At 40.9% G+C, this 144,179-nt stretch overlaps 2 protein-coding genes and 1 long non-coding RNA gene across 5 annotated transcripts; 2 read left to right on the forward strand and 1 right to left on the reverse strand.

Annotated features, from left to right (window-relative positions):
* Positions 1-46,337: 46,337 nt before the first annotated feature.
* Positions 46,338-105,387, reverse strand: LOC123857870 (uncharacterized). The gene is made up of 6 exons (XR_006793992.2): positions 105,239-105,387; positions 82,537-82,740; positions 65,105-65,360; positions 63,801-63,970; positions 61,913-62,076; positions 46,338-46,536 (listed from the first exon to the last, which is right to left on the reverse strand). It is a non-coding gene; the product is annotated as an uncharacterized LOC123857870 (long non-coding RNA).
* On the forward strand, positions 51,537-68,616 carry LOC123857868 (caspase-1-like). 2 transcript variants are annotated; one of them, XM_045895151.3, is made up of 11 exons: positions 51,537-51,613; positions 52,191-52,457; positions 54,854-54,913; positions 56,584-56,838; positions 60,262-60,368; positions 61,418-61,591; positions 62,721-62,955; positions 63,768-63,911; positions 65,123-65,232; positions 66,699-66,802; positions 68,510-68,616. In XM_045895151.3, the coding sequence occupies exons 1-10, from the start codon at positions 51,607-51,609 to the stop codon at positions 66,795-66,797; spliced, it is 1,458 nt and encodes a 485-aa protein (XP_045751107.1). In that variant the 5' UTR covers positions 51,537-51,606; the 3' UTR covers positions 66,798-66,802; positions 68,510-68,616. The 2 variants fall into 2 exon arrangements, with proteins under 2 accessions (XP_045751107.1, XP_045751108.1); XM_045895152.3 differs by lacking the exon at positions 56,584-56,838.
* On the forward strand, positions 82,868-99,733 carry LOC123857869 (caspase-12-like). Of its 2 annotated transcripts, none has more exons than XM_064577523.1 (12): positions 82,868-82,986; positions 84,134-84,379; positions 85,688-85,747; positions 87,584-87,832; positions 89,153-89,212; positions 92,700-92,791; positions 93,199-93,372; positions 94,422-94,656; positions 95,273-95,419; positions 98,406-98,515; positions 98,889-99,009; positions 99,567-99,733. In XM_064577523.1, exons 1-11 carry the CDS (start codon positions 82,980-82,982, stop codon positions 98,985-98,987), a joined length of 1,479 nt encoding a protein of 492 aa, XP_064433593.1. In that variant the 5' UTR covers positions 82,868-82,979; the 3' UTR covers positions 98,988-99,009; positions 99,567-99,733. The 2 variants fall into 2 exon arrangements, with proteins under 2 accessions (XP_064433593.1, XP_064433592.1); XM_064577522.1 differs by lacking the exon at positions 82,868-82,986 and adding an exon at positions 83,181-83,495.
* Positions 105,388-144,179: the final 38,792 nt, after the last annotated feature.

Below are 144,179 nucleotides of genomic sequence, written 5' to 3' on the forward strand. Positions count from 1 at the left end.
AGTCAACGTGAAGTTCCCCTGGGTGAGCTCACAGTCTCTTCTGTTGCCCATGTGGGTTCACGTGTGTTTCCCACACACGTGTGCCCTAGATGGTCACAGCAAGGGTGTAGTACCTACCACAGCAAAATGCTTGACATTTAGAAGCCATCGACCACCAGTCATCATGTACCCATGGATAAAGTTAGCATGCTTATATCTCCTCACCATCAGGACATTAAAACACGTAACATAAATATTCCCATTTCCAGACTCTGTTTAGCGGGAGCCAAGGCCCTCAACACTAGGCTGACGTCCCTTTTTTCTCTTTCTTTTTTTTTAGATTGATTTATTTATTTTAGAGATAGAAGGTGTGAGCAGTGGGGAAGGGGCAGAGGGAGAGAGAGAATCTCAGGCCGACTCCCTGCTGAACGTGGAGCCCAACAGCGGCCTTAATCCCAGACCCTGAGATCATGACCTGAGATGAAACCAAGAGTCAGATGCCCAACCGACTGCGCTCCCCAGGCGCCCTGACGCTTCTCTCTCTCTAAAGTGACTGACTACGCCAGGGTTGTTCGGCAGCGGCCTCATTCTGGGCCATTCTCCACTACAATTTTTGTAGCTTTTTCATCATCTCCAAAGTTAGGATCAATGCATCCTAAATTTCTCATGATAGCCATGAATCTAAAACTAAATAGAAATTATTATAGTACCTCCCCATACCATTTAATTTGAGGGGAAGAAAAGATACCCAGCCACCAAAGTAGATGATGACTGAAGAACTGAAGTCCTTTATGTGAGTAGGAATAACCCTAAACCCTGTTACACATTTTAGTGTAAATCTAGTGGAAAGGCTTAGATTTACAGAAAATTAAATTGATCTTTACAGCTTTGATACTTTAAAAGAAGTGTTTTGTAGAAGGTCCCTCTTTGAGGTTTGTCTGATGTTTTTCCATGAATAGACTGGAGTCACAGGTTTTTGGGAGAAAGACCGCAAAGGTTAAGTGACTTTCTCAGTGCTTCATACCAGGGGTCTCTTGTTATCAACACGATTTACCATGGGTAATGCTAACCTTGATCACCTGGTTAAAGTGACATATTGTGGGAGTGCGTCACACACACGCATGTATATATTCATGTCTACATATACACACATTCATGCATACACCATTATGAATGCGTAGTGGTGTATGCTGGATTTCTCCACTGAAAATTTCCTATTTTTCATACTGTCCATCTCCTTGAGGAAAGACTATCTACATGCATTATTTGAGTTTTTCTGTAAGGAAGATTTGTCTTTTTCCTCTTATTTATTTATGCATTCATTCATTTACATCATTACGGACTCATGGATACTTATTTAATTCTTTGGGTTGTGATCTAGCTCATTATTCATTTTGAAAAAAATGGATTTTTATACTTGATATGTCTAAATTGGAATCCGAATAAAGTATTCTTTGCTTTTGGTTATATCTAAATCTCTTACAAATATATATAGAAAAACGCCTCTTCTCTTCAAGTTCAGTGAACGTTTTGAAGAAATTGGGTAAACTGAGCTACAGAATATCTCTTATTCTAGATTTGGTTGACTGCTTTTTTGTGTTTAGCAAGTTCGTCTGTGCCCCAGATTTCCTGTATACTAGAAATTAATTCTAAAGTCTTGATTAGAGTCCAGTTAATTTATTTTGTAAGAAGGTTTCTTGGGTTGTGCAGAGTACTTCATACTGGATCATACAGGAAGCTACATCATGTCCGGGATGCCTCAGCTTTAACAGTGCTAACAATGATTGGTGGGTCCGGTGATGGCAGTCTGCTCTTTTCTTTTTAAAGATCCCTGTCAATCTTTAACTCTTGATTTTTGCCCTTCCCGCCATCACCATGATATATCTTTCATTACAAATCATGAAATGGTGGTTTTTCTATTAATCAGCTAAAGTCTTAATATAAGAATTATCCCTCATATACTAGGTCTAATTTGGTTACCCTGGAATATAATTCATACAGGAAAAAGAAGACAAAGGGTTAATTCATTTCCCTTTAATTATCAAACATCAGAATAAATAATGAGTGCCTTAGTAACTTTAACTGGTGATCGAGAATTTTGTTTTTTCTCCTACTCCTTAAAAAAAAATTGGTGCACAATGGTTGTCTAAAATGTATCCCATGTTTTTAAATAATTTGAAGACATCATTTTTTTGAAGGACGTATTTCCCCACCTTTGACCTGTGGGAGTGTCTCAAGTTGGCTCAAGAGTGTCTCAAGTTGGCTTCAGCATGACCCCGTGTGAGTCTGGGCTCAAGAAGACATCCCACGTTCATTTACATTCCCTGTCCCTGACCTGGGATCAGCTATTTCTAGAAGGAGCCCTTATTCCTGTTAGTGGCAAATGGTATTTAAAAGTGATATCTGGATACTAGATGTGACCATTGCCACTAGACTGGAATGGCTTCTAGACCTGTGCACAGAGCTGGGAAACATGCGTTTTATTAAAAGTGAAGATAGCATGAACTCACAGTGATAGTGACAAATCATATTGAAGATTCCAAAGTTTTTATTTAATATATTTGGTTTTCTATTTGCAACCCTTTTCTTTTATCCTGAAAATGTTGACGGTGACACCATGACATAATTATATATCCTTTATCTTACATTATACTGTAAATTGGGCTCAAAATAACCAAATTGTATCACTCTTAGCAGTTACCTTATGCCCTCATCTCCCAGATTTGAAATACTACACATTCTTTATTTTGCCAAAAATTTTTTAAAATTGATGTTCATAGATGATGGAAATATTCTGGATGTGATTTAGATTGTGAATTAAGGTTAATATGGCCTAAGATTTCATTGAGTTGTCCTAGCTCCCATTAAATGTATAAGAAAAAAAATAGCAAGCGACTTTAATTCTACACAAAAGCTATTTCCAAACTTGTTCATCCAGAGGTGGAACCATTGATTACATGCATTACCTGCCCAACCTGTGCAGCTTTTAATTCTGTATCACTGATAAATAACTCACATGTCCAAATTCCCTAGTAGTCGGTAAAAATCTTCAAGAACAAGGACAATATTTTATTCTCGTTTTGAATCCCTCGATCCTAATTCACTGCCGGACATTTATTAGACACTCTATAAATATGTACTTAATGAATGAAAATAAATCAGGGTATGTATTATGATTAAATTCAATAATTCATATTTATCTTCCCTACATTTATCTTCATGGCTTAATTTTGAATTTTAAATTAATTGCCCTACATTCTCAGATATTTTTCTAAATTATTTTTCATTCACTAACTTGCTATGTTTATCATTTATTCTTCCTTTCACTCTAAAACATTCTTATTTTGCAATATATACTTATTACCCTTTAGACAGCAACCATTGTTTTAGGGACTGAAGGTCACCCTCTCATGGGGGCTCATTCGGTAGTAGAGAGAGACAGTCAATAAGTAAACAAACAACAGAAAATATAGGTTAATGGTGGGTCCTTGGAAATAAACCAGTTTACCACAAGTTTGCTTCCATGTTGCTCTATAACAAGCATTCTCTGTTTAAAAGGAAATGTCTATTTTCACCCACATCACTGTGGTTTACGTACTTTCCATCTTTATGCTGCCCTATAAGCCTATCATGCCCTTCCCTCTTTTGTACTTCCACATGAAACAGCTTAGGTTTTGGAACTGGAAGAGGGAGTTTAAATTTGATTTCTACCAGAGATGAACAATGTGACTTCCTGCAAGAGCATGAGCCCATCTGTAAAGCAGAGATTCAGCATCCCCACTTCTTCACTGGGACGCTGAGTCAACAGGACCCTAATGTATGGAGAGTGCCCCCCACAATCCCTGACACGCAGTAAGTGCTCCTTAAATGCAGCCCCCTTTCTTTCTTACCTGTGCATTCAAACCCCTGCCATCCTGCAAAGCCCAGAGCAGTTTTAAGTCCCTCCTCTTCGGAAATCCTGTCCCAGCACGCCTCGTCCCTTCTACAGTTAGTGGATTCTCCACTCTCTTCCATCACCATACATTTTTTCTTGTGCTTATGCTTTTGTCCCCACAGCCCATCGTAAGCCTTTTGAAAGCAGATCCTTCCATAATATGATCCTCCTTGTGTTCTCGGAAAACTTGGCACAGTGCTCCAGAAGGAAGTGGCTTGTGCTACTCCAGAGAGCTCGCCCGGGGATGAGAGAGACGAGATTTTCATTCAGCCTCACCTCACCTCTCTGGCAAGCATGCAGGTTCATTATTCATCAGATGAAGATGCTATTACTTGCCTGCCATCTAGCTCCCCAGGTGGCTGTAAGGACATGGTGTAGAACAGCGCAGAAGGAAACATCTGGCATAGTGCTTGCTTCCGGGGCTGTACGAAATAATAACGCTAATCCAAATCTAACCACCGATACAATGTGTTCAGCTCTCGCTAGGGGCTGGACATCTGCCGAGCAATCTACACCCACCTTCTGAGAGGAAGCCTGGCATAAGGAGGAACCAGGTTCAGTTGCCAGACTACCTGGCTTGAAACTCTGACCCTGCCCCCTTACTTGCTGTATGACCTCGGGAGACTCATTTAACCTTCCTGTATCCTGGTTTTCTAATCTGTAAAACGGACTTAATGACACCACCCACTGCACAGAAACATCATGTCTATTAAATTAATAAATAATTGAAATGTGCCTGCGCAGAGCACTATGTAAGTGGTTATTAAATACTGTGTCATTAACCCACACGTCAGTGCTTATGTTATTATTATCCCCATTATATTGTTAGAGCAACTGACACTAAGTCCAAGGTGACCCACTTCTATTACCTACCTATGTCTAACTCACAATGTAGGGAGGCTCATTGTGGAGTGAGGATTGGGTGCAACGTGTGCTAATGTCTGGACACAGTTTTGGTTGTCACAGTTGGGAAGTACTACCAGCCTCCAGTGGGAAAAAGTGAGCAATGCTGCCCAACCTACTGTAAGGCAAGGGGCAACCCCGACAACAAAGAATTAGCTGGCCCCAAATGTTACTAGTGTTTCCAGACTAAAAAAAGAAAAAAAAAAGTCCCATAAGTCTGTTTCCTTCTAAGGTGAACTGGAGCCTCTGGTAGATCAGAGGTCTTACTTTTGCTGACACTGGGAACAGAAAGGTTCTGGACAGGTGTTTCATGCAGCCTGCCTTCTGTCTGTGGCGGTCAGCTCACTGACCCAGAAAGCTGGGATGAGCTGCCCATGGGTTTGGGAGTTCGTAATAAATCCAACTGACTTAATTTTCAGTTTAGCCATCTCCCCATGTCAGTGTTTAATTCTCCTACTTCATTCTTTTTTTGCTCCAGGTTTACTAAGATACTGACATGACATATAACACAGTATAAATTTAAAATGTACAATGTGATTTTATATATATATTTAATGACTGCCACAAGATGGTTAGTTAACACATCTGTCACCTCCTATAGTTATCATTCTGGTGTGTGTGAGAATATTAGAATCTATTCCCTTAGCAACTTGTGAGTATATGATACAGGATTGTTACCTATAGTCACCAAGCTGCACATTAGATCCCCAGAATTTAGTCATCTTATAACTAAAAGTTTGTAACCTTTGAACAACATCTTGTTTCCCCCACCCCCTAGCCCCTGGCAACCAAGAGCATACTCTGTTTCTAGGAGTATGAGGTATGGGGGTCCATAAGCCAAATGTTCAGCTGGGTTTTCCTGAGGTTGAAAAGGTAAAGTAAATGCCAGGAAGGTGTGTGACCTCATTTTCTGAGGCTCTTTTGGAATCTTCCCTGAATGCTCAAATGTCCAAACATGACTGAAATTCAGAATCTGCTTGACAAGATAACCATGAATGGGCTGCTGTCCTTAAATAAGAGAAATTAAAACGACATGAATATGACCATCATTGATCCTGATTTCCATGGACATAGTCATCAAGGCGAGAGCTCAGGTTGCGCTCCCTGGGCCCTGCCTGGGAACTCAGCAAAGCAGAGCAAGGAGAACAGCTTGGGTAAGTGTAGCCTTGTCTCGAAGTAGCTGGGTTAGAGTTCTGGGTGTGAGTATTAATGGGCTTAGAAATAAGGGGAGGCATCTTGGGTACAGTGAGTCAGTCATTCTTTGGATTCCCAGCCTATAAAGAGAAATACAGAAAAAGGAGCATCCCAGGATTGAGGGGATAGAGTGAGATTTCTTAAGGTGTTTATAAGTCTCAACATGACTGTGCTTCTAAGAGATAAGAAACTAATGGAAAAAAGGAAAATATTTGTTAACTCAGTATCTGAGGACACACTTAATAACTTGCTGGATGTGCTAAGCGGAAAGGTGCCGAACCAAGGAGAGGGAAATGGAGATAAAGGGAAACGTCACGACTGCAGCCAGGGCCCGTGACTTGTCCGACACCGTGGTTTGCCACGGGCCCCGTGCCAGCCACACGTTTATTGACTGTATCTGCAAGACACATTCCATCCTTGCTTGCAAGGTGGCATTTTCTTCAGGTAAGATTCCTCAATTCTGCTTAAGGGATGTCCCAACTTGCCCTTGTTTCTGGCACCAGGCGTGTGCTTTCTTATTCACTTACCAGGTAGCACACGACTCAGCAGCTCTTAACTGCCTGTCCACTCACCCTCAGGCTCCCATCCACAGGCCATGAAGCATTCTGACCTGCTCGCTTCATCCCTACAAAATCCTTTCAGTCCTCTGCTTCAGGAATGGCCATATCTTACTGTTTGTTAGAAGTATCAATGCGAGGACAGCAATTCAGTCCTACAGAAACAATTTGAAAGACTTCATTCTGAACTCCCCAAGTAAATACAAGACAAAGACCTTTACTTTGGTCATGAACAGTACACCCTTGGGGTTCATGAAGGTCCTTGGAGACCTTCATGAAGAGCTTCCCCCTCGCTTCCTCTCTATTCACTGGACGTAGGTATGTTTTTAAGCCATTTCTCTGGCAATATGTACCTGCCCCCCTAAAATAAACAATCTAAGTTTTTGGATAATGATGGAATGAACAAGTCATCTCTTCTGCAGAAACCAAGTGCCATTCATTTCCCAACTTTCTGGTTTTCTGTTAGTTTGTTGTTGTTTTAATTTTACAATTAGAAGTCTTAGAAATGTTCCTTATAGGCTTCATTGTGCCAGATCCAACACTTCTGCTTCAGGAAGCTACTAAATACTCATGGCAACAGGGCAACAGGGCACAAAATGGAGTGCTCAAGAAAATGTCTTTCCATGACTTGAAACATGCTGTCCTCTCATCTTCCAGAAGCCACAGCCCACAGTTCCTAAGCAGGCATGCATTCTGCCTCTCCAATAGCAGCTCTGATCCCATTACGCACAGCTCTCCATGCTCCTGTCACATTGGGCTTCTTCTAACAGCACCCATTCACTCTCATTTCAAGGGCCATGTACTCAATTGATAATAGGGCCCAGACATCCCGCCCCCAACCTTGCCAAGGGGAAGCAGTGTGTGAACCATGTAGGTGAAAATTTAATCTGATATTCTTAAAACTTACAGTTCCTGTCTTCCCTTCTTCCTCCCTTCCCTTATTCATTCATATCTTTTTTTTTTTTCCAACAGAAATGTTGAGTAACTACTGCCAATCACTCTTCCTCCCCTTGGGCATATAGAACTTTAAAATAAAATCTCACATGGATTTGAGACTCTGGTGGGAAAGGGGTGGCAATCAGAAGTAAAAAAGTAAATGAAATGTTTGCAGATATTGGTAAGAGCTATAAAGAAAAAGAAAAGATTCTAATGGGATAGGGTAGGTAGCAAATGATAAGAAGGCTCCCTGGATTAAATGATGAGTTACAGTCATGCTAATGACATGAATGACAAAAGCCAGTCTTACCTGGAAGTAGGGAGAGAAAACCACAAATAGAGAAGGTAAATGCAAAGTTCTCAAGGCGGAAAGAGGCATGGGGTGTTTCAGAAACACACAGGAAAAATATTTTTGTCGTTGAGCAAGAATGAAAGGAAGTCAAAGTTTAGGCAGGGATTTGGTCATATAGGTCCTCGAACAGTACATAAAAGCCACATGGATATTATTCTAAGCGTGAGAAGAATCCAGTGGAGCTTTTCATTCAGTGACAATGGCCCAGAAGGAAAAGTTAATCCAAAGTGTCTCCTCAGAGAAGGGATTGTGAAATTATCTGATGGATGTCTATGATTATGATGTAAGTTTTATTCTCAAGGATATTTACATGTATTTTTATAGAATCTTTGCTCTCAAAGACATTGCACTAAGGGCAGAAAGTACAGTGAATGAGCTTCAGAAGTGAAGAAAGAAAAAGTCTTATGTACCTTTTAAAAATGCCATCTGGTCACTGTTACGGCAATGGAATGTAGCAGGCGAGGAGCAGACAAATACGTGTTCAGGTTATTTCAGTGATCCATACGGGAGCTGATGGGTACTGGGAACAGGAGAGTAGTAATGGGCAGCTAAGAACTGATACGCAGGATATAATTTGGTGGTAGAGTCAACAGGATATGCTGCTGGAATGGATCTGGACATGAAATGGGTGGAGGGGGAGGGAAATAGTGGGATCTGGGAGGACCTCTAGGTTTGCAGCTTGGCAGTTGAGTGGCTAATAGTGTCATTTATGAAAGAAGCAGAAACACAAGAGAAAATCAATTAGGATGGTTGAATATATCAAAGGTTTGGATGCATTAAATTCAAGATGCCTATCCTATATCCAAGAGTAGATGTTAAGAAGAGGGTTGATTACATAACTCTGGACATCAGAAGCACCAGAGACATAAAATTGGGAGCAATCAGTTTAATGCCATGGGACTGGATGAGAGCACAGTGAAATAGGAAAAATAAAGGGGGTCTGGAGCAAAGCACCAGATGACTTCAGTATCCTGAGAATTGGAGACAGCACTGAACCCTAGACTAAAATAACTCACCTCAATCCCTAGGAGCAATAGCAGGGAGGCAACATTGTTACTTTGTGATTCCTTGTGAAACACACATGTGTATATAAAACCTGATTCCGATCCCATTGTTTCCTGAGTCCACGTGATGTTTGTAGTAGCTAAATAATAATAATGATGCTAACATTTAAACAAAGCTTAATATATGCAGGTGCTGCTGGAACCACTTTTTGTATATGAACTCACTGAATCCTCACAAAAATCTAATGGGACAGGGCTAGTTTTGTCCTCATTTTCCATGGAGAAGACTGAAGAACAGGAACATTATGAAATCTAAGTTCACATGGCTACTCAGTGGTAGAAGGAAAACTTAAGCCTGCTCCCAAAGTCCGTCCTTGTGGTTATTCAGATGTAGTGATTCTTAAATAAGCAGCCCTCTCTATCCAATGATGCTACACTGAAAACATAGATGTCTACGAAAATCCTGTCATTTGTGACTCTGGATCACACATACTGTTAATTCTGATCATGTCCTTACTCCACTCTAGGCTCATAGCAAGTAAAGCCAAAAGAGCCCTTCTGCCCTGTTCTTTTCCTTTCTCTGGGGGCTCATGTAGGTCTTTGGGGGAATCATTTCCCAAAAGTCAAGTGAATACTACGTCAGAAGAGAAGTGGTTATTGACATCCCCCAGCCTACAGCTGCCTTTCTGATGATCCTCAACATCTCGGGAGACCGCCCTCTGTCCTGAGCCCTGGGTCTCCTCCCGCCCCCATCACTACCACAGCAGACCTCACCTCATGCCGCCCTGCCCCCTAGCCAGCGCACAATCAGCAGGGAAGGAAAGCAACAAAAACACCACTGACAGCAAAGAAAGCCTCTCCTTCATCACTGACTAGACGCAAGAACCCAGATTTTTAATAACATCATATGGGACACAAAAAAGTCAAAGCAGTGTCTCTATCCATGTGTGTTGTGGAGAGATGGGAGGGAGGTACCGATGCAAAACGTTAAGTCACTTCCCTTGATCTCAGGGAGAATCCAGACAATTCCTAGGAACACAGACTACATTTAAGGGCCATTCTTACAATTCCAAGAACTGAGGCAGACCAATAGAACCTTATTAGGCCTCTTTCCTTCTAGTCTTCACCAAAGACTCACATGAATGCATCTCTGCTTCTTGGCTAGATCTTATAATCAGGTGACTTTCCCCACAAAGAAGTGTAAGCTCACCTGACCATAATCCATCTCTGTGAACAAGATGTTGGACAAATTTAAAACTCTTTCAAGCTAAGAGGTCTTCTTACAAAGTGTTCTTCTCTTTCAAGAGAATGAGTGCCCTCCTCTGTGATGTTTTCTATGGAGGAATAGCGTTATGGGACCCAATAAGACAGAGAGTAGACCAGGTATCACAACTTAATGCCATGACTTCTAACACTCTTGCAGAAACTCTTACTAGAAGCAGAGTCTGCATCCGCAGAATCCACAGGCAAACCCAAACTTTGTTCTCATGAAAGATTGCTGCAACTATGCAAAACGGAGGCTGGAAGGGTGAGACGATCAATGAGTGGAATGGGGGAGAGGAGGTTAAACTGAGGTTCGTAGTTCCCTAGATAAAAAACACGTGCAGAGGAGCGCCTGGGTGGCTCAGTCATTAAGCGTCTGCCTTCAGCTCAGGTCATGGTCCCAGGGTCCTGGGATCAAGTCCCACATTGGGCTCCCTGCTCCGTGGGAAGCCTGCTTCTCCCTCTCCCGCTCCCCCTGCTTGTGTTCCCTCTCTCGCTGTGTCTCTCCCTGTCAAATAAATAAATCAAATCTTTAAAAAAACAAAACAAAACAAAACATGTGCAGAGGCCTAAAGGGTGAAAATATCTTTTTCAGTGATGTCTTGAGGTACCAAAAGTGTTAAAAAATAATTACAGTAGGGATTTTCATTCTTTTAGGAAAAATAGATATGCAATAATGAAATAAGTAGTAATTCTGGAATGCATGCAATATAGATGCTACAAATATTTATTTTTATACAGAGACCATAAGAATAATGCCCCAAGAAGGCACAAAAAAAGTTATGATCAGTGTAGACTGAAGTAGGTAGAGCATGTCTTTAATGTTCAAAAACTTGAGATGGATTTTGAATATTAGATAAAGTTTAGCTAAATGGAAGAGAAGGGAGAAGGAAGGAGGGAAATATTCAAGTCCATCTATCCATCCATTCTATCGATCACTCAATAAAAAGCTTATATGTGCTCTTCCTCACTCCTCTGGGGTTCTGTTCTTTTAATCATACCTTGGGTTAGAGTCCATTGCCCATCCCCTCTGCTTCTTTTCAGAAATTCCTCCCACTATCTGTTAGTAGGAGAGAGTAAAGAAACAGTTCTGGCAGAAATTAGCCAACAAACAAATAGCTGTCTTACCTTCGATACTGGGGCTCTGACCATGCTGTGGATGTGTGAAAAGCAGCACGATACATCGAACCTGCCTACACTCTGTAGATTTATCCAACATAAGAAAAGAGGAGCTGCGCTTGTCTGGCTCTCATCACCTGTCATAGAGACTGACCACGTCCCAGGCCTGAGGGGCGCAGCATGATATCACTGGGACGAAAGGAGAACCCGAAGAACTACATCACACTGTGCACGTGGAAGAGAGTCTCCCAGCCAGGGGGAGAAGCCCTTCCCCGTGTAGTACACACATACCTCCATGGTCCCTATGATGAGCCTAATGATGAACCAGCTTTGTAACTGGAGGCTGTTCATTAAAAGTCTCTGGAACGACTTTCTTCAACTTTAAAATGAAGAAAGTTAGAGCTGGTATCTATAACCCATAACTCCTTGAGTATTGTATGTACACACATACACAGACACATACATATGTGTGTATGTGTGTATATATTTCAGCCACAATGCTGCCATCATTACTGTAGTTATTTCACTATTATTAAACCAAAAATTGCTCCCTTTATTTAGACACCACACACACACACACACACACACACACACACTTTGGTTCCAGGGTGAGATGATATGGTGGGAGCTGGACAGCAGTGCTCCCAGGAGGCACTGATGTCAGAGAGAACACAACCTCTGGCAGAACTGTGGTAACACTTCGGTGCGCGGGTACGTGGGGGTTGGAACACCCCACCCCTCTCTTCTACTGCTCGCAGATCTCCTCCAAATACAACTCAGAGTTTGCTGATAATAAAGCCCAGTGAGTATGATCCGTAGAGCAACCAAGCAGGGACGATAAGAGCAGGGGACGGATCTAGGCACTGCAAGTGAAAAATAGCCAGCACGAGAGAGACAGCAGGGAGGACAGAGGAGTAGGAAGTGCCAAGATCTGAGGTGATGATTTTGGAACTCTGGAGTTGATTCAAACACTTGCAGCTTCCAGGGAACGCCTGGCTGGTGAATTGCAGTTAATGTCCATCCACTTCAGCTGTGAGTGCACAGCTAGCCACTGATCCCTCATCCCTCCTGCGGTCCCAGGGCCAGGAGCTGTGGGAACAGCAGCCTGCATTTATGGTGCCATCGGATGGACCCAGAGTGGGCAAAGAGGCCCCTGTGCGCCAAATATCAGGGCTCTGGTTCTCACCTTGTATTGCTGTGTGGGATCACTGACTGGTAGGCAGAAAAGCTGGATGCCATTGCTTCAATCCCCATGGGCTGACATGACTTCCAGAGAATTTAAAGGAGCTGCACATGTTTAGCTGTTGTTTCACTGGGACATTCAAAGTCAGCCACAAATATGGAAACATTTAGTAAGGTACTACCTGTGCCCGGGCTCAGAAAATACCTGAGAACACCTGTAGCTTTCACCTTCAGCAGATCTCTGGTGCCGAGAGAAGCTAAGCAATAATTACAGCACCAACAACAAAAACTGCCACAAGCCCTGGGGTTCAGCGGAAGAACTGATTTCCAGAGTTCTAGCATTATAAAATTCAGATATCCAGTTTTTAACAAAAAAAATCACAAGGTATATGAAGGAATAGGGAAACATGAGCCGTTCAAAGGAACGAAACAAATGAAAAGGGACCATCCCTAAGGATCCCAGGTAGCACGCTTATTAGACAATGACTTTCAACAACTTAAAGATGCTCAAAAAGCCAAAGTAGGACATGGGCAAAGACAGGAACAAGATATATGAGCAAAATGAGAATATCGATAAGAGAAATTATGAAATGGAGCCAAAAAGAAATTCTAAAGCTGAAAAGTATGATAACTGAATAGGATAAGAAAATCAGAGAGAATATGAATGAAACCAAAATTGGGTTCTTTGAACAGATCAACAAAATAGAAAAACACTTAGTCAAATGGACAAAGAAGGAAAAAAAGAAGTTTCAAATAACTAAAATCGTAAGTTAAAGTGGGGGCATTTCTTCTATCCTTACAGAGATAAAAAGGATTATGAGGGTACCATGAACAATTGTATACCAACAAATTGAATAACAGATGAAATAGACAAATCCTCAGAAACACACAACCTAGTAAGACTGAATAGTGAAGACAGAGAGATTCAGAATGAACTTATACTATTAAGGAGAATGAATTAGCAATAAAAAACTGTACAACAATGAAAAGTTCTGGACCAGAGGTTTTCACTGGTGAATTCCACCAAACATTTAAAGAAGTAGTAACACCAATCCTTTTCAAACTCTTTAAAAAATGTTGAAGAGTAGGGGTACCTTCTAACTTATTCTGAGGCTAGAATTAAAAAGCTAGATAAAGAAATTGTAAGATAAGAAAATTACAGACCAATATCCCTTGCGAATATAGATGCAAAAATCTCCAACAAAATAGTACTAAATTATGTCTAACAGCGTATTAAAACGATTATTCACCTCAGTAAGTGGGATTTGAGAGAATAAGATGCCATGTCACACCTTCTGGGGGGGCTATTAAAACACACACACAAACACACACACACACACTAACAGATATTGGTGAAGATGTGGAGAAACTGGAAATCTGAGCATTGCTGGTGGGAATGTAAAATTGTGCAGCCACCGTGGAGAACAGTTTTGTGGTTTCTCAGAATATGCTACTACCATATGACTCACCTCTTCCACCCCTAAGTATATATCCCAAAGAACTGAAAGCAGTGATTTGAACAGATATCTGTACACCACTATTCATAGCAGCATTGTTCCCAGTAGCTAAAAGGTGAAAACAATCTAAATGTCCAAAACCAAGCGAATGCATAAGGAAAATCTAGTATATATATTAAAATGGAATATTCTTCAGCCACAAAAGGCAATGGAATTTTGATATAGGCTACAGCATGAATGGATCTTGAAAACACATTTAATGAAATAAGCCAGGCATGGGCGCCTGGGTGGCTCAGTTGGTTAAGCGACTGCCTTTGGCTCAGGTCATGATCCTGGAGTCCCGGGATCGAGTCCCGCATCCGGCTCCCTGCTCGGCAGGGAGTCTGCTTCTCCCTCTGACCCTCCTCCCTCTCATGCTGTTTCTCTCTCTCTCCTAAATAAATAAATAAATAAAATCTTTAAAAAAAAAAAAAAAAAGAAGAAATAAGCCAGGCACAAAAGGACAAGTACTGTGTGATTCTAGTCACAGGATGTACCTAGAATAGGCAGATTCCTAAAGAGAGAAAGTAGAATAGAGATTCCCAGGGCCCGGGAGAACAGGATAAGGAGTTATTGTTTAACGGGTACAGAGTCTCTGTTGGGAATGATGCAAGTTTTGGGTCTAGATAGTGACGATGGCTACACAACACTGTGAATATATTTAATGCTGCTGAATTGTACACTTACGAACAGTTAATGTGACAAATCCTGTGTCAGGCACTTCCCATTTATTCTATTGCTCAAAGCACGGCTGGGAGAAAGGGTAGGTATTATGATCTGATGTTTAAAGATACACTCTTTCAGGCCGTGGATTTGGTGCTAAGGACATCAGCAACCCACCCAGAGCACAAGCCCTCAGACAGCACATTCTTGGTGTTCGTATCTCATGGAGCCCCAGATGGGGTCTACGGGACTAGGCACAGAAATGAAAAACCAGCTGTGCCACCTTATGACACCATCTTCCATATTTTCAACAGCCACAACTGCTCCCACTGAAGGATAAACCCAAGGTCACCATCATCCAGGCCTGGAAAGATGGTGAGTTCAGATGGGGTCTAGAGCTCAGGGAGGGATGTTCATGCAGGCTGAGGGCAGTACTGGGGTCCACATGCAGTGAAAACGGCCCTACAGCTCACTTTAGTGCAATTGTACCAAATAGATGTCTTTGGGAAGAGTAGTCAGAGGATGGCAAAAGAGAGACTGGTATCCAGCTTCAACACAGACACCATCCACTTTCAGCAAACCATAAGTGATGATGATGGTGTTAACTCTAAATATCCTATCATAGGATTAAAATTGTGGCACGGAAAGGCTTTAATTCCAAAAATTTCTAATCAAAATTTGATGACCCCTGACCTGAAAAGTATTTCACATGATAGTCAGAGATCAACATTTAATACAAAGCTGAATAAGTGAAAAAATCCAGACCCAAAAGTCTACATATCATATGGCTCTGTTTATATGGCATCAGAAAAATGGCAACAGTAAAGGGACAAAAACAGGTCCATGATGGTCTGAGGTGGAGGATAGAAAGGTCGTTCTATACCTTGATTGCAGTGGTGGATACATGACTAGATATTTTTTTTTTTTTTAGATTTTATTTATTTATTTGAGAGAGAGAGAACGAGAGAGAGAGAGCACATGAGAGGGGGGAGGGTCAGAGGGAGAAGCAGACTCCCTGCCGAGCAGAGAGCCCGATGCGGGACTCGATCCCGGGACTCCAGGCTCATGACCTGAGCTGAAGGCAGTCGCTTAACCAACTGAGCCACCCAGGCGCCCCATGACTAGATATTTTTAAAAACTATTTAGGGGTGCCTGGGTGGTTCAGATGGTTGGGCGTCTGCCTTAGGCTCAGGTCATGATCCCAGGGTCCTGGGATCAAGCCCCACATCGGGCTCCCTGCTCAGTGGAGAGCCTGCTTCTCCCTCTCCCTCTGCCTCTCTCCCTGCTCATGTTCTCTCTCTCTCTCTCTCTCTGTATCTCTGTGTCTCAAATGAATAAATAAAATCTTAAAAAAAAAACAACTATTTAAACTGGACACCTACAGAGGGTGACTGTACTGTATGTACATTATGCCTCAATAAGCCAAATTGTTATGACCTTGCTTTCTCCCATAAATATTTTACTTCAAACTTTAATTGTGCCACTGGGGGAAGGGCTCACAAAGAAAAGACCATGGGAAAAAGGGGGTGAAAAGATTGTTTCAGAATCTTGTGTCTACTGTTGAATGAAGCAGATACTCTCTTCCCTGACTTTGGATGGTTGTTACTTTACTATCAATAAACTGGAAATTGCTCACTTTACTTAGGAATGGTCAATCGTAGTTTTTAGCATCATTACTGGCCCTGATGAATGGGCGCCTTCCAAGTCCAGTGGTTGCTGTTCACTGATAGCCTGTTAGATGTGAGGAAAGGGGTGTGTGTGTGTGTGTGTGTGTGTGTGTGCAGTTAATTGGAACACCTTCATGAAGGGGCATCTGATTTCTTCAGTTGTCCAAGACGGCTAAAGTGGCTTTACAGTGAAGAGCAGGATGGTGTCCCCTCAGCACACGGTGGAGAGCAGTGGGTCAGTGACTGCCCAGCAGCCTCAGCAGACAGCTCTGCACGGTCTCCAGAGGACCTGAAGGGTGAAGGAGTCCACAGATCCATGTGGAAAAAGATTTCACTGCTTTCTGCTCCTCAGCCCTGCATCTGTCTTCCATCTGCAGGCAAGGATTTGTGTAACTGAGGCCTGCTTGCCTACATGATTTGGCCCATTACCCCAGGAAAGCACACAGGCTGAGCGTCTTGGAAGGGCACTTTTAAAGGAAGGGACGGCCATCCAGGTTCCTGCAGCCTTCTTTTCTAGCTTTGCTATGGATGCCCATGGGCCCTGCCACTCCGCCCCCCACCACCCACATGCCACAGCCTGCCATGTCCTCTGCATACCCGATCACTCAACAGAGCAGCATGGGCTTAGAGGGTCTCCTCTGCACAATGGCATTGCTTCTGCTGCTCAGAAGAGACTGCATCTTCTGGTTTGGAAAGCAAGAAATCTAGGTATGAAATATTGGTAAAAAAATCATCAAATAATTAGTAGCATCTGGTAAAGTGAGATTACAACCTGGGGGAGGAAAGAGTTTTAGAGGATCAGTTCTAAAAACAATCATATTTAAGGTGATGTAATTTTTTTTTTTTTTAAAGATAGTATAATAGAACTCCGAGGCCAGGAAAAAGGCAGACAGAATTTCTAAAATGATCATTTTTACCTAATATATGTCATTTTATTTTATGCCCATACATATATATGTATGCACAAATTTATACATATATATGAATATAAATAAATGTTACACACATAAATAAACATATTATATACATAAGTATATACAAGTCAATCTCTAGCACATCTCTATTAGGTAAACACTGTTATCTCACTCACGCAGAAAAAAAGGGAATGAAAGCTCATAGAAGTCATAAATTGCCTGAATAAACACTGGTGGTATTTGGCTAGATATAAATCCAAGTCAGTTTGACTCTGAAGTGTGGACTATTTTAACTAAACCAACAAAAGCAGTAGACAGGCTATATTCTTTAGAACCTTGGCCCTTTCCGACATCAGAAACGTGTAGGCTTTGTTCCCAGGAATGGGGCTACTAAAAAACCAGAACATGGCAGCCTTAGCGAAAGCAATCTCTGTGGCTGATGTAGGAACCGGACCAGCCCGAGTCGGCTCGGAAAGCGTGCTCTGACAGTTACAGGATGGCGGGCCTGGCATCTGAAGAGGGTGTCTGTGGTGCTCACTAGGGCATCCTCTGAGATAGACAGATGTGGCTTCCATAACCGCTCTGTCGGTCTGTAACTGTTCCAGCCCCAGGACGTTTTCAAGACTGAGAAAATATTTACTAGAAGATATTATCTATGGTATCAATTTTTATTTATTTATTTATTTATTTATTTATTTTTAATTTTTTAAAAAGATTTTATTTATTTGTTTGACAGAGAGAGACACAGCAGGAGAGGGAACACAAGCAGGGGGAGTGGGAGAGGGAGAAGCAGGCCTCCCGCTGAGCAGGGAGCCTGACGTGGGGCTCGATCCCAGGACCCGGGGATCATGACCTGAGCCAAAGGCAGATGCTCAACTGAGCCACCCAGGCGCCCCTCTATGGTATCAATTTAAACATATTAGTTTTAGGGGTGCCTGGGTGGCTCAGTCAGTTGAGTGTCTGATTCTTGATTTCGGTTCGGATCGTGATCTCAGAGTCGTGGGGTCGAGCCCTGCATCAGGCTCTGTGCTCAGCATGGAGCCTGCTTGGGAATCTCTCTCTCCCTCAGCCCATCCCCCACTGTTCTCTCCCCCTCTCTAAAAAATATACATATATATTTTATAATATTATATATATATATAAAATCAGTTTTATAGTTTGAACCTCAGAACTATGATTCTAGAACCCATCCCATAACCCTTACGTGATATCTTTTATGGTTCAATCTAAGTTCATCATGTTACTTTGTATAGAAAAGCCAGGCACAGAAATCTGAGTCTTTATTTCTCCTTTACCTGCTTAAGTCTGTCTAGAGAGAAATACAATGTATTTTTTGTACAATGACTTTTTTGAAAGGAAGAAGGCTAGAACTCAGAATGTATCATTTCCTTTATGCACAGATAATGTTTCCTGGAGAAGTGCGAGGAGCCCCATCAACATCATTAGATGATGGAAAAATTTTGGTATAAAAATTTATTTTTGATAAATATTGATTTCCTTTCCAAGCAAGAACTAGGGACTATCTGATACAGACAAAACAATAAAAGAGAACAGACAGAGTCCTTCCTTGCTTAGCTAATATTCTACTAGGAGATCTAGATAGTAAAAAAACCACTTTATTAAAAAAATGCCATTTCCAATTTCTATGGGAAACAATAAGAGAGGTCTGTGAGGGGGAATACAGGAAAAGCTCCATGTGAAGTATGGTCATCTATAAAGTAGAAGTTGGGTGAAATAATCAATCCATCAAAACTAATCCATAACTGTTGCGGACAGTATTAGCAGAAGCGGACAAAAAAACAGTTCCTATAGCAGCATGCCCTATGTTCAAACAGGTAAGTAGAGTCATGGAAGATATTAAAAGATCTAAATTGTATTTTGAGATATGAAAGCTAGAATGTGTGAGGTGGAAAATACACTGGATGGCATGAAGAGCTGACCTGATGTTTTACAAGAAAAATTAGTGAACATGAGGGAACTACGCAAGGTGAAGCACAGAGAACAGAAAATAATACAATAAAAAAATGAAGCATCAGTGAGCTCTGGGACACACTCGAAAAGCCTCAGATACGTGTAAGTGGTGTCCCAAAGAAGAAGGAGCAAAATAATATTTGAGGAAATATTGGCCAAAATTTTTCCAAATGTAACAAAAACTATAGACCCATAGATTTAAAAAGGGCGATGAGCCTGAAGTATTAAAAAAATGGAAAAAAAATACAGCAAAGCCCATCATCAAATTTCTATAAAATACTGGTGAAAAGATAGTCCTAAAAGACAGGGAAAAAGAAACAAAGAAAAAAAGAAACATGCTACATATAGAGAAAGAGAGTAAGGAAGGGCTGCAGATTAATTATCAGAACAATCTACGCTAGAAAACAGTGGTGAAAGACAAAAAAAAAAAGGTCATCCAAAAATTGTAAGTTCAGAAAAACATAAAAATGTTTTCCAAAATCAAAGGTGAAGTAAAGACTTTTTCATCGATAGAAAAGCTGAAATATTCCATCATGGGTGAACGTCAACTATAAGAAATGTTAATGTCAGTCATTCAGACAGAAGGGAATGATACCGTATAGAAATACAGGTTTGTAAAAGTGAATGGAAGTACTAGTAATGGTAACTACATGGGAAAAAATATATGTAAGATACAATATATATAAAAATATAAAATTATATAAAATATACCATATATTAAATTATATTATTAATATAATAAATATGATATTTAAAACTATATGTTATTTTAAAACATTCTTTAAAGGGAAATTGATGGGTTAAACTAAAATAATAACACTTGTGAAAATATAAGTTAAAGTTGTACATTATAACCACTGAGTTAACTCCTAAAAGAACAGAATAAAAAATTATAGCTAATAAGCAACAAAAGAAATAAAATAATCATAACAATATTCAGTCCAAGGGAAAGCAGAAAAGCTGTAAAGAAGGAAAAAAAAAGAAGAGGTAATAAAATTTTTTTTCATTTTTAACATTTTATTTATTTATTTGACAGAGAGAGACACAGTGAGAGAGGGAACACAAGCAGGGGGAGTGGGAGAGGGAGAAGCAGGCTTCCCGCCTAGCAGGGAGCCCGATGCAGGACTCGATCCCAGGACCCTGGGATCATTACCTGAGCTGAAGGCAGACGCTCAACGACTGAGCCACCCAGGCGCCCCAGGTAATACAAATTTTAAGAGATAGCAAAATAAGGGCCCTTAGCTGGCTCAGTTGGTAGAGCATGTGACTCTTGATCTCAGGATCATGAGTTCGAACCCCAGGTTGGGTGTGGAGCCTACTTAAAAAATAAATAAACAAATAAAAATAAAAAGTAGCAAGATAGATTTAAACCTAACATAAATAATTTCATTAAATGTAAATAGTCTAAACACACCAATTAAATGTTAGACATTATGAGATTACATTAAAATATATATAATGAGACAGGCTAAAAATAAAATCATAGAAAAATTATATCATGCTAACACTAGTCAACAATAAAACGGATTAGATTCAGATAAAATAAATTTCTTATCAGAGAATATTAACAGGAATAAAAATGTGTAAGACCATAAGGATGATGGGATAAATCCATAGGGAGAACATAAAAATTCTAAACCTTTAGACACTTAGTAGCAGTTTTAATATAAAAGAACCCAAAATGGATAGAACTGCAAAGAGAAATAGACAAATCCACAGCTAAAGTCAGCGATTTCATTAACCTTCTCTCAATAATCGATAGAAAAAGGGCACAAACAAATCAAAGAAGACAGATAAGATATAAACAACATAATCAAACTACTTGACTCCTTTGGCATATAAAGCAGTCTGGTCAAAACAAGTCTAAATAAATTTAAAGTAATTCCAGTCATACAGAATATGTTCTTTAGCCAAAATGGAATAAAATTAGAAGTCAGTAATAGGAAGGTCTGTAGAAAACTGCAAATATTTGATATTAAATAATTCACTCTAAAGAGCACATGGATCAAAGGAGAAATTAAAATGGAAATTAGAAATCAATTTTATTTGAATGTAAATTAAAACACAACATATCAAAAACTGGGATGCTAGTAAAGATGAACTTAGGAGTAAATTTAAGCACTGTACGATGAAATGAGTAAACAAGCAATGTCTCCAAACAATGACTTCATCTTCCACCTTAAGAAACTAGAGAAAGAAGAGCAAGTGAAAAGAAAACTTAGAACGAAAGGAAGTACCAGAGATGAGAACAGAGATTCATCAACTGGAAAATATAAAAGCAATAGAGAAAGTACATGGAATCAAAAGATGGTTCTCTTGGAAGATTAACAAACCAGATAAAACTCCAAACAGACTGAATAGGAATAGGAGAGAAACAAAAATTATTATTATCAAGAAGGAAAAGCTGACATCGCCATGATCCTACAGATGGTAAAAGGATAACAAGGGACTATAATCAACAACACTATGCAAATGATTACCACAACTTCTATGCAATGGATAAATTCCTCGAAATACTCAGACCACTAAAGCTCAATGAAGAAGAAATAAATAACCAGAAGAGCCCTATATAAATTACACAAATTAATTTTATGCTTAAAAACATTCCCACAAAGAAAACGCCAGCCTCAGATGGCTTCGGTTTTGAATTATACCAAACATTTCAGGACGATATAATAGAAATTCTATATACACTCATCCAGATAATTAAAAAGAAATACTTCCGAACTCATTTTACGGGACCAGCATTTCACTGCTAACAATAACAGACAATGACATTATAAGAGAGGCAAAATACAGACAAATATTTCTCATGAATGTAGATGCAAAATTCCCAACAGAAGTTTAGTGAGCAGCTCCAACAATCTTTTAAAAGAGGAACTATCTCATGACCAAGGATGTTTTATTCCAGGAATGCAAGGAAAGAAGGAAGGATGGAAACCAATATGGCCATTTCAAGACACAGAACAACCATTGGACAAAATCCAACACCCCTTTCTTATAAAAGACCCTCAGAAACCTAAGAGGAGAACTTTCTTACAGTGATGGAGAATACCTATGAAAACTCTAGTGCGTATCCTCTGAGATCAGAAATGAGACATCTATACACCCAAGTCTCTTCTATAAAAATGGAAATAAGAAAAGCACCTATGTGGTGGGGTTGAGGCATGAATTTGATGAGATGTTCCATACAAATCCCCAAGCACAGGTCTTGGCACAAAGCAAGTGTTCAGGGAATGAAGGCTGGTGGCAGCCTGAACAATAATGGGGAAACAGGGTTACACACACACACACACACACGCACAATTTGGAGAAAGAAACACAAATAAAGGAAATACAGAAAGCTATTAACAATTGGAGGTGAACATAATAAAGTTCATTGTATTGACTTTTTTTTTTTGTCTTTCCAATTTTCTGTATGGTTGAAAAAACCTCATAATAAAAATTTTTGGGGAAAAAATATTGGGGGTGCAGATGGAAACATATAAGGGCAACTGGTTTTTGGCAACATTATAAATGTAATTTGGGGGAGAAGTGGTACAAGGACAATGGGATATCCTTCTGCAAATAACAAACTCCTGTTCACCCTAAAACCATATGTAAAAATTAATCCCGAGTGATCTGAGACCTAAATATAAAACCTATAATTATAAATATTCTAGAGGAAAAGTTAAGAGGGAATTTTTTGAGAACTTTGTTTATGCAGTTATTAGCCATAACATCAAAAGCAGAATCTCTTAAAAATGATATATTTGACTATCAAAAATCAGGTTGTCTCCTCATCTGAAGACATATTTAGAAGATCGAAGAGACAATTCTAGATTGGGAGAAAATTTTTAATTTTTTCATAATATAAAAAGAACTTTTATTTATAATATATAAAACCTTTATTCACAATATATGAAAAGCAAAGAACTCTCAATGCTCAAAAAAAAAAAAAAAAACTAAACTAAAACAACCACAAAAACTTTGAACACTTCATACACACAGAACACAAACCAAAAAACCTTAGGGCAATATCAGTATGTGTAAAGGTTTTCACAAGTCAGGAGGAAAAAGCATATTAAACCTGAAATGATTAATAATGAATGCCTTTTAGAATGGATAAGACATTGATACCTCACAACACTCAGTCAACCAAACAACTGGTTTCACCATGGTTAATGGTTAATCATTATTAATCATGTTAATGGTTAATCATTATTAATTATTATTAATCATCATTAATAGTTAATCCTCTCTTCTAAATGAAGGTCATCTCTAGTGATGGATGCCCTATGCATGTGTTTGCCTGGCTTACTATCTGTGAATTAATTCCTATTTGAAAGTTGGTATATTACTTATATTTAAACCCTTGCCTCCAGGTTATAAGTGTCCTTTGACTCGTTTGCTTCAGTTTATTTTGAATTAACTTACTGTGGTATAATTTGCACACGATAAAATGCATCCCATTTTAGGTATGAAGTTCAGTGGGCTTTGCTACCAAAGTCTACTTGCAGAGTATTTCCCTTATCTTAACAAGTCAGATTATAGTCAATTGCACCAACCCGAGGTCAAGGAAACTCCTGATCTCGTTTTTGTAACCATACATCAGTTTTGCTAGTTCCTTCTTTTCATGGAAATAGTATGTACTGTTTGTGTAAGTGTTCTTTTGATCAACAAAATATTTTTATGAGTTTTCTACTTTGATGCATATAGAAGTAGGTGGTTCATGTTGTTAGGATATGAACATGATTCAATGTTATGCTGTATCAATATAGATCACTTTATCCATTCACATGGTGATGGATATTTGGGCAACTTGCCGATTTTGACTACCGTAGTAATATCCTATTATGGCTTCAATTTGTATCTTCCCGATAATTAAAGTTGTGAAAACATCATGTACTTGGTTGTTTGTGCATCTTCATTCTTACAGTGTCCATATCATCCGTCCATTTTTTACTGAGTAGTTTTCCTTCTTGAGTTGTAAGTATTCTTTAAATATTCTTGCTCCAAGATCTTTGCCAGATACATGTATTATAAATATTTTCTTTCAAGCTATTGATTGCTTTTTAATTTTCTGAATGGTATCTTGGGGAGCAAAGGTTTTTAAAGTTACAATGACTAAATCTTTTTTTTTTCTTTCTCTCTTTCTTATGTGGTCTGTGATTTCTGGGTCCTGTGCTATGGGGCTGAATTGTGTCTCGTTTTCTATTCTTTGACTTTATCATTTTATATCCTTACATCTACAGTGTATTTATTTTAAGCAGCGATGAATTGTGTTTTACTTTTTTTTTTTTTTTTAAATCCAGTCTAACAGTCTGTGTCTTTTATTCAGAATGTGCAGGTGAATTATAATTAATTATTTAAGTTACAAATTTAAATTATATTTACTATGGTTCCGTTTAAGTCTGACATCTTGCTGGTTGTTTTCTGTATGTCTTATCCGTTCTTATTCCTGCTTCCTTTTGGATTAATTGTTTCTATTTAGTATTTATTTTACTTCTTACTAGCTATACCACTATTTTTTAGAAATTGCTGTAGATTTTACAATATGAGCCTTTAGTTTATTACATTTTACTTTCAGATATTACTCTTATGTACATATAATGTAAGTAGCTTACAATGATATATTTGTATAAGTGCAAGCTTGGGGCTGCAAACCAGTATGAACATTTCCTTGTATTCCTTATCTTTCCCGGACTACTACGGACATATTTGGGAGAGCTTGTTTGGAGGTTCTAGCAGGGGAGCGCAGCTACTCGTATACCCTTGACCGAAGAATGGTCCTCCTCTATCGGGGAAGGTCGTCCTCTTCGACCGAGCGCGCAGCTTCGGGAGGGACGCACATGGAGCGGTGAGGGAGGAAGGGGACACCCGCCTAGCCAGCCAGATCAGCCGAATCAACCCTGGCGATCAATGGGATGACAGATGTCGCAGCCAGATCGCCCTCACATCCACTACGGACATATTTGGGACTAACAGAGACATATTTGGGACATGACAATGCTGAAGGTATTCATTATTACAGGAATTGATGTGAGCAACTACTATCACACCTAGCTACCTCTCTATTCTGCAGAAAATCACAGCAGTGTAGTCCTTGTGTATCTACATCCTGGAGGGAACTTACCTGTCTCACATGACTTTTTAAAATCATTTTGTATTCCAATAATTTTTTGTTGTTGTTAAATTAACTGGATATCTACTGTGTGATATTGTGAAAACAGTTTCCCATAGGAATAGGGTTAGGGTGGTCTGGAGGGCACAGGAGAGGAGGAGGAGCTAAAGGAATTTAATTGAATAAACTCTATTTGTGCTTATTGCCATAGACATTCAAATGCCCCAGAGTTAGTGGCCCTGAGTTCTGGGAAGACATGTTAGCACAGCTGTCATTCATTTCCTCCCCTAAACTCTAGACTTCCGTTAGTTGCTTTCTTACTGTTTTAATCTCCTAATATCCCAGAGAGTAGTCATGGCATGAATTATCTATGCGATATTCTCAATCTAGCAACCACACCACATTCCCAACATTGAACACCAGCCCCAGTTTTTAAGAATAAGCTGACGATCATCATTATCCAGCCCAGATCACGGAATGAAGTTTGTGTTGTCTTAGTGTGTAGGAAGTATAAAATAATTTGCAAGTTAATCTTTTGTAGGGTTTTGTGATGACCTGGTCCCTGTGCCCTGGAGGAGATACCTCTTGGGACTTGCCCTTTGTGCTACGCTCTTTGGTTCCAGTGAATATTCAACATGGAGAATTTGCTCCCATATTTTACTGCTATACATACATATATATAGTTCCTTTTCTCAAAACCTATTATACTAAAACCTATTATGCTAAATCAGCATTCTGTTTACAATTAGAGAAAACATCTTTAGATCTTTGTAGGAAAAAAAGAAGTAAAGGTGTTGCTAATGGGGTGTGTGTGTGTGTGTATAAGAGAGAAAGAGCAAACAGATACAAAAACAAGATAAAATTAAGGGCCGAAGGGGGTAAAGAAAGGAGGCATGACAAAATTAATAAGAAAGGACATAAAGATGATCTCATTCATGGTTATTTCCTATGGTGGTCGTTGTCTGTGAGAGAATGGGGATGGATGAAGAACTCACAGTCACTGACTTCCTGACTCAGCAGTCTCTGGCTGTACCTTTCCTAATCAGTCTAGCTCCTGCTCTTAAGCTCTCACACTGATTTTTGTCTGCCACCCACTACACCACTGTGGAACAAATTGCCCCAAAATGCAGTGGCTTGACACCTTACAAGGACTCATCTTACTCTTTACGTGTGATAGGAATCCAGGCAATATGCAGCAAACAAGCTGTCATGCAAGGCTTATGTCTCATCTGAAGGTTCAATAAAAGGGTCAGATCTGCTCCCAGACTCGAGCCCATGGTGCGCTGAGTCCTGCTCCCCAACTAGCAGGGTTCAGTTCAGCACGGGTTGTTGGCCAGAAGCTCTGCTCAAGTTCCTTACCATGTCAGTTTCTCCACAGGGCAGCTCACAACATGGCAGGCACCTTCCACCAGAGCGAATAAGTGAGAATGAAGAGAAATGGACTAGATGGAAATCAGTCTTTTGGTTGCCTAATTTTGCAAAACACGCCTCATCACATTTACCTTATTCTATTTATTAGAATCAAAATATCATGTTCAGCCTACTCTCAAGGAGAAGGTATTATGTGAGGGCACAACACTGGGACGTGGGCCATGTTAGTGGTGACCAGCTACACACAGAAATAAATCATTTCCTAGTTAAACGAGCTAAAGTGGTTTCTGTTGTATGCAAATGAGCCATAACCAGAGCACTCCCAAAGCATCATGGGGCTATATTCTGCACACGCTCTGTGACACATAAAAGCCAGCTCCACAATCTTCTTCATTCATAATTTCAGGAGAAGACAGGCATGAAGGGACCTCTACCACCCTATTCGTGACCTGACTTAGGCGGTCAGAATGACCTTTGACAAACAGCTCTCTTCCCCTTTTTACCTCCTCTTCAAAGTGGGAACAATAATGTGCATCTCACAGGGCTGTTGTAAGGCACTGGCCTTCTTTGTGTTTGTCATGCTTAATGAAGCGTGCCTTCTTTAGCTGTGGGTCTGTGTACTTCAGAACCCTGATATTCTGCTCTCTGACATGATTCTGAAAACTTCTCTTTAGAAATAGTTCCTTACTCATTCTCCCCATTGTGTCCATCTGGGATGAGATGTGCTGAATCCTGGCCTTTATGGTCTTCACACCTTTGTGTCACAGTTGTGGATATGTAATGCTACATAGCTCCGAGTCTCAGTGGACGTAATAAAGGTGACCGATCAATTGACCATGAAATAGGGAGACCATCTTGGATGATCTGAGTGGGTCCGATGCCATCACATGAGTCCTCGAAAGCAGAGAACTCTCTCCAGCATGGAAGCATAGGAGATATAGCAGAAGAAGTCAGAAAGATTCCAAGTTTCAGAAAGTTTTGAAACACTCTTGCCGATTCTAGATGGAGGGCCACACCTGAGAACCAGAGAGAGGTCCTGGGGAGCTAGGAATACTTCCCAACCGACGCCAGGAAGGACACACAACCTCAGTCCTACAACAAAAGGAACTGCATTCAGCCAACAACCTGAATGACCTTGGCGGTAGATTACTTCCCAGATCTTGCAGGAAGAAACACAGCTCTGCTGAGAGCCTGGTTTTAGGTCAGTAAAACTTGTGTTAGAAACTTAACCTATAGAACTGTGAGATAAATTTGTGTTGTTTTAAGCCACTGTGTTTGTGGTGATTTGTCATGGCAGCAATAGGCTACTAATATTGCTAATATGCTAGACTTTGTTATTCTAAGCTACCTACCTCTTACTCTCTCTGGGAGTTCCCACCTCCTCATTTCTATTTGCTCCATTCTAGAGAGCTTGCTTGCATTTATCTCACAGTTCACCAATCCATTATCAACTGTGTAGGTGTTTAGCCTGTCCTTTGAGTTTTTACTGCAATGACTAGAGTTCCTATTTCCGGAAAAACCTTTTTAATAAAATGTATCTTTTTAAAAGTGATTGCTTCACGATGTTTATGGATCTTGCTCTTCATGGACTGATTTCAGCGATATCTACGTTGGTCATGTGTAGTTTTTATCTGAATATCCCAACACCTGGGAATCCTTTGACTCTAAGTTTCTGGATTCTTGTTTCGGCTAACTTCCATTCATAGGGGTTGTTTCCTAGTGTTGTTTCCCACCCTACCCCCTGGTTCTCTGACTCAATATTCTTGGGCAAGAAGTTTATTTTTCTGGAAGCCTCAGTTTCCCCATTGGCAAAGCTGCGTGCAAATACCATTTTCCCAGTGTTGCCAGGCAAGTGAGAACAGAACAAATCATCAGCCCTATTTCTTCCCCCAGTACTATTTAGATACCTACACCCTACAGGTTCTAGGAGTCCTACCACCTGTGTGAGAGCTTCCCGTCTGCTCCAGACCACATTTAATGCCCCCGTTCTCTGAGATCTTACACTCGTCCTGCATTCTCCCGTACTGCCCCATAACAGTTTCCTGTGCTTATGCCTATCACCCCCAAGTTATTTTGAGCTCCTTAAGAGTGGGGACTGAGTCCTATGCTACCTGCTGACGTTTTCCATATTTCCTACCATAGTGCTAGGCTGGGAGCAAGCCACATATCACACAAGGGGCCCCTTGTGCTGGGCAAGTCTCTGAACCACTGATACTTAGTACTCCTCTTCATAAAACAGAGGTAGATTTGTCTAACATAGAGAGGTATTTTAAAAAGAAAATGAAATAAGGGATATGAAGAATTGGTAAGTACTTTATGAATAAATACCTTCCTTCAAGACTATCGCCAGTCTCCTAGCCATCTCTTTCATTCATGGCCAGGCAATGATTTTATACATATTATACTGAAACAAACATAGATAACAGAAATGATACAGATGAGGTAATCATACAGATAAGGCAACTAAGTCTTCGACGGGTTAACTAACTCATTCAGCATTACACAACTTATAAAGGGTACTTGAATCAAGGATGCTGTGACTCCAAATCTGGGAAGAGGGGAAGGATTCTAGAAAAGGAAAAATCTTATATTTGATTAGTGCTCCCACTAAGATGTATTCACTAGATCTATTCTAGAAGGTCGACAGTGAAGAATAGACAGAGGAATGATTGATGAAACACTGGGTCTCTCCAAGAGTTATGGACAATACAGGTAGGTCTAGGGACCTTCTGCTGCCATATGACATCCGTTCCCTGCACCCACACAAATCTGATCACAAACTGGAACTGTCAGCAGCAAATCAAATCTCAGAAATCGGACATGGGCCTAGATCTAAATTTTCAGGTCATTACCTGCTTATTGTTTACTCCATCATTCATTTATTGTACGATCATTATATCTGAATCCAGATTATATTCTGAATCCACATCTCTATCTAAACAGTAGTGGGTAATTCCAGTATCAGCCATTTACAGGAGCCCCATCGTTTCCTTCAGTTTTAGCAGATTTACATGTGCTTGCATGGTCTCCAGAAAAATGAGGAAACAAAAATTTTCTTCTTTCCATTCAAACATTCTCATCATGGACATTTTTACTTTTAAAGCCAGGAATGGACTCTCATAGCTAGTAGCGCTCTGCTAGGCTTCCAAAAACCTGAGAACCACGCCTGACTTTGGCCATCCTGGCGCCTCCGGGTTTGCTTCCTGCAAGTATGGTTTGACCACTCTCTGTGCTAAGGACACCAGGTACGCTGCCAAGCAGTGGTGTGCCATCCCGGCTGGATGGGGCAAGCTCACACACCTCTGACTCTTCTCCCAGTCCATGAGAGAGAAACTCTATTATTATGAAGATATTATTCTTCTACGTTTTCCACAGTGACATTCCGTGTGTGTGTGTGTGCGTGTGTGTGCGCTCACACGTGCACCTTGTCTTTCTCTTTCTCTGGATCCCAGTGTCTTCCTGGACATTTCTAAATTCTGCTTTGTCAGATATTCCCTATGACAAGAGGACACAGAGCCTCCTACACACAGAGCCTCTGACAAGTTTAGCTGAGGAAGTTGGAAGGGAAAGAAAAAAAAATACTTTAAGAAAACCATAGATTAAATGTCCCCAATTTTCTACTACACATTGCTGAGACAGAGGATTCTATTCCCAAAGCAAATGCCATTCTTTGCCAAGAGCACAAAAAACAAATAGGTGACCCATGGGTCAGATATGAAACACAGATAAGCTTTGTTTCATCTGCATAGTGTTTTAAAACAATAGCAAACCAGTTAGTTTTTTTTTTTAATGACAGATGAAATGCACACAAATGTAAGATAGAGTAAACTGGATCTTCATTCTCCTGGGCAAAATCAGTTGGGTCTAAGGAGTCTGGGCTCTTCAGACAGGACAAGCCTCCTCCTTAGGTGGGCACAGACCTTTCCTCACCAACTGCCTCACTCAGGTGATTAAACACCTTAGCTCACAGGCACTTGAACTGTGGCCCCTGGCTCAGATTCTAAGTACATATCAAATTATGTCACACACATAAGCTATTAGTGAGAAATGTGATTCCTCAAATCTTCTGAGATTTTTTTTTCTTTTAACTGTTAAAACATCTACCAAGGGTTAGGGACTATCTGCATTAGCATCTAGATCGTACTCCAGTTTTCAACAAATATATTGATGAAGCAGTTGGCCACACTGAGTTTATTTCTGAGATACTTAATTAAACATATGTTATGAAGATCACTGACTTTTTCCTCAGCCTTCTCTGGCCCCTCAATATATAATCCAATCCCCCCAGTCCCGTCCCACCCCCATTTATTTCTCCTCCTTACATGGAGTACTCTTAAAGTATTTTGCGTGTGATCAATGAGTATTTTGTCTCTCTCATTATAATGTTCGTTCTATTGCAGCAGGAAATTTTGTCTGTTTTGGTCACTGCTCTATCCCTAGCATCTATAACAGTGTCTGGCACATGAACCGGTCCTCAGTGTCTATGTCAAGTATTAATGTTGAATGAACTGGTGAGATGAACGGGGGCTATTACACAACACGCACAGTAGTTATCGAATGCTTCCTCTAAGCTAGGTACTATTTTAATGACTTTTAAGATACTCATTAAATACAGTAACACTACAATATAGGAATTATCATGAAACCCATCTGGCAGATGGGGAAACCAAGTCACAGTGAAGTTCCTTGCCTGTGATCGGCAGTTAAGATGTTAATTCAACCATTCTGGCTTCGGAATCCCTGCTCTCAGTCTCTGCTATGTAGTTCCCTTAACATGGAGCCATCTGAAGAGGAAAAGCCTTAGATAAAGAAAAAAACCACTTTCATACCTAGAAGCCAAACTGCTTCTCGGGGACACAGGTCACCTCTCAGCCGGAGGCGGCCCCGAGCCGGGGCGGAGCACGGGGGAAAGGAGTTGAGATGTCTCGGCCACCTCTCACAGGTAAGATGGGTGCTATCGAAGCAAACAAACCCCCAGAAAACAGCAGGTGCTTGTGAGAATGTGGGAAAACAGCAAGTGCTCCGCACTGGTGGTGGAAATCCACATGGTGCAGCCACTGTGGAAAACGCTAGCTCAGTTCCTTGAAAAAATTAAAAATAGAATGACCCTATGATCTGGCAATTCCACTTCTGGGTATGCAGCCACAGGAAACAAAAGCAGAGTTTTCAAGAGGTATTTGCACACCCATGCTCACGGCAGCATTATTCACGGTAGCAAAAGGTAGAAGCAGCCCAAGTCCCCGCTGATGGATACACAGAGAAGCAAAATGCATACGCGTGCACGATTACTCAGCCTTAAAAGGGAAGTGGAGTGAAATGTCACTCACCAGGGGACAGATACTGTGTGATTCCACTTAGACGAGCTAGCTAGAGGGGTGGAATTCGCAGAGACAGAAAGGAAGCAGCTGGTGGTCCCCAGGAGCTGGTAGAAGGCAGAAACAGGGAGTTGGTGTTTAGCAGCTGCTAATTTCACTTTTCCAGGATAAGAAGAGTTGGAGAGGTGTGGTGGGGATGGTTGCACGAGGATGTGGATGCGTGTACTTAATGCCACTGAACTGAGCTGAACACCTAGAGATGGTGAAGATGGTAAATAACTTTACGATTACTGTTATTTTACAATAAAAAAAAAAAAAGAAGTCTTCGTTCTAGATTTAGGTGACAAAAATTCCAGACCCTTTGGTTGACTGTCTAGTTAAACCTCAGTGACGTGAAGATCCTTTAGTGCATATATTTAACTTTGTGTGTGCCTTCTCATTTGTTCTATGTTCTCACCTCCCCAGGCAATGGTGAAGCAAATGTTTTAGGGGAACAATGTCTGCTACAATGTAAGGTTCAGTGACCTGAAGGCATCTTGGGAAGTGAGAATAATTTAAAACTTCCTAGGACATCATAATTATTAACACAGATATGTAGGTGTCATCATTATTTCTTAATCTGTGCTCATGCCCCTCCTAAAAAGGTAGGCCCACCTTGCTTGCCATTTCAACCTTACACCCATGGCGAGCATGAGGTGCCATGGCTGGTGAGTGTTTTCCAGTTTGGGAATGGGCCGCCGTCCTCATCAGGCTTGGTGAAGATTTACATAGGTGACACTGGGGAGGAGGGGGAGAGGGAGGAGGAAGGGAAGGAGCTCAGAGAACCTTTTACAACATTTTTGAGGTAAACAGTAAAGGGCAAGAAGAAGCTCCAGGGGAATCCTGCTATTATTTTCCTAGTCCTACTTGAATTTGCAGCTATGAATCACCTGCAGATGAGAATGGGCACAGGAGGGGTATCGGCAGCTTGTGTTCACAAAGGAAACAGCCTGTCAGACGCTCCAGAATCCAAGAGCCTGGGGTGTGTGGGAGCAGAGTGACCTCTGACTTTCAGGAGGCTAACAGAAAAATCAGGACACGCAGTGTCCCAGCTCACTCAGTGAGCATATGCGGGCGATGCAAAGATCAGAAGGAATTATGGGCAGAGGATGCCTCCGCATCTTGCCTGCAAGATTCAAAGATAGCAGATCATTCTTCAAGACAACTGACCCCCGTGGAGATGAAAGTGGGTTAAAAAAGGGTTAGAAGGACCGCTTCCCTGTTGGTGAAATGGGAGGGAAACTGAGCTCTGTTCAGTACTTCAAGTCTCTTTGTCTGACAGACAAGATCCTGACTAAGAGAGGGGGGCCAGAGCACCATAAATGCTCTGCTGGCCTGGATGACCTCGTAGCGGATGGACTGATTCGCCAGGAAGAGGTGACAGAGTGAGAGATGAAGATGCCAGAGTCATGGATAGGGCCTGAGACCTGAGTGACCCTGTGATGGGGACAGCGTGCCGTCCCTGCCAGAAACTCCCTGCACACATGTGAAGACCTGACCTCACGGAGACAATAGGGCTGCACTCAGGTAAGGTCCAGTGGCCCAAGCTGAGGCCCAAGAAGTCGCTGGCTCTTAGGCCTGGGATCTATCATCTTCATTCGCCGTGTCACCTGAGAACAGGGTTCCTGTCATCTCAGCCTCAGACCCCATTCTTCTATGTGTGGCCCTAGTGTGTGTTCTCTTGTCTCTATACTTCTGTGTCCCTTGGGCCTCTTCTCTCCACTCCCAGTGCTGATGACAATTCAGCGAGGTAGCAGCTCATTGACTGTGGTTCATTCAGTCTAGACGTCTTCATCCTGAATCCTCTGATGCAGCGTGGGACATCTCTTCCTGGAGCTCTAGGGACTCTTGCATTTATTGGAAGAGAAGACATGTACTATTTTCTACCCACCTGCCCCTAATTTAACCCATCTCCCTATTCATGTACTCTTCAGAATATACAGTGATGCTGGAGCTGTCAAAGAACAAATCGAGTATGTACATAAAATTAAGTGTACATTAACTAATTACATGTGCATCACATCACACATGGATTCTGTTCTCTAATCAACTCTTGCTTTTTATTTTGTGTAATACTGCCCACTGGCTAAGTTCCAGCCTGTGGGTGGTTCTTGGAGGCCTAGCACCTTCACCCCCGGGCCTCCTAAGGGCCCAGGTCCAGGTTCTGGTGTCTGAGCTGGCCCTCCAAGAGTGAAGATGGGTGAGCTGGTGGGCTTTCTGCACTTTCCGAAGCCACTCTGGAGAAAGAAGATGCAAGTGTAGGAGAAAAACAATCTGCTTCTGCAAAGCCGACGGATGTCTCCAGGGTCATCTATTTTTAATAAATCTCTCACTCTGTTAAGATGCTTGCTTCTCATCCTCCCCGTCCCAACCCAACTCTATCAGTAACAGCGAAGGCCCTGGATGATTGCCTTCTCATTGAGAAAACTATGCCCCCTTCTCTTGGCTTTCTGTTTGGTTCCCTTGTAATCCAGTAGACATACAAACAGCCCACTTTGTTGCTTTTAGCTCCTGGGTTCTGCTTTAATGGGCAAGCAAGTCCTCAGTCAGCCTTTAAGAGCATCACCTCTTGGTAATGCACTCACCTGTTCACTAGTTTGTCAGAGCCAGGTCTATGATAATTACCCAAGGTAATGAACATACCTTCCTCGCTGGGAGAGGACGAGACAAAACCCATGGACAGATACTCCACTGCCAGAAAAAAAGGTTCCTCAAAAAATGTTCATGAAAGTACTGATAATAAATATAGTCTCTCAGGACAAAATATGCAGGTTGGGACAGGCTGTAGCTGTTGCTGCCCGAGGGATCGGCACAGGGTGGTGGCATCTGCAGAGCAGGGAAATGGCCACTAATTCCAAGTATGCTCTATTTTCCTTGTGCATCTAGTAATAAATAATGAAGTACTGTCTTCCAGAAACCTTGGGAGGGTTTCTATGTTGTCATCTCATGCCAAGAACTAAAATTTCCAGTGAAGATTGTAGCAAAGGATGGAAGCCCAGGAACCAAGACCAAACATTTATTGGATTTTCCAGGTTTGTGCACTTTTGATGAGTTTCTTATGACGCTAAACTAAAACATAACGTGGTTCTTTTCCTTCTTGAGCTTGTTGGTCGTAAGTGCCAGGAAACAATTATTCTGGGTGGACACCACCTACAGCAGGTGAAATTTTCAGTGCTTCCCTCCCCTAAGGAGGTATGTCCGCTGATGGAAAGTGTGTGTTTGTGAAACACCAGAGGGAGGGGTCGGGGATTCATTTTCCTGTGTAATCAGATAGTTTCTTTGAAGAAAGACGCTTTGGTAAAGGAATCACACTCTGAGGATGCTTTGGCAGTGTGCTCACAGATCAAGAGCACAGGTGTGAGGGCAAGACAGGTCTGCCCTCAGCAGTAAGATCTAAGAAAAGCAATTCGAAACCATTCCTTTCGCTCTCAAGCGGACGGTCACCCACAAGCCCCTCTTACCCAGTATTTTGTGAGCCACCACTGTTGAAGCTGGAAGATTCTGTGGGAAATGCACATTAGACGCCTACTGAAAACATAACAACAGCTTCCATCTGGTGGCCTTTAACACAACTAACAGGCCCTTCTGCGTAGCCTCGTGACCAGCCAGGCCCCCGTGGGGGGCACTAACCCTTGTGCTGAATCCTCCATGGACTTTTCCCTCATTTCCTCTCTCCATGCTTCGCCCTGCTATACTTGGTCTCCTCTTATCACAACGGCCTTCTCCTCAGCCCACCCCCCTTCTGAGCGGCCCAGGTGCACCGGGGACCTTATCTTCTTGCTGCATTTATCTTGCTAGAAAGCGACAGTGCAACTTGAAGGTGAATATTTAATCCGGTATTTTACTGCTGGACGATGAGTTTCTTATATCTGTTTTCAAAACCTATTGTGCTAAATTAGCATTCTTTTCAGAAAAAGCAGACTATAGCCTTGACTATTTGTAGGAAAGTGAGGCAGTGGGTTTTGAATGAGTGTCTAGGTGTGCGTGCATGCGCACGCGTGTGTGTATGCGTGGGGGGGCGGCAGGGGAGAGACAGCAGAGAGACAACGATGGAGAAGAAAGGAGACTACTGAAGAGAAAGAAAATAGGATGATTACACCAACATTTTCTTTATCCTTTTCAGTGAGTAACAAGCACTGAAAACAATCTGCTCTGTGAAAAAACATGTATGGGTGAAGAAGTCACTAGAATACTGGGGATTACTTCTTTAGGGGACCCAGATGGCACCATTAACAATTCCCATGGGAGGAAAACTTTTTTTTTTGAAGATTTTATTTATTTATTTGACAGAGACACAGCAAGAGAGGGAGCACAAGCAGGGGGAGTGGGAGAGGGAGAAGCAGGCTTCCTGCCGAGCAGGGAGCCCAATGCGGGGCTCGATCCCAGAACCCTGGGATCATGACCTGCGCCGAAGGCAGACGCTTAACGATTGAGCCACCCAGGTGCCCCGGGAGGAAAACTTTTTTGCTTTCTTCCCTTCGAGCTCTAGGAAATAGTTTTCTAGATAGTTTTTACAAGTTTAAGTCACCAGTACCCAGACTTCAACAAATCCCCAAATAGAAAGAGCAGGAGGCCTTACAATCTGCAGACCCTAGTGAGGACATTTAGGTAGCTGAAATGAGTGTCTTAGGTTTTATACGATTTTTGCATGTGTTTTATGTGATCCTCTCTGTACTGTCTCAGCTTCCATGGAACTTGTCCCCAGAAACAGAGCCTGTGTCTCCCTGCCACGGGCAGTTTACCTATCATTTAATGACCTTTGCAAGGGGTGGTAGAAGAATCAGAGGAAAATGTAGAGATTCCCCCAGACAAACACAAAACGAAACTCAAGCAACAAAAAGTTTGGTCTGACTAGGTGGACAAGACAAAGACTTCAGGGATTATTCAGCAGCGTGGTTTGCTGAAAGTTAGTGAACAGGAGTGGGGAGTACGTCTGATAAGACGTATCAGTAACACAGTTTTAGTCTTTAAAAGCCAAGGCAAGAACATTGTGCAGAGATGCATGGGCTATTACAGATAAATTCATCTCGTGCTCTGTTTAGAGCAGACTTTGGATGCTAACCTAATCTGGATATGTACTCAAACTGACCTTTGTTATTAGATGTGTGACTACATATGCCATTAATCTTGGTGACAAATTTTCACCTGTAAGGAGTGTTAATACTACCAGAGATGATATATGTAGGAAACAAAGCTCAGCCCTTCCACACAGTAAGTGCTCGGCAAAGATGAGGATGAGGAGGATGACAGCTGGGATGGGGACCCCAACTCTCTCAACTGAGATGCTCCTGAAAGCAGAGATGGAGTCTGGGCTTTGCATGCATGTAGCTTATTTGGAAGGGGTTCCCAGGAAGCAGTAGTGGGAAAGGGAGATGCAAGGGAGAAAATCACCCAAACAAGTCTCATTAATGAATTCATTCCTATTCTGAGCAACCAGTTTTCAGTCTCCCTGGGGGATCCTCTTGAATAGTGTAGACTCTACCTTAGCAGAAGGTGGGGAATTGGGAGACAGTTACCAAGTGACCACTGGCCTCCATGGGTTTAAGTCTGCCTTCAGCAGGGAGCCCAGACCTGCACCCAAACTTCTGGGTGGGTGTGCTCACAGCTGAGCAGCCCTCAGCTCTCTGGTGACCATCTCCAGACAATGAAACGGAAAGAACTGGAGGCATAGTGGCTTGATGTGGGACACTGGCCACGTGCCGGGCTCTGCACCTCAGGGGCACTCAGGCAGGCTCTGGGGCCATGCATCTAATGGTGATTTTCTCAGATGCACAGTCCAAATCAGCTCCACATACCACACTGCTTGTGGAGTGTGTTGTATTATGGATGCCTTAAATTTATTTTCTTTTTTACTCAACAAAACATCCATGTCACCCTCCCTCTACCCTTGAAATGGATGTAATTATTCAATCTTTTGAACTCCTTGTGGAAATACACTGTTTCTCTCTTATGAGAACCTTTCTCTTAGGATACTTCTTATATTCCACTAGTATTATAGATACTTGAAGATTTATATTAAGGTTATAATTAACATTACTGGAAACCTGCTGTTCAATAGGTGATATTGATTTTCATGCATTAAATTTAATCCAACAACTTCTCCAAGGCAAGTAGTTTCAATGAAGGGAAATTGAGACTTGAGTTGGATAATTATCCTGTCAATCATGGCACCGGTGTAAAGTGTTGAGATTGTTAAGAATGGCTTGATCCAAAGTCTGGCCTGTAATCTCCCCAGCAGAGGCCATAAATGTAAACAACCCGTAGGCTTTGCAACAGACATTAACTGCATTAATCGGGTTATGTGGGTACAGGCAAACCAGGAGAGCATATGAATCTGGGAATGTAGGATATGGACTCAGTTCCGGGTAATTACTGTGCTGTGGAAACGCAGGCCAGGGAAGCCCGTGATCCAAAATTGTATTTAAAATCTCACAATTTTTAACTTCTGATAAATAATCAACACCAAAAGAAATCAAATCTGTGAGGGTCAAAGAAACATATCCATGCTCATGATGGGAGTCCCGAGAGTCACTCATGTTTGCCTTCTGTTCTAACCCACATGCGGCTCTGTAAAAGTTTTGCTTACACTGTACTGTAGTCTACTAAGGATGCAATCAAGCAAACAAAGAAACAAAAAACAAAACACAACAACAAAACAATGTACATTGCCTTAATTACAAAATACTTTATTGCTAAAAATGCTAATCATTATCTGAGCTTTAGCCAGTCACAGTCTTCTTGCTGGTGGAGGGTCTTGTGTCTCTGTTGATGGCTGCTGACTGATCGGGGTGTTTGGTGTGGTTTTGGCAATTTCTCAAAATAAGAGTGAAGTCTGCCTCATCAACGGACCCTTCCTGTCAGGAACGAGTTCTCTGTAGCATAAGAAGTCCTTTGTTGTCACTTCAGCAATCTTCACAGCACCTTCACCAGTAGATTCCATCCCATGAAACCACTGTCTTTGCTCATCCAAGAGAAGCAACTCCTCATCCATTTAAGTTTGATCATAAGATCAGAGCAGATCAGCAGATCTTCAGGTTCCACTTCTGATTCTAGTTCTCTTGCTGTTTCCACCCCGTCTGCAGTCACTTCCTCCACTGAAGTCTTGAACCCCTCAAAGTCATCCCTGAGGGTTGGAATCAAGTTCTTCCAAACTCTTGTTAATGTTGATATTTTCACTTCAGTCCATGAATCACAAATGTTCTTAATGGCGTATAGAAGAGTGATCCCTTCCCAGAGGTTTTCAATGTACTCTGCCCAGATCCATCAGAGGAATCACTGTCTATGGCAGCTACAGCCTTATGAAATGTATTTCTTACGTGGTAAGACCTGAAAGTTGAAACGACTCCTTGATCCATGGACTGCAGAATGGATATTGCGCTAGCGGGCATGAAAACAACATTAATTTTGTTGTACATCTCCATTGGAGCTCTTGAGTGACCAGGGGCATTGTTAATGACCAGTAATATTTTGAAAGAAATCTTTTTATTCTGAGCAGTAGGTCTCAACGATGGGCTTAAAATGTTCAGCAAACCATTTGTAAACAGACACGCTGTCATCCAGGCTTTGTTGTTCCATTTCTAGAGCACAGGCAGAGTAGGTTTGGCATAGTTCATTTTTTTTTTTAAGATTTTATTTATTTATTTGAGAGAGAGAGAGAGAGAGAGAGACAGCACAAGCAGGGGGAGGGGCAGAGGGAGAAGCAGACTCCCCGCTGAGCAGGGAGCCTAACCTGGGGCTCGATCCCAGGACCCAGGGATCATACCCTGAGTCGAAGGCAGCAGCTTAACTGACTGACTCACCCAGGTGCCCCACTGTTTCACTTTCTTATCACTTGTATGTTCACTGGAGTAGCACTTTTTAAATTTTTATCAAGAACTTTTCCTTTGTGTTCTGTTAAAGAACAAAAGTTCAGCTGAATGAATCTGAATATTGAATTGTCTTTATTAGGAGATCCATGAATGGTACAGCATCCCAGCTAGCAAGTGGAGGGCGATGGCAAGAAGTTGTGCAAAGTGGAAGGTGTCTGAAGGTGGGAGGACAGGCAAAAGAAGTTATTAGCAAAAGAAAAGAAAGGATTGTTCTAGGTTAGGTCACCTTCCCTCAGGGAGAAGGGGAGGGAGTCTTATTAGGTGGATTACCTCAACTTCCTTTGGCACGTGGAGAGGGACCATGAGGCACATTCCCTCACTGATGCTGATCAGAATATTCCAGACTGACAGGTTAACAGTACATTTCTGGGGGTGGCTGGAAATGCAATCAAGTTAGGTATTAAACCCATTTGGTGACTTGTCCTAAGTGATTGATTCCATTGTAGGCTGGTGGTTTTCTTTGTAACAATTCCCCCTCTTTTGGTCAGACTCTCAGTTTACCTGAGAGATGTGATAAAAATTTAAGGCATTAGCGCCACTTTCAGCTCAGCTCTGAAATTCCTGAAATGTTTGTTGTTCCTTCTGTGTGGCATCCATAGGTCATCCCATTTTTGCTTAATCTCTGAGATATTCACAGGTCACAGAAGTCAGTCATTCTCGCTGCTTCTCCTCCAATGTTCCAGTCTTAGGGAGATCATGTGCTTGGTAGTTAGTGGCCATGAACATGCATTAAGAGCTTTTGAGAGGATACAATGCCATAGACAGTGGATTCCAAAATTGCAGGAATTTAGAAGTTCCTGATCATAGCCTATTTACATTTATGCCTAGGCAGGGAAGTAGGGACCTGCCGAAGGAGTGAATCCTGAATCATGAAAGCCTCTTCGGTAGGCCTTCTCTAACTCAGACAATGAAAAGTCAGGGGAGTTGACCAATAAGATGTCTTACTTTGCCTCTGAAAAACAGGCGGCACACTTAAGATTGTCTCCTAGCCTGAAATCTAATTCCAAGTGCCACCTCCTTAGCAGTGACCTGAGAGATACAGATGAGGGTGTTATCTTTCTAGGCCAATGCCAGAGGAACAGAGATGAAAAGGAGAAGGGTTTCATGATCAGTTAAAATATGAAGTCTTGGGCAGAAGCAGTCTACCTGGATGTCAGCTACTTGCCTTCCTCCTCAATTTGCTTCTGACATCTCCAGCACCCTGTGGTTTTTAACAGCGTTCGTGGTCAGGAGCACTTGGTAAGGTCCCTTCTTATGGGGCTTGCGAGCTGTCTTCCTCTCATGACATTTCCAGAATACCCAGTTCACCAGGCTCTAGACTGGGACCAACAGGGTCCTTTGAATTGGGATCTGGGAAAACTTCTTGAACCTGTTGATGATAGGCTTGAGTGTAAGGCATTGGAGACGTACAGGAGCTGGTCATCCTAGCAGGAGACAACAAGGGATCAGCAGAAATTTGTATACCATTAGACACCGGTCTGCAGGTGCCCATGTCATGCGGAGCATGTTTTTTCCCAATGGCAAACTGTGAACAGTCAGCAAGACCAGAGGCAATGCCTTAGACCAGGGAAGTCCAGCAGTTTTGGCAAGTTTAGAAATTTTAAGTTGGAGGATCCTATCAGTTCTCTCAACCTTGTCTGATGATTGACATGATTGTATCATGGTAATTTTAAGAAGCTGGCAGGGTTTTCATTACATTCATATGATTTGCCCAGTGAAGTGGGTGTTCCAATCAATGGGGATCATGGAGAACAAACCCCAAGTGGGAAACACATTTTCTAACAGTTTCTCTGCCACATAAGCACATCAGCCTCGCAGCAGGGGAAAGCTTCAGTCCATCCAGAAAACACACGCATTCAGAACATATTGATAACTCATACTGAGTGGTAGCCAGATGAAGGCTAGCTGCAGGTATTCAAAGGGTCCAGAGGGAAAAGGTCTGAAGCCTCTGGGAACAAAAATAGTTTTTCCAAAATGATAGACCTAACAGGTCAGACATCGCTGGTTGTCAGTTTTTGCAATTTTATAGATGTCTCCTCACCAATTCATAATTTGAGTCATCTTAAATGCACTATGCATTTAAGGTGAAGGATTGCAAGCCCCACCCCCCACCCCGTGGAAATGAGATTTGCCAGAAAGCCAGGGAGAATCAAGTGGCCATCCTGGGTTTCCCAGAGCCCTGTCTGTTTAATTTACAGGCATTGTCTGTCCATCTTAATTTCTCTGCCACAGGAGCAGAGTGTTGCCATGTCACAAGAATATCAGGATGGCAAAAGTCTGGCTCCAAGGGGTCGCTTTTTGCAGAAGCAGCATGGACTTCATGCACCTGAGCCACAGTCTTTATAAACTCTACAGGAAAGTCAGCAGGGGCATCCCTTAATACTCTGGTTCAGTCCTTTCACTGTGAGCCTCAATTTTGATGACAGCAACTCAGAAGGTAAGGGAGTAATTACAAGTGATAACGTTATACCAGGACATATCAGATTTCTAGGTATTTCAAAGATTTTCTAGAACACTGACAGACCTGTACAAAGAAAACATAAAGAGGACCTAGTATCATTTCTTACTTGCCAATACTTCCCGTGTATTTTAACATTATCTAATAAGCCTGGTTAGTTGAACAAATCCTTTGAAATGTCCCAAGGACACTCTGGAAAAAAATCCCAAAGTATTTCCAGGTCCAAAAGACTTCATTTACAATTCGATTTTGATAAGTTTGTCAAAAATACCAACAAGCAAAAAAACAAAAAACAAACAAATAAAAAAACCCAACAACACTTGGTCAAATAGGACCCCAGGTCACTGAAACAACAAATTGTCTACTTAACCACTGACAGTTAAAGATTTTGCAAACACAGAAAGTTAAAAGCTGAAAAAGCAAACAAAAAAATAAAACCTTAGCTTTTCTTAACAGAGTTCAGCTTTCTTAAGGAATCAAAGACCTCATAAAGTCACGTAAAATTATCTTGACAATACCCAGAAATTTTGCTCTCCAGGCATATTACTTAAAAGGAAAACAAACAAAAAAACCTTTTACAATCTCTTATTAAAAGCAGACCAATAGTCCAAGAAAACTTTGTCCTCTTAGAAAGAAAACTAAGTTCTAATTTTGCACCAACCTACTTCTGATATTAAAATTCATTTTTAATTTCATTTTAATCTTAGCCTGCTTGACCACACATTAAAATTCCTTTTCAAAGAATCCTGTCCCACCAACTGTCTATAGCTTTCACTTCTGCAATCAGATTTTGTCCTATGCTTTTCCTCTTTAGTGTAGTAACTAGTATTTCATTATTTTATCTTATTTGGAAATGATCTAAATAATAAATTTCCGTCTTTGGGCGCCTGGGTGGCTCAGTTGGTTAAGCGACTGCCTTCCACTCAGGTCATGATCCTGGAGTCCCTGGATTGAGTCCCGCATTGGGCTCCCTGCTCGGCAGGGAGTCTGCTTCTCCCTCTGACCCTCCCGACCGTCCCCCCTCTCATGCTCTCTCTCTGTCTCTCTCAAATAAATAAATAAAATCTTTAAAAAAAATAAAAATAAAAAAAATAAATTTCCGTCTTTGATTTAACTTAACAAGACTCTAAAGTTTCGAGTTACCAAAAGTTTTGGAAAGCTATTTTTAAGTACATGTATCCTAAAATATAATTGTCTCTGAAAACTTTATGAGTATACTCTTATTCCACTTACATCTAAATCATTCGCTCCCAGAAGTATGTTTAGATTACCCATGAAAACTTCATGAGACATCAGACAAAAATCAGCCATTGCTCCAGTATTTTTGCTGGTAAATTACAAAGAATAACATGAATGCAACTGATGAGGGAACAGAAGGCAAGCTGAGGACAAAGCAGAAGCTGACACCCCACAACCCCCACCCCCCCTTGGGATATATGTGACAGGAAAAACAGTTAACTAATAGAGATCACAGTCCTGCAAGACCTGAATCTCCCTCATTTTACAAATGTTTTGCAATCTACAAGAACAAAGCAATCTATCAATAACCTAGCTTCCAGAAGGAAATGTAAATACAGATTAAATGTCCTTGTAACTTGCAGCCCATTGAGAGATACTTGAAGTGGGCAGAATGTAATGTTCCTCCCGGAAGCTCCCAACTATCTTCATGTTAATGCCTTGCTAGAGGGGAAAAACAACCTTAACTTGACAATGGCAAGGCCTCTGGTATCCCCTGAGTCTTCTTTAACATATGAAAATCCTTTTGAAACCTCCCTTTTTCCTTACCTCCCCCAACCCCGTGGTATATAATCAGCCACCCCTCACCACCCTGGGGCAGTAGCTCTTTTTGCCTATAGTCTTGTCCCTGTGCTTTAATAAATCACCATTTTGCACCAAAGACAACTGAAGGGGCGCCTGGGTGGCTCAGTCGTTAAGCATCTGCCTTCAGCTCAGGTCATGATCCCTGGGTCCTGGGATTGAGCCCTGCATCCGGCTCCCTGCTCAGCGGGAAGCCTGCTTCTACCTCTCCCACTCCCCCTGCTTGTGTTCCTGCTCTCACTATCTCTCACTGTCTCTCTGTCAAATAAATAAATGAAATCTTAAAAAACAAAAAAAAACAAAAAAACCAAAGACATCTCAAGAATTCTTTCTTGGTCATTGGCTCCAAACTCCACCCCACTGAACCTTACCTATATTCCAAAACCCATTCAGGTAATTATAATACATAATTTAATTTGCTTAACTGCACTGTATTCATTGTCGATAACTCTAAAGACATGACTATAAACCAACAAACTGAAACTAACTTTAATTTACTGAAGATTATCCCAGGACACGTGAACTTGGAAAACATTTGGGTCAGTTTCTGTGACATCTCTTAGAGTTTTTATGAATAGTTTATATAGTGCCTGTTTGTTTAAGACTATAAAAGAGAGACCTTTTACAAATTGTTGGCAATACCATCTGGAGGTAAACACATCTGCGACACATTTATAGGAACACATGAACATACAGATGAAAACTGAGACCTCATAGCTTCTGTTTTAAAATCACTGCCATGAACAAAACTCACTCATTATAAAAGTTGGATCTAAATTTGTGTTTCTGGTAGATGGAAAAAGGTACAATTACCTGCCTAGATGGTTAAAGCTTTTTCTACCAGTATTTGTGGAGAAGACACAGGACCTGCATTTGTCCTTGACAAGTCCAGTTCCAAAAGACCTTTCCCCCTTTTGTTTTCTTGATAAGATTTACTGCCTTCAAATTTGCGTTTTAAAGAGATAGCCTTGATAAGAGTCTCTGAGACCAGGTAGATCATTTACGTTTCTCTTTTTTTTTGGAAGGGCCAATTGCAGCAACCTTTAATTTTATTTTTTCCAATTAATTTACATTTCAAAGGCAAAGGAGAAAAACACAAGCCCCTCCTAGAAGGAGGTTTGTTCCAGTAAAGGCCAGAGTTTCTACAATGCTTGGGAGCCTTGTGAGATTAAACAGGGAGGTTTTGGAATTGGTAAAAAAAGAAATATTGCTGGGCTTTGAATTGTTCCTGGAGCCACGCCTCTGGTCCTGCAAGGACAGAAGTTGTAAAATCATCTTAAGGCCTTTTGCTACAGGTACCTTTGCTCTCTTGAGTTTTTCATTAGCCTTTAGCAATAAATCTTGCAATGAACTATTTTGGAATTTTGAAACCTTTTGGAGCCTGCTACGTGGCAATTAAAATAAGTATCCCATTCTGTTTGTTTGCTTTCAAGGGCACTTCTTAAATGGTCTTATTTAATGAGAATGTCCCCGACAACTGGCCATGGTAATTCCAGGTTATCTTTGGTAAAATTTTTCCATCTTGTTAGATATTGGCAACTTTCGGGACCATGGTTCTTACACATAAAATAAGCAGGTGTGCTGGAAGGATATAAAACTTCGTCCATCTTCTCACTAGGCCTTTGGGTTCCTCAGGGCCAAACTAATACCTAAAAGGGACATGCCACAGGGCTGGGGGCTGGGGGGGGTGCTTTACAGTGTACCTCATTGCACGGAAATGTTCTTGATTGGCAGGTAACCTAGTGCCTGCCTAACCCGTCCCATGACCAACTTACCCTATCACAGATTCTTGGAGAGGGTGAGTGCTCTAATAGCCTTTAAATGCTGACCTATGCCCATCAGTGTCTGCGGCTTTATTTTTGACTTCCAAGATTCCCTTTAGCAGCAAGTGGCCTTTATTTAAAGCAATCCCAGAGGCCTTGCACTGGCCTCAGTCCAGCTGAAATCAAACCCAGTCTGGTCCCGGACCCAGGCGAGTTCTTACCTCTGACCCTGTCCAGTCCTCCGGTGACCATGAGCAATTCTCAGTGTGGACTAAATCAGCAGACTTCAGGAAATGGGGAGCACAGACTAGGCCTGGAAACAGGACTAAGCCAGGAAACCCCAGTTCAAGGAGACCGCCAAATACAACTGTAGAAGGGGTTCTAACATGGAGCTGTGGACTGAACCAAGGGCTAAGGGCCGGCACTCTGCTAGAGCCTCCTGTTACTCTCGAGGGCTCTGTGAACCCTGGGCTGCAAAGCTGATTAGATCTAGAGCTCCAACACAAAAAGACCAGAGCTCAGACCAACAGGAACTCACCAACGGGCCTTGGAAATGGCAAAAAAAGACAGTGAACTCAAACCTGTTTGCAGGGCACCATGTCTCTGTTTCTCTTTGTCCCCAAGTGCTGACAGAAGTTTGCTTTGGATCCCAACGCTGCCACCAAATCTGTTAAAGAACACAAGTTCAACTGAGTGAATCTGAAGGCTTAATTACCTTTATTAAGCAATTTATGAGGCAGACAGTATCCCATCTGGCAAGTGGAGGGGAGCTCTGAGGAGGTGTACAAAATGGAAGGTTTTTATAGGAAGGAGGATGGGGCAAGAAAGTCACGTGCAAAAGAAAAGAAAGGATTGCTCAAGGCAAGGTTACCTTCCCTTAGTGGGTAAGGGCAGGAGGTCTTATTAGGTGGATGAGACCTCAGGTTCCTTTGGTGGGGGATGAAGAGGGCTCATGTGACAGATCACATCACTGAAGCAGAAAATTCTTGGCTGACCAGTTAAGACAACATTTCTGGGGAAGTCTGAAACTGCAATTAGGTTAGGGGTGAAGCCCCAGGTTGCTGACTTGTCCTAAATGACACCATGTTGGGCCTGTGTTTTTCTTTTTAACAGTTCCCAACTGGGCTAACTGTGTGGTCAAGAGGCCTAGCTGTCAGCCCCTCTTGGCGTTTGACATGCCTTCCTCTCTGAGCTTAATTACCTCTAGGTTTTGGTTGAAAAGTGAGAGAAGTGTGAGCTGTCAGAGGTCACTGAGGGTTAGGCGTAGGGCTGATTTCAACACTGCTGTGTCTCAGAGAGTAGGGTGGCTGGGGGAGAAGGAGAGAGATGGGGCAGAGCTGGGCGTTGGAACAGTCAAAACACACACAGCATTTACTGATTAAGTTTGTGGTCTTCCAGGAGCACACTTCGGGCATCCCAAAACAATTAGAATAGCAACATCAAAAATCCCTCACTACAGATCGCCATACCAAATACAGTAATAATGAAAAAGTCTGAGATATTGTGAGAATTGCCAAAATATTGTGAGACCCAAAGTGAGCAAATGCTATGGGGAAAATGGCGCCTGCAGACTTGCCTGATGCAGGGTCGCCACAAACCCCCAGTTTGTAAAAAAAAGAAACAACAAAAACACAGTATCTGCAAAGTGCAACCAGACAAGGTGTGTCTGTAAGTATCCCAGGGCCTAGTTTTTGTTAAGCACTCAATGCAAAATAGCTACTTGGGAGGCATGTTCTTATGACTCTTCTACTCCAGAATCCACACTGGCTCCCCATTGCCTGACACATCAGTTTCCATTTTAAATTCCTCACTGAGGCTGCCTGTTTGTAAATCATCACAATCTAGACCTAATCTACCCCTCAAAATGCACTTCCCCCAATCCCAAACAAACACCCTTTGATTCAAGCAATTTTGTTTTTCCCTCCTTCCTAGGATTCTGGCCTCAGCATTTTATTTATATTATTCTCCTCATTGGGTTGTTCTGGTTGCACATTTGTACTTTTTGTAGATGGTAGATGATGATAGATAGATACATAGATAGATGATAGATAGGTCACTGACAGATAAGAGACTTTAGAGTAATGCAATCTAATGACACCACATACTCATGGACTCTACTATTGAGAAAGAGACTTGTCCACTCTGGGCCTTAGTGTTTTGATCTCTAAAACTGAGCTACTACTAATAATTTTCCAGTATTTCTGAGTGGGGGAAAGAACCTATTTCAGTACCTAGAACACAGAAATGTCTCAGGTTAGTCGTCTTCGCCCTCCTCCATCACCAATCCCCAACCCTTCCCCTCTGCGGCTGCAGGCTCTGCCGGCGTCCCTAATTGCTCCAGGTCATCTGTAATTGACTCTCTCCTGACAGCCCACAGCACTTTTATCTACGCTCTCATTTACTGTCATTCTAGTCCTTCTCAATGCTTACACTTCATCTCCTCAAATCATCTTCCATTTCCCAGCAGCAAGTGCGGAGATGGGTCCTCCCACTGCCCAGGGCAGGAGGCTGAGCGCTGCACACTGCCACCTGAGCAGGGACGGAAAGGAGGGGGGACCTGTCTTCTCACTCAAGCTCCACGGCTTGTGCTTGCGGAGTCTCCGAACCAGCCGCTTACCTGGGTCTTCTCATTCATTAAATGGAATCCATCCTTATGGAACCTGTCTACTGTACACAGTTGCCGAGGCCATGAGATTTAAAAAAAAAAAAAACAAGAAGGAAGCATTTTACAAAGACGTGCATTTTGACACGACCTTCCTTCCGGGATATAGATCAGGACTACTGATAGATGGGAAGCACTGGGCCTGATCTGTATTCATGCCATTCCATCCTGGAAAGTAAGAATGATTGCGAGCCCTCCCTCCCCGTATAGGTAAGAAAACAGAAGCTTAGAGATGGTGAGTAACTTTCCAAGATCTGCAGCTAAGGAATGCAAGTTAATCCCAGGGCTGTTGGGCCTCAAAGTCTGTGACAATAGGATGCAGAAAAGGGGAGGTTTTAGGTGAAGAAAAAAATAATATTTTATATTTGGTGAGTGCTCTCACTAAGTTGCATTAATCGTCATGTCTGAACGGCTCTAAAAATATATAAGAATGCGTGACAGATAAACTGAGAGTGGAGGTGGCTTTCTAAATGTTCTAAATGCCCTCTGTGCATGAGCTTCCCACAGGTGCTAATATCAGAAACGGGCAGTGTTGCTCAGACAGGCTACCCCAGGCCATTGTGACATGAGGATTGCTGAATCGTTACGTTCCATTTAAATGCTGCTCACAGTCCAACTGCAACACTAATTTATTTTAACATGAGTGTTTCCATGTAAGGCTATTAGCTAGGTACGTATCTTAGTTGATACACTCATCCTCTCTGTAAATTATCTCCATTCTGTCTACAACCCCCATCTACCTGTGGGCGTCCCTGTTTCAGTCACTAATGGAAACTCTCCCTCTTTTACCACTTTTGACCACTTTGTGGTGGTTTGAGTGCATCCAGAAAAAAGGGAAGAAACTCCATCCAATCCAGGCGTTCCTTATAACCACTGATTTTAGTGCTTAAAATTCAGTGCTATCATGGCATAATTTACAAGAAATAGAATGTATCCCTCTTAATGGTACAGTGTGATTACTGATGAATGTGCGTCCTACTATAAGGTCATCCCAGTCAGGGCACAGAACATTTCCATCCCCCCCACCGCCCCCACCCCCGGAGGAGCCCCCCTGCCCATGAGGCTCAGTTTCCCTTGCCTCGTCCTCAGGAAGTTAGTGATTTCCAACAGGGGACGTTAGGTTTTCCTACTCTTTATAGAACTTGATATAACTGGACTCGTAAGGTATTTGTTCTACTGTGAGCGGCCTTTGCTATGGAGTGGCTCTTGCTCGGGACCCACACCTGCATTTCTGCATCCCCAGGCCTGGATGGCACCCCAGCAGGCTTCTGCTCCGTGACCGGCTGGGGCAGAGAACCTCATGCAAAATCCTCAAGGTGTTTCAAAAATATATACATATAAAAGCGGGAAGGAAGCGGGAATGACAGGTTCCTTGCAGCAGGGAACCTATCATTTCCGCTTCCTTCCCTGCAACGTCTCTCTATGTGGCAAGGAGCGCAAGGCTGTGCCCCAAAGTGCGTGGGATAAGAAGCAAAGTGAAATCAAAGTATCCCGAAAAAAACCTCAGATTAGAATCTACATGGTGGGGCGCCTGGGTGGCTCAGTTGGTTAAGCGACTGCCTTCGGCTCAGGTCATGATCCTGGAGTCCCGGGATCGAGTCCCGCATCGGGCTCCCTGCTCAGCGGGGAGTCTGCCTCTCCCTCTGACCCTCCTCCCTCTCCTGCTCTCTGTCCCTCATTGTCTCTCTCGCAAATAAATAAAATCTTAAAAAAAAAAAAAAAGAATCTACATGGTTAATTTTATTCTAATTAATATAAATCTAACACTTATCCTGGAACACAGGAAGCCAAGCTGGTGACTCACATACACGACAAAAGGCAAGTTTGTTTTTAATTACATAGAGTTTTAGAACAACAATACTACAGCTGTGAATATTTATTCACGTATTTCACACGTGTGCACACAGCCACACACCCACATACACACAGAGGATATTTTAATAACTCTGTGTCCTTATTCTCTTAAATGATTTTTTTTTTAAGATTTTTTATTTATTTATTTGAGAGAGAGAGAATGAGAGAGAGCAAGCACGGGGAGGGGGGAGGGTCAGAGGGAGAAGCAGACTCCCCGCCGAGCAGGGAGCCCGATGCGGGACTCGATCCCGGGACTCCAGGATCATGACCTGAGCCGAAGGCAGTCGCTTAACCAACTGAGCCACCCAGGCACCCTCTCTTAAGACTATATAAGGAATGAATGGTTAGGCTGCTACGTCAGATATTCTGAGTCCAGAGCCTGACTTTTACTCTCTATGGTGTCCCTCAAAACAGAGCCATCTGCCATGGGAGAGCAATAGAAAAGAAAACTTTTGATTCTGGTGCCAACTGTTTCCATTCCTAAAAGCAAGATGGCTTCACAGGAATGCCACCCAGAGCTGCTGGATGGGGCACAGGGTGCAGGCGCTCAGCTTCTCCAAATGCTTCAGACTGAGTGTCTATGTCCCCCCAAGAATCCGTGTGCCGAAAACCTGATGCCCGAGGTGATGTTAGTAGGAGCTGAGGTCTTTGGAAGCTGATCAGGTCATGAAGGCAGAGCCCTTATAAGAGAGGCTCCAGACAACCCTTTGCCTTTTCCCAAGGTGAGGACCGGCTGGGTGAGCAGTCAGCAGCCTGGCCCCTGAGCGTGGACTCCCAGCCTTCAGAGCCCTGAGAAACCAATCCCTCTCCTTCAGAAGCATCCGTCTATGGTATTTCGCGCTCACCGCCTAGATGGACTAAGATGCCAAGGTAGGAGTGACTTTTCCAGATCACACTTCCTAATTCCTAACGAATGGGAGAGTCAGCGCTGTGCGAGTCAAACCCTGTGTGCACTTTCCCACTTTGCACTTTTTCTCCAAGCCCTGCTCCCCTCCTCTGATCTCATCCAAGTGCCAGGGAAAGAAATTTCCCAAAGATACATTCCTTGATGCAGGTTTCGGGGAACTATTTTTCGTGGGGGGTGGGGGGGTGGTGGAAAACAAAACAGGATGATTGTGCATGAGCAATGGGTATTTCTCAATAAGCACACACGCCCTGCTGAAAGGGAAGGGGATACGCTTTCAGTTTCAGACTGTCCTTTGAAGCTGAGAGAGAAAAGCCATGGCTGGTGAGTCTCCAACCGTCTGAAAGGGCATGTCTGGGGGAAACACAGTCCTGGCTGGTCTGTAGTTCTGTGACTGTGTGGGTGGGCACAACGGGGGATGGGGGCCACCGGGGAGCAGGTGGGAAGGCAAAAGGAGGGCCCGGGAGACTCCTCGCAGCCTGGAGAAAGGCCAGGCCACAGCCAGGAGGGAACTGGGGCTTCACTGGCATCCTGGGGATGCTCTGCAGTCCTAACTGAATGTTAAAGGCCTGAGTGTGACAGAGGGTGCCGAAGTGGCCCGGGAAAGGACATGGGACATCACTCTTCATTATTTTCTTTTGTGGAGTTGAGTACATGTGGGGCATGTGGGGATGATCCCAGGTTTTCAGATGCAAATGGCGGGAGAGCAACTCTGTCCTCAGGCTGCTCAGTGAGCACCCAGGGTCAATGCTGAGGGGGCACTGAGAGACCGTGGGGGTCTTCAGGGGTCCTGTGCTGCGTGGGGAGGGACGTCAAGTCTAAAGCAGGCTACTCCTTGGTGCTGAGCTGAGAGGAAATGAGACTGTTTTCATGACTTGAGGAATCCTTGTGCTTCACTCAGACAAGACCCTGAAGGACAAGCGGAGGCTGTTTGTCAGCTCAGTGAACACAGGGACGCTCAACGGCTTGCTGGATGAGCTCTTAGAGAAAAGAGTGCTGAACCAGGAGGAGATGGAGAGAGTGCGGTATGAAAATGCTACAGTGATGGATAAGGCCCGAGCTCTGATTGACTCTGTTGTTCGGAAAGGGTCACAGGCATGCGATATTTTTATTTGTTATATTCGTGAAGAGGACTCCTTCCTTGCAGAGAAGATGGGGCTTTCCTCAGGTAAGGGTCAATTCCTCCCACTGAGGTGCATGGCGGGCCCATGTCCTCGTGCCCAACGTTTGCTTTCTTCCTTGGTCAGGTTAGTTTGCAGACAACGTCCCAGTTCCTGGCCTCAGGGCCCCATTTCTGTATCAGTAGCTCTACTGCAAGTCTCCTGCTTCTTCCTTTTTGTCCTGGTCCTTTGACCTCAGGATCCTTCCTTTGATTGATGCTCACGTCCCATCCTGAATACGCCATACCTCCTTTGTGGAACTTCATGAGGACAGTCTGAAAAGCTTCATACTATATTCTCTAGTCATCCTGGCAAAGCACTGACTCAGTCTCTCTCTCTCTCTCAGTCTCTCTCTCTCCTTAAAGTCCAGGGCTCCCTGGGAACTTGTGTAGTCATCTGACGTAAAGACTCAGATACTTTTTATAACATCTCTCCAAAATCTGACTCTCCAGGAGGAACAAAATATATTTCAGGGATGGTGGAACACTCAGAATAAATTCAGTGCTTACAGAAAAGTAAGGATTTTAAGTGGACTCTTCCTTCTAGGTACCTCCTCGCATTTTCTTTTGAGTAAGAGTGTCCACTAGTATGGTTCTGGGCTGTGGACCATTCTATGAGGCCCAGCCCCCTGTACCTCCAGTTCTTCTGAGAGCCCAAGACCAGGCGCAGACATCTGAACAATCCCTTCTGTGGTCACTTAGTCCCTGCACATAGTGAAGACAGGAGCTCCAGTGGAGTCCAGCCCTGGTCTCTTAGGCACTTGCCAAAGCCATTTAGAAAAAGAAGATGTTCTTTGAAAATGAGAAGCCTTTTTTCCTGGGGATTGGCCTGGAGGCACTTGTCCAACCCACTGTGACATACTAGCCTGGAGTCTGCCGCTCCAGTTGTCATGTGTCCCTCCCCGGTCAGCGTCCTCATGGTTTCATCTCTCTCTCATCCATTGGCCAATTTCTGTAGGTCCATAGACTATGACAATGAGATATAATATTTGGATGCACTTGAATGGGAGAGATCTTCCTAAAAGAAAGTTCTTGGTCGTAAGAAGACCTACTTCCTATTGCCATAAAAAAGGCCTCCACCAGAGAACGTTCTTTTTTTTTTTTTTTTTTTTTTAAGATTTTATTTGTTTGACACAGAGAGAGAGAGACAGTAAGAGAGGGAACACAAGCAGGGGGAGTGGGAGAGGGAGAAGCAGGCTTCCCGCTGAGCAGGGAGCCCGATGCAGGGCTCGATCCCAGGACCCTGGAATCATGACCTGAGCCGAAGGCAGACGCTTAATGACTGAGCCACCCAGGTGCCCTCAGAGAATGTTCTTGAATTCACTGATGGTTAATGCATTCCAGCAGTCTAGATGGGAAGGATGGGACAAACTGTAGTGTGCCACCTCGGGCTTGATGCTGTGACTCCCTCCATTCAGGAAATTGGACCATATTTTGTCTATGGAAATCCTGTCTTCAATAAGTACTATAAAATGAAGATTGGGGAGCATTTCTCACTTGTTAGCTTATGCCAATCCTGAAAGTTTCTGGAATAAACTTCTCAGGTGGATGTTGTCATACTGAGATCCTCATAAAACCTTCAACAAATTTAAATTCAATTCTTGTCCTTAAAATCAACAATCATAAAAGTGACCGAAGAGGATCTTTTAATAGGTTTGGGTGATTTTATGCAACCAAACACTGTAACTGCGCTTCCCACTGTTTTCCTCCTCTGAGTGTGGCTTCTGCCACCTAGTATGACAGATGCAGATTATGGAGGTGATGGTCAGGGATCCTGGCACATGCGTCCTCAGATAGTGGCCTTTGTGGGCTGGAGGAGTAGCATACTTAGGAGCCCACAGATGATAAGAAAGACAGTTTGCATATGTATCCTGGCTTGACCACCTTCCTGTTCAATGACACTTGGGAAACTGACTTAACACTGAGGGTTGGCCAGGGGGGTCACCTCATCCTCATTTTCTGCTGTGGTAAATCTTAGCAAAGCTAAGCGTCCATGTGCACATGCCTGTTCTTCTTCATTTTCTCTCCGAAGTCCAGGCCAGCTCTGAGTGACACACACAACATGGCACACACCTGTCGGGCAGCAGTGGTCACCCCAGGAGCCACCTTGAGACAGGAGAATTAAGAGACCTCTTGATCTACATCAGTTGCTGTCTCCATTTCCCTTCACCCTGGAAAGCAGAAATGGAAAGTAACTTGCAGACACTCCTTTGTTCTGCCTCCAGGGGGAACGTTCAGTCAGCCGGGCTAGAGGCTTTGGCTTCTCAGTGACGGGTATAGTTCTAAGTTAGCTGCACCTTGAACAGGCCTGCAGAAGATGTGTTCACTGGGGGGTGTCCAACAGGTCGGGCGAGATTACTTGGAGATGATAAGTGACTATTTTAATGTCCTGAATCTTTCCTCAGGTGCACCATCTGGAAGTCAACTTAACTCAGACTCTCAAGCAGCAATTCTTCCTTCACCAGGTAACGGTATTTTCCAAGCAAGAACATTTTTTGAACCTCATCTTTCTTGACATTAACTCTGTGTTTACGGGATGACCCCAGAGTGAGAGGGCGATAGGTTACTCTCATGGATTGGTCCTATGCCTTTCTCTCTTCTTAATCTTTGTGCTTTAGCAGAGGCCATCCCTGTAGCTTTACCACCATGTTCATACTCACAAATCTAAATCTGTGTCCCAAACCTGACTACCCACTTGAATACCACACTTGACTATTCTAGTTCCTACTGAACATACACGCTCCTGTTTCCCTCAGGGAGCTGAGCTTGTCATCCTTCCCCTACCTTGCTTCTCCTCCACTTGCCCCTGTCCTGGGTAATGGCACCACTATCACCCAGTTAGTCAAACCAGAAACCTGAATTGTCTTGGGTTTTCTTTTCCCTCACTTCCAACATTCCAGCAGTGGCCAAGCTTACTGATTCCTCTCTCAAATCCAGATCCTGCTCTCCACTTCTATTTCTGCTACTATATTTCAGAATCCTGATTCTTATAGTGGCCTATGGTTCTTCAGCCATAACTCCTACTATATTTTTCTTGTCATTAAAGAATTAAATCTATCCTTTTCCCCTATTGGACTTTAAACTTTATGAGGAAATTAGACACACCTGACTTATTTGTAGGTAAGATCCCATCACAGTAGTTGATTCAGTGTGCACGCAATAAATGTTTGTTAAAATACTATTTCACTAAATAATTTCATCAAAATTGCTAGTATACTAGGCCATAAGAAAAATATTTGACACATGCCAACTGTGTTATAGATCTTGCTCTATGGACTGTTTAGAGAGGAATGAACAAGACAAACAAGGTTCCTGCTTTTATTGCTCTTATAAAAATACACAAAATATGAAGGAATAGGTATTTAAGAATTTCCACCATTAAATTAAAGCTAGACAAAAATTTTGGGTTGGAAATGACACTACACACAACCCTATCAGCTAAGATGATCCCAGACAATAGTAAATTACCCTGGTGTCAAGTTAATCTATCATATGGAAAGATTAGTCATCAGATGATTTTCAATTAAGAATTCTTATTGAGATAAGTTCTTAAAATATTAGGGGTCTAGAGTCATTCATTCATTTCTTCATTAATTTATGCATTCAGCAAGCATATAAGTGTTTATAAGTATTTTAAGCACAAAGATGTGGGCATGAGATGTGGGTACAAAGATATGGAATCAAAGACATTGTGCTTTTACCAAGGAAATTCAATACAGAAGAAAGAAAAGATCCTACAGTCTAGTGGAAAAAATTTACAGTTCTAGGCAACAGCATGGCCTTTCCTTGGAGCATATATTACAAACGGATTATCATCATCACTGTGAGAAAGAGAAATATGAAAGCAGTAGGTGGCCAGGAAGTTAGCATTAGGCCCAGTGTCACAGAAGAAAGATGAGAAGCTCCCTCCAAAAATCTTCAGTGGGGATGAATCATTAAACGCAGCCCAGTGTGAATTTGATGGGCTCAGAGAACTCTATGGATATGATGAAAGAGGACATACTTTATGGGGCAAATGGCGAAATAGACAGAAGGCATTTTCAGGGGTATTTCCCATAATGAGGAACTTTCTAGAGACAGGGCAAAACTCTTTAAGTTGTACCTATAGTTGAAGGAGTGTTTGTATTTCTGACAGAAGACAAACATGACAAAAACCCATTTAAGATTTTGGAAACTGTGGGCAAAGAACTCATTACTGGTGTTTTGCATGGCTTGTTGGAAAAAGATGTTCTGAAATTGGAGGAAGCAGAAAAGAAAAAATTTTATGATGCCAAACCTGAAGACAAACCCTGGGTCTTTCTGGACTCTGTGCGACAGAAACGGCAGGAGGCAGGTCAAGCCCTTGTCCAAACTTTCATTAAAACGGACAAATATTCCACCAGTGTAAAAGGTAAACTGAAATCACTTAACAATGGGTGTCTCAAATTTTCCAGAATCTACTTAACACCAAGACCCCTCCAGGGTCCTCCATAATCCCACCATCCTTCCATTACTAATGTATAATTTTTTACTAAATCTGTCATCATCCTCTGAGAGGCCATCTTGCCTTTTGTGGGAGGGGATCCACTTTCCAATTAGCTAAGAAGCTGAGTCGCTGTGCTCCCATTGCTCATAGAAAGAGCTGAGTGTGGACATGGTGTAGTAAAGGATATCCGCATGTGGACCCAGGTTCCATCACTGTAGATACTCCATGATTTCATTCCAGCTCCTTAACCTCCCTGGGCATCAGTCTCAGGATCTGGGAAACAGTGACAATTTTGGTAACTTCTTCACAGGCTAGGGACTTCGTGGCAGGCACAGGCTGACAACTCCGAAGACAGTAGCTCTCACCCAGAATTCTCTTCTGAACTCCAGATACACTTACCTCTCGCTGCACATTCAACATTTCCATCCAAAGACTCCACTGACTTCACAAAACTAACATCTGTAGAGTTAAACACTTGATTCCCCTCATCAGATCTGTTCTGAATTCGACAGGACTATAATCCACCAAGTTTCTTCATCGAGAGCACAGGTGTTTTCTTCATGAGGGAATAGTAGCTCTCAGCAGAGTGCCAGCCACACAGCAGGCATGTCATAAACACAGGATGAATGCAAGAGATAAAGAACAGGCATGCAGTAGATACTAGTTTTCAAAAGTATTACTTCGCTTCTAGTATTTAGACCTTTCTAGTGCTTACTCATTTCTGTACATTACAAAATATGCTCAGGAGAACACTTGTAAAGTGTTCAATCTATTAAAACACTTTAATTCTGACCTAGATTGAATTATAAGTATTACTAGAACCTAAATGGCCCCTTGCCCAAGTTCACCAGTGACAGACTTGATTCACTACAGAGGTTAAGCTCAAATCCCAGTCCTGAAAGCTCAGAGTTGATCAATAATAATAATAAGAAGAAGCAATAATAAACAAAGTGCAATAGGGGCACCTGGGTGGCTCAGTCGTTGAGCGTCTGCCTTCGGCTCGGGTCATGATCCCAGGGTCCTGGGATCGAGCCCCGCATCAGGCTCCCTGCTCTGTGGGAAGCCCGCTTCTCCCTCTCCCACTCCCCCTGCTTGTGTTCCCTCTCTCACTGTGTCTCTCTCTGTCAAATAAATAAATAAAATATTAAAAAAAAAACAAAAAAACAAAGTGCAATAGAAACTGTAGAGACCTCACTATAGCAAATATGCTTTTTCAACAAGTCCATGTGAGGCTCCCTGGGTGCTCTCTGCACGCGGGGGCCCCAGAGGAGTCCCAGGGCACCTGCAGGCCAGGAAGCTGGGTGAGCTGGGCTACTGGCATATGGAAAGACCTTGGCCAGGCCTTCTGGACACAGATACCATTCTGATATAACAAACTCATATATGTGCATTCTATGCAACGAGCACTGTTAATCTTGGGAATAACTACTTGGATGCCTACCTGCCAAGGGAGATGGCTCTGTTTTACCTTGGACCAGTCTCTTCCTTTTTGTATCAGTTTAAGGGGTTTCTTGAGCATTTCATTAAGTAACAGATAAGACAAACGTTAAAATTTTTATCTAAACTACGAATTCTCTCATTTCTTTCTGTGTGCTGCCAGGCAAATGCAACCCCCTTTGGGCAGCAGGCTGCACTACAGTATTTATTATGTTGTAATGAAAGATTCATTTTCATGCTAACTTTACTATTAAATGTGAGATAGAAATCCTATCTAATTCTCAATTTTATCTGCAAACATGGTATCTGTACACAGATACAAGATGGTCATTAGGAGCTGATGTTCATTAATTAGGATGTTCACCAAACCTGGACACAACCTGGAAACAGAGGAGAATTTTGCTGAGAAAATTTATCCTCTGACCAGAGACTAGCCCAGGAGCCTGGACATCCTCACATTGGTGGAATCTTCTGGAATACAAAGGGAGAGCAACTGTCTCTGTTTAAGAAATGTTCAGAAAGCCCGGTTTCTTTAAAGACTTGTAATCCGCTGCATCTCCAGAGGTCAGGTTTTTAGCATTCAGTTTAGAAAGACATTTATCACAAAAATGTTATTTAAAAACTAATGGAAACAAATGAGTGAAACAGGAAAAAAAAGTATAAAATATAAAAACTGAAAATTTTGTACAGGATAACATTGCTTTTGTCATTTAAATAAAAGAAAATCAGAGGATTTCTTGGTTGGCTTGTGTCACTGAACACAAAGGTTTATTCCTTTCAGGGACAAAATCCTTGTTACATTACGTCTTGGCAAACTGCTAAATTCTGTTTATGGATTCCTCTTCCTCATTTCTCCAAGGGCGGGCTCAGGACTTGCCAAGCTTCTTGCACAATCTCAGTTAAGCGAGGCCAAGTGGGGTCGGACAGTCCTACATTTCTCTAGAGATCAGGTCAGGATGAGTCAGAGACAAACTTCCCCAGGTGGGAGGAGGTATTTTCTCACATTTGAAAACATGGATTGAAAACTTCATGCTAGTTAGTTCGCACTTTGGGGGCAAGGACATCCAGAGCACATTACGATCCCTAGCAGATGACTGTCTGGTCGACCCCGGACACAGGGCCGGTTACTAGATAGGTTTCTCCTTTAAGTCGCTGACTTCACGTCTTGGTGAGGAGCCACCACAGTCTGTCTCCTCCACAAAGGTCAAGCATCCGTGCACAGTTGAAGATTCCGTCGCCTGTGTGCGCAGGTGTCTGCACGTGCTGCCTGGGGTGGGAGTGGACTCAGGATTGTACACCGTACGACAGGATAGCTACCAGCCACACCTAGCTACTCAGGGCTGGAGTCGTGATCAGGAACACACGTTGAGAGGATGAGATTTTGCATATATCATGTTAAAATATATTACTCATATTAATTAATTTCATCTGTTTCTTTTTAGTTTCTTACCAAGGACATTACAAAATTTTGAATTGCACATATGGCTCAATTTCATTTCTAAGGGACAGCACTCCAATAAATCTTAACTCAGGATGTTCTTGATCAGAGACAATAGAAGGTCCATGAGTGGACGAGTGAGGGCCCTAGAGCAAAACCATTGGAAAAATCAAACTGTTTTTGCTGAATATGGCAAGGCCAAATTCGACCCCAAATCATCAAGGTGTTTTCGTCAGAATTATCAGAAACCTACACCTGCATTTTCGGGTGGATCTGCTTCCTCTACTAACAATCTTCCTGTTCTTTCCTACTCAAAAGAAACATCCTCACACTAGAGGTTAGACACACAATCATAACCCCTACACGCTGGAAGATCTTTTTCCCATGATTTCCCTTCTCTGTCAGTATTCCTAAGGGAAAATTGGGTCACAAAGGCAGATATCCTAATTTATGATCCGTGATGTATCCTGCAGGTCCCGAGGACGTGCCTGGGCAACCTGAGCCAGAAGAATCTACAGATACTCTCAAGCTTTGTCCTCATGAAGAATTCATGAAACTGTATAATGAGAAGGCTGCAGAGGTGCTATGCTCGGTCCATGACATCGAGAATAAGAGAGAAACAAGTGTTTTCACTAACAACACGATTTCCTAAAATGCTGATTGCAGATTTAGGGAGTGGGGACAGTGGCAATCTTATCCATAGATACTCTGAGCAGGGAGGAAATCATGTGGCCTCCCACAGACTCCAATTCTCTTTCAACCCCATGACAGAATACAGATCTCTCATCTTGTTCATTTATTTGTTCTCGAATCTATTTGTTATTTATGACAATTTTAGCTGTAGTTACAGAAGCAAAATATTTATAAGAGAACATGGCTGAGTAACAGTTGTTTGCATTCTAGTTGAAAAGCCTAGACAAAAAGCATATTTTTTAAAAAAAGATAAAGTCTGCATAGCATTGTATGTTGATGCCTTAAAAAAAAAAAAAAGTACCAAAATAATAATGTTACCAAAGAAAAAAGGCCCCTGATGTATTCATTTTTAGCTGGAGCCAGTGCCAAGTGTCTCCTGGCTTCTACAAAACTGGACTGAATGCTAAGAAAGACGACTAGGTGGAGAAGAGAGAGGAGGAGAGGGTAGGGAGCAGTCTAGTCTCCTGAAGATTTTTGAGTCACCATCCCAGCTATATACTGGGTCCTGCTGTGGATTCTTAAAAGACAACTTACTTCCAATTTGCACTTCTTTTTTTTTTTTTTTTTTAATTATTTATTTATTTGACAGAGAGAGACGCAGCGAGAGAGGGAACACAAGCAGGGGGAGTGGGAGAGGGAGAAGCAGGCTTCCCGCCGAGCAAGGAGCCCGATGTGGGACTCGATCCCAGAACCCTGGGATTATGACCCGAGCCGAAGGCAGACGCTTAACGACTGAGCCACCCAGGCGCCCCCAATTTGCACTTCTTGCTTCTGCCAACTCAATCCATTACAGAGAGATAGGAGGGCAATGTCTTCTGGTACAGGACGGGGGACAGGGCAGCTAAAGGAGCCCTGAGCACAGTAACAGTGACTGGTGGATGAGGGTGTCAAAGGAGATTAAGTAAGTCAAGCTCACTGTATATCCATTTCCTGCAGATCTACCCAATAAAGGAGAGAAAGGATCGTACTCGTCTCGCTCTCATCATATGCAATATAGAGTTCGATCATCTTTCTCCCAGGAATGGGGCCAAACTTGACATCGCAGGGATGAAGAGTCTACTGGAGGGCCTTGGCTACAGTGTGGATGTGAAAGAGAACCTCACTGCTAAGGTAGGGGCCCCTCACCCATCCCAAACATGTATATATTCAATACGCATCCTACTATGAAGATGTTAGCTTTAGCATATTAGGCAAATACTTTGACATCCTTAGGCCATATTTGTGTGTGTGTGTGTTTAAAACATGAAAGTAAGAAACAGGGAAAATCCATGTCTTTTTTGAGCTTTAAATATCCTCAGTTCCATAACTGGACAAAGTGATTGGCATGTGTATCCAGACAATCCTTAGTTCCAAAGTGGGGTGATTAGAACTCAGCCCCAACAGTGCCTAGAAAATCCTAGAGTGATGTATATTTCATAGACGTGTACTCACCATGTATGTATCGAGTCCCAACTGTGTCCCAGGGGCACTTCCTGGCATTGGGCACAGGTCTGTGAATGAGACAGGAAACTCCCAGCTGCAGTGCTCTAGGCTCGCTTGGTGCAGGATAATCATACCATAAGCAAAACAGAAAATTTCACAGCTTTGGTGCGTCTCTGTAAGAGTGAAAAGAAAGTTAAAAGGAAGTGAAAAGGAAGCAGGAGAGCAAACTGGTGAGTGGGGATCCCAGCAAACATGATGTGAGATGGGATCTTTGGGGAGTTACTACAGGAGTGGACACATGAGTATGGGGAACCGCACAGCTCTGGACAGCTGTGGATGAACTGCATTCGGAACTGAACGGAAGCCACACAGTAGCTGTACAGCAAGACCGGGGTGGCTGGAGACCGGGGGAGATGAGGCAGCATGAGAGAGGAGTATTTGTACATCAGAGGTTTGATTTTATTCTAAGCACAGTGGGAAGTGTTTTATGGGATCTGGTAGGATGCATTTATGACCCAAGGCTCTTATCAAGTAATGAGAGGAAAGAGAGACAGAAAGGAAAAAGTACCTCAGTGACAAAAAGTGACTGTCAAATATATCAAGAGGAGTGTATACAATGTCATCAGGAGTGGAAAGTTCTACCCACTGCTCCATTATAGAAAGAAACATCAGACAGCCGTCCTTGAGCAAGCAGTGCGTGAAGGCATAGCAAGTGGAACATTCTGGATGTTTCTTACACTGCTGCTCAGGATAAGCAGGAGGTGAGACCAACTGAAATGCTTCTCCTATCAAAGTGAGCTCTGGAGGTCTTTTTCAGGATATGGAGTCAGCACTGAGGGCATTCTCCGCCCGCCCAGAGCACAAGTGCTCAGACAGCACGTTCCTGGTGCTCATGTCTCACGGAATCCTGAGTGGAATCTGCGGGACTACCTTCAGCCAGGAAAACCCGGATGTGCTACCTTATGACACCATCTTCCAGATCTTCAACAACCGTAACTGCCTCAACCTCAGGGACAAACCCAAGGTCATCATCATCCAGGCCTGCAGAGGTGGTGAGTTCTGAGATGGAAACCCCAATGGTCATGAAGGTGTCGGGGGAGAACTGTGATGTGTGCTTTGTTTCTAGAGGAGACGATCTTCGACCCCTTTCAGGGCAAATAAACTAGACTGAATTAATAGGAAACTCCCCTGAGGGGGCTGGTATCATGAGCATTTGTCCCATCAGCTGACAAATTTCTGTTCAACTTAATCCAGGGGAAGTGGTGAAGAAGACCACCAGAATTACTAAATTGAAGCTAAACATAAATATCCAAATCCTGGGACAAAATGATTTTAATGAGGGCTTTCCTTGTTAATGTTTTACAGTCATTTTGACAATCTCTGGCTTGAGAAAAATTTCCTTTGAAAGTGAGCATATTATGTAATAGCAGCATCCTTTTTTTTTAAATCAGGCATATTGAAAGGGAAGTGAGTAGGAAGGTGAGGGAACTTGGGATGGCAGTCAAAAGAAACTTCTTTTTTCCTGACTTCCAACTGTCCTTTAGCTTTGTGGAGCAATGTTTGGGGGGAAAAGGAAACAAACATAATTTACCTAAAAAATGTAACTATGCTCTCTGAAATTAGGCAACTAAGGCTTTAACTTCTATTCTCTTAGTAAATGGTTTCTTCTAGTTTTGTGATGCTGTCAGCATTAATTGGCACATTGCTGAAGGACCCTAGAGAAAGGCAGAGCACTATGTGTGCATGGTGTGTGTGCGCGTGCATGTGTCTAACTGGTTGGAATAACTACTTAAAAACAAAGAGGTGGGCAATTGCTCTAGGCATCCTGAGAGGCACACAGTGTGTAAAGTTGATATCTCCACAGAAAGTTCTGGGGAAGTGTGGGTCAGTGACTCACCAGCGGCCTCAACCAACAGCTTCTCACATCGACCTCTGCTCCTGGAGAGTGATGCCATCCACAAGGTCCACGTCGAGAAGGACTTCGTTGCTTTCTGCTCCTCGACCCCACGTATGTGTCTTTCCAGTGCACACAGGGATTTGTGGGCCTGAGGCCACCTCTGAATGATTCTAGAAAATCAACATAGGCTCCGTGCAGCAATGAGCCAAAGTAAATTTTAAGTCTTGTCGATATATTTTAAATCTTGTCTCGTCTGTTCTATGGGGATGAAGCCTCTGTTTTTCCCCTTGCTTTCTAAGACTGTGCTTTTATTAGAAGTGTTGTGCTTTACAGTCAAAGGTACACCAAACATTAAAACAAACTAATGCAAGGAACTCCCTTTATCATATACCATTTTAAAGCAAATGACTGATTCGTTTTTCTACTAAATCCATTCAACATTTTGAGAAGAGTTTTCCTGGGTCCTGGGACTGGCTGCCCTTTCTCAGGTGATCAAGTGCAAGCCTTCTGCTCCGTGCTCCCCGTCTGGCGCTGTCTGGATGGCGCTATCACACGCCCCGGGACAATGGGGATGCCCCTCTAAAAGAAGTAGGAAATGATACCTGGGGGCTTATTTAGTTTAGTTCTTGACCTCTACATAATCTACTAACAGTAGAGCAGTGTTTAGTTCTTGACCTCTACGTAATCATCTGAAGAAGCCTTACATTGGGTGTTTCTAATTTGCAAATTTTTCTTTTCAGTCTTTTTAAACCACTTTATAGAAATATGATTGACGTTCGCTAGGACTTAATGAGTTTGGAGATAAGTATTATCTGTGAAACCAGCACCAAAATCCATGCCATAAACATATCCATCCCCTCCAAAAGTTTCCTTTGGGTCTGTTCACCTATTTTGTTTATTATATTGTGAAAGACAGCACAGTATATAATCTATAAGTGGCCACCTGTGAAAATGTGGCAACATTCTTGAATCCTTCTATTCTTTCCTCTGTAAAATGGGGTAATTCCAGTTATCTCTCAAGCCTCTTTTGAAAGCCAAGTGCATGAACATAGGGCACATAATTAAAAGTCAGTCGGTCCTAAGAATATAATGCAACCACCGTGCCCTCTCCTGCAGTTCTGATGAGCTACCCTGTTAGTTCAGCCTCTGCTAGTTTTTCATTTGTTTGCTTCTTCTTATCTGTGCAAAATGAGTTAATGTTGGGTTATAGCTGCTTCTCCTAAACACATCAAGGTAACTACCAAGCTATGCTTTAGAAAAGACTGTAAGCAAAATGAGAGTGAAGGCCACAGCCCAAGGCTTACCACTTCCTGTCTTCATAGATAACGTATCCTGGAGACACGCCACAAAGGGATCTCTCTTCATTGTACAACTCATCACATGCTTCCAAAAATATTCTTGGTGCTACCACCTCATAGAAGTATTTCAGAAGGTGAGCTCGTCCTTCCTCTTCTCGTCATTGGTTTGGGCAGGAAGGCTTTGCTAGGTGACAGTGGCAGAACTGGTCAGGCAAACACAAGTGGAATGGGGTCTGGTTCCCGTCATCTAAGTGTTTAAAACCTGATTTAGGAAATAAAAAAAAATGCACTGTAGCAGGAGATCGAAATATAAAAAATAATCTAAAATATAAGCTTGTGTGTCATGGGGTGTAAGTTCTTAAATTTCAAAGAGCGGGAGGTATTTGCATTAACTTTCATTGTTTACTTTATTAAATAAATATGGACTGGGTGGCATACTTGTGGGCCCTATCCTGGCGACAAAGGGGCAAACGAGACACATGCATGTGAGACACATGGCCACTGAACAAGTAGGTCAACAAACAAATGTGTGGTTACAGATTGTGATGGGATCTGTAAAGAAAAAGACTGAGGACATGTGAAAGAGAAGCCAGGAGAAGACTGTCTGTGAATGAAGTGGTCAAGAAGGGGAGACCTGATGCTGCTTCCCCAGCTCTGGACACTCCTTAGTCGCCCCTCCTTCCTCCCTCCACGCACTCAGTTTATAGGTTTTTTTTCTATAGGTTCGTTTTTTACCTCGTTTACGTTGTATTAACTCACTCAAATATGAATTTACGAAGGCAGGGATTTGCTAAACGCCTCAACATTCAGGCACATAGGAATTAATATTCGTTGAATGAATAAATGTATGAATAAATACATATACGCTCCCTCCTTTTTTAGGGAGCAAGGGATCGGTATTAGGAACATGGAAAAGCGTGGTTGTATTTTCATTCAAAAACACAGAGAACAGTTGTACTCTTCCAGAAGAAGGCTATACCAATAGTAAATTGGAGAAGATAGCAGCATGACATGAGCTGGGTCTCTGAATAGGAGCTTAGCACGTTAAGTCCTTTGGATGAGTAGGATTTAGACATTGCACTTGGAAGGGCATTTCCAGGAAAAGACTAGAAATAATTGGTCTAGGTTAAGTAGGATCTCACTGATCAGCCTGTGGCAAAAGACTTCAGGTCAGCTTGGTAGCAGGGATGTGAAAGTTGCTCAGTGTTCTGGACTTAAGAACAAAATCCTGGGATTTGAGTCTCATTGAATTGAGGAGTTAACCCTGGTGGACGTAGAAAGTCGAGAATTCTCAAGATCCAGTTCCCATGAACAGACCCCAAGGGAAAATTGATTATTAGATCAGAAACAGAAAACAGGAAATGGAGTTTGAAAGGGCTTGGATTAGGCACAAAGTGTTTGAGATAAAGAGTGTATTCTGACATGGGTGTCACTTTTAACAGGTGGGGCAGCAGTGGCAGAGAGTTTGAGTGTCCATGGGGCTGGCCCCATCAATCCTAGGAGCACCCTGCATTCCTAGAATTTTCTGGCTCATGGTGGAAAATCTTTTCTGAGAATTCACAAGAAGCATGTCTCATCTTACCCCTCTTTTTGTTTTTAGGTACAAAAATCATTTGAAAAACCAAATGTTAAAGCCCAGATGCCCACCATTGAACGAATGTCCATGACAAGACCTTTCTATCTCTTCCCTGGCAACTGAAAATGGTAAGGGTCAAGAGTTGTTGGCAAGTGAAGTAAATGGGAGAGTAATATTGGTGGTGAGGTCCAATGACCAAATGGCAGCTGACAGCATAGATGGTCACACTAGTGTTTCTTGTTGATGTAGTTTGGTGGTTAGTTACTGTTTTTTTACTCTACTTATGTGCGTCTGGATCTTACCTCCACCTCCACAATCAACCCATCTGTGAGTTGAGCAAAACCAAGTTAGGAAGCAATGAACTATGCAGGACACAGGGTAGTAATTATTAAAATAGAAATTTCTTCATGTTTCCATTATGACTTTCCTTCATCTCTCTCATTCCCTCCTTTGCCCACCCCTCCCACATGCCGAGTTACCACACATTGCCTCAGGTCCTGAGCACACAGGAAACAGAGGAGCAAGAACAAAGCAGGACTTTGGTCCTCTGAGTGCCTATGCATTGCATTGCTACTCCAAGCTACCATCACCAGAGAGTATAAAAGCTGCCCTGTGTAGAGGAGGACTCTGGTTCTGCACCACTCTCACAGAGCGGATCTCACGCTCAGAGTGTGCTCTCACACCTGCACATGCTGCTCACAAGCCCCTTTGAGCACTCACCTTCACATGTCGTAGTAGTATTACTGTTACTATTATTTTTGGCCAAAATGCTTTAGGATGGGTACATCAAGGTTAGACCTAAAATTATTTTACTCACAGCAGCTTTATATCGCTCTATATTATAGGCAATTATGAGTCCCCCTCTCAGAAACATAATTTAAATTCTATTTATTGTGAGGTTTATCTCAGTAGTTTCAATATATGCTCATGCCATCTCCTACCCCTGGTTTCTGACACAGTCACTGCACTGTTGCCCAGATATTTCAGTATAACAGCTTTTGAGGCCTAATTAGTCCAATAGAACCACATTTGGGGACTGAATTATTTACAGGACTAGTATTTATCAAGCACGTACTATGTTCCAGGTTCTGATCCAGATGCTTGCAATATACCAGGCAAGAAAATAAGTGGAATCCTTGCTCTGAGAAAGCCATGCTCGAGTGAGGGGAGACAGACTCTACCTACACAAGGAAATAGATCCTGTGTCAGAGAGGGAGAAGAGCTAAGGGAAATAAAGGAGGCTAAAGAGACACAGAGGGTGGATGCTGTCTTGCTACAGATAGATTATTCAGGCAAAGTTTCCTTCAGTGATAAAATGGTAAAGTCAGAACAAGGAATGGACAGACTGGGGTGGTGGTGGTGAACCCTGTGGTCCCTGTGGGGGGAAAAGTATCACAGCTTCAGGGAACAGCATATATAAACACCCCGAGGTAGAAATGTGCTTCACGTGTCTACAGAAGTGCCAAGAGGCAATAGCCTGGAGGAGAATGAGATTAGGGAAAATGGCAGAGACAAATTCAGAAAAGTGGTGGGAAGCCTGGTCACATGGACCTTGGTGGTCATGTGATAAAGGTTTTAAATGTTTTATCCTGAGTGAGACAGAGAGAACCCTTCAAGTGCTTTTGCACAGAGAAATGACATAATCTAGTAACTGAGATTTTGCAAACATCACCTGGAATACTTTTGGGCAAGAAGACTACAAGGGTCACAAATATGAGCCAAAGGAAGTGGCAAAAGGTACCTGGAAGAGGATGGAAACAGAACCATGAGAAGGGACAGACTGAGGTCTTCCCGGGATTGCTATCTTGACATTCTGCTCTTTTTCTCTCCTTCAGGCAGTCGCAGGCAGTCCAGCCCTTCTTGACCAACTTCGAAAAGCACCTTTCCTAGCACAGCACATTCGTGTGACCTTTCGTATTTCAATAAAAATGAAACAAATGAACTGTGTCTTTTACGTCCTCTAGCGGAGAATAGGATTTCAGTTAAAATGGTGGCTGAATGGAAATGAAGTGGAAGACCTGAGCTGGATTTTCCAGCTTTATGACTCACAGAGCGTGTGCACTTTGCTGGGGGAACATAACTGGCTATGACTTGCCCTCAGCAATAGGGTGATGGGAGGCAGGCAGTACCTATCCGGAGGCAAGAACTATATATTGGTCAGCTCCTCAATTGTATCCTTATCAAACCCTGGATCTATAGAATGATCTAGAAGAAGTTTTCTAATTTATTACTTAACCAACATTATAGGTGGAGCTCATTTTTTTTCCTTCAGTAAACTGATTTCAGCAAATTAATCCCATGTATCTTTCTTCCTGCTATACGTTTTTCTTGTTAAGTACTTTTCCCCCAGACTTTCGTACTTTCCACATTTCAGGAAAATTTTATCCATTAGCAAGCCCTTGGCTGTTGTCTAAAATAAGTTGGGGTTTGGTCCAAGATGGTGTAAACTCAGTATATTTTTACAGACATGCAAATATAATTAGATAAATCACAGCAAAGTGCAAGGGAGTGTCAGCAGTAGAAGGAGTAATGTTCACTCTTCTGGAAGGATGGAATGTTGGTAGAGGAATTCTGGCTGCATGGCCATTGGAACTACTAGGTAAGGAGGTATACCACTTCTGCTATGTCCACAGAGAATGATGGATACACATTTTAGTACATAGCTGAACAAAATTTAAAAAATAATAAAAGGATGCTCTAGATGTCAAATATAAACATAATAGTTAAAATTTATATAGATTAATTGTATGTCAGGATTATTGTAAAGATTTCGATTATTGAAAGGGATTTTTGTGTAACTAATTTAAGCCTCATAACAGTCCTGTAATTACTATCAGCATCCCTGTTTTACAGATAACGTAGAGCTTAAATGACCTGTCCAAAGTCACGCAGTTAGCAGGTGAAAGCTCTAGACTTGCTCTGGAATCTGAGTTATTAGCCATTGTGTGGTGTTGCCTTTCCAAAGCAAGGAGAGACTAAAATTGTACGAATTCTTAATTGTAGGGGTTAATTGAATTTTGAATTGCAAGGGTTGACTAACACTACAAGGATTCATGATGGTTTTATTTCTGGACTTGGCCTGCCCATGTAGACACATAAGTCACATCACAAAGATCCAAAAATACATATCACCGATGCCTCATTCTCTGACTACTGAGTGGTGATATTAGAAACCCAATAACAGAAAGACTGCCTCACATCTGCATATAGCGCAAAACTGAAATACACACACACACACACACACACACATCTTCCAAACATAGAACTATGTGTACATATATGCACATACAAAAACCAGGAAGAAAAACATATGAACTAAGCATTCAACTTAAGAAGTCAGAAAAATACTAAACCAATACATAAATAGAAGTAAGCAAATAATATAGAGCAAAAACACATGAATGAAATCGTAATGAAACAAAGGACTGAGTGGGTCACTGAAGCAAACACTGGCCCTTTAAAAGAACTAATGAAATCTCAGACATCTAGGGTGCTTGGGTGGCTCAGTTGGTTAAGCAACTGCTCCGGATCACGAGTCCCGGGATCGAGTCCCACATCAGGCTCCCTGCTGAGTGGGGAGTCTGCTTCTCCCTCTGACCCTCCCCCCTCTCGTGCTCACTGTCTCTCTCTCTCTCTCTCTCTCAAATAAATAAATAAATAAATCTTTAGAATCTAAGATATCCAGACAAGACATATTGTGAAAAAAACAGAATTAGCACAAAGACAGTATTGGACATAAAAAGGTCTGATGAATACAGATAAACATAAATACAGAAAAAAAAATTAGGGAATATCATACATAACACAGAGGAAATACATGGAAAATTTTCTAGAAAAGTTTAATAAACTTAATACATGATAAAATAAAAAACTGAATGGATTCATAAACATTAAACAAATTAATTTTTCTTTGTCATACCTATCTGCAAAAAAGGTTAGACCCAAATGGTTGTAAAGACACGTCTTACGAAACTTCTAGGAAACTGATAAGCTCTATTTTCAATAAACACTCACATAAAAAAGAGAAATACGCTTCTTAAATTCTTTTACAGGGCTTATACAAAACTGAAACAAAATTAGAGAAGAAGAGGAAAAGTTGGAAAAATACTGGCTGATTTCTCACAAACACTCATGTAAAGATTCTAAAAAAACATGTTAGCAAAGCAAATCTAGCCATATCTGAAATAATATTAATATTTATTGATTAGTATTTAGTGGTACTAGCATTTACTCTAAGAATGTGGTTACAGTTTCATAACAGACATATTTAGGATAGCTTTCCTCAAAATAACAGGTTAAGAAGTAGATGCAATATTTTTAAGAAGTTTGTAAAGGGATTCAATAGTACTGAGAATTCATTTATGATAAAAATAATTAAAACCTTAGAAAAATAGGAAGAAAAGCCATTCCTTAACCGAATGCATATATTTAATAGGAAATATTAACAAAATAGAAATAGAGGAAAAACAATGTGTGAAAATCTATAGCCTTCTTATGCAGAAATATTTGAGTATTACCTTTAAATAACATACAAGTAAAAAACATTTCTATTCAATTTTGCACTAAAGTTCCAAGCCAATAAAGCCAAAAGTAAAATGTATGAAACACAAGAAAAAAAATCACATTATTCTTGAAAAATATGATTTTATTCACTAAAAATCTCTTCAAATTAATACTATATTCCCTGGATTTGGAAGAATTTGGATCAATATACAAAATTTAACAGCATTCTTGTATTTAATAGATGATAGAAGTGTTTGCTTTTTAAAGCCTCTTCTTACAATAACAATGAACATCATAAGATATTTGAAGGTAACTATAAACAAATATTTTCAAGGTATGTATGGAAAAATAATTTTAAAAAATCACTGAGTGACATGAAAAAAAGGTTTAACTACTGTGAGGGATATCACCATCATTGATTAGAAGACAAAAGTAAAGGTTTCAATTTCTTACCCAAATTAATCTATAAACACAACAGAATAACAAAGAAAACCTAACAGGGAATTTTCTTGAACTTGATAGTTTGTTTATACACCTTGTTTAGAAAGTAAAATAGTAAGAAGAGCTAAGAAAACAATTTTGTGTTAAAGGGATGGAGGTTGCCTAAATTCAAATCAAGACATGATGTAAAGCTCTATCAAGGGAAACAAAAGCAAAATGAACTATTGGGACTCCATCAAGATAAAAAGCTTCTGCAAAGTGAAGGAAACAATCAACAAAACTAAAAGGCAGCCTATGGAATGGGAGATGACATTTGCAAATGACATATCTGATAAAGGGACAGTATCCAAAATCTATAAAGAATTTACCAAACTCAACACCCAAAAAACAAATAATCCAGTTAAGAAATGGGCAGAAGACATGAATAGACACTTTTCCAAAGAAGACATACAGATGGCCAACAGTCACAAAAAAATATGCTCAACATCACTCATCATCAGGGAAATACAAATCAAAACCATGATGAGATACCCCCTCACACCAGTCAGAATGGCTAAAATTGACAACACAGGAAACAACAGATGTTGGTGGGGATGCAGAGAAAGGAGAACTCTCTTACACTGTTGGTGGGAATGCAAACTGGTGCAGCCACTCTGGAAAACACTATGGAGGTTCCTCAAAAAGTTAAAAATTGACTAGGTATTTACCCAAAAGATACAAAAATACTTATTTGAAGGGGCATATGTACCCTGGTGTTTATAGCAGCATTATCAACAATACCTAACTTATGGAAAGAGCCCAAATGTCCATTAACTGATGAATGGATAAAGAAGATGTGGTATATATATGTACAATGGAATATCACTCAGCCATCAAAAAGGACAAAATCTTGCCATTTGCAATGATATGGCTGGAGCTAGGGAGTATAATGCTAAGTGAAATAAGTCAGAGAAAGACAAATACCATATGATCTCACTCATATGTGGAATTTAAGAAACGAAACAGAGGAACATAGGGAGGGAAAAACAAAGAGAGGGAAGCAAACCATAAGAGAATCTTAATTATAGAGAACAAATTGAGGGTTGATGGAGGGAGGTGGGTGAGGAATGGGCTAAATGCGTGATGCGTATTAAATAGGGCACTTGTTATGACGAACATTGGGTGTTATTTGTAAGTGATGAATCACTAAATTCTACTCCTGAAACCAGTATTATATGATATGTTAACTAAGTAGAATTTAAATAAAAATATGACACAAAAAGCTCTATCAGTTGGCATATGGATAGACAGAGACTTAGAAAAGAATACAAAGGATAAAAATGAACAATATAGACTATGTCATGTTGCAGAGTTAAAATAAAAAATGATTCAAGAGGGGCACCTGGGTGGCTCAGTTGTTGAGCCTCTGTCTTCGGCTCAGGTCATGGTCCCAGGGTCCTGGGATCGAGCCCGCATCGGGCTCCCTGCTCAGCGGGAAGCCTGCTTCTCCCTCTCCCACTCCCCCTGCTTGTGTTCCTGCTCTCACTGTGTCTCTCTCTCTCTGTCAAATAAATAAATAAAATCTAAAAAAAAAAAAAAAAGATTCAAGAAACTAGTTTGCAGGGGTGCCTGGGTGGCTCAGTCGTTAAGCATCTGCCTTTGGCTTAGGTCATGATCCCAGCATCCTGGGATCGAGCCCTCCATCGGGCTCCCTGCTCAGCAGGGAGCCTGCTTCTCCCTCTCCCTCTGCCCACTGCTCCCCTACTTGTGCACTTGCTCTTTCTCTCTCTCTCTGTCAAATAAATAAAATCTTAAAAAAAAAAGAAATTAGTTTGCAGAAAAATACACAATCTCACACATATACTTGTTCTATCTCAAGTCTACACAAGAGTATATGTCAACTGGAGTAAGACCTCAATGTGAAAACTGAAACTTTTAAGTTATGAGGAGGAGAAAAATAGAGGACAATGTCTTTATGAGATTTGAGTATTAGGAAATTTCCAAGATTCAGAAAGTACACTGCATAAAGAAAAAGACAAAGTTAATACAATAAAATTTAAGAACACTATATATAATGCTAAACCTTCACAGAAGTAATGGTATCACAGGTGGATGCATGTGTCCAAACTCATCAATATGTATACATTAAACAAGTGTAATGTTTTGCATATAAATTATATGTCAACAAAGCTTAAAAAATGAAAATAAAAGTGAATTCAAAGATGATAAAAGAAAAAGAAGGTTCAGAAACCAGGGGGAGGACTTTTTATTTATATTTTTTAAGATTTTATTTATTTATTTTAGAGAGAGACCATGAGCAGAAGGGGCAGAGCGAGTGGGAGAGAGAATCTCAAGCAAACTCTGCACTGAGTGTGGAGTATGATGCGGGGCTTGATCTCATGAACCTGAGATCATGACCCGGACTGAAACCAAGAGTCAGACGCTTAACCAACTGCACCACCCAGGCACCTCAGGGGAATGACTTTTAAAAATGCACAAAATCAATAAAAGATTCATTTATTCTGTAAACCTGCAAATAGTGAATAATGACTGTATTTAAGGCACTGGGCATCAAGCAGAAAACACAGTTCCTGTCCTCATGGAGCTTGTAATTTGGTGGGGAAGAGAATGATACAGAAACTATATTTATATTATATATAGAAATGAATTTATCAGTAGAAAAGACCTGATGAAAGAGAGGGAGCTGGCCATGAGAAATGTGAAGGAAGAGCATTCCAGACAGAGGGAAAAGCAAGGAGAAATGGCCTGAGACAGGACTGTGCCTGGTGTGTTTGAGGAGGAGCAAGGAGGTTCATGTGGCTGGAATCCATGGGCAGAGAGGAGTGGGGGAAGGAAAGGACATGAGATCAAGGAATTGCCCAAGGTCCAGACCACATAGAGTGCTATGACTGTAAAAGACCTTTCACCTTTTGCTGTAAGACAGAAAACTACTTGAAAATTTTGAGCAGATGAATGAATTTATTAGAGTTACGTTTTATCAAGATCACTCTGGCTACGGGGTTGAGATGACAATAAGAAGGATGGGGCCAAGGAAGACCCGGCAAGAGGACTCAGAAAGCTATTGCAGATATTCAGAGTTGATGGTAGTCTGGATCTGGAAGAAGGATGGAAGAGGAGGGAGCAATCTTCATGAATGGAAGGTAAAGCCAACAGAATTGTCGCTCAACAATGAGAGAAAGGACATAAGAATTAAGTGTTCTGGGTGCCTGGGTGGCTCAGTTGGTTAAGCGACTGCCTTCGGCTCAGGTCATGATCCTGGAGTCCCGGGATCGAGTCCCACATCGGGCTCCTTGCTCAGCAGGGGGTCTGCTTCTCCCTCTGACCCTCCCCCCTCTCATGTGCTCTCTCTCTCTCATTCTCTCTCTCAAATAAATAAATAAAATCTTTAAAAAAAGAAAGAATTAAGCGTTCTACTTTGAAAAACTGTAAGAATAACATGGAAAACCCTCTAACAGGTGGTAGGTTTAGGGGGACTAAGATGTCGACCAGGTACTCAAATCGATGCCCATATGATACTGGCTATATGATTGTGACATTCAGGGGATAGGTATTGGTTGGAGGATAAAATTGTGTGCTGTATATCTGTATCAACAGGACTGAAAACCAAGATACGGGATTGGGCTGCTAAATAAGTGAGGATACATAGAACAGAGGCCTTGAGATATGAATTAACTGGCAAAGTTTACTAAGAGAAGCAGCCAGTGAAGTAACGGGAGAACCAAGACACAGTTGTGATTTGGAAGAAAAATGAATGAAGGGTTTCTGGAAGAGGTGCAAATATCACTATGAAATACTTCTAATTGGTCAAAACAGTGATTGAGGATTAAACATTTAATTTGGCACTGTGGAAGACACTGGTTACATTTTTTTTTGGTACAAGAATAGAGAAAAGACTGGGACTGATTTGAGAGAAAAAAAAGGGAGTTTGGGGAGCTTTTGAGATGTTGTGGAGAAGAGAGGGGTGTGTTCATTATAATGGGTTCATTATAATGTGTTTTATGGTTATAGCAATGACATCATTCAGTGGGAAAATGATGTAGGACAGCATTGGGACTATTACTGAACGATGTCCTTAGGTCGGAGAGCGTGAAGGAGTCAAGTGGGAAGGGATGCCTTAGCCTAGAATTATAGGAGAGAAGAGCAAGCATGTGTGACCAGATAATAACAAGGTGGTAGATCTTGAGGCTAGAAATATTCTTCTCTGAATGGACAATTACTGGAGGGATCAGCCCCCAAAATATGGAAATATAGTCCCAACACAGTGCTTGGCCAGAGATAATACACACAGCCAACAATAATATAAATGCTTTTCATTGTTTCTTAACATTTAGAGTTATTGTATGAACAAAGCACAGAACACTTGGTTGTGGATGCAGAAGTCAATGAAAATCTTAGGACGTTAGACAATGTAAAATAAAAAATACAGGTTAAAAATAGCTGTAATTGTAGATAAAGGAAATTGTATGGGTGCGACTATTATCAACTTCTATACAGAAAATTACATAGGGATAATTAAGCTACTGAGCAACACTTACAAGAAGAAATGAGGGTTAAATTATTTATTTATTTATTTAATTTCAAGTTTTTATTTAAATTCTAGTTAGTTAACATATATGGTAAAATTGGTTTCAGGTGTAGAATTTAGTGATTCATCACTTACACACAACACCCAGTGCCCATCACAACCAGTGCCTTCATTAATACCCATCACCCATCTGGCCCATCCCCTCCCCCACCTCCCTCCATCAACCCTCAGTTTGTTCTCTATAGTTAAGCATCTCTTACGGTTTGCTTCCCTATCTGTTTTTATTTTATTTTTCCTTCCCTGCCCCTATGTCCATCTGTTTTGTTTCTTAAATTCCACATATGAGTGAAATCATATAGTATTTGTCTTTCTCTGACTGACATTTCATTTGGCATAATAAACTCTGGTTCCATCGTGTTATTGCAAGTGATAATATTTCATTACTTTTTATGGCTGAATAACATTCCATTGTACATATACATACCACATCTTCTTTATCCATTCATCAGTCAATGGACATTTGGGCTCTTTCCATAGTTTGGCTATTGTTGATAATGCTGTTATAAACATCGGGGTGCATGTACCCCTTCAAATCTCTATTTTTGTATCCTTTGGGTAAATACTTAGTAGTGCAGCTGCTGGGTTGTAGGGTAGTTCTATTTGTGTGTGTGTGTGTGTGTGTGTGTGAGAGAGAGAGAGAGAGAGAGAGAGAGCATGCAGTGGGGGGTGGTGAGAGGCAGAGGGAGAGAGAGAGAATCCTAAGCAGGCTCCACACCCAGGGCAGAACCTGACTTGGGGCTTGATCTCATGACCCTGAGATCATGACCTGAGCCAAAATCAAGAGTCAGACTCTTAACTGACTGAACCACCTAGGTGCCCCCTATTTTTAACTTTTTGAGAACCCTCCATACTGCTTAGCAGAGTGGCTGCACCACTTTACATTCCCATCAAAAGTGTAAGTGTGTTCTCCCCTTTCTTAGTAACCTCACCACCATCTGTTGTTTCTTGTGTTGTTAATTTTAGCCATTGTGACAGGTGTGAGATAGTATCTCATCTAGTTTTGATTTGTATTTTCCTGATGATGAGTGATGTTGAGCATCTTTTCATGTCTGTTAGCCATCTGCAGCTTCTTTGGAAAAGTGTCTATTCATGTCTTCTGCCCATTTCTTAACTGGGTTATTTGTTTTTTGGGTGTTGAGTTTGAAATGTTCCTTATAGATTTTAGATACTAGCCCTTTATCAGATGTGTCATTGCAAATATCTTCACCCATTCTATAGGTTGTTTTAGTTTTGTTGTTTCCTTCGCTGTGCAGAAGTTTTTTATCTTGATGAAGTCCCAGTAGTTCATTTTTGCCTTTGATTCCCTTGCCTTTGGAGACGTGTCTAGTAAGAAGTTGCTACAGCTGATGTCACAGAGGTTGCTGCCTGTCTTCTCCTCCAGGATTTTGATGGTTTCTTATCTCACAGGAAATAAATTTTAAATTTATTTTTGTGTATGGTGTAAGAAAGTGGTCCAGTTTCATTCTTTTGCTTGTTCCTGCCCAGTTTTCCCACCACCATTTGTTGAAGAGACTGTCTTCTTTCCATTGGATATTCTTTCCTGCTTTGTCAAAGATTAGTTGACCATACAGTTCCCTGTGTATACAGAAATACAAAGTCCATTTCTGGGCTTTCTATTCTATTCCATTGATCTATATGTCTGTTTTTCTGCCAGTACTATACTGTCTTGATGACTACAGATTTGTAATATAGCTTAAGGCCTGGAATTGTGATGCCTCCAGCTTTGCTTTTCCTTTTCAAAACTGCTTTGGCTATTCGGGATTTTTTTGTGATTCCATACAAATTATGGGATTGTTTGGTCTAGTTCTGTGAAAAATGCTGGTGGTATTTTGATAGGGATTGCATTAAATGTGTATATTGCTTTGGGGAGTATAGACAGTTTAACAATATTTATTCTTCCAATCCATGAGTATGGAATATCTTTCCATTTCATTATGTCCTCTTCAATATATCTCATAAGTGTTCCATAGTTTTCAGAGTACAAATCGATTACCTCTTTGATTAGGTTTATTATTTTGGTGCAATTTTAAATGGGATTGATTCCTTGATTTCTCTTTCTGATGCTCCCTTATTGATGTATAGAAATGAACAGATTTCTGTATGTTGATCTTATATCCTGTGACTTTGCTGAATTCATGTATCAGTGCTAGTAATTTTTTGATGGAATCTTCCATGTTTTCTACAGAGTATCAAGTTGTCTCTTAAGGGTGAAAGTTTGGTTTCTTCCTTGCTGATTTGGATGCCTTTCATTTCCTTTTTTTGTCTAATTTCTGAGGCTAGGACTTCCAGTAACATGTTAAATAACAGTCATGAAGGTGGACATACCTGTCTTGCTCCTGACCATAGAGGAAAATATCTCAGCTTTTCCCCATTGAGGATGATATTACCTGTGGGTTTTTCATATGGCCTTTATTATATTAAGGTATGTTCCTTCTAACCCAACTGTGTTGAGGGTTTTTATCAAGAATGGATGCTGTACTTTGTCAAATGCTTTTTCTGCCTCTATTGATAGTATTATATGGTTCTTATCCTTTCTTTCATCAATATGGTGTATCACATCGATTGATTTACGAATATTAAACCACCCCTGCAGCCCAGAAATCAATCCCACTTGATTGTGAAGAATGCTTTCAATATTATGTTGGATTTGATTTGCTAGTATCTTGTTGAGAATTTTTGCATCCATGTTCATCAGGGATTTTGGTCTATAATTCTCCTTTTTAGTGGTGTCTTTGGTTTTGGAATCAAGGTAATTTTGGCCTTGTAGAATGAATTTGTAAGTTTTCCTTCCATTTCTATGTTTTGGAACGGTTTCAGAAGAATAGGTATTAATTCTTCTTTAAATATCTGGTAGAATTCCCCTGGGAAGCCATCTGGCCCTGGACTTTTGTTTTTTGGGAGATTTTTGATTACTGATTCAATTTCTTTGCTGCTTATGGGTATGCTCAAATTTTCTATTTCTTCCTGATTCAGCTTCTAGGAATGTATCCATTTCTCCCAGACTGCCCCAATTGTTGGCATATAAATTTTCATAATATTCTCTTATAATTGTTCATGTATCTGTGGTATTCGTTGTGATGTCTCCTCTTTCACTTGTGATTTTATTTATTTGGGTGCTTTCTCTTTTCTTTTTGATAAGTATGCCTAGGGGTTTATCAATTTTGTTAATTCTTTCAAAGGATGAACTCTTAATTTTGTTGATGTCTTCTATGTTTTTGTTGTTGTTTTTCTATATTATTTATTTCTGCTTTGATTTTAATTATTCCCCTTCTTCTGCTGGTGTTAGGCTTTATTTGCTGTTCTTTTCCCAGGTCTTTTAGGTATAAGGTTAGGTTGTGTATTTGAGACTTTTCTTGTTTCTTGAGGAAGGCCTGTATTGCTCTACCCTTCCCTCTTATGACTGCCTTTCCTGCATCCCAAAGGTTTTGGACTGTCATGTTTTCATTTGCTTCCATGTATTTTTTTTATTTCTTCTTTAATTTACTGGTTAACCCATTCATTCTTTAGTAATATGTTCTTTAACCTCCATGCATTTGAGATCTTTCCAAAATTTTTCTTGTGGTTGACTTCAAGTTTCATAGCACTGTGCTCTCAATCTTGGTGTGATCTCAATCTTTTTGTACTTGTTGAGGCCTGATTTGTGATGTAGTATGTGACCTATTCTGGAGAATGTTCCATGTGCACTTGAAAAGAATGGTTATTCTGCTGCTTTAGGATGAAATGTTCTGTATATATTGGTTAAGTCCACATGGTCCAGTGTGTCATTCATTGTTGTGGTCATTTACAGGAAATACATGGTCCCGTGTGTCATTTCCTTGTTGATTTTCTGCTTAGATGATCTATCTAATGCCGTAAATGGGGGTGTTAAAGTCCCCTACTATTACTGTATTATTATCAATGAGTTCCTTTATGTTTGCTATTAATTGATTTATATATTTCGGTGCTCCCAAGTTGGGAGCATAAATATTTACAATTGTCAGATTTTCTTGTTGGATAGACCCCTTAATGATGATACAGTGCCCTTCTTCATCTCTTATTATAGTCTTTGGTTTAAAATCTAGCTTGTCTGTTATACATATGGCTACTTTAGCTTTCTTTTGACATCCATTACCATGACAGATGGTTCTCCACACCCTCACTTTCAATCTGCAATGAGTCTCTTACACGCAGCATATAGATGGGTCTTGTTTCTCTTTCTTTCTTTTTTTTTTTTTTTAATCCATTTGGATACCGAATTTCTTTCTTTCTTTCTTTCTTTCTTTCTTTCTTTCTTTCTTTCTTTCTTTCTTTCTTTCTTTCTTTCTTTCTTTCTTTCTTTCTTTCTTTCTTTCTAAAGATCTTATTTATTTATTTGACAGAGAAAGACACAGCAAGAGAGGGAACACAAACGGGGAGTGGGAGAGGGAGAAGCAGACTCCCTGCCGAGCAGGGACCCCGATGCGGGACTCGATCCCAGGACTCCAGGATCATGACCCGAGCTGAAGGCAGTCGCTTAACCAACTGAGCCACCCAGGCGCCCCCCGAATGTCTTTCTATTGGAGCATTTAGTCCATTTACATTCAGAGTGATTATTTCTTAAGATTTAATTATTTATTTGAGCGTGGGAGGGGTAGGGGGAGAGGCAGAATCTCAAGCAGACTCTGTGCTGATCACAGACCTCAACAAAGGGCTCAATCCCGTGACCCTGACCTGAGCCAAAACCAAGAGACAGACACTTAGCCTACTGAACCACCCAGGTATCCCCATTCAGAGTGATTACTGATAGATATGAATTTAGTGCCATTGTATTACCTAAAAATTTGGTGTTTCTGGAGATTTTCTCTGATTCTTTCTAGTCTTTGTTGCTTTTGGTCTTTCCCACTCAATGAGTCCCCTTTAATATTTCTTGCAGGGCTGTTTAAATGGTCATGAATGCCTTTAGTTTTTGTTTGTCTGGGAAACCCTTTATCTCTCCTACTATTCTGAATGACAGCCTTGCTGGATAGAGTTTTCTTGGCTGCATATTTTCCCATTCAGCACACTGAATACATCATGCCACTTTCTTCTGGCCTGCCAAGTTTCTTTGGATAGATCTACTGTCAACCTTATTTGTCTTCCTTTGTAGGTTAAGGATTTTTTTTCCTTTACTGCTTTTGGTATTATTTCCTTATTTGTGTATTTTGCAACTGTTTAAATATATTATTTAATATTTAAAAATTAATCGAGAAAAGAATTGAAAATCATTATATCTTTAAATATTAGGCAGCATAGGGAGTAGGGCAGTGTAAGTGAACTACATCTTATTTTTCTTAAGAGGTAGTCAAGAATATTGTATTTGGTATATCAAAAAATAGAGGGATAAAATAGGCATGTTATTGAGAGATCTGAAAATTAGCACAAGAAAATAAAAATGAATAATTTAGGGAAATTATATGTAGAATGTGGGACTGAAGATGGGAGAGTTGTACTGCAGAATATGGTTTTTATTACACACTTTTCTGTACAACTGAATTAGATGCCTGCTGCATACATTACTTTGATATAACATTTAAAACTTAAAATCTATCAACACTGTTAATACCATATGGTCATCAAAAAAATGAGATAGTTCCTAAGGTATTGATTCTTACAAATGTCTGTCATACATTGGGAAATTATAAAAAGCAAATTGTTGATGATATGGGAAAAAAGTTATCAGTAAGTATGTGTTTCTCTATTGGTGAGAAACTGCCCTAAAACACAGTGACTTAAAAAAATGAGCCTTTACTATTGTTCACAAGGTGATCAGTCAGCCCTGTGGTTCTTTTTGTCTCTGGGGTTATCCATGTGTCTGAGATCACCCGCACACAGGGTAGGCATCTCCATGTGATTTCTCTGATTCTCTAGCAATCTAGCCTGGGCTTGTTCACATGGACCATCAGGTGTCCAAGATTGAGAAATGAACCACATATCTCCTGACCTGGCAAAGAGCTGCACAGGGTCCATTTACTGTGTCACAATGGCAAAACCAAGTCAGAGGTGAGTTTATAGTCAGACCAAAGGATACAAAGAGACTCCTGACGGGGGCCATCAATAACATCAGTACTACACTGAGTGCTTTTTAAAAGCACAGGACAAAAATTCTCACTGATGTAAGCTAAGCATATAATTGTGGTTAGTTTGTGGTGTGAGATTAAAGAAGGCAGATGATCTTACTCTATTTCATAAAAATTAAATTGTTTAATGTTGATAGCAAACATCTATTGTTTAAAAAACTCATCTTGAGTAAAAGAGTCAATAAACCAAAATATGCACATTTTACCAGGACTGACAAGTACACAGATGAGGAAAGAGAGAAGGAAAGAGATCACTTACCTGGGTTTTTAAAAACAGTGTCAGGAGCAGCACTGTTTGTCGGGCTCCAGTGAGTTTCCTGCTCCCCTTAAGCCTTGCAAACTCACACCTCACTTCGGGGGCTGAGTGGGCATCCATGGTGAGGCCTCTCTGCCATTTAGTGGCTAAGGGATGGCACAGAGATGAATGAGGATCCGTTTGACTCCTTAACTGTGTCAAAATAGACTGCAAAACAGAACATAGAAACTGTGTGAGAGTAAAGAGAAAAGACAGATATGCTTCCTGTTTTCCAAAGGAAGTAAGATACATATCAGAAGAGTCAAATTCTATCTCTGCATGGACAAGAGAATTTGAAAGGCTGGAGTTTCCCATTTAGGCAACACCAGCACACCAGTCCACTGAGAACAAAGGGAGAAGGCTGCTTTCATTTTCACTACCTTTCCTGCGCAGAGAGCCAGAGCAGCATGGCTGGTGAGTGCCTGTTTTCTGTCTTTTAGGTCCGTGTTCTGGGGGAGTTACAGCTCAGGAGGAAGGAGTGTGGTGCAGGAGGTAGAGCCCCCCCAAAGGGGGCTCTCATGAGAGAGGACTGTTTTACTCTGGGAATGTGAGGGATGGGAGCTTGGGGCACAGTAAGCAAGTGTGGAGCAGACACAGTATTTTGGCTGAGAAGCTACAGCTTTTTGGAGAAAAAAGGGAAGTGTAAAATATCTGGACCTACATTCTCAGAACTTTCCTGTGATTTTAGTCTTTTCCTTGAACTCATACTGACTGAGTGTTCTCACCATTTCTTAAGTGTTCTCGTCAGGGTGAGGGGCTATCCAGTTGAAGAGAGTGTATTTCATTTCCTCCATATTTCTGCTCTCTGTGTGACCTTTCATTTCCAGCAGTGAGCAAGCCAGCCACAATGTGTGCTCTCAATCTCAGAATACAGACCTGCCCTGCCTGCCCTGGCCAGGGAAACAAGCATTCTTCCATAGGTGGTAATACTTTTTTTTTTTTAAACATTTGGGTTAGTTTTTTTTTTTTTAAAGATTTTATTTATTTATTTGACAGAGAGAGACATAGCGAGAGAGGGAACACAAGCAGGGGGAGTAGGAGAGGGAGAAGCAGGCTTCCCCACGGTGCAGGGAGCCCGATGTGGGGCTCGATCTCAGGACCCTGGGATCATGACCTGAGCCGAAGGCAGACGCTTAACGACTGAGCTGTATTAACTATAGTGTGTTTTTAAAAGAGGTATTGAGAAAAGTGACAGGAAGTGAAGGGATCACAGATGATACCAAGCTGAAATGAGGCAGCCATCACTAAGCTACTTAATGAACTTGCTTCCTTCCTGGAGGCTCACTTTCTCCACCAGTAAAAAAGCATAGGATTGGGGAAGATTGGTGGTACTCTGCATGTGGTCCTCAGAATAGTAGTTTTGATATCACCTGAGACATTGGTAGAACTAAAGACTCATGCACTCTACCCTGACCTATCAAATCAGATTTCTGGGAATGGGGTTCAGGAAGCTCTGCTTACCAAGCTCTCAGATACTCTCCCTTGTTAAATTTGAGAACCATGGGCCTAGATTCAGAGATCTAAAGTCCTATCAATTCCTAAAATCCTATTGTTCTCACAGAGAAGAGATCACCACAAGATCCAGTCAATGAGATAAAGATGATTGCCAGCACCATGTTTGGTGGCTTCTTGGAGGACTTGAAGGAAAAGAAGGTGTTAGATAAACATGACTTAAAAACAATAGGGAAAAAAGTGAACGTCATTGTGAATAAGACTGAAAACCTGGTTGATGATCTCACGGAGAAAACTCAAGTGGTAGGTCAAGTATTTATGGACCATTTCATCAATTCGAGCCTGCTGAGTTTAAGTGAGTATCTTGGGCCAAAGGTCTACTAACTTACTCTTTATCTGCTCTCTTATGCAATCTCTGTCTTCTTATTTCTATTTGCAAGGGGAGAACAAACTATCCACATCTTTAGTACTTTCTTTGCCTGACGAACTTATATAAGATGGCAAAAGGCCCCGGGCCCCCCCAGTCCATGTGGCAGCATCCAAAATCACTTTGTACTCCTACACATCTTGTTCTTCCCTCAGCAACTGTCACCTTCCATCATCCTTTAACATTTCTTATTTGCTGTATTGTATCTCCCTCTGCTAAAATGTAAATTCCATGAAGCATGGAGCTTTGTCTGCTTTGTTCATGAAGAGAGCCCCAACTATGGAAATGGCATCTAACACATAATAAGTGCTCAGTAAATACTTGTGAAATGCATAAATGTTGCTGGAGCTCTAGTAAATTCAGGGACAGTCTTTAGCTAATCTGTGCTACTCTGGCCATAGTCTGTGGACTCCAGAGTTATTCCCACATGTAAAATGTTCAATAGAAAAAAAAAAATCCACTGTCTCCTACTTAGCTGTGGCTTGGCTCAAGGGATAAATCTCTGAGAACCTACACTGTCTTTGTTAAAGGAGTACCTAGGGAATCTGGGGAACATTGGTGGAACATAAGTGTGTCTTTCTCTCTGAAGCATGGGTCGGCACACTCTCTCTTTGAAGGGTCAAGAGAGTCAATATTTTAAGTTTTTTGGACCAAACTTTCTCTGTCACAGTGACTCAAATCTGATGCTGTGGCATAAAGTTAGCAATAGATAATCAGTACAAAATGACTGTGGATGTGTCCCAATAAAGCTTTATTGACCAAAAAACTGCTGTTGAACTGACCTTGGCCTATGGGCCAGAGTTTCCTGACCCCCGCTCTAGAGTACAATATATACATGAGTGTATTCCCAATACTTGGAACATCCTTCTGGGATCATTTTGTGGTTGCTGAAAGACTACCAAACATTATAGAGCTGTGTACATTCTCTCCTCACAATGAGAAATGCTATTGCAGAAAAGCCTTGATTAAAGAATTTGATTATTCCTTGAATTATATAAGCAGGAACATAAGGAGCTCTTCATTGTATCATGGAAACTCTGCCTCTTCCTTCACATGGCACAGTCACAGTCCTGTAAGACAAACCTGGAGCTTAGAAAATGAGCCAAATGTCCATGCTTCATAGTTACCCCATGCCGAACATCATCACTTTCTTGTGAGTGCAAGGGAAGGAGTTTCTGGCGTGTAGGTTCTAGAAACCTAGTTCTGCTAACAAATCTTCTTTTCCTATTCTTTCAGAATCTCATGCTGAAAATGAAGATGATGAATCTGAGAGCAGCAAGTCATCTTCTCTGACAGGTAAGTGCGTTCAAATCTCACATCACAAATGAACACTCTCAGACCACTAGGGCTGTCAGAAGGCACTGCAGTGAAGACCTAGGAAACTGTTTTTAGTCAGTTTCCATCTCTGGAAATAATCTTCAGCGTAGAACATTGATCCTTAACTTTTTGTTCATTCCACCTCAGAATCTGAAATAATCCTGAAGGAAGTGGGGAAGAAGAAAACGCTGAGTCATCCCAGGCATTGGCTCTCCCTCTAGCAGGTGCCACCAAACCAGTGGCTCACACAAACCCTCAGACCTCACTCAGCGTAAGGCCCTAAGTGATAGGGGCCCTAAGTTACAGTGGAGAGGCAAGAGACGGGTTCAGAAATTCCAAGTGATTTCTTCCTTCTCTGCCTACCCGTGTCAAAGGAAGGTCAGCATTTAACCCCCTGCTCTTCCATCTTCTAAGAATCTGGAAGTGAAAGTGAAGATCATGAAATTAGGGAGAAGGCTGGAGGCTGCACACGTGGCTTCTGCCTATGACAGGCAGTGTCACGGATGCTTGGTGACATTCTGTGAGCTAAGATGGAGAGGCCGTACACTGTAGTAGAAAGAGAACTGGAATAAAACGCAAGCAATCTGTACACTGAGCCCAACACGGCCACTGACTAACCATGTTCTCTGGTGTAAATAACCCAGCATTTCTGGGACTCATAGTTTTCAATGATATTAATAACATCTTTAAAAGATTCATAGAACACCAAACAGATAAGCAAGTAACAACCGCATAATCAGAGCAAGGATGAGAAAAGCATGTTAAAAAGCACACAACAGGACTAGTTACACATACTGTGTGATCACTAAAGAAACTGAGGAGTTACTGAACCACATCAAAGAATCGCAGTGTGTAGAAAGGGGTAGTGTTGTATTGTGTTGTGAGTACCATATTTTCAGAAGTTCTGGACAAGTTTACAAAGGCATAAAAACGTTTTAATTTTTATTTGCTGTATATATATACATATATAGATGTATACACACATACACACACACATTAACTGAAACTACTGTCTATTCTTCTAATCACTGTTTATAGCAGTAAGCAAGATAAATCAAGGTCCTGCTTTCATGGGGTTGACAGTGTAGTGAAGGTACATAGACAGTAAACATGAAAAAAAAAGTAGTACCAGTCAGGAAATGGACAAGAGAAAAGAGGCGAGGCACGTGGGCCAGGGTGAACAATTATGAGAATTCATTTGAGGTGATGTTCAGTGCATACTTGAACTACAGAGAGGGGTTTGTGCCACAATCTAAAGCAAAAGCATGCCATGGAAGGGAGGCAAGCCCAAAGGTGCTGAGCAGAAATGGACGTGTCATGTCAAAAAGCCAATCTGATGGGAGAGTAGCAAATTAGGGTACATGGTAGGAAGAGCTGTTATGGACTCAGGCTGAAGCTACCATACTACTCTGGGCCTTTTTGAAAGTGAGAAAGAATTGGATTTTATTTGCAATAGAAAGCCTTTAGAAGTATTTAAATGGAGGAGTGATAAAGAAGCATAGCATCAGAAAGGCCAAAGGTATTCAAATATTTCAGTTAAGAGATAATAGCTTTTAGGCTGGGGTTATACCAATGGAGAGGATGACAAGTGGTAACATCTGGACCTCTTTTGGAGGTAGAGTCAACAAAAGCATAATTAGAAATAAAAATAATGCACTCTACTCTGACCTATCAAATCAGATTTCTAGGAATGGGGTTCAGGAAGCTCTGCTTACCAAGCTCTCAGATACTCTCCCTTGTTAAATTTGAGAACCATAGGCCTAGATTCAGAGATCTAAAGTCCTATCAATTCCTAAAATCCTATTGTTCTCACAGAGAAGAGATCACCACAAGATCCAGTCAATGAGATAAAGATGATTGCCAGCACCATGTTTGGTGGCTTCTTGGAGGACTTGAAGGAAAAGAAGGTGTTAGATAAACATGACTTAAAAACAATAGGGAAAAAAGTGAACGTCATTGTGAATAAGACTGAAAACCTGGTTGATGATCTCACTGAGAAAACTCAAGTGGTAGGCAAAGTATTTATGGACCATTTCAACAATTCCAGAAGCCTGCTGAGTTTAAGTGAGTATCTGGGGCCAAAGGACTACTAACTTACTCTTTATCTGCTCTCTTATGCGCTCTCTTATACAATCTCTGTCTTCTTATTTCTATTTGCAAGGGGAGAACAAACTATCCACATCTTTAGTACTTTCTTTGCCTGACGAACTTATATAAGATGGCAAAAGGCCCCGGGCCCCCCCAGTCCATGTGGCAGCATCCAAAATCACTTTGTACTCCTACACATCTTGTTCTTCCCTCAGCAACTGTCACCTTCCATCATCCTTTAACATTTCTTATTTGCTGTATTGTATCTCCCTCTGCTAAAATGTAAATTCCATGAAGCATGGAGCTTTGTCTGCTTTGTTCATGAAGAGAGCCCCAACTATGGAAATGGCATCTAACACATAATAAGTGCTCAGTAAATACTTGTGAAATGCATAAATGTTGCTGGAGCTCTAGTAAATTCAGGGACAGTCTTTAGCTAATCTGTGCTACTCTGGCCATAGTCTGTGGACTCCAGAGTTATTCCCACATGTAAAATGTTCAATAGAAAAAAAAAAATCCACTGTCTCCTACTTAGCTGTGGCTTGGCTCAAGGGATAAATCTCTGAGAACCTACACTGTCTTTGTTAAAGGAGTACCTAGGGAATCTGGGGAACATTGGTGGAACATAAGTGTGTCTTTCTCTCTGAAGCATGGGTCGGCACACTCTCTCTTTGAAGGGTCAAGAGAGTCAATATTTTAAGTTTTTTGGACCAAACTTTCTCTGTCACAGTGACTCAAATCTGATGCTGTGGCATAAAGTTAGCAATAGATAATCAGTACAAAATGACTGTGGATGTGTCCCAATAAAGCTTTATTGACCAAAAAACTGCTGTTGAACTGACCTTGGCCTATGGGCCAGAGTTTCCTGACCCCCGCTCTAGAGTACAATATATACATGAGTGTATTCCCAATACTTGGAACATCCTTCTGGGATCATTTTGTGGTTGCTGAAAGACTACCAAACATTATAGAGCTGTGTACATTCTCTCCTCACAATGAGAAATGCTATTGCAGAAAAGCCTTGATTAAAGAATTTGATTATTCCTTGAATTATATAAGCAGGAACATAAGGAGCTCTTCATTGTATCATGGAAACTCTGCCTCTTCCTTCACATGGCACAGTCACAGTCCTGTAAGACAAACCTGGAGCTTAGAAAATGAGCCAAATGTCCATGCTTCATAGTTACCCCATGCCGAACATCATCACTTTCTTGTGAGTGCAAGGGAAGGAGTTTCTGGCGTGTAGGTTCTAGAAACCTAGTTCTGCTAACAAATCTTCTTTTCCTATTCTTTCAGAATCTCATGCTGAAAATGAAGATGATGAATCTGAGAGCAGCAAGTCATCTTCTCTGACAGGTAAGTGCGTTCAAATCTCACATCACAAATGAACACTCTCAGACCACTAGGGCTGTCAGAAGGCACTGCAGTGAAGACCTAGGAAACTGTTTTTAGTCAGTTTCCATCTCTGGAAATAATCTTCAGCGTAGAACATTGATCCTTAACTTTTTGTTCATTCCACCTCAGAATCTGAAATAATCCTGAAGGAAGTGGGGAAGAAGAAAACGCTGAGTCATCCCAGGCATTGGCTCTCCCTCTAGCAGGTGCCACCAAACCAGTGGCTCACACAAACCCTCAGACCTCACTCAGCGTAAGGCCCTAAGTGATAGGGGCCCTAAGTTACAGTGGAGAGGCAAGAGACGGGTTCAGAAATTCCAAGTGATTTCTTCCTTCTCTGCCTACCCGTGTCAAAGGAAGGTCAGCATTTAACCCCCTGCTCTTCCATCTTCTAAGAATCTGGAAGTGAAAGTGAAGATCATGAAATTAGGGAGAAGGCTGGAGGCTGCACACGTGGCTTCTGCCTATGACAGGCAGTGTCACGGACGCTTGGTGACATTCTGTGAGCTAAGATGGAGAGGCCGTACACTGTAGTAGAAAGAGAACTGGAATAAAACGCAAGCAATCTGTACACTGAGCCCAACATGGCCACTGACTAACCATGTTCTCTGGTGTAAATAACCCAGCATTTCTGGGACTCAGTTTTCAATGATATTAATAACATCTTTAAAAGATTCATAGAACACCAAACAGATAAGCAAGTAACAACCGCATAATCAGAGCAAGGATGAGAAAAGCATGTTAAAAAGCACACAACAGGACTAGTTACACATACTGTGTGATCACTAAAGAAACTGAGGAGTTACTGAACCACATCAAAGAATCGCAGTGTGTAGAAAGGGGTAGTGTTGTATTGTGTTGTGAGTACCATATTTTCAGAAGTTCTGGACAAGTTTACAAAGGCATAAAAACGTTTTAATTTTTATTTGCTGTATATATATACATATATAGATGTATACACACATACACACACACATTAACTGAAAACTACTGTCTATTCTTCTAATCACTGTTTATAGCAGTAAGCAAGATAAATCAAGGTCCTGCTTTCATGGGGTTGACAGTGTAGTGAAGGTACATAGACAGTAAACATGAAAAAAAAGTAGTACCAGTCAGGAAATGGACAAGAGAAAAGAGGCGAGGCATGTGGGCCAGGGTGAACAATTATGATAACTCATTTGGGGTGATATTTTGGTACATGAACTATAGAGGGGGGTTGTGCCACACTCTAAAGCAAAAGCATCCCATGGAAAAGAAGCAAGTCCAAGGGCCCTGAGCACACATGGATGTGTCATGTCAAAAAGCCAATCTGATGGGAGAGTAGCAAATTAGGGTACATGGTAGGTAGAGCTGTTATGGACTCAGGCTGAAGCTACCATACTACTCTGGGCCTTTTTTCTATTTGCGATGGAAAGCCTTTAGAAGTATTTAATGGAGGAGTGATAAAGAAGCATAGCATCAGAAAGGCCAAATGTATTCAAATATTTCAGTTAAGAAATAATAGCTTTTAGGCTGGGGTTGTACTAACAGAGAGGATGACAAGTGGTGACATCTGATCTCTTTTGGAGGTAGAGTCAACAAAAACCACGGATGGATAGGCTGTGGGCTGATGCAGGAAGAAGAGGAATCAGGATGAATCTTGGTTTTGGTTGTCAACTAGGTGAAGGTTATGACTAACTGAGGTAGAAGAAAACTTGTAGTTGAGGGAGAACTCAGGAGAAACAGATCTCTAGGCATGGACAAATATTAGGAGTCCTTCCCTGTATATGTTCACTTTGACGTGTGTAGTACATCCCAGGGTAGACATTGAATACACAGGTGGATTCAACCCAGTTGTTCACAGAAGAACCAGGCCTAGGAATAGCTCTGGGGATTCAGGAGCATGTAGACAGTAAGTAAGATGATGTGCCTGATGAGGCCGCCTGGGCAGAGGTGACTCACAGAGGATAACAGAGGGTCCAATGTAGAAAGACCCAACTTTTAGACGTGTGGCAGGAGAGCGAAAGCCAGCAGCTTGAGGAAGAATGGCCATAACACGCAGCATCACAGAATCCTGGAGAACACTGTTCAAGGAAGGAAGAAGATGTGTTCCGCCAGATTAAATGCTGGAAAAGCAACAAATGGTCAGTGGGAACTTTGATCACAAGGATTTGAAGGTGAGAGTGATAGCCAGGGTGTGTTGCACACAAGAACAAAATGACAGTTGAGAAAGTGGGAACAGTGCAGCAGGGCACCACCTTTAAGGAGTTGTGCTGAGACGTGGACTCGGGACAACAGCTGGAGGGGAAGGGCATGGAGGGGAGGTGTCTGTGAGACCAGAGGGGTGTGAAGGCACGTGATATGCCATGGGGAGAACATAGCAGGGGGAAGAGGGAGACATGGATGGGATGGGGCTGAATAAAGGCCTGAGTCAAGTTCTTGCGGGTGAGAGGAATTGGAATTCAGGGCACAGAGAGTCATTTAAGACAGGAGGAAGTATATTCCCTCCTCTTTTTGGGGAGGACAGTAGATGGGGAGAGATGCAGGCAAATTAACAGATTGCTTGGTTCAAAAGATGAAATCATTCTTACACAAAAATACTGGAAGGAACAGAAGGCTGGTTTCCCTCTGGAAAAACAAAAAGCAGGAGAAGGTGGCAGATACCTGGTGGCTATTTTCAAGTATCTGAAGGTAATGATTCATTAACAAGCAGTTATAAACTTTTAATCTGTGCCAGACTATCATTCTAGATGCTGGAAATACAAAAATTAAACACGCCTTCCCTGTCCTAATTAAGCTTACCATACAGTAAACACAACTAAGATAAAATATAATCATTGTTTTTCTGGGGGCATTTACATAAAATAATTGAAACACAAGGTAAGATATTTTGAAGCCATAGAAATACTCATGAGCTTTCAGCGGGAAAGGAATTAGACATTTTTCTGGATGGTCCCAGTGCAGGAAATACGTACCAGTGCTTACAAGGTTCAGGCTTTGGGATCCTCAGAACTGTTCAGAGTGCTTTAGAACACTGCAAGTTCCCCGTTAGTGGAGACATTTCACTAGTGGTAATAACAACACAGTAGGGATACCTTGAGTGGAGTTCAGATATCTGAATAATGACTTGACCAGGCCAGATGAGCATGAGGCCTCCTTCCAGATCTTGGGTACTGTGCTTATGTGAGTCTAATGTGCTGGGTATGAAAGATTAGCCACCATTTGTCATGACCACTGACAAAAACAGAAACTGGCGGTGGGGTCAGCAAGAAGCAAAAAGAAAGAGGGACTACTCAAGATTTTTGTTTTTGTCATTTTTTATACAAAACGGTTTTCTTGTTATATGAAGCTTTTTGAAGGGATGGCAGTAAGCATTGCCAAAGAATGAGAGCCCAGTGAAAAGATCTCCGTGACTGCAAGGCAGGGGGTGCTACTCCCTAAAGAGTTTTTTTTTTTTTTTCTTTCATAGTTATTCAGGAAATCCAGGCTTCCCAAGTGGATGTGCTGAAGCTTTGTCCCTGTAAGCATTCTCAAGGACTGAAGACTGTAAGAGTACATGAGGTAACACCCTTTGGAGTAGGAACACACAGGACTGTCCACTCAAACTGCATCCTGGGAACCCACTGGGAATTTTAGTTCTTGATACAGATGCCTTTGGATCGGCCCAAAAGGCATAGGATGTTATTTAATCATGTCATCTAATTAAGTGGCCCTTCCATCAGATTTCCTGTCTGTTTCAGCCCGTCCTCCAACATACTTGAAACTCCTCCCCACCACTGAACCAAAGCCAGGTTCCCGGAGTGCATGCTCAGCTATTGTACATGCTTTCAGTCTGGAGTCCTGTGTCTTTCTGCCTGAGTACCTATTTCCATCCCCAAGTCCTCCAGCCATCCAGTCTGTTTTGTGTGGACTTTGGAGGCAAAAGTGGGGAGGCCACATGTAACTCACCCTGTGTCTGTTATTTGCAGATATATCCAGTGATGGAGAAGGAGGGCCGAACACGCCTGGCCCTCATCATTTGCAACAAAGAATTTGACTATCTTTCTGAGCGAGAAGGCTCTGAAAATGACATTTCAGGGATGCGAGGCCTGCTTGAAAACCTTGGATATTCGGTGGTTATAAAGGAAAATCTCACAGCTCTGGTAATGGCCCAGGAGAGTGGGATAAGCTTCCTCCCCTTTCCTTCTTGGACTTCTTCCTTTGCAGCTGGAAAAACACAGTGCACATTACAGAATTCTCTTTCTCCAGAATAGGCATCCCTGGGTTTCAGCCTCTTCCAATGCACATTTTTACAGCAAAGATTTATAGGGTAGTATTTTGCTAAAAATGTTGGATCTGTCTAATGCTCTCAGTTTGGGAGGCACTGATGACTTGATAGTCTATGTGAAACACAACTCTGAGGCCTTTATAATTTCAATATTATGTGTCTAAATGTAAAGCCAAGTATGCAGTCAAAAAAAAAAAAAAAAGATTGTGAGCACACACATACACACAAAGTTGTGATCCTGTCTCTGCCAAAAAATTTCTTGGGTGATTTTGGACAAACCATTTTAAATCTCAGAAGAAATTTAAGTGTCTCTACTTTATGTCGATAAGAAACAGTCCCTTACTCTCTGTCTCACTCTTTTTTAATAAAAACTTAGGGGAACCCCAAAATGTAATACAGATGAAAGCAAAGCCTTCCGGTGGGAGACCTGCCACCTCACGTGCCCCTCCTTATACTCCACCTCCCAGCACCTCCCCCAGCCTAAAACCTCTACTGAAAACCACTGGGCTACACACTGTACGAAAAACCCGCTAGGGGTGCCTGGTTTGAGCGTCCTACTCTTGGTTTCGGCTCAGGTCATGATCTCCGCATCCTGAGATTGAGTGCTGTGTTGGGCTCTGTGCTCAGCATGGTGTCTGCTTGAGATTCTCCCTCTCTCTCTGCCCCTCCCACAACTCTCTCTCTCTTTCTCTCTCTCTCTCAAATAAATAAATAAATAAATAAATAAATCTTAAAAGCAAAACAAAACCCTGCTAACCTTTATATTCTATATGTCTAATTTTCTGGTTTTATGTCAGAACAAAATTTCTCTTACAATTCCATTCTGTCCAAACCGTCTGATTCCTTAAAGCCTGCTCCACCTACTATTTGAGTACAAACTGTAGATGGAGAGCTCCTAGGTAGTGACTCCAGAGATTCTTTCAGGAAATGAAAACGGAGCTGAAGAACTTCGCCACCCGCCAAGAGCACAGATTCTCCGACAGCACGTTCCTGGTGTTCATGTCCCACGGCACCCTAGACGGGATCTGTGGCACGAAGCACAGAGATGAAGAGCCGGACATTCTTCCCGATGACACCATCTTCCAGATTTTCAACAACCGTAACTGCTGGAGTCTCAAAGACAAGCCCAAGGTCATCATCATGCAGGCCTGCCGAGGCAGTGAGTTGGGGTTAGGGGACCCAGGGTGGGGCCAGGCATCTTTTTCTATTCGCCTAGCAGCTAGCCTTCATTGTCCCAGGGATGGGTGACAGAGACAACATTTTAGAACTGCACTCAGGTCTGGGCCAGAAAGAAATTAAGTCTGGGGGCGCCTGGGTGGCTCAGTTGTTAAGCCTCTGCCTTCGGCTCAGGTCATGATCCCAGGGTCCTGGGATTGAGACCCACATCATGCTCCCTGCTCAGCGGGGAGTCTGCTTTTCCCTCCCCCTCTGCTGCTCTTTCATGTGCTCACACGCCCGCTCATTCTCTCTCTCAAATAAATAAATAAATAATCTGAAAAAAAAGAGAGAAATTAAGTCTGTATCATTTTTTAAGAAGTGTGAAGCATGCCAGAATAATAACGAATGTCCCGATCCTTTGGGACAAGGTCATTCTAAACATAAGTGGGCTCTGTATGGGTCCAGTCAGTGAGTTGGTTTTTCTAGTAGTGACATACTTGCATTTTTAATAAATTCCATACTGGAATGTACTGAAGTAAGGGTAGAATGGTAGAAGAGATTTTGTGTGTGTGTCTGTGTGTGTAACTTCTTTCATAAGACAAGGGTTTCTCTTCCAGGAGGTGACGGGGCTGTCTGGGTGACTGATGTGGGAGAAGCATTTGCGTGGACATATTACCAGCCCTTGCGGCATTATATCTCCAGTGATGCCATAGAAAAGACCCATGTGGAGAAGGACTTCATCGCTTTCAAATCTTCGACTCCACGTAAGTGACTTTAGAGAGCAGTCTCTCAATCTCCTATCAGTTTCCAGATCACAGGCCTGGCTATGATCCTACTTGATCACTAATAGAAGAACATTTCTTCTCTAATGATAGGCTTTATAGAGAAGAGGTTTAAAATATTGAGATTATTTTTGTAACTAGAAAGCTGGAAGTCTTGATTTTGGAGGAAACTTTCAAAGTAAACCGGACTTTCGTGAGGATCCGAACTTAAAATAGTGTAACTATAAATAAATGAACAGTTGTTTTTGTTTGTTTGTTTGCTTTTCACTTAATATAGCAATGGCACAGAAGTGTATTTTAGTCCCATGGTTTGGTCCACCTGATCATCTACTAGCAGTTAAAGAAGGCAATCAAGTAACACTGTAATACTTGCTTCACACATTCTAGAACCTCTTGGCTGGTTATTTGAATCTAGTCTTAAAAATTTAGTTAACATTCAAATGCCTGACTTCAGTGTAATGGAGCCAATGACTGAAAATCCTTCTTTGGCAGGAAAGACATAGTAAAAGATAGAAACAGAAGATAATGCTTGATCATGGTGAAACCTGTGGGAAATCTATTTAACGGTCATCTATGGTATTGTTTTATGAGTGATTTACAGAACCCAGGCAATTTCCAGAATCTAGTTTACACAAGTCACAGTTCTTTTTAAGAATTTTATTTGAGAGAGAGAGAGAGTGAGCACAAGCAGGGGGAGCAGCCTCCCCACGGAGCAGGGAGCCCGACACGGGGCTCGATCCCAGGACCCTGGGATCATGACCTGAGCAGAAGGCAGAGGTCCAACCAACCAAGCCACCGAGGTGCCCCACACAAGTCACAGCTCTAAGTGCTCTGGTGTAATGAATACAAACCTGGATGTGCACAGAATGTCATTACACGTAGAGTTCCGATTCGTAGGTCCAGGGGAGGGCCTGAGATTCGCTGGCCCAGGAGGATGCTCTGAGTCTAGTCTGGGGAAACAGGAAACAGGCCGTGTGGAAAACACCCATTCCATACCTGGAACAGCTCTACTTTGTCTTACATGTTGGAGTTTGAATAAAGTTTTATTGGAAAGAAGAGCTCTCTACTTTTAGCTACTAAAGGAAGTTAAAAAGGCTTATCCAGCCTGATGTATGCTCTAAGAGACTATTTAATTTAAGGGCATGAAGTCTAGTATGTGTAATTCCTCCATTCCTTTCTGTACATGTAACGATGAGCGGAGACACTGTTTCAGGGCATATGATGCACAGCTGAAGCAGACGTGCTTGCTGAGCCTTACGGAGTGACGAGCAGAGGGGCAGAGATGGACTGAGAGGAAGATACAGGCACCACCTCACACAAGAACACAATAACTGTCAACCCTGTTATGTGCTTTCAGGAAGAATGTGTTGAAAAATGAAGGAGTTAACTGTGTCAATAGTAAGAGAAGGACATTCCAGACGGAAAAAGCATTGTACACAGAGAACCTGGGAAAGAGAGGAGCTTGGAAAACAGGGCCAGTGTGTCTGGAGCACTGAGCCAGGGGCCAGTACCAAGAGAGAGGATGGAGGGGTAGGCAGGGGCCATATAATTTGAGGCCTCCTATGTTAGGGAAGGATTTGATCTTTTATGTTGACATGCTTTATTACTAATATTACTTTACAGTAATAGTAATAGGAAATTTTGGTGAAAAGTACATCATGAAATAAGACTGACATTTTTAGATGACCACTCTGGGGGTTCTGTGGGAAATGGGTTATGGTACAGCAAGAGGCGATATGGGGAGGCAGGTTAAAATGTGACTGCAGTATCATGGGCCACAGGTGATAATGCCAGTCTTGGGAAGACATAGCTATTGAATCCAGAAATAATTAGTATGTAAAATTTGTATGATCCGGTGTTTAGTGGAAATGGCAGGTGAATAGAAGGGGTGACACAGGGGACTTGAGGTCACCAGGGATGATTGTGGTGCCTTCATTAAAATGGGAATCTTGCAAGAAAGTGTGAAATGCCTTCAGCATACTTCAGGAGGAAAAGAAGAGAGTTACAAGGCTGTATATTTGAGAAAAGAGATCGGCATCAGGATTTGGGGAGATGCTTGCCTAGGGATTATCTTTAATGTTCTAACAGTGGACAAAATGATCCACGAACAGAGAACAGATTGAGAAGACATCCCAAAGCGGAGGCTTGAACTGGAGAGATGGAAGTCCCAGTCTGCAGAATGGATCCGAGAGTATGGTTGGAATATAAGAAAGCAAAGTAAGAAGAGTATGTGTTGTCAGAGTTACCAAAAAGAATCTATGGGAGTTATGGCCAGTTTCTGATTTGAATGAGGGATCAGGTACAGGTGAGGCTCAGTAAGGGACCGTGAGGTTTAATGACTCGGAGGCCATGGCTGGCCGGGGAGGGGAGCTCTGCGTGAAGTTAATGCGGCAGGCAGACAGCAGCCCGGGGCGAGCGGGCTAGGAGCGTGTGAACATGGTGAGTGAGACAAGCCCGAGAAATGTAACTACAAAAAGGAAGAAGAAACAGGGAGGCAGCTGCAGGTGAAGAGACGAACAGGGGACGATCGGCTGTTTGATCACGCTGCAACAGTGAGGAGAAGCAGAGGCTCAAACCACGTGCGTGAAGAAGAAGTGCAGGTACAGTATTACAGTGGCAAACAGTGCAGATGGTGAGGAGGTCCAGACTCAAGGCATCGCGCGATCTAGATTCTTTTTTTGGTTATATAGTAAGTGCTGAAAGGAATTCTGTTCTTTTCCACTTCCTGCAGTAGTCGGGGGGATAACTTTGGCTCTGCCTGGGAACACGCAGGGCGTTTTCAACTGAGGGCCCGCGACGGTTTTCTCTGCGCCTGCTGTGGAAACCTGACACCCAGCTTTATCCAGATTTGTCTCTCTCTCCTCCAAAGCATCGAAATCAAACCGTGTCCAAAAGCTATGGCTCTAAGAGTCCTCCACACTTATACGAAGGCCATATCTCCCAATATTTCAATGCCTTTTATTTGCAGATAATGTTTCTTGGAGAATGAACACAGAGGGCTCTGTCTTCATTTCCCAACTTATCTACTACTTAGGAGAGTATTCTTGTTGTCACCATTTGGAGGAGATTTTCCGAAAGGTAGGTTTCTTGTCTTTTCACTGTTATGCCCTGGAAAGCTGTGCAACCATTTTTAAACCCTTTTTTGGGAATCCTGAAAGATCTTAAGCCATCATGACACTCCTTCCGGTACCCCAGGTTTGCTTAAAGAGGAGGTTTTTTTGAAGTACCGCATGGAACCAGAGTGAGTTTCTCTGACTCTGGTAGCTTTGCTTATTCAGAAAATGCTTTTGATGATACTATTTTGTTCATGTATGCACTATAGCCAAGGAAAAGCTAAAAATTTCTTCTGTGTATACTAGCCTTAATACACTCCATAAATTTTCTTACTCCTGAGAGAGAAGTCCAGATTTCCCTCTTAGGAAATCTCTGAAGATTTTCTTTACTATCTTAGGTTCAAAATGCATTTGAGAAGCCAAATACAATGATCCAGATGCCCACGATTGAGAGATTATCCATGACACGATATTTCTACCTCTTTCCTGGGAATTAAAAATCCATATGAAGCATCTCAGGTAAATGTCTCCAAGAAACGGATTTGGGTGCTCCCTTCTCATAGTCTGTACATATAATCTAGAGTGGAGAGCGGGAACCAAGAGCAACTGCCCACTAGTCAGTCTCCTCTGCATTTTCTTAATGGCCCTAGGTAAAACTCTGCTTTCATTTGAAATTATCAGAAATTGTAAGTCTAATGGTAGCCAGCTAGAAAATTCTTCAGTCTTCATGTCTCTCAATGACCTACGTAGTGAGTAGAAAATATTTTGTTCCGATGCATGCATAAAACAATTGGCCTTGCACAGACAGCTGACATGTGGCTTCCTCCCCAAGAAGTCAGCTGGGCCAAGTCTCATTCCTTCTCTATATATGATGAGGCCCACCTGGACCACAGGGTCAACTGATGGCTGTTGGGTCTGTGCTGAGACAGTGAGGCCCCCGTGCAGATCCTCCCCTTTGGGAATGATGGGCCCATAGCCCTTCTGTGAAGGCACACCTCATAGTAGAGATTAGTTCTATTTATATCTTACCTCCAATAACACCTTTACTTATGTTTTCTTCTCTCTAATTTTTCCAGGAAAATTGAGCCATTCTGTTCTCTGTGAATCTACTATTTTAAAAGGTTAACGTTTAATCGTGAATATTTTTCTACCGAACTTCCCACTTGCCCACCCTCAGCCAACGCCAAGCTAAAACCACAGTCATACTGTTGCTGAGTTAGTGCTTAATAAATTTTTAAAAAAATAATGTTTGTTTTCTCATTTTATTGTAGAAGTAAATCATTTGCACTGCAAAACAAAGTTTAAGTATAGGAAAACATAAAAAAATAGTTAATGCATAAATAATATGATTACATTAATAGGAGTCTTGATATTAAGCAATGATTATATTGTTGGGATGAAATCTTTGTCATAGAGGGTCAGTCATTTATTCTCCATTTGAGATAATGTTACTAATATTTGGCTTGGAACTCCCACATTTATATTTATAGACTGGGTTCTCATTTATTTTGATTTATTTCTAACTTGGCCATAGGATATTTTTAATAATATTTTGTAATGAACGACAAGTAGTATTTTTTTTGAACCCCAGAATGTCAAAAATCTTTTATCTCCGAGTTCATTTATAAGTTCACCTAAAAACATATATATATATATGTATATATATATATATATTTTTTTTTAAAGATTTTATTTATTTGTCAGAGAGAGAGAGTGCACGCATGTGAGCACAAGCAGGGGGAGCTGCAGAGGGAGAGGGAGAAGCAGGCTCCCCGCTGAGCAGGGAGCCCAATGCGGGGCTTGATCCCAGGACCCTGGGATCATGACCTGAGCTGAAGGCAGACACTTAATGACTGAGCCACCCAGGTGTCCCCCTAAAAACATATAAAGGCCAGTGTGAATTTATTCCTAAGTAGTAATTTTTTAAAATTATCAGAATGTAATGAGATACCACCTTACACCAGTTAGAATGACAAAAATTAACAAAACAGGAAACAACAAATGTTGGCAAGGATGCGGAGAAAGGGGAACCCTCTTACAATGTTGGCGGGAATTCAAGCTGGTGCAGCCACTTTGGAAAACAGTGTGGAGGCTCCTCAAGACATTAAAAATAGAGCTACCCTACGACCCAGCAATTACACTACTGGGTATTTATCCCAAAGACACAGATGTAGTGAAAAGAAGGGCCATATGCACCCCAATGTTCATAGCAGCAATGTCCACAATAGCCAAACTGTGGAAAGAGCCGAGATGCCCTTCAACAGATGAATGGATAAAGAAGATGTGGTCCATACATACAATGGGATATTACTCAGCCATCAGAAAGGATGAATACCCACCATTTGCATCGACATGGATGGAACTGGAGGGGATTATGCTAAGTGAAGTAAGTCAAGCAGAGAAAGACAATTATCATATGGTTTCACTCATATGTGGAACATAAGGAATAGCACAGAGGACTACAGGGGAAGGGAGGGAAAACTGAAGGGGGGGAAATCAGAGAGGGAGACAAACCATGAGAGACTCTGGACTCTGGGAAGTAAACTGAGGGTTGCTGAAGGGAGGGGGATTGGGTAACAGGGTGATGGGCATTAAGGCGGGCACGTGTTGTGATGAGCACTGAGTATAATATGCAACTAATGAATCATTGAACACTACATCAAAAACTAATGATGTACTATATGGTGGCTAACTGAACATAATAAAAAAATTTAAAAAAATAAAATTGTATTTTTAACAATGAAAAAATTATCAGAATGTTGATTTTTTTAAAAAAAAATTACCAATATATATCTGTATCTGTATATTCATTATTTTAACATTCAAACTGCAAATGAAGGCCAATTTATATAAGCACTAAAAAAAAAAAAGCTTTACTTTGTTTTAATCCTGGGAACAATACGATTATGTAAAAATGTCCCTTTAGAATGGAAAGTTATAAAGAGGGAAGTGAAAAATCATGTGTTCTATGAAATGATTTATGTTCCCTTTCCTCCATCCTGCTGTCTCTCTCTCTCTCCCCACATATACAAACTCACAGATGTATTTAGAAACATAACCATTTAAGATACTCTGTGACCTGCACTTTTCTTTTTTCAAAATAACCGCCGAGGATTCTGATGAGTAAGGCAAACAGCGTGAGCCTGTGAGGGCAGGGGAAAGCCATCCAGGGCTGACTGGGGGGTGGGGGGGTCTCCGAGGTGTCCTCAGGCTGTCCCTTCTGTCCTCGTCACTGAGCACCTTGTATCTCAGAGAGCACATCTTGGTCAGAGACGCCGTTGGAGTTGCAGCTCTTACTGGTACCGCGAGCAGCCCTCCAGCCAGCAAGAAAGAGGAAGACACAGAAGACTCAGGCCCCTCCCTTTCAGGGAGCCTTCTCTTCCTGGAAGCCAAGAACCACCACTGAGTCCCCACAGAGTAAACTCAGGGCAGCACAGAAATGGTGAAGTGAAGTGTTTGTTCTACGTGGCCAAAGGCCTAGCTAAAAACATGCAGTTTCTATCAGGAAAGGGGGGAAAAAAACAGATACTGGGGCTCTTCGACGGTCTCTGCCAGAGATGGCTTCCATATTTGGTGGCTGTTTAATATTCTATTTTACGGAGGTATCAGAATGCATTTTACTATGTTAGGGAATTTCCGAATTTATTATTATCTTACACAGTTTTATAATAAATAAATTTCCTCATAAATACGTCTTGAAATTTCTCTCTGATAATATTACTGGAATACTCTCAGAACTGAAATGACAGGGTCCAAAGCATTAAAATTTAAATCTTCTAAGTAGGGTAGTGCCAAAAAAATTGTCCAAATGTGCACTCCCCTTGAGCTGAACGTAATATGGCCCATTTTCCTATATTTTCACCAGCATGATGCATCATCTATTTTGTTCATTTATCAGGCCCAAATCCAAATTACTCAATTTTCGTTTGCTTTCAAATTTGGTTAGGCGTCCTTTCGCATGCTTATGGGTCACTGTAGTCAAGTTAAATGTTAGCTGGGGCTTCGTCTCGGTCTGCCAGCCCTGAGTGGGGGGCCATAACCTTCCAGGAGCTGCTTGCTGGGCCACCGCTGTGGCTCCACGCCCCACCAGGGCTGTTGCTCTTACCGGAAAGGCACAGCCTTACGTGAGAATTTGCTCACCCCTCTGCCTGAACCGATCAGCCTTCTCATCCCCACGACGACCTGACTTGCTCCTGCCCTTCTCGGGGCATCCACTAAAGGAACACCTTATCAGCAGCCTCACTGCTCTAAACGAAATAGCCAGCCTTGTCCTGCTTCTGATACTCCCTACATTCTTACCCTTCTTGATTATTTTTCCACAGGACTGATTACTTGTGACACAGGATGTCATTTACTACCTATATGTGCATCTCAACCCATAAGAATATAAGCACCACGAGAGCAGTGATTTGTTCTCTGTTACGGGATTCACAGAGTTCAGAGCAGTGCCTGGCACAGAGCAGACCCTCACTTCTTGACTAGATGAATAAATCCATGTACAAAACATGATGTTGTGGAGCTCTGGAGATAAAATACGTATTTTTGCAAATGGCTTTGCAATACAAACTATTTTCTTGGCAATACAAAACTTAGGGTTTTTTTTTTTAAGTTAGTGATTAGTTTGTTGTTTTTTTTTTTCCTATTTTATCAAACCTATTTTTTTTTTCTAGATTCTTCTCTGGGAACATCTATTATTTATGTGCTAAAAATTCGTAATACATTTTTTCCTTCACAATCAAACATCATTCCTTCCATGAACAGTGTTGGTGTGATTGTTCTCTGCCTGATGTTATAGTAGCTGTCAGGAATGTAACCATGAACAAGACAGACAAGTTTGCTACATCCACGGAGCTTACTTCATATAGATAGCTAACACACACAGCTAGTGTCTGAATGCTTGTGTCCCCACAATTCATGTGTTGAAATCTTATTGCCCAGTGTGACGCTATTAGAAGGTCTCTGGGAGGTACTTAAGGTCATGGGCTGGGCCCTCAGGAATGGCGTTAGTGACCGTATAAGAGGCTACAGAGAGATCCCTGACCCCTTCCCCCACATGAGGATTCAAGGACACGTCTGCAAGGGCCTTCACCTGACTGTGCTGGCACCCTGGTCTCAGGCTTCCAGCCTCCGGAACTGTGGCAGTCCATTTCTGCTGTTAACAAGCCACCAAGTCTATGGTACTTTGTAGCCCACATGGACCAAAACACATGTCAGGTTTTAAACTGAACTAAGAATCTTAGTCCAGCTCTGTTCCTCTTTCTAGAAGCATTGTGCTGATGGCTGGTACTTCCATTCACACTCATTGTCATTGCCAGAAACCTTGCTTCGCAAGTTAATTTCTTCTTATTTTTCTCCTTTTACAACAAATCAGTCACCGACACTGCCAATTCTACTTCCTGACTTCCAAATCTCTTCTGTTCTCCCCATACCCACTCTCTCTGATTCATGTCCAACAACCTTAACCTTCATCGGAAATAGTGCATAGACTCATCCCTGGTCAACCTCAACCCACATGTGTCTCCTTTGGAAATGTAACTGGACTTCCATCAGAGAGACTGCTCTGTATGGAATGTCAGCCATCAGTCTACTAGCTCCCTGTCCTCAGAACCATATGCAAACCTGGTCTCACAATTCACACACTCTGTTGTGCCCTAACTCCCTTCAACTTTTCCTCTTCCATCTGGAAGCCCATCTACAATGACTTACCCTTCCCTATGTCATGCTCTCTGTGTGTCTATGTGTTCTAGGTGCCCTTCTGTGTCCTAATCTCATGCCCAGGAATGACCACACCCATTTCCAGAACCCTTTTAGCTGTCTAATCCCTGATTATGCCTCATAATAGTAGTTTAATAATAATAAAAAATAGTCACAGTGGCAATATGTGCAAACAGGAGAAAAAATATTCATCTTGAATGTTTTTATTTATGCTAGGAACTTGGTAAAACATTCTATAAACATTTCTGCACTGAAGATTCAGCTCAGATACCAGCTCCTCAAAGAAATTTTCTTTGATAATTTTCTCCCAACTATTGGGTACTCCTCCAGTATGTTTTCACATGTGTTAAGAGGCAGTATGTATCAGACAGGGTCCACACAAGACAAAAGACACCACTCCATATAGATGAAGCAATTAAACTTAATACAGAGATTTCAGAGTCTGGTGTTCAAACACTGAAAACAAAAAGAGGGAATATGGAGGAAACACTAAGGTGATATCTGCAGGAAGCACCTGGCAGTCAATTCTAAGGTGGAGGGGTAGTAAAAGAAGGAGCTGAAGTTATCAAAATAAAAATGCTGCAAAATTAGGATGCACACCTCGGAGGAAGGGGCTCGGTGGAGTGCTGTTGGTGTTTTAGAGCCTGGACATGGGAGTGCCAGTTCCTCAGCAGGTGGGATTAGGTGGGCTCTAGAGTGATGGGATTAGCCTGGATCAGAAACTAACCACTACTTCTGGAGCGAAGGGTCACTGTGGACAGGAACCGAGAAATAAGTAGGTTCTTCTCTCACCCTGGTTTTCTTATCTCTGTCTTTGCTCCTTAATGGCAGAACCTAATGGGAGGTAGGCTGACCAGAGTAATTTGGAGTTTGTAGAATTCCATCCCCAGTACCAGAGAGAAGAGTATCATGCCTGGCATTGTCCTCTGTTGCTGGTCAAGTTCATGCTGCTCCTCTCTTCTTGATGCTACAATAGTATTACCACCACCAACACCACCACCACAACAAAATAATAAAGAGAAAGGTTGTTTACCTGTGTCATTCAGGATTCAATCAGAAGACAGAAGCCTCTGGAAGTTAGTAAAATGGTCTATGTGAGGTTGATGCTTCTTTGTGTATGGCTGGAGCCAGAAGTCCACCGGGCAACCGAAGATGGATTTGAAGTGAAGGGAGCAAGACAAGCGGAAACCTGCAAGGATCAGATAGAAGCCAAGATAATGGTCATCAGCCTCTCACTGTTTCCAAGCCTCCAACTTAGAAATGGACGTGTCCTGCAGGAGAAGCTCACACTAAACTCACACCTGGAGCTAAACATTCATCTGACCCAAGAGTTGTAAAAGCTGAAGGAGAAACTCTGGCTGGACCTGGAGGAGTTGGGAACTGGCTATTTTCTCAAGCCAAGCATGTGAGTGGCAGCTTATGTCCTTCACTGACCATCCATGTTTAAAAAGCACATGGCTACTGCTTCCAAATCTTCCAAATTTCATGAAAAATATCTCATATGCATGAAGCTAACCTGAAAATTTGCATGGAAGGAAATTTTGAGAAACCTAGTTCTAGCTTAGCTAAATGGATGTAATATAAAACTAAAAATGTGACCTGCATATCAACACTATAAATATGTATGTATATATGCTTATAATATTGATTTTCTCTTCCCTTCTACATTCTTTTTCTAAATGATGCCATTCAATTTCATGGTGGTTAGTATCATCTATATGTAGAAATATTCTCATTGTATATACTCGACAGATTTGTCTTCTAAGTTTCATAGTAATATTTAACTAATTACCAACTCAACATCTCCTTTGGAGCATAATTCCAAAATTTAATTTGCATACATTACAGGCAGACCTCAGAGACACTGTAGGTTCAGTTCCAGACCATTGCAATAAAGCAAATATCTCAATAAAGCGAATCAAATGAATTTTTTGGTTTCCTAGTGCAGACAAAAGTTATGTTCACACTATATTGCAGTCTATTGAGTGTGCAGTCACATTAGGTCTTAAAAAAAAAAACAATGTGCATACCTTAATTGAAAAATACGTTATTGCTATAAAATGCTGATCACCATCTGAGCCTTCAGTGACTCATAATCACTGATCACAGATCACCATAACAAAAATAATAATGGAAAAGTCTGAAACATGCAAGAATTACCAAAATGTGACACAGAGACAGGAAGTGAGCAAATGCTGTTGGAAAAATGGTGCCAAAAGATTTTCTCAGTGCAGGGTGACCACAAGCCTTTGATTTGTTAAAAAGGTATCACCCTGACCTCACTCCTCAATTTTGTCTTCTCACACACGTTTAGTAAATGATACATGTGTAGATCCAGAAAGTGGGGAGTTACACTTGATATCTTTCTCTCCTGCAAACTCCACTTCAATTTGGTCACTTAGATCTGTTGACTCCCTCTCAATTTCATCAATTTCTCACCATCCTGTACTTTCAGCCCAAGCTGAGACACCATCATCTCTCACCTGAACTACCACAAGCATCTCTTAATGTCATTAAAATACGCAAATTCTCCTTTTTTTTTGTTTTTGTTTTTTTTTTTTTTGTTAGAGGAAACAGTGGGGAATAGAAAGAATGGATTTTGTGATTATGACACTAATCAAATTAGATGGATCAGCTAATGGCATTCTGTAATGGGCATTTCCTGTACTGTTGGGAATATTTAATTCTGCTATAGAAGACAGGAAAGCAAATAGGATGGATGGAATTCGTAAGAAGTATTAAGCACAGATAGTAATATACTAGAAAGTAAATGTAAGAGTTCTAGGTAAAACTCAAAGGAGAGATTTAGTATATATAATGAGTAAGACATAACTTGTGAGACATGGACAGAATTCATATGATCTGGTAAATACAGATAGTAAGTTAGTAATATGTGAGACATGCCAAAGATAGAAAAAAATAGAAGATGCAGTAGAACAAAAATAGGCGGCTTAAAGATACAAAGGGATAGAAAGACCCCCATCATGATCACACCACCTTTAGAGAAGAACTTTTTCTAAAGTTTATTTTTTTAATTAATTTATTTTTTTAAGATTTTATTTACTTATTTGACAGAGAGAGAGACAGCAAGAGAGGGAACACAAGCAGGGGGAGTGGGAGAGGGAGAAGCAGGCTTCCCGCCAAGCCGGGATCCCGATGCGGGGCTCGATCCCAAGACCCTGGAATCATGGCCTGAGCCAAAGGCAGACGCTTAACGACTGAGCCACCAGGCGCCCCGAGAAGAACTTTTTCACATCAAAATTGGCCACCATTTGTTGTCACCCAATATGGTTCCATTTGGATTCTACATATGCTCTACTCGAGAAACAAAAATAAGACCAGAGGCTGTTCAACAAGGTGACTGGCAGCTTCTCTTGCCTCAAGTGCACTTCCCCTGCAACTCCAGGGCGGGTAGGTGTGTGTCGGTAGATGAAGAGATTTTCCTCTGTGACCCTCCATTGTTCTGACTGCAAGGCTGGTCGTCATTGCCAAGCCATCTGTTGCGAAGGCTGACACAGCAAGAGAGAAGCAGGATTTATAAAAAATGTCCACATCAGGACTCAGGGAGTGTGGCCCTTTTACCCATCTTGCGCTATCTGAGTGTATTCCCTTACCTCTTTTCGTTCTTGCTTCTTGCTCAGTATTTTAATTAATCCAATAAGCTATGTTATTTGGTCATTTTAATTTGGTCTGTAAGTCTTTTTGTTGTGTGACCTCTGGGACAGCGGGGTGGTTAGTGTCCTTGACGGCTATCACTGTGTCATGGTAACTCCCCACAAAACGAATACTCAGTGACTGTAGGGGCCTTTGGTCTTGGAAGGAGACGTGGGAAGGAGGCAAATGCTTCTCAGCACCATGATGCCACGGCTGTTAACTTTAAAGTCGGCTCAAAGTCAAATTAATAAAATAAATTTATAATCTGTAATGAGACTAAACTATGTATTCTTTGGGAGAAAATTTGATAAACTTGTAACTGGTATGTTTGCCCTCAAGTAACTGGTGAGGAAAACCATCTTTAACTTTCACTGTTGGAGAGAAGGAGGAAAATTCCCCATCTCAAGATAATGGAGCCCCTGGTTTTTACCGGAGTTAGCAAAACCTAGGCAGGAGAAAGCCTCCACCAGCATCAGTCAAACATGTGAGGCACCGGACTTGGAAAGATCCAAGGAGGAAAAAGGAGCCTGGAACTCACTGGGGAGTTTCAGTTTCTGAAGGAAGGCAAGTCGAAGAAATGCTGTTATGACAAGTGGGCTTTGGAACGATTTGGATTTTGAAGATAAGGAGAAATGATATCAGTACCCAACACGTACACAGAGCACACATGGGAACTCCCAAACTAGGGCACACAGGTGCACGCACGCGCACCCTGGGGTGCGAGAGCAGGAAGGCAGGCCTCTCTCAGCCCCACTCTGTCCTGCTTCCATGGGTTCTCCGTCTCACAAACATTTGATCCTCTCCTAGAACTCAGTGACAATTTTCAGGAAAAACACATCCTTGTTTTCTAATAATTTTAGAACTGGAGAAGGAGGGTTTTGGCTTCCTCCCTAACTGAAGAAAACCACTGAAGAGAAGACACCCCCTGAGCATGAGGAACCCGGAGACTCACATTTTCTTAGGCAACAGGTGATGTCCTCACAGGCCAGCAGGCAACAGGAAGGAGAGGCCTGCCCAGCCGAACTCCTATGAGAAGCCCCGTCTCCTGATCACATCAGACCCCGCTCCCACCCCTGCCTCTGACTAGTTCTTCAGACAGCAGCCAGAGGGACCTTGGATCAAATACAGAATCCTCAACAGGCCCTCCTGACCTCGCTCATTCATTTCATACTGTTTGTGCTCTCTGAGTCACACTCAGCCGAGCGATTTCTCACCTTGGGGCCTCCACACACTCACACGTAGCTCCCTCTGCTTGAAATAATCTTCCTGTCAATGTCCACGGGCTTAGCTCACACGCCTCCTTCAGCCATCCCTTAACAGGTACTTCTGCACAGAGGCTTGTCTGACCCCTAATATAAACTAGGTGCCCTGTTATCTACTTGCATTCAAGTTAGCGATTTCTTTCTCCTTCAGCGCACTTGTCACAGTTTGGATTAATACACCTCCCAATGTGGACGGAATAGGCTCCATCAGAGTCAGGACCATGCCTACCTTATTCCCATATCACAGCTCCTACCTGACCATGTGAAACAGAACTGGTGCTCAGAAATATTAACGAGATGAGAAAAACTCCCCCAACTAATATAGATCTTCCCCCAAATTATGTGGATTCGCCGATGCCACAAAGACCGGAGAGTATGCTAGATGGGAAGGAAATAAAATCATATGTAGATAATAATTTGAATATCCTTTTTGACTCAAAGTGTTTTATCTTCATGCCAAGATACCAGAAGCACATCATTAGATACACGGTCTTCATGATTCTTTTAAGAGTGTTAGATATTGATAAGGACTCCTAGAAAAATAAGAGTCATGACTTGAGAGACTCATTCCACGTCTTTCCAATTCTATTTGAACAAGAGAAAATCTTCTGAACAAAGAGATTTGTAGCTTTCAGAATGGATTTCCTTTCATTTCCATTCAGATCACTGGGTGACCCCTCAGATCAACCCCGCATTTGCAGGGAGAGATGCTGATAACATGCGGAAGCTTTCCTGACGTGGGACCTACACAGTGATCTATGCTACCTCGGAGGGGGTCATCTTGGTGACACGGCTATAATATTACCTCATGAAGGACTCAGAGATATCGTCCAGTTCTGATTTCTTCCTAGAGTATAACGCAGTCAGCTGTGACGATCTCAACTTCATTATATCGCCCCTGGCTTCCGAATACAACAAATCATCCCATGACCCCAGATCATGACTTGCTATGCTCAAGACAAAAACATGTCTTATGTATAAAGTGGGGGTTATTTGTATCCTTTAATAATTTTTCAGTCGTTGTTGCTATTGTTTTTAAGTCCAAAACTAATATAAAGTGATATTATATTATGCATCCTTAAAGCTTTCAGTTGTTTGTCTGCTACGAGAGAACTCATCTACCCAAGGGATATGTTCAGGTAAAGCGCACTGACCACTGTTGGGATTTGTGGGTGATGGTTAATTACATTCTTCTGCCTCCCACTGAGTTCTAAGAAGCGCACACACTATTCAGGGAAATAGAAATAAAAACAGCCGCTTTGTTACCCATAAAATTGGTGTCCTCATCGGATTTTGAACACCTTCAGCCTGAAAGTGGGGTAAGCGAGCATCCCATACCAACAGCCTCTTTCTTGAGGCATTCACAGTCCCTGCTGTGCTGAACTCACTTCGCGGGAGAGAAAAGAATGAGTATTTTCTAAGGACATGTCCCCCAAAAACAGGCAAGCAAGAGGTCGGACTCAGTACATGCAATATCATCTTCCGATCCCACAAATTAGAGAAATCACTCTGCTTCCCACAAGGAGAAGGGAACAGAAAGATAGAAGGAGCAGAGTTTTCCTGGTGTTATTCCTTCCTGGTTAGCAGAACACATCCTTTGTAGGCCATTAGAAATCAAGGAAGAAAGAGACCATGGTTCCAGGTAACAACTTTCCTCTTTTTTCCTAGCTCTCTAGTTTAAACACCTCTTTCTGCTATGAGCTCCCCTGACCACACAATACAGACAAGTCTATGTTATTTCACTTCACCTGAACCCTTGGTTGCTATCCACAATCATTTAGGAAAAAAAGTGGGGAAAAGTGACATTTAAAATTTAAAGGATGGTAAATTGCATGAAAAAAAGGGAAAAAAACTGTGTAACATACACAAAGTAAGCTAGTTTATTCACTAATTGCATTAAACATTTTTTTTGTTTTATAGCATTATAGAAAAATATAAAAAAGCAAAAATAAAAGCAATGCAAACAAATTTTGTTACAAAAAAGAAAATTAAAAAAATAGCATAGATTACCTGCCTACAGTGGATACCTGAGAAGCAAATTAGTATCTTATCCCTTTTTAAACAATATGTTCCATAGTTAGAATAATTCTCGTTTTCCTGGTTATTAATGTTTTGAAAGTAGCTATCTGTGGGTCTGAACCAATGCCAAACTCTTTCTTTGGGTTTGTATCTGCCTCTGCATTTTAGCCAGGCAGGTGTCCAGGCGAAGGGTTAGACTATCATGGAAAACAGGCAAGTGCAGTGATTGGTAAACAAGTTAAGGTTAAGACTGACAGATCTAGGAATGGTTCTGGCAAAAACTGAAATAGCCACATCTTGAGTGAGAAAGAAGGTAGAAGTGAGGAGGGGCCAGCACCTGGCCCCCACAGGAATCAAGTGATTGCCTTTTATTAGTCAAACTCTGTTTTAATACAACCAAAGAAAACTCATCCCCACTCACTGATGAAGACATAATGTAGAAAGTAAATTCAAATTTTTTTGGTTCTATTTTCTCTCCTACTTTAGTCACATTTAATAGACATTTGCTAGCAGAAGTGAGGTGCTTGGTACTGTGCTAGGAGCTGGAGCTACAAAGAAAGGGAAAATGTGGTCCCTGACCTCAAGGCACAGACTGCCTAGGGGGGAGGCCTCTCATGAACAGGTATTCAACCTTCAAGGTGTGCATCTGGGACCGAGGGGCACACACAGAATGGGCAGGAGGAACAGCTAACCCAGACGTGGATGAGCAAGAAAGGCTCTTGAAGTGGAGTGTGGTACAATGTGTCAACGACAGATCAGAAAGGATGGAGAAGATAATTTCAGGTCACAAAAAAAATGTCCCAACATAAGTACAAACATAGACGAAAGGTGTTAATGTGGTGTTAATGGGGATTATGTCTCTTTTAAGTTGCTGGTTCCTGAAATGTAAGCTGTAATCATGTCTGTTTGCCTGGGACTCAGTCAGTACCTTCCATGAGAAGGAAAGATAGTTTTTGTAGCTGGGGTCTTAGGCCATGTACACAGATCATTGCCTAGATTTGCTCCTTTATTTTATTTTGTTTTTTAAGATTCATTTATTTATTTGAGAGAGAGAGAATGAGCGGGGGAAGGTGCAGAGGGAGAAGATCTCCAGCAGACCCCTGCTAAGCACAGAGCCTGGCTGTGGGGCTCCATCTCACAAGCCAAGAGATCAGGACCTGAGCTAAAACCAAGAGTGCACCACCCTGGCGTCCCTGCTCCTTTATTTTTTTCAACATACTATATGCTTGAATCTCTTGCCCTCTGCATACCCCTCCCCGGCCCCCAACTCTCAGTCTGTTAACTGGTGTTCTTGCCGCTAAACTTCCCCATTCTGTCCCTTTCTTTACTGCAGTGAAGTTTCCACTCTCCCACTACATTTATTTTCCTAAGTCTCCAGATACATGAGTCCCTGGGTCGTCACACTGCTTCTACCTGACAATTCTATCTTTATTAATCCCTACGAATTTGAACTCCAACAGGTTGCATGCCAATCTCCTGGTCCAGACTCTTCCTTCTGGCTCCACCTTTGACTACCTGCATTCCTAAGCATGCAAGTAATAAGCAATTTTAGGAAATGCCAGATTGTAACCAAAGTGTATATCCTCAGGTCAGAATATTGTTTGAAGAAATGTAGGAGAAAAAGCACCAGACCAGTCAAATAGGTGAGGCAGAATTTATTCCAGACTACAGCAGTAGGGGACAGAGACCGATCTCAACTGGGACAAAAGGAGGGAGTGATTTTAAGCACTGGGGTGAACTAGCAGAGAAGTGCTGGAGGACACGGGTGGAGAGGCTAGGTAGTGCGTGAGGCCATCCGTGTTTGCTAACTGGAACTTACAGAAGTGAAGCTCCTGCCTTCTCATGGAGACTAGAGGACCAGGGCTCTATCTTTCCTGATAACTTCAAAGAGATAGCTCTCAGGTCTTTGAAACAAGACGCTCCTGGACAGTAAAACCGGCAAAAGACTAGCAAATTTACATTTCAAGGAGCAGGGAGGGAATTCACAATTTCAAGTTTTCTAAATTAAATGCTCAAAGAAAAGAGAGACTGGGGCCTGGACTCAGAAAGAAGTCTGCCTCAAATGCAGTCAAGCCAAGGGGAATGTTAAGTCTATCTTGATCAGATATCAAGTTCATTACATGCAGTCCCAAGCCCATAATTCTAAGCATTAGAAGCTGATTTCTTTAAAGACCATGTTTGCATCGAAATATTCATGATAGGCTCAGAATCATATTGACTATTGCTGCTATATTTTGGAAAGTAAGATAAGCCTCTAATGCAGAGCTCCCCAATAAACTAATAACTGTTGAGTCTTAAAGTCTTATCATGCATCTATCTATCTTCAAACAGGGTTATACCAACACATTTCCATATCCTTACATCGTGCTTACTCTGGGGGCAACTGGATGAAAGGTACATCGGATCTCTGTACATTCTTTCCCCTCCTATTTTATACCCTTTATTCGGTGGGCCCTTGTTGAGAATCTGATGTGGGAACCTAGTGTCCTATAGGTTGGATGAGACTTCTGTGTGGTTGGTAAAGACAGAAATGAAATAACCACATTCATCAATGCTGAAAGCAAAAGGTCAGGGGAAGGGGCTTTGCCTGTTGCTACAGACTCAGGGGAAGAACTAGGGGACCCCAGTGCTCCTACCACCCCAGAACACAGCAGGAGAGTCATGGCCTAAACAGCTTGCGTTTCCACGTGTGGCCCACAGCCACTCCGGTGTGTATGTGCGTGAGCATGTGTAAGTGATAAAACTCACATAAAATAGAATTCATTCTTTTAACCATTTTATAGTGTACAACTCAGCGGCTTTTAGTGTATTCATAGCCTTTGGCACCCTTCACCCCTCCCTAATTTCAGAATATTTTCCTCACCCTAAAAGGAAACTCTATGCGCATGAAGCAGTCACTCCCCAGCCTCTGCCTTATAATCTTTCCATGCCTATTTGAGACACTGTCTGTAAATGGGACCATGCCACATGAGGTCTTTCAGGTCTGGTTTCTTTCACTTAACATAAAACTATTTTCAAGGTTCATCCATGTTATAGAATGTATCAGTACTTCATTTTTAAAAATTTATTTGAGGGGGAGGGGCAGAGGGAGAGGGAGGGAGGAGGGGCAGACGGAGAGGGTCACAGTGGGTAACCATAATTCTTTGAAAGTAAGATCCACTCTACTCCTTCTGGTATTACACACTTGTCCTGGGAACGCGGGCTGGTGTCTTCAAGACGACTACCAAGTTGGGGATTAAGGGACTAAGTTAAAATGCTATGAAGTTCTCTTACTGAGATTCAGCTGCTCTGTTCTTTTTAACTAAGCATTCCCCTGGTTGCTGTAGGCTTTTGAGTAATATTCAGAATTCCCAAAAAGGTGATTCAGCTTTTACCAGTTGATTCATGGCTACTGTTGCTGAGACAGACTTTTGGAGCTCCCTACTATGCCATTTTCACTGATGTCTGCTCTGTGTATGCATTTTTGGTAAATTCCTATGAATCCATAATTATTTCAACATAAAAGTAAAAAAAAATCTAGATTTTCCATACATATTTGATGAATTATCAAATGACAAAGGGTAATAAGAAATAAAATACTAATAGCTAAGAAATAAAGTACTATTTAAAATGTGTTTATTTAATACATTCAAAATGGATTAAAAACCTAAATGTGAGACCTGAAACCATTAAAAGCCTAGAAAACACAGGCAGTAACCTCTTTGTCCTTGACTGTAGAAACTTTTTTTCTAGATATGTCTCCTGAGGCAAAGGAAACAAAAGCAAAAGTAAAGTACTGGGACTACATCAAAATAAAAAGCTTCTGCACAGCAAAGGAAACAACCAACAAAACTAAAAGGCAGCCTATGGAATGGGAGAAGATGACATATCTGATAAAGGGTTAATATCCAAAATATATAAAGAACTTATAAAATTTAACACCCCCCAAATAAATAATCCCATTAAAAATGGGCAGGAGACATGAATAGACATTTCTCCAAAGAAGATGGCCAAAAGACACAAGAGAAGATGCTCAACATCATTCATCATCAGGGAAATACAAATCAAAATTAAAATGAGAGATGACCTCACACCAGTCAGGATGGCTAAAATCAACAACACAAGAAACAACAGATGTTGGTGAGGATGTGGAGAAAGGGGAACCCTCTTACACTGTGGGAACGCAAACTGGTGTAGCCACTCTGGAAAACAGTATGGAGGTTCCTCAAAGAAGTTAAAAATAGAACTACCCAATGATCCTTACCTAAAGAATACAAAAATACTAATTCGAAAGGATACATGCACCCCGATGTTTATAGCAGCCTTATCAACAATAGCCAAATTATGGAAAGAGCCCAAAGGTCCAAAGATGTGGTATATACATACAATGGAATATTATTCAGCCATTAAAGAATGAAATCTTGCCATTTGCAATGACATGGATGGAGCTAGAGAGTATGATGCTATGTGAAATGTCAGTCAGAGAAAGACAAATACCATATGATTTCATTCATATGTGGTATTTAAGAAACAACAAATGAGTAAAGGGGAAAAAAGAAAGAAACAGAGAGGCAAACCAAGAAAACAGACTCTGAACTATAGAGAACACACTGCTGGTCACCAAAGGGGAGGTAAGTGGGGGATGGGGAAAATAGGGGATGGGGATGAAGGAGCGCACCTGTTGTGATGAGCGTCAGGTGATGTATGGAATTGTTGAATCACTATATTGTACACCTGAAACAATATTACACTGTATGTTAACTAACTGGAATTTAAATAAAAACTTTAAAAAGATAAAAAACACAATAAAACAAAATGTATTTATTTTTGCTTCCTTCCAACAGTCAAAACGTTAAACTATATATACTTTGTCCATTTTGTTCAAAAAATCTGGTAGAGAATTTATGAGCACAAACACATCAATTATGTTAAATTTGTTAATGTGGATCTTTTCCCATTTCTACCCTTTCCCCAATCTTTACTCTTTCCCCAATATTATGAGACATTAAGTATATGTTACTATCTTCAAAGAAACATTACTATCAAGCCATGGCTTCAATTCAGATGCAATATATATATATTTTTCCATCTCTGTAGATGGGAATAAAGTAGGGCATATGTTTTTTAATGTAAAAACAGACAAGATAACTTGAACGCAGCAATTACCTCAGCTGCCAATCAGCATGTTTTTATTTTATTTCCTTTTGAGACAGTGTTGTTTTCTATATTTGTATGAGAAATATTTAAATTGTAGTTTCTCTAAGAGGCATTTATTTCAAGTGTATGATAAGTGCTGATTCTGCAATTATTGCTAATTGGACAATTTCCAAGTTGCTTGCTGTGTTGAGAGCCTCATGATTTTGTCATATTCCTTTCTCCTTTATACTTCAAATTTGTGGAATGAAAAATATACTAAACTAAAATTACACTTTCAAATACATCATACTATAACTAAACTACTTTCTAGGCTTTACAGATGGTGTAAGCTCAAAAGTGACAGGTCTTGCAGACCAATGACTCCTCTGAGCCAATGAGGCAGAATCATGTAAAGGTTATTTATGGTACAAAATTTAACTCTACTCAAATAATAAAAAAAAATATTGTTTTCATTTTTAGTATGAAGCTACAACATACATTTGAAAATGAAATCAGAATACAATTTTTATTTATTTTTACTTTTAATAAATATGTTTATATTTAAGGTATACAACATGTTCTGTTATACATATAAATAGTGAAATGATTACAACATTCAAGATAATTAACATATTCATCTCATCACAGAGTTATCATTTTTTTAATATGTGGTGAGAGCACCTGAAATCTACTTTCTTAGTAAATTTTTGGGATAAATATAGTATATTTAACTATAGTCATCATACTCTACATTAGATCTGTAGACTTATTCATACTACACAATTGGAACTTTTCACCTGGTGACCAACATTTCCCCACACTTGTAACTACCATTCTAATCTTCACCTTCTACATATACAACTTTCTCAGATTTCACATATGAGTGAGATCATGCAACATTTTCTTTCTGTGTCTGGCTTATTTCACTTAGCATAATGTCCTCCAGTTTCATCCATGTTGTCCCTAATGAAAGGATTTTCTCCTTTTTTTTAAAGATTTTACTTATTCATTTGAAAGAGAGACAGAAAGAAAGAGCAGAGAGAGCGAGAGAGAGCGAGAGAGAGAGAGCACACAAACAGGGAGGGGCAGAGGAAGAGGAAGAAAGAATCCAGAGCAGACTCCTCACTGAGCACAGAGCCTGACGCAGGGCTCAATCCCACAACTGGGAGATCATGACCTGAGGAGAAACCAAGAGTTGGATGCTTAACTGACTAACCACCAGGCTCCTGGTAACGATCTTCCTCTTTATGGCTGAATTTCTTTATCTATTCATTCTTTGACAGAATTTAAGTTGTTTCCATATTTTGGCTATTGTGAACACAGTTCTCAATGAACATGGGAACACATATATCTCTTACAGGTACTGATTTCATTTCCTTTCAGTATATACCAAGAAGACCAATTGCTAGATCATGTATTGTTCTATTTTTAATTTTTGAGAAACCTCCATATAGTTTTCGATAATGTTTGTACCAGTTTGCGTTCCCAACAGTGCACGAGGGTGTTTTTGCTCCACAGGCTCACCAGCCCTTGCTATCTCTTGTAATTTTGATATTAGCCATTCTAACAAACATGAGGTGATACCTCATTGTGATTGTGATTTGAATTTCCCTCATGATTAGTGACATTAAACACCTTTTCATATATCTGTAGGCCATGTGGATATCTTTGGAAAACTGTCTATTCAGTTCCTCTGCCCATTTTTTAACTTTTTTTTTTTTTGCTATTGAGTCAAATGAGTTCTTTTATTTTTTATTTTATTTTATTGATATTTTATTTTATTTTATTTTATTTATTTTATTTTGGATATTAACCCCTTTAATTCATATGGAACCACAAAAGAATGAATAGCCCAAGAAATCCTGAGAAAGAAGAACAAAGCTGGAGGCATCACATTTTCTGAAAAGAACATGTATTCTGCTGTTTGTTGGATGGAATATGTAATAAATATTTATGAAGACAATCTGGTCTAATGTGTAGTTTAAGTCTAATGTCCCCTTATTGATCATTCATTGTTGAAAGTGGTATAGTGTAGTGGCCCCTGGGTGTCTCAGTTGGTTAAGCGTCTGCCTTCGGCTCAGGTCGTGATCCCAGAGTCCTGGGATAGAGCCCCTAGTCGGGCTCCCTGCTCTGTGGGAGGCCTGCTTCTCCCTCTGCCTCTCCCCCTGCTTGTGTGTTCTCTGTCTCTGTCAAATAAATAAATAAAAATCTTAAAAAAAAAAAAGAAAGTAGTATAGTAAAGTCTCTACTATTATATTGCTATGTATTCCTCTCTTCAGGTCTGCTAACATTTGCTTTGCATATTTAGCTGCTCCTGTGGTGGGGGCATGCATGTTTATGAATGTTAAACCCTCTTGCTAAATTGACACTTTTATCATTATATAATGATATTCTTTGTCTCTTATTACAGTCTTTACTTAAAGTCTAATATGTATATAGATACACGTGTGTATATATATATATCTTCCCTGCTTTCTTTTGATTTCCATTAGCATGTAATATCTTTTTATAGCCCTTCACTTTTAGTCTGTGTGCACCCTTAAAGTGAAGTGAGCCTCTTGTAGGCAATATATAATTCACCCTTGGTTTTTTTTTTAAGATTTTATTTATTTATTTATTTTAGAGAGAGATGGGGGGGGGCAGGTGGGGAGGGAAAGGAAGAGGGAAAGAATCCCAAGCAGACTCCCTGCTGAATGAGGAGCATGACTTGGGGTCATGCTCACAATATCACAAGCTGAGATCATGACCAAGAGTCAGATGCTTAACTGACTGAGCCACCCAGGTGCCCATGAGTCTTGTTTTTTAATCCATTCAGCTACTCTACGGCTTTTGATTGGAGAATTTAGTTCATTTACATTTAAAGTAATTATTTAATGAATATGGCCTTACTATTGCTATTTTATTGTTTCTGTTTTGTAACTCCTTTGTCCCTTCTCTATCTTCCTTTATGATTTGATGACTTTCTGTAGTGGTATGCTTAGATTCTTTTCCCCTTATCTTTTGTATATCTATTCTAGCTTTTCACTTTGTTGTTACCATGAGGCTTACATAAAACACCTTATATTTATAGCAGTCTATTTCAAACCAGTAACAACTGAAGTTCATATGAATACTAAAGCTCTACATTTTTACTCTCTCCTCCCAACATTTTATGTTTTGATGTCACAATTTACATCTCTTTCCTTTGTGGATCCATTAATAAATTATTGTAGTTATAGTTATTTTTAATACTTAGCCTTCTGAGCTCTTTATCAGGTAAATCACTTATTGTCATTTCATTAAGATCTGTTTCTGGAGTTCTCTCATCTTTTTTTGTGAGGGGAGAACATCTTTTTCTTCATCTTCCTTGACTCTCTGTGTTGACTTCTATGCCTTAGATGTAACAGCCACATCTCCCACTCTTGACAGACCAGTCTCATTCACCCTGGCCCAAGCTCTTGATTCATTTTCAAACCTCTGTGATTGTCCAAACTACCTTCTTTGTTCTTAGTGGCTCCCAGTAGTTGAGGGAGTGCCCAGACCTGTCAGTGTCCCAGTGGGGGAGAAGCCCAGTTAGTACCTGGATGCAGGCTGATTGGAAGCCAGATATTCAGGAGGTGACTTTTAAAGTATGCAAATAGGCCTCTTCCAAGGAAAAACTGGAAGATAGACACTTTTGTCTGTTCCCTCTGTGCTGAGCTGGTTAAGAACTGTTTCTTCACTTGCTACAGTCCTGTGGGACCAAGGAATAGTCAAGAGGTGCTTCCCTTGGGTGGCAGCCACAAAAGCTGGAGTCCCAGACATGTGCACAAGCTCTCCCAAGGGATATTCTAGCTACATGGAGGAGGCCAAAGGAAGCCCCCTAAGCCTCCCAGGTGTCGGGGGAGGATCATAGTCATCCTGACCTTCAGGCAGCAGCTTTAAACTATGGAAATAGGCCTCTTGCAGACAGAGACTGTGAGATTAGTGTTTCTGTCAGCTCTGTTCATGCTGAGCCCTGGGAGGAACTGTTTCTTGCTCTACTATAGTCTTGTGGTTCTCATGGATACAAGTTCCATTGTTTTTCAAGATATCCTTTTTGGGGGGCTGTCCTTCAGGTGGGAGTGTTGACAGGTAGGTGCTGGATATTGGGTCTAAACCCTCTGTTTCTCAGGTTGCAGCTGGGAATTGGGAGTTCCCTCTGGATGGTATGTCACTGTGCCAAGGGTGAAGTTTACAGCAAGAGTGTCTCAGGCTTTCTAACCAGTTCAGGGTGGGTGGGGTGAGTATTTTCCTTTGTTGTCTGCTGGATATGTAGGAGTTGCTTGTTTCATTTCTGGATTTCTTTCAGAAAAAATTGTTCTGTGTGTAGCTGTAGATTCACAGTGTCTTGGGAGGAAATGAGTTCATGATCCTCCCAGGTGGCCTTCTTGAACTAGAACCTCTTGTTTTATTTTTAAAAAATACTTTATTTCTTTCTATATCCCAACTGTTTCACACTTAGTAGACACTCAGTACCAGTTTGTTTAATGGATGAGGTACCAGGGTGGGAACAGTTATTCATTCCTAAAAGACTATTAGATAAAGGTTTAATTTCTCCATTGTTTTATATGATGAGATTTTAGCTCTTCCAACCCACCCCCTGGCAAAAAAAATGTCAAGACTGGTCAATAATGAAGGGAAAAAATACTCCCATAATCACAAATAAGGACGGAAAGAATTATAGAGAGGGTGAATGCATTGTGACTTGTTTCGGACATGGTGGAAAACAACAAGAGTTTCGGAACATAGAGTGCTATCCTGCCCCTTTTCCGTGTCTTCTACTTAGAGCCACATGGTCCTAGTGTAATTCTTACATAGGTACCCTGTGTTAACTACAGCTTTTCTCTTCTGCTGACATCTTCTGACTGTGGTCACATTTATTTCAACTTAAAAATCTCAAATTCCTGCATGACGGCAGCATTCAATAGCTTGTTGCAATTGACATTTCCCACTTTTTTCATGTGTCCGCATTTCTCAAGCTTCTGCAGTCTGACTCCTTTCACAACTATTTCCCAGAAAATGCTCTTGCCAGGGTCACTGATTATTCCTAAACTCAAAGTAAAAATGTTTAATTACTTGACTTCTCTCCAGCAAATGTCATGGCTGATTTCTAACCTCCTGGACTCTTTGGATTCTATGGCCTTTCTCTCTTGATTTCCCCAAAGGCAGGCTCGTCATTTATAGCTCATTTTCTGTTTGATATTTTCATCTCTTCATTTCTAGGTCTTGCTTTACATGGTTTACCTAGCATATGTTATTTACCTCTAGGGATTCGATGGCCATGTATACAGGGATGGCTCCAAACTATGTATTTCCTGAGCTTTAGATCTATAAATCCAACCCTGAATTCAGTCTCTCCAGTGGATAGGTTTCAAAAACAACCATTCAGGGGCACCTGGCTGGCTTGGTTGGAAGAGCATGTGACCCTTGATCTCACGGTCATGAGTTCGAGCCCCATGTTGGGGGTAGAGACCACTTAAATAAATAAAACTTAAAAAAATTAAACAAAAACAAAAATTTCAAATGTGATGTCATCCTATCCCTGCCTAACTAACCTGCTATACATCTTAATTTCTCAGTTGAAGTTAATGGTATCAGCAACAAAACCAGAAACAAGGCACCCTCCTTGTCTTCCTCCTCTCTCTCCATCCACATCAATTCAATCTAAATCCTATAACTCTCAAAGTCATCCATTATTTCCCTTTCCCTTGCCAAAGTTTTCATTACGGCCAATATAGTCTCTCACATGGATAATTTTTTCATATCTCCTTACTGGACTCCTTGTCTCTACAGTATTTTTCCTGCTCTAAATTCTCCAATATTTCCCTGCTGTCCATGAGATAAAATAATACCAGACTTGATTATAAGAGCTATCATAGTCTCTAGCTATGGTCTGCCTTGTACTCTAATATCCAGTCACAACCGATCCCCTCTGTCCCTCATTCTTCTTGCTTTCCCACAGACATGCACCATACCTCTGCATGTGATGACCACTTGCTGTGCATCTCTGCTCCCCCTTTCTTTGGATCACTTTTGACCATTATTTTGGCCTTAATATCAGTCTTCTATTTCCTAGTAAGAGCCTTTTCTGATTTTTTTAAACTCACTTCCAGGACATGTAAGTACCAGCATCTTTATATCCCCTGTCATAGCATTTATTATTCTATATTTTAATTGTCGCTTGATGGAACATCTCGCAGTTAAACTAAAAGTACAAGAAAGATACTGTCTACCCCTGATTACTAGTATAATATAATAATAATAATGCTAAAATACAGTTTCAATAAATATTGGTTGAGCAAATGGATGCATTAGTAACAAATGAACAGACGAGGTATATCTTGTTTTATCTAACTCATACAGAATGAAACATACATACACTACAAAGAAGATGGAGGTAGTAAAGTCCAGTTACTTAATGCTACTCAACCCTGTGCTTCTGAGAGGGTGCCATTCACTCTTTCGTATATAAGCATAGTAAAGACTACTTACTCTCTGTTGTGGCAACATTATTTCTGCTTAAAGCTAGCCTTGAAGCAGGAAAAAAGCCCTTCTGGACATTCCCCAAGAAAATATATACCATAAATTTTAGTGTGGAGTAAAAATATTAATATTTTTTTTTCTTAAGAGAGACAGAAGAATTTATTTTGCACATCACAAAGCATTTCACTCCAAACATAACATTACTGGATATTTCTTGACTAATCTGGTAGTCTAGGTTTGATCTTTTCCTTCTTTGGGCATTTAATGTTCTTCCTGCCCTTTCTTCTCAGAACAATTTGGCTCTGTGTCAACTCACTCAGAGCTAGATCCCCTGATTGTAGATTATGCCTACTGAAGTAAGAACCAAAACTGTTTATCAAGTATCTGCAAAGACTGATATATCTAAGCCTACTGTCACAGTCAAACATCTCAATTTCTGCCAGAAATAAAGACCAATGATGATTCCTTGATATAAGCATTCCTCAGAGGAGAACACCAAGGCATTTGCTGCCGTGTTGATCACACTAAATCCCTTCTATCCTGGAAGGGACAGTGAGATATCATGATCAAAATAAGTAAATATTCTTGGTTAAGTTTACATTTATTTCCTATCCTCAAAACCTAAACAAGTATGCTATCCAAAGGAATACATATTCCCATCTACCTATGATTCCCACATAATATTGCATCAATCAAGGAATCCGTTTTACAGAAAAGGAAGTGTGGGGCATGATACTGATCATGAATCTACCAGTTCTAATACAGACTGCGATACACAGAGGCCAATCTGAAAGAATGATGGAAGGTCTCTTCAGAGGTTCCAGTTTGGATACCATACTCTGTAAAAATGGCACACCAATCTCCAGGATGTAGGCTATACCCTCAATCAATACTATTTTATGGTGCAATGTACCCACTAGGTAAAATACAGGAGTCCTAGAATTACAGGTAGAAGTAGAAGGTGGTTCCATTCCCTGACACTCCTAACAGCTCAGGAAGTAGAATTTGTGCTCTTTTGTCCTACAACCCAGAGATCTTTGGTTCTAGAAGCCTCCAAAGGAGAAATGCTTCTCCCCGAGCGCTCAGGAAAAATCTCAGTACCTTTTAGCTATGACCGCTGCCTCGTCATTTTGGGCTCCTTGTGCCAAGAGACGATCAGACAAGGAATGGAGTCAGCTTCCAGGTATGGGTAAATAACCCTGATCTTCATAAGATAGGGCTGATGCTATATATTAGGGGTGGAGGACAGGGCAGGCACAGTTGGCATCCAGGGGCCCACTGGGGGCGTCTTGGCACTCCCCTCCTTAATTTCAATGGCATAAAGAAGTATAGCAGCCAGAAACTTAGAAGGATATTTGGCCCTCTTAGTGATGTGAGTCTGTGTCATGCCAGCAGATAATACTCCAAAACTAGCTGATGCTAGCAGAGTGTGATGGGAAAATAAAAAGGAGAGAAGGTGATGAATTTCAAGTGTAGCCCTGGGAGCAGCAGCTACAGCTGGAGGTATCTTTTCCTCCCTCTCTATCTAAGTTTCCTTACAAAAAAACCAGACCATTTGGAATCCTGAAGGAGCTGTTCCTAGAAAGGATACACTTATTTTTACAAAGCAAGTGTATCTAAAGGGCTCAATGGGGATGCTGTTTTGTGCCCTTCGGATCCCCCCTCTCCAATGACCTAGGCTCTCTCGCTCAAATGCAAAGAATGCTGGTTGCTGAGGGCTCCCTAGGAAGCCTATCCCCATGAATTAACTTATGACAAAGACAAGAGCCACACCAAGTGCATGTCTCCTCCCTGGGCAGAGCCCACATTTACTTGCTAATTGGGATCAGGTACAAAGGTAGAACCCTTTAATACTGTATGTCCCTAAAGTTTGATCCCAGCTCAGATATGTGCCCCATGAGACTGGCTGAGGTCCCAGGTGGAGATGCATTGCATTTCACCTCCCTCAGCCCAGTCCTGTTTTCTTTGTCCTCCCAAATCTTGTTTCTGGAGGATATTCACCAGCAAACTTCCTCCACGTCAATCTTCAAGTAAGAGTATGTTTTCCAGGTGCTTCAGCATGTGTGAGGCTAAAAGTATGTATATACTATAAGGTAGCATATGATTAATGAAAAAAAAAATGAGCCACAAAATATTTTTTGTAGTAACATGGAGAATGCTTGGATTTTAAGTATTATGCTGTATATAAGGGAAGTCAAAACATAAGGTAACGTCTAGGGAAGATCATCTAGTACTTTATACAGTGAGGGTGATGAGGAAAGACGAGGAATAAAACAAACCCCAGCTGAACCGACAATGACTGAATATAACCCACTGGGCCAAGAATGAACACGAACACTCTACAGGCAGATTCTATCAGGATAGTAGAGATAAACATGAGAAGGTTGACTGGTGTATTTAAGTAGGCAGCAGTTTCTTTTCCTTTTGTTTTTTCTTTAATTTCAGCCATGTTACAAATTACTCTATGGAGCATAATTATCTGCAGATGTCACTGTTTAAAAAATGTCAGTCTTTAATGTATATTGTAACCTTACTGCAGTGAAGACTAAAAATCCAAGATGGTATTTCAAATCAAGATGGGACCAGACTCTTGGTTAACATAAATATTTTAAAAATGCCAAATTTAGAGATACCTGAAGTCATTAATGTTTAGTATCCATCATATAATTAAAAATTGTTTATATTTTTAGATCAGAAATAAGCTAAAGTAGATGTTTATCTATATATTTCTAGATATGCATATATATTTATAAAAGAAGAGAAGAACACTCAATCTATCTGTTAACCAAATGACTCCCTAGTGGTTGGGTAAGTTACCATATAATACTGATTGAGCACCAACCAAGTCTCAGAAAATATGCTAACAGATTTGTACACATTTCCTATTTTTACAGAATCCCCTGTCCTACACTGCAAGATAGTTTTTATAATATCAGTTTCAAATTAAGAGATTGAGGTTGTAAGAAGCTTTTCAATGTCACAGGGCTGGAAAATGTTTGGATTGAAACTGAAATCCTGTCTCTAGAGCCTAACCTAAAGAAAATAAGGTAAATAAGAAATGCAGTCACCTGGTTAATAAGCAAAAGATAATGTGATGAGGCATTAAAAGAAGTATAGATGCAGTATAAAGGGAATATGGGAAACAGAGATACAATATTTTTATTTCCTCTAGGTTGATAGTTGAAGGTGCTGGAGCTTTAAAGTATTTTGATTGAGTACATGAGCAACATACCACACAGAAGAACTGTGAATGTGCATGTTCACTCACACACACAGAATAAATATACTATCTTGACCCAATGTGATACAAAGTCCGTATTTACATTCATGTCAGCTTTGGCCGGCTGAACTACATCCAGGTCTGAAAAAGTCAAAGGAGTTGACCAACTGGATTTTTTTTGTTGGGGAGAAGGGCTGGTTTTTAACAGCAGATCCATTAAAACTAGTAAATTACTTTGTGGACCTAGAAACAGCATGAAAATCAAATTCTTGTTTAAGAGTACGGAAAAGCAATTTTTGAGTTTATTATTTTCCTCACCTTCGTCTCCCATTCCTTCCATTCTAGCGAGTAGGCAGACACCTTGCTTCATACATGCTTAAGAAGTTAGTAGCAGGGTTTTGGGGATTTATTTCCAAAAGCTGGAGAAAATATATGAAGCGAGAGGGATTTGTAATATTCAAATACTATCACTTGAAGTAGGAGAAAAGAGATCAGGGTCTGGGGACCAGTGAGCAGCAGAAGGTTGGAGACGGTCCCTTTTGGAGCTTGCAGGCTATGGGGGTACCACTGAGGAATCAGCAGCGTGGTGTGCCAGGAGTCCTGGTTGCAGGCCTGGGACTCCCAGGCTCATCAGAGGTCCCCATGTCTCCACATGCTAGCAGCAGAACAGTGTCAGCTTGGATGTTTCTCAACAGGCCAGGACAATGGGATTCTTAGCAACAATCAGTGTCCACAGAGACTAATCGCCAAGACAAGCTCATGCCTTGGCTCCAAGTAAGACCTCCAAACTTAAGCAGACCTCAAAACCTGGGACAGAGAGTACCATCCAAAGAGTAAGAACCACAGTTGAATTCTCACCCAATTCTGGGAACTGTGCTCAGAGTAGAAATAAAGTAGGTTCACAGTAAAAAACAAAACAAAAAATGTGGAAATACATGTTCACCTGGGTTTGTAGATCAAAACTCACATCTGTTGCAGGCACACGAAAGTAACTGAGCAATCACTGATGAAATCCCATTTCTAAACCAAAGAGATTAAATATTGAAGTCACTTATAAATTTCATGTTTTATATTTCAAACTGCATTCTATAGCATTTTTATAGGATTCACACAATGGAAATCCTTCTCAAAATGAAAGAAATTTCTCTGGTTACATAAATTACAAGTGCCATTCAATGCACATATCCCCACTCTATCTATTATGGCACTTATTTTCTGCAACTGAGCTTTAAGTTAATTAAATATGAAGCCCCAGTCCCTATTCATAAAATCTGCTCTCTTACATATAAATTATTTTCCTGGAGAAGATCTTAATGCACAAAGTGTCATTCTTGATCTTGAACTAAAAATGTAGAGATGACTTCATCTGTTTAAATTAAAAGTAGAATGACTGCAAGTGAAAAAAAAACCCATCTTCTTTCCCACTTAGGTTGACATAATGCTTTATTTAGGATTAGCTTACTTAGATATAACATACGTTAGGAAGGATGATATTTAGTATTTTATTTTTATTTGGTTATTTCTACAAAGCTGAGTTTACAATGCACAGCAACTTTCTTGAGAGCTGAATTAAAGAATTCTTAAAATTAAAGATTGTAAGTTCTTTGAAAAAGATCTAAATTCTGATATGAGGCTTAGTGAAGCCTTGGGTCTTGAATGCTGAGTTTTCAAAATATTTTTTTTTAAATTTTCTTTATTCCTTAAAATAATGAATTTGCTCATCCTCAAAGAAGGAATATTAACGGGTTGCATCATTTGTACAATACTGTAGTTCTAACACTGTCAGCTGATTATAACATAGTCTAGTGTCTCTAGGTTAGGTTCATGTCCCTCAGTAATTCCGATGGTTGAGTTTTCTTCATATTGCTTTTATTTTATTTTATTATTATTTATTTAGTGAGCATGGGTTGGGGGGAGGAGCAGAGGGAGAGGGAGAAGCAGGCTCCCTGCTGAGTATGGAGATGGACATGGGGCTGGATCTCAGGACTTCCAAGATCATGACCTGAGCCGAAATCAAGAGTCAGAAGCTTAATCAACTGAGCCACCCAGGTGCCCCTTCATATTGTTTTTTGAAAGAAAAAAAAAAAAAAAAAAGAAACCCTTTGTATCTAAAGAGGTCAGCAGAACCCCTTTGAAATCAACTCAGAATTCAATTCTAAAGTAGGGTAATTGTGCTCAGTTCCAAGTAGACCCTTTTATTTTTCTGGAGTTCTCTTTCACTTCTAGACTTTTATAAGCGAACACTTTCTGTCTTTCTGTTACCAGTCACTGCCTCCTCACTTCCTGAACAGAGACTGCTGACTTTGGTTGTCTGCTTAAACAGTAATGTTTCCTAGCTTTGAACCAGGTCAGATGTGGAGGCATCCTGCTCTCTCTGCTGTTTTAAGAGATATCTGAAATTGCCTAAGCTTGCTGAATATTTCAGCTCCAAAGAGTTTTTCCTTAACAATAGCCAATTTTTCTGGGTAAGGACAGAAAGCATGAATCTTTTAAATTGAAGAGATGACATGCATACTTTAATAGTGTTTTGGTAAAACTCTCTAACTCATCTTCATTGTGTCTCCATGACAGGCTTACCTTGAAAAGAAGTCCATAGACTTGCACTTTCATTTTGCTCTACTTGCTCACTAAAATTTAGTAAATTGGGGCGCCTGGGTGGCTCAGTCGTTAAGTGTCTGCCTTCGGCTCAGGTCATGATCCCAGGGTCCTGGGATCGAATCCCGCATCGGGCTCCCTGCTCTGCGGGAAGCCTGCTTCTCCCTCTCCCACTCCCCCTGCTTGTGTTTCTGCTCTCGCTAACTCTCTCTCTCTGTCACATAAATAAATAAAATCTTAAAAATAAATAAATAAATAAATAAATAAATAAATAAATAAATAAATAAATAAAATTTAGTAAATTATTGGAATCAAGTTTTTTTTTTTTCCTTTAAAGACAAATCCACATCTAAAGAAGAGATCCCTAACAAAGGCATTACCTCATCTCTCACCAGATCTCCTTTGAGGTAGTTTGTCCAATTTTTTTTTCTTGGTTTAGTTCATGACATACTTATTCTATTGTGATCTGAGCCCCAGATCCTATCATCAAATGAGAAGTGACTTCCCTCCCCTAGAGTCGTCAGGCCTTTTCTACAGATTTCTCAGAGTGATTTCTTATGTTTGTTTATATGCCTTTCTCACTAAACTTTGAATTACAGAATGAAGAGAAGAAACCATTTTCTATTCATTTTTATTTTCATGGTCTCTGCCATATTTTTGTTGAATCAGTGGCTTAAAGAACACTTCTTTTATGTTTGTATATACAATGGCCACTTAGTTTTTGACTTTGGGCAAGGTATTTATATTAAAGCTCAGCTTCCTCATTGTAAATAAAGACAATAATGCCTCCTTAGTATACCTCAAAGAATTTGAGGGTTAAATGAAATGAAACAAGGGGAGATGCTTTGTAAATTGTAAAATATTATACAGATGTAATATAAGAAATTAATCGTCATGCAAACAGATTCAAATTACCTATCTTGTTATTTATCTTTTCTTTGCCAGAAGTATATATTTTCAACAAAAGCACTAAAATTAGAAACAAAAAGTTTGAGAAGATTGATTAAAACATGGCTTAAAAAATTAGGTTAGAGACCTAACAGCAGGGAGATATATTATGATTCTACTTATATTAAATCATGTGCACTTCAAGTAACATATAGAAAGATGCTCAAAAAGTGTCAGTGTGTTTTCAGGTGGAGTTTGCATTAATTTTTTTTTTTTTTTAAGATTTTATTTATTTATTTGACAGAGAGAGATACAGCGAGAGAAGGAACACAAGCAGGGGGAGTGGGAGAGGGAGAAGCAGGCTTCCCGCCGAGCAGGGAGCCCGATGTGGGGCTCGATCCCAGGACCCTGGGATCATGACCTGAGCCGAAGGCAGACGCTTAACGACTGAGCCACCCAGGCGCCCCTGCATTAATTTTTAAAAATATTTTTGGATTATGTATTTTTTGACGGGGCCGGTTTATCATTTTTATGGTTACAGAATAAGGGTCAAAAGAAAAAAAAAAGTCAGAAAAAGATTGTCTCGCTTTACAGCTTTCCTTTTTCATATTTCATTCATTCCTCCAAATTCTGCACTGTACTCGATAACCCCACCACTTTACGAAAATACTCTTGCAGAGATACCCACAATCACTTGGTTGCCAAGTGCAATACTCTTAAACTCTTTCAACTCTCACCCCTAGAGCTGTGTGAATACTCCCTCACTCCCAAAACCTTTTCCTCCCTTGATCTCAGGAACATCCTACTCGCCATGTCCTTTTGCTTCTCTGAATAATCATTCAATTGCCCTCTTTTCAGCTGACTTTTCTTCTGGTCTTTTAAAAATATAATTTTCGGTAAAGGATAAGATTATGACTTTCAAAATGAACATATTTTAAAGCTCTACTAATTTAGGGAGGGAATCAGACAGATGTTATAACTGGTTCAAAAGATATTTTAAAAAACGGGCACATTTATAGATCAAGAGTATGGAAATGGATATGTAAATGGTGGCAGGACTGGTTTTTCCACAGGGTAGAAGTGAAGATAATTAAACCTCCACCAGACAAGACATAATTTGCATGTGTATCAGTGACCTACAATTTACAAAGACTTGTAAAATAGACCAAAGTCAATGAAAGGTTAGAATTAATAATTCCTAGAAGTCTGTGCTATATGTACACAATTCATAGCATTTTATGAAACTTATTCTATTGAAACTTATTCTTTTTCATACCTTCTCCCATTAATATCATTGTTTTTCGAAATTCTGGTATTTTCTTTTCTCATTCTACACATTCCCTCTGCTTCCAATACTAAATTTAGATACACTGACAAGTAGCCCTGATTTTTTTTTTTCTCCAGAAGCACTTAGGTACTGGTTTATTGATCACTCAATGTCTTATGTTATTTTTAATTATAATAGCTCCCAGTTGAACATGGTGCATGATCTTTTTAATGTATTGCTGAACTTTTGGCTAATATCCCATTAAGGATTCTTGCATCCATACTCACCAGGAATATTGGCCTGTAGTTATCATTTCTTGTCATTTCCTTGCCTGGCTATGGTAATGTTGGCCTTGTGAAGTGACTTTGGAAATATTCCCTCCTCTATTTTTTGGTACAGTCTAAGAAGGATTAATATGCTTCTTTAAATGTTTGGTAGAATTCACCAGTGAAACCATCTGGTCCTGGACTTTTCATTAGGAAGTTTTGACTACTGATTTAATCTCCCTACTAATGACTGGCCTGTCCAGATTTTCTATTCCTTCCTGATTCAGACTTCAGTTTGTTTCTAAGAATTTATCCACTTATTCTAGGTTGTCTAACTAATTGGCATAAAATTATTCATAGTAGCCTCTTACGAGCCTTTGTATTTCTGTTGTATCAGTTGTAACATTTCCTCTTTCATTTGTAATTTTATTTATGGGAGGTCTCTCTCTTTTCTTCTTGGTGATTCCAGTTAAACATTGGTGCACTTGGCTTATCTTCTCCAAAAGCCAACTCTTAGTTTCATTGATCATTTATATTGCCTTTTTAGGCTCCATTTCGTTTATTACCATTCTGATCTTTGTTATTTCCTTCCTTCTAGTAACCATGGGCTTAATTTATTCTTTTCTTTCTAGTTCCTTGAGGTGCAAAGTTAGGTTGCTTACTTGCGATCTTTATTCTTTGTAATGTAGGTACTTATAATTATGAACTTCCATCTTAGATCTGCTTTTGATGCATCTCATAGGTTTTGATCTGTTGCATTTCCATTTTCATTTGTCTCAAGGTATTTTTTTAATTGATCTTTTGATTTCCTCTTTGACTCACTGGTTATTCAGAGCATGTTGTTTAATCTCCACATATTTGTGAATTTTCCAATATTCGTCTTGTAATTAATTTCCAATTTCACACCATTGTTGTCAGGAAGGATACATGATATGATTTCAATCTCCTTAAATTTAATAAGACTTATGTAATGACCTAATATATGATCTATCCTGGAGAATGTTCCATATGTTCTCAAGAAGAATGTATATACTACCACTATTTGTTGGAAAGTTCTGTATATGTCTATTAGATCCATCTGGTCTAACAGAGCTTAAGTCCAATGTTTCTATATTCATTTTCTGTGTGGAAAAATCTATGCATTGTTGAAAGTGGGATATTGAAATCCCCTATTATTATTGTATTGCTGTCTATTTTTTCCTTTCATATCTGTTAATATTTCCTTTAGGTATTTAAGTGCTCTTATGTTGGGTGCAAAAATATTTAGAAACGTTATATTCTCTTGAAAAACTGACTTCTTGGGCACCTGGGTGGCTCAGTCATTAAGCGTCTGCCTTCGGCTCAAGTCATGATCCCAGGGTCCTGGGATCGAGCCCCGCATTGCGCTCCCTGCTCTGCGGGAAGCCTGCTTCTCCCTCTCCCACTCCCCCTGCTTGTGTTCCCTCTCTCGCTGTCTCTCTCTCTCTCTGTTGAAAAATAAATAAAATCTTTAAAAAAAAAAAAAAGAAAAACTGACTTCTTTATCATTATTTGATGGCTTTTTTCATCTCTTATTACAATCTTTGGTATAAAGTCCATTTTGTCAAGTGAGATTTATTGCAGGGATGCAAGGATGGTTTAACAGACACAAATCAATCAGTGTAATACACTACATTAACAAGATGAAGGATAAAAATCATATGATCATCTCAACAAACGCAGAAAAAAACCTTAAAAAAATATTCAGCATCCTTTCATGATAAAGAGTCTCAACAAACTGGGTATAAAAGGAATGTACCTCTACATAATAAAAGCCAGAGGGGACAAACCCACAGCTAACATCATACTCAATAATGAAAAGCTGAACATTTTTCTTCTAAGATCAGGAATAAGGTAAGGAGAGCCACTATCACCATTTTGATACCAAATAATACTGAAGTCCTAGCCAATTATGCAGGAAAAGGAAATAAAAGGCATTCAAATTGGAAAGGAAGAAGTAAAATTGCCTCTTTTTGCAGAAAACATGATATAAGATATTTTTTATAAAGAACCTAAAGATGCCACCAAAAGTTTGTTAGAACTAAGAAACACATTTGGTAAAGTTGCAGGATACAAAGTCTATATACAAAAGTCAGTTGCCTTTCTATGCACCAACAACAAACTATCAGAGAAAATGATCCCATTTACAATTGCATCAAAAATAGTAAAATACAAAGGAATAAATTTAACCCATGGGGTAAAAGATCTGTATGTGAAAACTAGAAGACAATGACAAAAGAAAGTGAAGAATATACAAATAAATGAAATGATATCCTGTGTTCATGGATTGGAAGAACTAATATTATTAAAATGTCCATTCTACCCAAAGCAATCTATAGGTTCAATTCAATCACAATCAAAATTCCAATGGCATTTTTTACAAATGTGGAAAATAACAATCCTAAAATTTGCATGGAACTGCAAAAGACCCTGAACAGCCAAAGCCATCTTAAGAAGAACAAAGCTGAAAGCATCATACTTCCTGATTTCAAACTATATTGTAAAGCTATAATAATCAAAACAGTATGGTACTGGCATAAAAACAGACACATAGCTGAAGAGATCAGAATAGAGAACACAAAAATAAATGCATGAATATATGGTTGTTTAATTTACAACATGGATCCAAGAAAATACAATGGGGAGAGGATAGTCTCTGATAGATGTTTTTGGAAAATTAGATAGCCACATGCAGAATAATGAAACTGGACTCCTATCTTTCCCATACCCACAAAAAATCAACCAAAATGGATTAAAGAATTGAATGTAAAACCTGAAACTAAAACTTCTAGAAGAAAACAGACGGGGTAAGCTCCTTGGCATTGGTCTAGTAAATTTTTTTTTTTATTTGACCCCAAAAACAAATGCAACCAAAGCAAAATTGAAGTGGGGCTATTTCAAACTATAAAAGTTTCTGCATAGCAAAGGAAACCATTAACAAAATGAAAAGGCAACCTATGGAATGGGAGAAAACACTTGCAAACCATAAATTTGATAAGAAGCTGATATCCAGAATACATAATGAAATCATACAACTCAACAGCAAAAAGACAAAACAAAACTACACAAATAATCTGATTAAAAATGGGCAAAGGATCTGAAGAGACATTTTTCCAAAAAAGACACACAAACGGCCCACGAGTACATAAAAAGGTATTCGACATCACTAATCATCAGGAAAATGCAAATCAAAGCCACAATGAGTTATCACCTTACACCTGTTAGGATGTCTATTAGCAAAATACAAGAGATGACTAATGCTGGTGAGAATATAGAGAAAAGGGAGCCAACCCTTTTGCAGTGTTGGTGGGAATGGAAACTGATATAGCCATAATGGAAAACAATATGGAGTTTCTTCAAAAAATTAAAAAAGGACTTCCTTATGATCTAGCAGTATCACATTTGGGTATATCAAAAGCTAACAAAACCATTATTTGAAGGAGATATCTGTATTGCCATATCCAGTGCAGCATTATTTACAATAGCCAAGGTACAGAAATAGCCTAAACGTCTACCTACAGATGAGAGGATAAAGAAAATGTGATATATACAATATGTAATATTATTTAGCCATAAAAAGAGAAGAAAATCCTGCCATATGCATGGAGTAGCCTGGAGAGCATAATGCTAAGTGAAATAAGCCAACAGTGAAGGACAAGACAAATACTGTAGTGTATTACATGCGGAACCTAAAAAAAATAAAACAAGGAAAAAAAAGTTGAATTCATAGACATAGAGAGCAGAAACGTGGTTGTGAATGCCTGAGGTATGGGGAGAAATAGGGAAAAGTAGGTAAAGGGCACAAACTTACATTTTTAAGATTTATAAGGTCTGATCATCTAAGGTAAAACATGGTCACTATAGTTATTAACACTGTATTGTATACTTGAAATTTGCAATAAAGTAGAACTTAAATGTTTTCAAAATAAAGAAAAAATGGTACAAATATGAAGTTATGGGTGTATTAATTAATTCAATGGGGGAATCTTTCATAATGTGTATATATATAAAATCACCACACTGTACACTTTAAATATCTTACAATTTTATTTGCCAGTTATACCTCAGTAAAGAAATTTAAACACATAATAGAGATTAACACTACTGAACTGTATTCTTAAAAATGATTAAGATGGTAAAAAATAAAGAAAAAATAAAATACCTACAGAGTAAAACATTTAAGATTTTTAAGTTCCTATAATAAGATTTTACGCTTGAATGGCATTTTCTGCATTTGGAAGCCCTATGACATCCCTTACCTCAATTAATGCTCATTTAAACCCACAACCCCATAAGAATTTACTATTTTGCAAATAAGGGAAGCTGTCTTACAGATGAGTATGTGTGTCAGGATATTAAGTGACTTACCTAATGTATTAGTGACTGGAATATTGAGGTCTAAAAGTCAGATCTTATTTCTTTTTGTATATTTTGTTTTCTAATATTCCAGGAAGTGAAAATTAAGTGGAGTTGGGCTGCGAGTATTTCTAAAAAAACTTTCCAGATTATTCTAATGTGTTTGGCAGCTCTGGCTGAGAGCTCCTTCTCATAAAGTCTTGAGAAGTGAGAGGTCAGGATGTTCCTGTGAAGTGAACTACTTCCTAACAAACCTGTAATTCATAATAGTCTTTTGCAGTATTGCATAGAGTCCTAGAAAGATGCTGTCACTCACAGTAACTTTGCTGTTGTTTCCCTGGGAAACTTTCATACCTTATGTCATAGTCATACCTGCTCTACCATTTCATTTATTCTTCAAGAGTATATGCCCTTGCACTTGAGGAAGAGAAAAGGAACAACTTTATTTTGCATCATAATGCATCATAGCAATGCAATGTGGTTTTATTTGTGTTTGTTTAATTTTATTTATTTGAGAGAGAGAGCAGGTGCAAGAGAGAGCATGAACAGGGGGAGGGGCAGAGGGAGAGAGACAAGCAGGCTTCCTGCTGAGCAGGGAGCCTGACACGGGACTCGATCCCAGGACCCTGGGATCATGACTGGAGCCGAAAGCAGACGCTTAACCCACTGAGCCCCCCAGGCGCCCTTATCTGTGTTTTTTTTGAAGGGGCACGTGTGTATGTCTGCTTGTCCTGTGTGTATTCTTCAAGGCTGTAGAAAGCGATATGCATATCAAAAACATACTGCTTACGAATCATCTATATTCTTAATCACTTCCATTAATACAGATGTGTACAGATGGTAGTCATTCGCCCTTAAGATTGATTTATATAAACAGTATTTAAACAAGAAAAATCAATGTCAGAAAAAGAAACCTTTCTACATATGTAATGGAAAAAAAAGCAAACAAACCAGTAATCTTCCATTTGGTCTCCTGTCTCTATGGATATCACTATACAAGATATGTGTGCTTTCCTTCATCGTTTCAACTGTTTAGCATATTAATCTTGAAAATTCCATTTACCATCCTTTATTGCAGATGAGAGGAAACTCTCAAATACTATTTGAATATACACAAATAAGAGAGCTACTAATGTGCTATGTGCACATACACATGCATAGTTTGTTTTATTTTTTTGGCAACATAAAAATATACTAAACTCAATATTAAAACAATAATAATACTCCCCTTTTCCATTTCCTAGGCATGTAAAGCTATACTCTCTCCCTTTTTTCTATGACAGTTGTATCAGAATGTGATATGCGGGCGCCTGGGTGGCTCAGATGGTTAAGCGTCTGCCTTCGGCTCAGGTCATGATCCCAGGGTCCTGGGATCGAGTCCCGCATCGGGCTCTCTGCTCCTTGGGAGCCTGCTTCTCCCTCTGCCTCTCTCTCTGTCTCTCATGAATAAATAAATAAAATCTTTAAAAAAAAAAAAAAAAAAAAAAGAATGTGATATGCTCCCTCTGAGAAGTCGTGGGAGCCGAAACTGCATGATCACAGTTTAGACAAACGCCACACCATGGAGAGCCTCTTGTGTCATCTGGAATGGAACCGGGTGCTGTCTGGTTACCTCGGGCCAAAGCTGTCACCGGCAGTATCTGGGCCATCATGTTTCCTCCAGCGAGTGGTCTACCAGATGCATACTAGTATTTATGAGCGCCACTGTGCATATTTACTCTACCCCGATTTACTTTTGTCATCTATTAGGGGATTAAATGCATTACATCTACTTACTTTTGTCTTTGTCATCCAGCCATTCTAAATCTGAACTGAAAAACCTCAGCACTGTCCTGTATGGGGTCCACTTACTCAGAACCCACTGCAATTAGGTATAAACATCGATACGCATAGTGTAAAGTCCAGAACACTTCAATGCCAGGTCATATATTAATAAATTCAAAGGAATTCCAGGTCAAGAAGGGATTCATATCTACATTCACCACACTGTCCTTTGGAACTCAAGAAGCTTCACATAGGTCTTTGCTGCTGAAACGGTACCTGTGGGCTTGGTTATCACATGATGGCCGGAGTGGGTCAGACGAGGCCCCATGTGTATGGCAAAGCAGGGTTGTCCAGTCCTTGCCCTGAACTGCCTTCAGCAGACACGCTCAGGGCAAGTACCCGGGAGTGCACGCAGCAGGCAAGCGATTCCCATTCTAGACTCTCCTCCTCAAAATGAAAGGGAAAGGGTTTAATTGAGTCCAAATGAAGACAAATTTCTTCAAGTATAAATGTGAATTTTGAAATCAAAGACCACAAAGTCCTGTTCACCTTTGTGAGTTTACATTTTTATGATTATCTCAAGAATTATTAAAAGTAAGTTGTGGTGGATTACAATGAATCAACAGCCATCAGCATCAGGGCCGAGTGAAATGCACAAAGGCATTTGTTTTAGGGGAGAAGAGAGATGTGGAAGAATTTGAAAACTCTTCTGTCCCCCAACCAGGTAGTTTCTCAAACCCGATTTGTAAACTGAGATAGAGGACCAGATTTTATGTGGTGCTAAATGAAGGCTTTGGTAGGACATTGGTTAACCACTATTCCTGAGATTTTAATAAAGTAAGAGACTTACCTAATTGCCTGACTTGTTGACATTTAATAACTAAATGAAAAGAAGGTGATTCTTCCTGGGGAGGGTAAAAGCTACTTCTATTTGCTATTACTGAATGAGCATGGATACAGACCAGCCACTGTTCTAAACGGTCTGTTGGGATTAACTCATTTAACCTCCAAGACAACCTAGTAAGATGGATCCTATTATTGTTCTCATCTTACATATGATAAAAGTGTGGCCCAGAAAGGTAACTGCCCCAGGATTTCATCATGGGGGAGCCAGGCATTACCTATAGGTTCACTGTTTGAGTTGAACCCCTAACTTCTGGAAGATGGCCTGATGTCCCTTCTGTGGCCCAGCATCTGGTGGAAAGCACAGATCGCTTCAGTGAGTGCAGTATTTTACCTAGTTGTTGCCTGTCATGTACAGCAGAAGAAAATGTGCCCGGAGGCTTTCTTCCAAACACAGTAGGAATTTCTCATCCACAAGGAAGAGTCACATGTATACTCCTGGCTGTGAAAATGAGAAAACGTGAATCACAGCTTCTACCACTGACAGTAAAGGATAATCTGATAGTCAAACCTGGGAGAAAAATAACCTTGAGCATCTGCAGTAAAGGGCCTTTACCTTTAACCTGGAACTCCTCTAGCTGTTTGTGTAGTTGTCCTTCACCCTTCACACTACTTCCCTCACCCTCCGTGGGGGCTCAACTGTCTATGTTCTCCGGAGAAAAAAGAGTGAAACCTTAAGAGCAGGCAGGATAACGGACCCCAGGCTGGCCCACCGACTCTACGCAGGTGCTGGAATATTCGGGGGCGCACTCCCAGACACACACCTTGGGCACCGTCTCGTGCCTTCTAGCGTCAGCTGACTTCCTTTCCTTCTTAACTGATCTGAAATGTCTGCCATCTGAGTGATATCTTAGGATCCACAGTAAAGTTCTACTCCGTTCCAAAGTATACTTATCAAACCCTGTCTAACTGCTAACGATACAGAGATGAACAAGTAAAACCAGGTCCTTAATAAACACATGGTGCGAGGTCTTATCTGCAGCCCACTTCTGTTACCATGTCAGGGACAATGACGGGGCCAAGCACAGCAACACAACAGCGACTGCTAACTATTTATTAGGGGTTCTTTATATGCCTGACATCAGGATAAACACTTTGCCAGGTTTACCTTAAAGAATCTTCATAATCGCCTAATAAAAAAGAGTTGTATTAATGTTATTTTATTAATGAAGAAACTTGGGACCACAAAAATTGGATAATTTCGCCAAGATCACACAGCCCGAACCCCTAACCACTAAGGACAATGAAGGCAAGGACGGGGAAGGAGAAGATCTTTCTTTAATCTTATCATAACCTAGAAATGATAATTAAGTTCTTAAACTAGTTCTTGCTCTGGCAATTACAAGGGATTGGTGTAGTGGAATAGGGAGAGCTTCACCGTGTTCGAGCGAAGTTCAGGGGCTCTTGAGCCTTGATAATCGGGACAGGAGTGAACAGAAGAGCACCCTGAAGATGCACCTGCAAAGGCAAGTAGAATGAACACCCTCTCTAGTTTCCTGGACAATTAGGAGCACGTGAGGGGCAACTGACAGAGGTATTCTTTCCAGGATACCTAACATTTTAGCTCATTTGGAATGCCTTAATTCATGAATGTTTTTGTTCTAGAAGACTTTTTGAGATGACACTTAAAATTTAGGTACTAAAACACAGCATCATTCACAGAAAACCGCCCTGTGGCACCCACTCTTAGGTGTCACATTCCCCTCTGACTATCGTTGCTTTCTGTAGCATCCTCACGGTGAGCTAGTTTTGAGTGTGATGGTTGGGCCCACACTTTCACCGTGCAGCCTGGCCCAGCACGCTGCAAATCTACGCATGACAAAAAGTTCACCTCTGCTGTGCAGTGCTGTTGTTTGGGGTGTTTATCTTCTTACGCAGGAAACAAGCAAGTTTGCACTTAGCTACAAGGTCGGGAATCGCTCGTGGGAGTTCAAGATAAATGGCCCCACGGCTGAGGGGCCTCACCAGCTGCCTCCCCCCGTGTCTGCAACCCACTCGCTGCTCTTTGGGCTCCTAATGAGGCCCCATTTTACAGAGGTTTCACGTGCTCTTCTTTGTATAACACATATGGAAAATAACTGTTCACTTTTCAAGCAAATGATTAGTTTTGAGTAGATGGAATTAAGAAATCAACATGACAAGCATATGGAAAGTCATGTGATTCTTTAACAAATCAGTCTCCCGTTGCTTTACTGAATCATTTTTTTGGATGTTATATTATGTCACTGTCAAAAATGTAGTATCTCCTAAAAAACTACTTTTTAAAATATGTGCGCACAGCTATTATTTTCTATCACCTGTGGCTCACAATTTCTCAAATTTCCCAGGGTTCACTGGAAATGTGACTGTGGAATTAGAGCAGATTTACTAGATGAAGCATTTTATTAGTTAAAGATGTTTTCTAGAATCCAGGGCAGATGTAATTTTAGGTTTGAAATCAGAATGATGCTGAAGACAGCATTCTTCCTCCTTGACCTTCTTCTCAAAACAGATTGCTTCAGGGGCTTTGCAGAAGAAAGTGTGAAAGAAAAAGCGATGTGTCAATTTCCACAAGACAAGCAAGGATATTAAATGTAGCCTGATTTGAGTGATAAATCATTCTTGTACTCTTATCAAAATGTGTCTTGCTTATTATAATTCTTAGAGTTTTCTCTTAGCTACTTCCTAAACCTACTTCTCATAATGTATGAACTGAGAATGCCGAAATCTCCAACCAGACCATCAAAAACATACGTTTAAGATAAATAAGTCTAAAATATTTAGATTAAAACTTTAATATCCCATGGCAAGTGAAACTATTCTGTAGATCTTCACATGGCTTTTGGTGGAAGGTCATGTAACAGAACTTGATGATGTTGACACATAAGCCTTGGAAGAATACAATGAAAAGCAGTGAGATGAACAACGAAGGCACCCTGTATTTGCATGTTTGTACAAACAGACGGTAGATTTGCTAAATCACAGAAATGACCTCATATTGAGTCAGAGACAAGTATTACGTGCTAAGAATAACACCATATGTGCAGGAAAACATTATTAGAAACTCTGTCAAGATGACACTCTTTAAATTGTGTTTACAGTATTTCCTGTGAATGAGGATTCAAAGGAAGAGTGATTCCAAATCACCATCTTAAGGACTTACTTTGTTGCCTAAACTTATTTCTTGGACACCTTATTTTCTTTTTTTTTTTTAAAGATTTTATTTATTTATTTATTTGAGACAGAGAGAGAGACAGAGAGCATGAGAGGGAGGAGGGTCAGAGGGAGAAGCAGACTCCCCGCCGAGCAGGGAGCCCGATGCGGGACTCGATCCCGGGACTCCAGGATCATGACCTGAGCCCAAGGCAGTCGCCCAACCAACTGAGCCACCCAGGTGCCCCGGACACCTTATTTTCAAGGGTAACTCAGGGTTAGCCTAAAACGGGATCATAAACACATGCCCATAACACAGCGAAGGATACAGGTAAGACTGGCTGATGAGGTCAGGATCATTTCTCTTCAGCCCGAAAAACAGCATCCTTAACTATGGACTCTGTGTCAGCTTTTCTTCCTTCAAACCAGGCATGTCTTTATGTTGATTTAAGCTTTAATTCTTGCAAAATAACCACTTTCCCGACTTCTCAACTAATTTTTTCTTGAGATCCAAGATTCAGGAAAAAAAAAAATACAAATTTCCTGAAAAATACAAGCAAGGGAGTCTATATGGCAACATTAAAAGTCAATTTAAAAAAGTATAAATATAACGTGGGATTATGGGTTTTGTTTTTATTTAATTCTTAATGGATATTACATTGTCTTTTCAATAGTAAAGTTATCTTTTATTTAAAGATGCCTTTTAAAATTACAAAAAACTACCAGTAATGCTATTCACTTAAGTAAAAAATTATAAATATCCATATATACTATTTGAAACGAGGTTCAGAGTAAAATTTAAGTGAATGATTACAGTGTTTCAAACAATCTAGCCAATCAATCCTACCAGCTACTGTCGTCCTTCACCAATACAACCTATCTACCCTTTAAGAACTGGCTTAAAGTACATATTTGTGAAGATTTTATTTACCGCCTGTTCCTACCTGCAGCGATTTTCTACCCTTAATCTATATTCTTTTGTGACCTGTATCCTTAAACACTGAAACAAACAAACAAATAAAAACCTTTGTACTGTGACCACCATGATGTATAAAATAGTAGGGATTTAAATTAATTTCTGTCTTGTTTATAGCATTGACTACAATACTTAATGAAGGTTTAGAATAATACCGCAATAAAAACCAGTTGATAGCATCTGAGCCTCTAAAAAGCTCTCATTTTCTTTATAATTTGCATAGTCTTTTTTATTTTTTATTTTTTTTAAGATTTTATTTATTTGACAGAGAGAGACACAGCGAGAGAGGGAACACAAGCAGGGTGAGGGGGAGAGGGAGAAGCAGGCTTCCCGCCGAGCAGGGAGCCCGATGTGGGACTCGATCCCAGGACCCTGGGACCATGACCTGAGCTGAAGGCAGACGCTTAACGACTGAGCCACCCAGGCGCCCCAGGACCACAGTTTTTGTGTGTGTGTTTTTAAGATTTTTATTTATTTATTTGACAGAGAGAGACACAGCGAGAGAGGGAACAAGCAGGGGGAGTGGGAGAGGGAGAAGCAGGCCTCCTGCTGAGCAGGGAGCCCGACGCGGGGCTGGATCCCAGGACCCTGGGATCATGACCTGAGCCGGAGGCAGACGCTTAACGGCTGAGCCACCCAGGTGACCCCCCCTTTTTAAAAGATTTTATTCATTTATTTGACAGAGCGAGAGATAGCAAGAGCAGGAACACAAGCAGGGGGAGTGGGAGAGGGAGAGCAGGCTTCCTGCTGAGCAGGGAGCCCGATGCGGGACTCCATCCCAGGACCCTGGGATCATGACCTAAGCTGAAGGCAGACGCTTAACCGACTGAGCCACCCAGGCGCCCTTGCATAGTCTTTTTTAAAGATTTTACATAATTTTGACAAAAATTTAGGCAAAAATATGGATGCTACTTATCGAATTAGAATCTCAGTGTATCTGGCTGTCCATCCTCCTTCTCCTCCTTTTCCTTCTAATGTGGAAGTCATATCAATGTTTACTCGAATGTGTTGTTTTCTGCCCATATCTGTATGCCTCCACTGGATACTTCAAAAAGGCCCTACATTTTCCATTCTTATAATTTTGTAAAAATTGCAAAGCACTTAGGTTGCCTTTATATTAAAGTAAAATATAAATTTCATGATATAGGGCCATTCAGAAATGACAGCCATTTAGTTGTTTGTAAGCTCTGTCAGCATGCACGGGGCTGGCTCGCACTGTATCTCAGTGAGTTATGTAGGCTTCACTTTTATTATGTATGATTGACTGTGGGGTTTAATATTGAATAAAATAGGCACCACAGTTGCTCAAATGGGTATAAATCAAGAGTTTTCACTCTAGGTGGCATGTTGCAGTGTGAGTACCTAATTTACACTGGAAGGCAGTAGTATGTCCTTGTGGAGAAAGATCTGCCCCAGAAAAAAAGCGGGATCTATAAGATGGCTCTAGCCATTAGCATTTCTCTCCTGTTTTTGGCATCAAGGATCATCAGAGTTTAAAATGAGTGAGTTGTCAATTTATGTTCCCTAAACTAATATATTACTTTCTCAAACACATAATCACTAAAAAATAAATAAATAATTAAAATTTAAAAAAAATTTTTTAAAATTACCCAAGGACATAATTACCAGGGTATGTTTCTTTTGTTTTGTTTTGCTTTAACAGTTTTATTGAAAAATTATATATATATATATAATTCACCCCTTGTAAGTGTACAGCATAATTTTATAGGGAGAGCTAGAAGGCCATTTTGGTGGGAGAGAGATCTTGGACCAAAAACTCAGGATAATGCTCTTGAAATGGCATCCTCAACAGCTATCTACCTGAGCTGCTCACAGAAAAAGCTTTTCACTGCATCTTTTGTTAAACTATACAGCTTCATCCAGACTTAAAACATTCTGTAACTAAATAGCTACTACAGTATTTACACTATTTACTCCACATTGTTGTTAGAATCAAATCACTTAATCATATGGAGGTTCTTTAAGAATAGTGCTACCCAAATGTATCATGATAGCAAATAATGCTTTTACATGTTTTCTCCAAGACAGCAGGTAA

Source organism: Mirounga angustirostris, unplaced genomic scaffold, assembly GCF_029215605.1.
Source record: "Mirounga angustirostris isolate CCGP_5_RB_7025 unplaced genomic scaffold, mMirAng1.0.hap1 SCAF_13, whole genome shotgun sequence".
NCBI classification, from domain to species: domain Eukaryota; kingdom Metazoa; phylum Chordata; class Mammalia; order Carnivora; family Phocidae; genus Mirounga; species Mirounga angustirostris.

Excerpts from the sequence above, each read along its gene's own strand:
- LOC123857868 (XM_045895151.3), top strand. Across the intron at positions 61,592-62,720 it reads AAGAGAACCTCACTGCTAAG|GATATGGAGTCAGCACTGAG; the intron begins GTAGGGGCCCCT and ends GGTCTTTTTCAG. Across the intron at positions 63,912-65,122 it reads TTTCTGCTCCTCGACCCCAC|ATAACGTATCCTGGAGACAC; the intron begins GTATGTGTCTTT and ends CTGTCTTCATAG.
- LOC123857869 (XM_064577522.1), top strand. The coding sequence starts at position 83,420 with ATGTGTGCTCTCAATCTCAGAATACAGACCTGCCCTGCCTGCCCTGGC. Across the intron at positions 89,213-92,699 it reads CAAGTCATCTTCTCTGACAG|TTATTCAGGAAATCCAGGCT; the intron begins GTAAGTGCGTTC and ends TTTCTTTCATAG. Across the intron at positions 98,516-98,888 it reads TGGAGGAGATTTTCCGAAAG|GTTCAAAATGCATTTGAGAA; the intron begins GTAGGTTTCTTG and ends TTACTATCTTAG.